The sequence below is a fragment of the Alosa alosa genome, chromosome 1 (assembly GCF_017589495.1).
Source record: "Alosa alosa isolate M-15738 ecotype Scorff River chromosome 1, AALO_Geno_1.1, whole genome shotgun sequence".
In the NCBI taxonomy this organism is placed as follows: domain Eukaryota; kingdom Metazoa; phylum Chordata; class Actinopteri; order Clupeiformes; family Clupeidae; genus Alosa; species Alosa alosa.
The window spans coordinates 45,513,692-45,635,387 of NC_063189.1; the positions used below are offsets into that span (position 1 = coordinate 45,513,692).

General features: G+C 43.9%; 3 protein-coding genes across 4 annotated transcripts; 2 read left to right on the forward strand and 1 right to left on the reverse strand.

Moving 5' to 3' along the window:
• Positions 1-5,760: 5,760 nt before the first annotated feature.
• On the forward strand, positions 5,761-60,198 carry LOC125306188 (adenylate cyclase type 1-like). The gene is given in 20 exon segments (XM_048261404.1): positions 5,761-6,756; positions 10,591-10,740; positions 11,015-11,133; positions 19,120-19,231; positions 30,383-30,510; positions 32,723-32,881; positions 33,022-33,163; positions 37,705-37,860; positions 45,859-46,053; positions 46,866-46,963; positions 47,194-47,278; positions 47,818-47,907; positions 50,342-50,604; positions 54,221-54,353; positions 55,998-56,114; positions 56,353-56,499; positions 57,799-57,897; positions 58,032-58,146; positions 58,741-58,865; positions 59,781-60,198. Coding segments are annotated over 20 exon segments (3,420 nt in total). The 5' UTR covers positions 5,761-6,147; the 3' UTR covers positions 60,159-60,198.
• Positions 60,199-68,256: 8,058 nt separating this feature from the next.
• On the forward strand, positions 68,257-71,129 carry igfbp1b (insulin-like growth factor binding protein 1b). The gene is made up of 4 exons (XM_048264638.1): positions 68,257-68,692; positions 68,798-68,922; positions 69,397-69,525; positions 69,627-71,129. Exons 1-4 carry the CDS (start codon positions 68,347-68,349, stop codon positions 69,750-69,752), a joined length of 726 nt encoding a protein of 241 aa, XP_048120595.1. The 5' UTR covers positions 68,257-68,346; the 3' UTR covers positions 69,753-71,129.
• A 433-nt stretch (positions 71,130-71,562) lies between these two features.
• Positions 71,563-81,997, reverse strand: LOC125300332 (insulin-like growth factor-binding protein 3). Of its 2 annotated transcripts, none has more exons than XM_048252168.1 (4): positions 81,756-81,997; positions 77,508-77,752; positions 76,199-76,318; positions 71,563-73,090 (listed from the first exon to the last, which is right to left on the reverse strand). In XM_048252168.1, the coding sequence occupies exons 1-4, from the start codon at positions 81,952-81,954 to the stop codon at positions 72,965-72,967; spliced, it is 690 nt and encodes a 229-aa protein (XP_048108125.1). In that variant the 5' UTR covers positions 81,955-81,997; the 3' UTR covers positions 71,563-72,964. The 2 variants fall into 2 exon arrangements, with proteins under 2 accessions (XP_048108125.1, XP_048108134.1); XM_048252177.1 differs by lacking the exon at positions 81,756-81,997 and adding an exon at positions 79,412-79,807.
• Positions 81,998-121,696: the final 39,699 nt, after the last annotated feature.

Here is a 121,696-nt window from a genome sequence, read left to right on the forward strand (position 1 = left end):
TCACAAATGATTAAATGATCCTGAATATGAAATACAGTATGAACATATGAGGATTTGTTCAGTATATCACAAATGGGTCACTGCACCCAGTCATGATGCATCTGCTTACAAAAGGGTTTCTGGGTTGCAATGGCTGTAGGCTTTCATCTCTTTCTCTTTAGTGTAAGAACATCTGTCTATCCAATGTGCATGTCTCTCACAAGGATGTGATTCCAAATGTGTGTGGCTGGAGCGTGAGAGAGCACCAGCACTGTGTGTGTTTGGCATTCACACGGCTTCATCTGGGCCAGAAATGGGCTTGTGTGGAGAGATGATCCATGATCCCAGCCAGTCCCATTACAGAGGCATTGAGATGGGGACGGCTGCTATTTCATGTGTGGTGCTCACAGTGTGTGTGGGGGGCGGGGGTGTCCCTCTGAGCACAGCACTAATACCCACCTGATGACAACTAGCCCTACTGCGCTCAACGCTACCAAAACACCTCTGGCCACACACAGAGATATGGGGAATGTAGAACATATTGTACGTTGCACTAACACACTAATACACACACACACACACACACACACACACTGCTGATCCATCATGTTTGCAGACTCATCAATATACAGGGTAATAATGAATATACGTGAGTGAAGAGTCCTGCCATAGGGATGAGATGGGTTATAATATAGTAGCCTACTGTATACCCAGTGACTGACCTATAAAGAATGTGAGCTCAGTCCAGCTCAGATAATGGATAAAGGCTTAGCCCAGAGATGAGTGGCTATGAAGTGGGAAACACATAAGATGCCTGTGATTGTGATACAGGATGTGTGTGTGTATGTGTGTTCGTGTGCATGTGTCTGTGCGCGCACGCGTCTGTGTGTGTTTGTGTGTTTGATCCTGCATGAGAAGAGACTTGTAGCGAAGATGAGATGAGTTGTTGAGATATGTGTGTTTGTCTAAAGCCCCTCACAGGGCCATCATGTGTGCATGGGAGTATGCACAGACATAGCCTATAATAACTATAAGGTGTTTGGGTGTGTGTGTATGCATCTGTGTTCGTGTGTGTGTGTGTGTTTGTGTGTGCATGTGTGTATTTGTGAGCCAGCCATCTTCCTTTCTGGGCTATTTTTGATCCAGTGTCAGCTCCTGTTTCTATGACAGCTCTGACAGACAGCAGAAGGGAAGTGAAGAGAGGGGGGGACCCCTCCAAAACAACAACATAGAAATGACTCAAATGGGATTTTTCTGCTTGTGACTCTGAGACATTGCCTCTGAGTGTGGATAACGATGGGCAGAGACACCAGCTGAAACCCAGGCCAGTGCACTCTCAAGTCCAGGCAGCCACACTGGCTCTGGTCTCCTGAACTGCTGGCCTTTTCAGAGACATTAACCAAAGGATTCTGGTGTAGGACTTTCTCTTTGTAAAAAGTGCATGGCCAGAAGTAATATTACTTAGTTTTACTTGTGTTGTAATAATTATTATTTTTATTATACACTGTGCGTGTGTGTGTGTGTGTGTGTGTGTGTGTGTGTGTGTGTGTGTGTGTGTGTGTGTCTGTGCGCACGTGCTTGGGAGGGGGTGAGTATCGGATGGCCTGCAGAGTTTCACCGTGTGTACCTGGAGACTGGTGAGCAGGAGATTGAGGTGGGCCAGGGGGGGTCAGGATGCTCTCTCCTCGTCAGATGCAGATCCTTGGACCGCGGTTCACTGCAGTCTGCTCCCACCAGACATCATCCTTTGTTCTCAGCCGATGAGGGCTGGACAAGTGTGGCCATTGACTGACACCTGATGCCCATCAAAAGCTCCAGATAATGGCTTCCCTTCGCCTCGCCTTTCATCCCAGGGCTTCATTTAGGAGAGGCCCATGAGGAATTGCCCTGTTTGGAATGATGGGAAAACTGCTTGTCTAGCAAGGGACACAAGGTGCCTCATGACTAACCCTGCCTCCTTTGGAAATCACCAAAAAGTGGTCCATTTTCTGATTGCTAAGTGAGGAGTCTTTTATGTGCACACATACACCGCACACAGAGGAAATCATTACCACTCCGTCCATCATAAGATGCTTTGGAGCTCAGCTGCAGCTCCCTCAGACAGGTTTCCTGGAGCTGAAGTCCACACAGATCAGCATGTGGGTGGCTACTATGAATTGCAATCTGACATTTCTCCTGTCAAGAATAAAGCATGAGTCAGAGTGCCGCACGTCGAAGTAACTGGACAAATAAGGCTTCACGGACACGCATGCATGCACACACACATACAAGAGGCATGCGCACATGCACACACTCCCACATACACGCACAAGCACACCCACATTCACAAGTACGCGCGCGCATACGCACACACACACACACACACACACACACAAAGGTCCTTTCCTTGCTTTTGCTTTCTTCTCACTCTTCTCCGGTCCCTCTGTCCATCTCTGTGTTCCCACTGCAGTCACTTCACTTCCTGTGTGACCCCCATCGCCCTCTCCTTCACTTCCTGTGTGACCCCCATCGCCCTCTCCTTCACTTCCTGTGTGACCCCCATCGCCCTCTCCTTCCCTCTCAATGTACTTCAGTTCTCAACACCCACAGCAGGAACTACTCCAGCAGCCATTTTACCCATCACACACACACACACACACACACACTTTGCAGTGTGTGAGAATCTTGTTTGCAGAATAATTGAATTTGAATAAGTTACATGAATCCAAGAAACATTTCCTCCCCCTTTTGATGATAGCAGCCTGAGACTGCTAGAGCCCTCCCGGTGGACCACTGCGGACCACTGTATCATAATGCACAGAATATTAGAAGAGATGTCTCTGATGACTGGAGATGAGAATGCTAAACACAGTTATGGCCCCACACTGTGGTGTGCAGACTATCCAAAGACATTGCTGTAAGACATTACTTATTTCCTTTTGGGTAATAACCTGCCCATAAGCACTGATTAACTGCATGTCCTTTCTAAGGACTGGGTTTGCATCTGTTTGTGTATTATTATTCTGTCAATTAGCTGATGCTCTTCTCCATGACTTACAGGGCCTGTCCCCCTGGACCAACCTGCTCTAAGCCATGCTGGGTAACGTCACTTCTGTTGACTTTCAAACAAAACAGAGAGCTAGCTTGCTACTTCCTCCCCCTCCCTCCCATGCTGCTCCCGTGCAATTGAAACTCTCCTAAACGCGCATCTCGTCTGTGATTTGCTGGAACAGTTTGTTATAATGTTATGGGCTAGATTTGCCCAGGTTGATTTTGTTGCCGTTTTTGGAGCCTGGGCTGTCCACAGAGATTGCGTGTTTTTAATTGTATTCAGGACACAGACAGCTAGCGGTTGGTTAGGTGATGTTTGCAGAAAGTGACATAAAAAATGCATGGCATCGCTTAGAGCACCTTTAAGCGTCTTACTCAGGGGGCACAATGGTGGCAGCCCCTGGGACCAAAATTACAACCCTCTGGTGGAAAAACTTGCAAGTCCAGACCTCTAACCACTAGACCACATACCACCCCAATGAATACAATAGGTAGAATTCCAACATGTCACAGTAAGATGGTGATTTAACGTGAGATTAAAATTGCCTTGTTGCTTCCTCTAGTCACTCATGGGATGGTGGATTCTATCAAGTGACAACTGCTCTGAGGTCAGTGAAGCAGATGGGGAGAGTGTGGACATACTGTATGTTGCCGTAGGGAACACAGGCTGTGACATTAGCACCTAGCCTGTAGTTCCTCTGACACAAAGTGCATGTTCATCTTGTGGTGTCTCAGGTGTGAATTCTACAAAAGCAGCCCTTTCTGTTGGTTTCTGTTCATTTCTTCTTTTTTTCACTGGTCAACCAGCTGTACTCAAGGAACGATGTGATGGATCTTTTTTTTTAAAAGGTTGTCATCTGGAACTAGAGATTCATTATTCACCTTCTAACTGGTGAGGCCAAAACGAACAGAAAAACTCCACAGCATTTCTCAATCTGAAGACAACACAGCTTCAGTATAAGTACTCTTTTAATCCTGTGAGGGAAATTTGGTCTCTGCATTTATCCCAATCCGTGAATTAGTGAAACACACTCAGCACACAGTGAACACACAGTGAGGTGAAGCACACATTAATCCCGGCGCAGTGAGCTGCCTGCAACAACAGCGGCGCTCGGGGAGCAGTGAGGGGTTAGGTGCCTTGCTCAAGGGCACTTCAGCCGTGCCTACTGGTCGGGGTTCAAACCGGCAACCCTGAGGTTACAAGTCCGAAGCGCTAACCACAAGCGCTAACCAGTAGGCCACGGCTGCCCAAGATAATCAGATAATGTCCACTAAAAATGCACACATTGTTATTGCCCTAACAGTGTTTTCTTACTAAACAATAGTGTAAAATATATTATGTGTACAAAAGAACAAGCACGGCTGTTGACAGGGTTAAATCCAGACAAATATTGTGGTTCTGATGGGTAACAGGGGATAGGTGTGGGTGTATGTGCATGTGTGTGTGTGTGTGTTCTCTGTTTTAATGCATCAAAAGCACCTTCCTGAATCTGTTTGGAGTTACCCATGTAGACCAAACACATTTTCCCAGTGGGGCTCAGACCTCCAGCGGTGGGATCTGTGATGGGCTGGCTGCTGGCTTCAATTGGGTAATTATACTGGGAGCTAGAACAACAAGAACAATACAAAAGAATCTGATACAGAGAAATGCAAAGCATAATGGTAGATTATGGGGCTTTATTCCTTACTGGTTCAGCAAGAGACAGCGAGAGAGAGAGAGAGAGAGAGAGAGAGAGAGAGAGAGAGAGAGAGAGAGAGAGAGAGAGAGAAGGCCCCAACCCCCACACTGTTACCCTACTCTCTACCTACCTGTAGTCATTGATCCATTTGGTTGCTGCTCAGCTGCAGATGTGATGTTTTCCCTCTTCTTCTTCTTCTTCTCTCCTGCCCTCTTTATTTTTCACCTTCTGTGATAATGTGCCTATCTATAGGTTCACTGTGAGCTACCTGTACATACTCAGCTGAAGTGACAGGGAAGCACTGGTGACCTCCCCTATATATGTGCCACACTATTTTAAGAGCTTTTTCACAAGCAGGAGACAACAACATGAGGCTCTGAATTCTATTAGTCTCCAAGGCCTGGTGTAATATACCTGGAGTTTCCAGATGGGAGAAATTAGCACATAGAAGTGTATGTTGGAATTTTTTTGAACTGTGATTTAAGTAGTTTATTTGTTGTACAGTCAGGTTGTGCATTTCCATCTAACATTATAATAACTGTAACATACTGCTGCCTTTTATAGCTTATTCCTAATGTAGATCCACAAACTGTAAAGGCCTACTGAAAAACGTATGTTGTAATGGCAATGTACTACTATTGGCCAATAAAAAGCAAGAAATGTGCATTTCACACACACACACACACACAAATAGCAGTGATGTTAAGATTTTTTTTTTCAGTGTCAGTGCTTGTAGAGCTTGCATTATACCATTTTTCAAAGATTGTCATCTGTCATGACAAAATTGAAAGATTTTGGTTTGGATAATTGCGTACAAATATGCGTGTGTGTGTGTGTGTGACAGGGCTTTGTGTACACGGATTATTGTGAAATCCAGTGTGCCACCTGAATTGATTTTACCTTCTACCAATCCAGCACCAATTCAAGTACAGTTTGACTTCTAGATTGCCTATAATGTTTTGAATATTATCGAAGATAAATCTAAATTTCGAATTACCAATTACCTGAGCATAGCTTCTTTTGAAATCTTGCTGGTCTTTCCAATCTGTTGAGTTACTGAGACGTGCTTTATCCGAAGCTCACATTGCGCAGGCGTGATCCAACCTGAGCCCTGCGAATTGCAGTTATAGCCTAGACTGTTCGTCGAGTCAGCGGCAACAGCCCAGTTTCCTTTATCACAGACAGGAATTTACTCCGGAAAAATGCCGTCAATATCTACCCGTTAGTAGCGTTTCCCCTGCCAGACTGAGGCACGCATGTATCCTCGGCTGCTGCTGTTCTCCACGGCATACAACAGATTTCAACCTGTGGATAGCGGGCGGAAAGAGCTGGGCACAACACTGCCGCTGTGCCCGCTTCAGACACAGCTATCTGGGACGCTTCCCCAGAACTTGCTTCGCGTTTGGTCAGGGGAATCTCTCCGCGGCGCAGACTGTGGTAGAGCATTATCTTTCGGCTTATGAATGGCCCTGGCATGGAGGAAATACCGTTTCAGAAAGTCAAAACCCGGCGGAAGAGAAGCCACTGTCCGCCCGGCGTTCATCTTACCGCCATCGCTTGCGAGGACGAGTTTGATTGCAAAGAGCTTGAGTCCCTCTTCCACAACTACAACCTGAAGCTGGAGCAGACCTCGACCCTGAAAGCGCTGGCTGTACTTATCATCATGGCTTTGACCCTGGCTGTGGTGGAGCTGCTCTCCGGTCCTAACCTCACCATTGCCAAGGGGTCCCATCCGGTGCACTGCATTATATTCATCTCGCTGTTCATTGTGACCAATGTCAAGTACCTGCAGGTGACCCAGCTACAGCAGATCGTCAACCTGACCTTGCTGTTCAGTTTCACCTTCTCATTCCTCAACTGCCCGTTTCCACACAGCACGGTGGGCATGGAGCCGCCGACAGCTCCAGAGCAGGGCATGTGGCAGCTCATGCTGGTGACGTTCGTCGCCTACTCACTCCTGCCTGTTCGGACACTCTTGGCCATTATTTTCGGCGTTATGGTTGCCATATGTCACATCATTGTTACTGCCACGTCGGTGACAGTGAAAAGGCAGAAATTGTGGAGAACGGTGAGTGTGCTTTATGGCTCGTATCTTTTGCTTTCCCTCTGCAACCCATCACACCAAAACAGTTTTAGATCTTTGCTCAGGTGTTGTTTACTGCTAGGCTATTTGTGACTTAATTCCCATGCGATACGGGATTATTAGGTTCAGTCAACAACCTTGTGAAAACACCGTGGCGTTGCTCTAAAGTTACCAACCAAACTGTTCATTTCAGCACTTGTATGTGGACAGCGAACGGTACCGTTTTTGAAGCAGGGTTCAAAAACACTCGGCGCAAAGATCCCCTGACTACTGAAAGACCTGTTCCATAACAACAACATTTCCGATTCGTGTGAAGGCTGTCACCCTTAAATACCAAGACCATGCTTTGTATAAATGAGTTAACATGCAAATCAATCAGCTCTGTAGTTGACCAACTACAGCAGATCAACATAGATACACAGATGCATAAACAATGAGTGAACATTAGTGAACACAGCAGTCACATTGTGCCTATATAATGCCAACAAAAGAAAGTTCACGCAATGGCCGTGGAAATGCGGAGTAAGCTGACAACGCTGTGTTGGCGGACCTCTAAGTGACGCGTCTAAACTCACGCTTATGACGCGAGACGGATTTTCTCAGTGGAGAGTGCAGGAGGTGAGGAGCGTGGGAGTGCTTGCGCACTGGGGCCTTTCTACAGGAAACCTCATAAATTCCATAAAACTGGAAATCACACCGCAACGAAATGGTAGCAATGGCCAGAATCAAATTATTTCTGCTTCTAGTGTTTGATCGCGCTTTGATAACAAATATTGACAGAGGAGAATTGCAGAGGAGAAATGAGATATTAACTCAATGCTCTGTCCCAGCCATGACTCAAAAATCCCCAGACACCACTCCATCAGTTCTTCAGTTTCCCAAAAATTGTACTGAAATCAATGGCATAATACATTTACCACTGCAAAGCAATGCATCATAATGAACTTTGAGGCAAGCTGCTTTGCTTCGCATGTAATGGGAATAGACACAGTCTGGCTTAATCCAGTCTGGCCACCTCATGTCTTCTTGTTGATGGTGGATATAATATCCTAGTGAGCCCCCCCCCCCCCCCACTGCTGCTGCCAGCCCTGTTTGTCTGTGAGTGGCCAGGCGGTCTCAGCAGGTGGCTGTGGAAGGGTTGCTGGTGTAGGGCCGTGCGCTCCCTGTCAGTGATTAGTGTTCATGTCACCCTGTGTCGAGGCTCCTACACAGACCTAAGAATGTCCCAGGGTAGATGATGGCTGCCTTTGCCCTTCAAAACCAAGCTCCAATACTCTCGTCCCAGAGCAGGGCTCTGTCTCAGCATGCAGCATGTATGTGTGTGTGTGTGTGTGTGTGTGTGTGTGTGTGTGTGTGTGTGTGTCTGTGTCTGAGTGGGGGGAGGGGGAGGGGGTTGGACAGCTGAATCCCCAGAGGATGAGGCTGAAAAGTCCTTGATGCAAAACCAAAGTGAAGACCTCAAAAAGAAGAACTTGTGAAATTAGGACATGGTCGAGGGTCCAATCCACTTGCGTGCTCTCTGGGCAGAGAGAGGGGGGGGGCACTTCAGAAGTTATTTTAGATGTGGAGGATAGAGAGGCAGGGGCTGCAACAGCACCAGCAGCAGAATCCCTGGCTTGCTTGAGCTAGCACAGATAAGCTGTGTGTCTCTGTGTGTCTGTCATGCCATTGTTCACAATGGAGACTATCTTGGCTTAAGCTTAGAAGAGGAGTTCAACATTTGTCTGAAAGTCATAAAGGAAGCGCTTCTTATAACAATCCTTCAGGTCTAATATCTTTAACTGTAGGTTTACTTGAATTGTAACCCTGTGTTTAAACCCCAGAGACCATTATGCCTGAATATTACTTAATGCATAAAATCTTTTCTAATGTTCTTTTCCAAAGACAGACCAGAAAACACATGGCAAGCACACTGGCTGGCTACCTCAATGTCTAACATTCAAACAAAATCCTCTTCTGAGGCTACACGGAATCCTCCAGTGATTCCTAACCCTTTTACATAGATTTTTATCCAGCTAATTAAGGAGCATGTTTGACCCAAGTCTTTTAGATATGTGTGCCACAGTATTAAGCATGGCCTTGATCTAGTCCCGCTGGTGGCCTTCGCCCCTAAAATAACTCCCCTGAAGTGTGTCAGCAGCACACTGCTTCATGTCCGGCCATACGGCAGATGAGCCCAAATTCATAGGCCACTGGAGTGGCCCGGGAGCTGGACAGTGCGAGTGGTGCTTGGACAGTGAGAGTGTGGCGTAATCCATATGGTCTTGTGAGCAAGTCAGTGACTGACTCAGCCTTAAGACGGGGGATTAAACAACACTGTTTCCTCTGTGTGTCGTGCAACCCCTTTCCACCCCTAGCACTGGTCAGAGCAATCCCAGGTAAACTTAGTCCCTTAAGATCCTCTGGCCACTGGCCAGTGGCTATAGAGTTGATAAGCTCTGAACACAGTGGATGTGGTCATCCAAGGAAAGATGCTGTGCTTTTCAATAACATAACAAGATAGGTTTATATAAAGACAAACAGCTCTACCAAGCATATCCAAACCATGTTCTATATGTTATTTCACCTAAAATCTTTTACAGTATAAAGATCTTCTTTAACAACAAATCTCAAATCATGCAAAGTTTATTAGCCAACAGAAAAGCTAAGGCACATCACATCAAAATGCAATACACTGGATTGTAACAGTATCTGTGTAGTATTTTTATATGTACTGCAGGTAAATATGTTGTGTTGATATCTATGGCTAACCTGACTCTCGCCAGATGAATTTCGTTCCGCCTAGCTCCACTCACTCTGGGATCGCTTCCGTTGGGAGTGATTTCGGCACTAGATTTTATGGTGGAGCCAATCAGGACGCAGGGCGGGAGTTTCATAGATGTGACGTAGCGGAGAAGCGACTGTGAGACTGTTTTGATTCAGACAACAATGGCGGCTCGCATCAGCGTCATGGGTTGGCTTCGATGTGAGTGGTTGAAGTAGATGACGGACAAGTGGCTTACCCAATCATATGCAAGGATTTTTGATAAGGCCCAGCCTTCTGAAACACCTCTCCAATGGAGCGATCCCAGATGGATGAGTGGAGCTAGGCGGAACGAAATTCATCTGGCGAGAGTCAGGTTAATCTATGGCAGCAATAACTGAAAATGCATTATTATGAGGAATGAATTCATATTCATAACCATTACTAAATAGCAGCATATTATGACAAGTAATTGCAAGACATCAACAAGTCATGAATATTTTAGGTTCTAGCAAATGGTTCAGCCGTTCTATGATGTACTGTATTTTTTGCTCCCTAGACAATGACCCTATTCATGGGTTTCATTAGGTCCCTTTCCACAGGTGTATTAATCAAGCACCATACAGTCTGCATTGATAATTAAGGTGCTTGATTTTATACACCTGTGGAAGGGGACCTGATGAAACCCATGAATAGAACATCCATTACATTAATGTGAAGTCTGTTTGCTTAAGCCTCTTTTCCCCACCCCTAGCATCTATGAACCAAGCCTGGTGTTATACGTACACATATCCACTCAAGCACAGATCAGAACATTATTGATAACAATCCACACTGCACACACACTCAAACACATCAACTCAACTGTTTCTCAACTCTTTCTAGTTATGAACTTTACTGTGGGTTTATCGTGAGCACACAATCACATACAAAGTATGTCTGTTGGGGTGACAGAAAGAGTAACTGTGATGATGTGAAAGAGTAACTGTGATGATGTGAAAGACTAATTGTGATGATGTGAAAGACTAACTGTGATGATGTGAAAGACTTAACTGTGATGATGTGTGTGTTTGCAGCTGGTGGCCAACACGGTGCTCTTCACAAGCGTCAACCTGTCGGGGATGTTTGTGCGCATTCTCACCGAGAGAGCCCAGAGGAAAGCCTTTCTGCAGGCGCGCAACTGCATCGAGGAGCGCTTACGCATGGAGGATGAGAATGAGAAACAGGTACTGCATGGTGCACGTACAAACACACACACACAAACACAGACACACACACAGTCCAGAGGGTATCTGTGCTCTCTCAGAGGGAGTGGTCTTTAGTCTCTCTCTGACACTATTTGTCCTGCCCTTGGACCTGTTGTTCTCTGCCCTCTTTTTGCATTCTCCTCTTTTTCCCACCACCCCTGTTCTCATTTCTCATTTTGTCTCTTTCTTTCTTGTTCACACACACACACACACACACACACACACACACACACACACACACACACACACACAGGAGCGTCTCCTGATGAGTTTGTTGCCCAGGAATGTGGCTATGGAAATGAAAGAAGACTTCTTGAAGCCCCCCGAGAGGATTTTTCACAAGATCTACATCCAGCGGCACGACAATGTCAGGTAAGGGAACCCATTGGTCCGCTCCGCCGGCTCCACCAATTTGACGTCGTTGGCGTGATTCATCCTGGGAGCTAGTGAAATAACTCCCTCACCCACCATGTGCTCCCTGCTAACGGAGGAGCTCAGACAGAGTGCTGCCAGACATCAGGCGTGGTGCACGAAAGTCAAACGCGTGTGCCAGTCAGATTTGTTTTAGGCGGAACATCGTCCGAGGCGTTCTCCGAGCCGGCTGACTAATTTGGATTGTAGATGTTGTTCCGAGGTTAGACAAAAAGATGGCGAAACAGGACCCAAACAGTGGGAAGGGAAGGGTGGCAAAAGGCTAAGATCGTATCGCTAAACTTTCTGTTGTGTTTAAAAAACAACAACAAAAAAAACAATCAGAAGTGAGAAAAAGATAACTACAAAGGTTCTGTTTGGAAAATATATACAAAACACACACAGGCAAACAGCACAATAAATGAGAGGTAGAACAAATCGTTTTGATTTTTAGAATGTGTCCATTCTGTTTTACTCATGGTTAGACAGGACAGGACAAGTCAGGACAAACAGGCCAGTGGCCTCCTGTGGCACGGAGGGGTGTGTCGGTCACTCAGCACTCTTTCTCACACACACACACACACACACTCACACACACTCACTCTCTCTCTCTCACACACACACACACACACACACACACACACACACACACACACACACATACACACACACACATTCTCTCTCTCTGGCTGAATGTAATGCTTCGGTTTTTACCATTATCAGACCGTGAAAGCAACTGATTTCATGAGATATTTGAATGTTTCATAAGTGTACACACAGTGAAGTGTCTCCCATTGTGATGGGCTCAAATTGTTAGATATCTGCGCAATCCTATGGTTCTTCCTCAGAGAGGAAATGAAATTGAAATATAGATGTAATGAGTTGAAAGCTGGACGCTCTCTCTCCACGTTGTGGGTCCATGTGTCCAGTAAAGAGGAGAGGCAAAGTATGAGTGCTCTCTCTTGCTCTCAATCAGTGGGCAGGCTGGGCCCTCTGGACATGTCCTGCTTCTTATCCTGACTCAAATGAACAGCCAATCTAGCGCAGCAGCGCTCCCAGGCACCCAAAATGGCATCTGACTTCGTTCTTTAATGTGAATGTTGGCTATTTATCTGCTGTGTCGGGTCTGTTTCTGGGTTTGTCCTAGGTTAGGATTTATGTCTACTTTGTTTTGAGTTGTTTTTTGAGATTTGAGTTATCTTCATTAGGCATTAAGGGAGATGTTGTAACTCAGCAGAGGGAACCAGGGGCAGATAAGACACACAGACAATAATATACTGCAGAGTCCTTGCAGTGTTTTGTGCAGGCTTCCATTACATGATCTGTGAGAACATACATACCATTATTTGCACAACTTGCCCATGCAGGACTAATATGAGGTCATTTCATATAAGTCTCATGGAAGTGGTCAAGGGGCTGTTGTTGGAAGAGGGCCAAACTAACATACACTAATGGATGTTCAAAGAACATCAGTTGAAACATCTGCAAATAGTTACTTACAGTCATAGATTTACCTGTTTTCTTAGTACAACATGGCATCTGAAGGGAAGCCTTTGTGTCATTGTGAGGCCTTGAAAATGTCCTGTAAATGTATATTCCTATTCTGAGGAATATATATTTTTAGGTGCCAGAGATTAGCCTGGAGACAGCCAATTTTCACACCCTGCAACTTGAAAAATGCATTGCGGTGGAGTGTGACAAACTATGCCTCTGCTTGTATTTTTCTGGTGGTTTTGATTTTGCAGGGTGTTCAAAAACATACTGAAGCAGAATAATGTAAAGTGCAAGAACCAGCATGAACAGCAAACGCATGAATAATAACACATACATGTGGATGGCATCAAATCCTTCTTTTCCATTTCTCTGTGATTTAGGGACTGACTTAATCAGTGGCAATTGTCAGCTCTAATAACTTATATCATGCTCAGGTTCTTTAACAGACTAAACAGATCCAAAATGGCTTTATTTATACTGACTGAGGGGGCTTTTACATGACTTACACAACTACATCAATATGTATAATTTTAATTTTAATATTTAAGGTTTATGCAGTAACTTGAGTGATTAAGGTTGCCTTAGATGGAAAAAGGCATCTGATAATGATCTTTATTGTTCGATTAATAATTTAGCCTGTGTGTGTGTTTGTTTGTGTGTGTGTGTGTGTGTGTGTGTGAGTGTGAGTGTGAGTGTGAGTGTGTGTGTGTGTGTGTGTGTGTGTGTGTGGTAAGTGTCCACAAGGAAAGGGGAAATCAATCAGAGCAAGTTGATTTGCTGGACGGCTCCTATCACTCAAGCAGAGAGATGAAGTGATTATATTCACCACAGCGACTTCACTCTTTCGTCCACTTAAATACAATTATGTTACTCTTCCTCTGATCTAGCCCACTCCATCACTTTTTATGTGAGCCCTCCCCCCCTCTTTCTCTCTCTCTCTCTCTCTCTCTCTCTTTCTCTGTCTGTCTGCCTTTCTTTAATGTGTCTCCTCCATAGTGTGGAGGCCATTGAGACATGCCCGTGGGGTATAGCAGGGTTTGCTCAGCCCCCAGGATTAGGCAGCGGGTGGGGATTAAGTGCAACCGACACTAAACTGTCCTTGCCTGATGCCGTGTGAGTGCAGGTTAAATCTGGACTCGAGGGCCCCCGGGGGTCAGGGCTTTCCTTCTCGCCTTGCCACTTATTACCGTCCGGCCCCACGACCCAGTGTCCAGGTGAGCGCCGCAGCCCTCTGCCTTCAAAGCGAAAGTCCATGCTACCCGCCTGGGGAGGTGACGGGCAGCTCAGACCGTCTGCTCTGCAGCTCTGAACCTCCAGACTGAAGTAGCCATTTATCCGACGGATTTTGATGGATAAGTGGTCTTCACTGTTTACGGTCAGCAGTATTCTGTGATTGATGGATAAGTGGTCTTCACTGTTTATGGTCAGCAGTATTCTGGATAAGTGGTCTTCACTGTTTTCGGTCAGCAGTATTCTGTGATTGATGGATAAGTAGGTCTTCACTGTTTACGGTCAGCAGTATTCTGTGATTGATGGATAAGTGGTCTTCACTGTTTACGGTCAGCAGTATTTTGTGATTGATGGATAAGTGGTCTTCACTGTTTTCGGTCAGCAGTATTCTGTGATTGATGGATAAGGGGTCTTCACTGTTTACGGTCAGCAGTATTCTGTGATTGATGGATAAGTGGTCTACGGTCAGCAGTATTCTGTGATTGATGGATAAGTGGTCTTCACTGTTTACGGTCAGCAGTATTCTGTGATTGATGGATAAGTGGTCTTCACTGTTTACGGTCAGCAGTATTCTGTGATTGATGGATAAGTGGTCTTCACTGTTTACGGTCAGCAGTATTCTGTGATTGCTCCGTGATTCTACTGGCTCTAAGTGATGTTGACATAAATGTCTGTAGTGTTGCCATGTTGATACGCTGGCCAAGAATATGGTTGAAGAAGTGAGGAGAGCAAAACAAAAGAACGGAGCCTCTCATTTTGTAGATGTGTTGCAATAACAAGGACGGGGAGTCTAGTTAGGAGTAAAACCAATAACAGGCTATAATTCCCCTTGATGAGGACAATAAGGCCATTACAACAGTGTTTCATAATGTAATATAATACTCTCTCGGAGGTGGTTCTTCACCATGCTACACACACACACTCTTCGTCTGTGCACATTTGTGTCACCAAGCGAGCGGGGGTGTTGCAGCAGGGAGAGGGAAAGAGAATTACACAGCGTGTGAGAAAGGAAAGAAAAGGAGAGAGAAAGAAAGATGGAGTGGGAGAGAGAGAGAGAGAGGGATAGAGAGAGAGAGAGGAGGGATAGAGAGAGAGAGAGAGAAGATTGGGAGGATTACTGTAGATGCATACGCTCTCTGAAACTTATCATCATCCCTCCTTTCCTTCCAGTGATGACGATGCTGTTTTCATGCCTCTTTTTAAACATTGCTGTCAGCAGTTGAGGCAGCCAGTTTTTTGCACGAAGCCCTCCTTCCTGCACGACATTGCACTGCCGGCTGTGACGGCCTCTATGCTGCCACTGTCACTGTTGCTGCTGTCAGTATTACACGGTTCACTTAATCAACACAAGTAATTGCCACAGAGGAGAACCCAGGAAGCAATTAGCATAGAGTTTCAGGTTCAAGGTGGTTAGCCTAACATGTCTGTGAAGGGTGTGACGGTTAGACACGTTTGAGATCTCACTCTTCTCCTCCCGATAATCACTGCAATCTCTTCAGACTGAGAGGTGAGACTGAGGAGGTACATAACAAAGGTGCAGTACTTTGAGCTTTGCTCGTTGTTCTCCTTTGGTGCTTCCTAGTCTAGTGCCTTGTTTTTTTCTTTAAGCATTATCTCACCGAGCCCAAAGGTCATCATATTGTGAGGGTTATAGCTTGCTGTTGCATTGCCTCTTCTTAGTACTTTTTGTGTTTTTTTTTTTTGAGGTAGTGTCATAGGATTTATGAAATGTGTGAGCTAATGTTATTGTATGTTATTGTGTTGTTGTAGAGTTGTATTAACACACAGTGATTTGGAATGGTAAACAGTGGGTAGGTTGGTAGCCTAGTGTTTGTCAAATAGAAAAGAAATGGCCTGTTTTCAACGGGATACACAATGGTGAGATGCATTGTACATATTTGTGTGTGCAAGAAAAGCATGCATTAAGATTGGTAAATAACAGTGCATCAGCATATTTATTCCCTACTGGTGGTATGCACTTATCCATCAGTTTATGCCTCTCTCTCTCTCTCTCTCTCTCTCTCTCTCTCTCTGTGTGTGTGTGTGTGTGTGTGTGTGTGTGTGTAGGTGTCTCTCTCTCTCTCTCTCTCTCTCTATGTGTGTGTGTGTGTGTGTGTGTGTGTGGTAGGTGTTTCTCTCTCTCTCTCTCTCTCTCTCTCTATGTGTGTGTGTGTGTGTGTATGTGTGCGTAGGTGTTTCTCTCTCTATCTCTCTCTCTCCTTTGCTCTCTCACTCTCTTTTCTCTCTCTCTCTGTCTGTCTCTCACACAGAGAGTGCAATCTCGTGCAATGCTGTGGAGTATTAGGCACACTTCATTTCTGCCGTTTTTAAGGGTGCATTTATGAGGGATTAAGCTACTTAACAGCTGCCATCAAATCACCAGCTCATCAATTATTTCCACCTTGCTAGGCAATGTTCTGTGTTTAGCAGAGGAATGTTTTTGACCTCTTTCCTCGGTCTCAACTCGCCTATGATATATGGGCAAGAACCTTTTCATAATACAAATATGTGTCAGTAATTGATGGCGGCAGCTCGTGGGGTTTAGGGCTTGGTGACTCATAAGCGGTCTGCTGTGGATGTGTGAGGGTGACTCGTCATTTGCGGTCCTGAGGCAGAGGGACGCGTGCGTGGGGGGTGACAGTGGCTGAGAGCCGTTTCACAGGTTTGTGTGCTGGTTTTCCCTAGTCACCACCCCTCCTTCCGTACACACACACACACAAACACACACATACTGTCCACCACCACCACCCCTCCCCAGACACCACACACACACACACACACACACACACACACACACACACACACACACACACACACACACACACACACACTCCCCCCTACTCTCCCCTCCAGATGAATTTTTAGCCTCATCCTCCCTCTCGTTGAGCAGAGTTTAATCAGGGCCTTGACTCTCCAGCCCCTCAGACGAAGGGGAATGACTGGGATTACCGGGGGAGTAATTGACCCCGGGCTCCAATGTGACATCCCCCCCCGCGCCTCACAGATAGCCTCATCAAATCAGCCGCCCCTGGCAGCGCCTTGGCCACAGTGCCATATGTCAAAGGCTGTCAGGCACACACTCACGCACGCATGCACGTATACGTGGAGACACGCAAAACATATTTGCTTCCTTAGGCACGCACCACATGCATACTCACTGTCTTTAGTGCACACATTGTGCATGCTTTGTCAGCTGTGGTGCATGCACACTTCAAGTCTTTAGTGCAAGCCACACACATACTCATTGTTTCTAAGGGTATGCAGTATGCATATTGTTTACATCTCTGTTGTATTTCACATATTTATGTTGGCTCTAGTACATGCTCCGTATACACAGTGCATTCTGCCTCAGACACAAGCAACATGTAAATTCACACACACACACACATGCGCACACACTCACACGTGCATATGACATGCTTTCTTTGCTGTGTCGGACACAATGCATGCACCAAAGGATCTCCAGCTCCTGCACGTTCTCCCGACACACACAGTGGCGAGCCGCTTGGCCAGTCATCTCATTCGCCTCACGCAGCGGCAGGGCGAGATTGCGTGATAAAGTTATCAGCATTAGCATAATTGGGGGAACTGTCCCCCTAGACGTCGCCGCGTTGATAGATGAGTGAGTGACGAGGGTGGACGTGGTGGCGGAGGGAGATGATTGTGTAGCGGGGGAAGGGCGAGGGGGTGTGCGTGTGGGGTGTGTGTGTGGCGCGTGTGTGCGTGAGGTGTGTGCGTTGCGTGCATCGCATGCCGCACGGAGGCCCTGGCCTGATGGAAACGGATGGCTCATTGTGATTGGGAGGATAATGAAACGCCGCTGTAGGGGGCGGCTGGAGCTATGTAAACATGTCCAGCTGCTACCACGCCACTCCACATTCTGTTGCACTGCCAACAACACAAACCAAGATAGACATGCTATAGTAACCACAGATTCACATGGCACCACATTAGTGTGTGGAGCGTCAGCATCTCCACCTGCTTTTCAGTATCATATTTCAGTGCTTGAAATATCAATAGTGTTTACTTCTTAACCTTACCCTAGCTTTATTAAATAATGCCCTGGAGGGCTCCCAATGGTCTTGCAGTTAGCAGACTTGAAAGACCTTGACAAATTTGAAACATGTGATATGGATTATTCAATAATACTTTAGGTTATTATGAAAACCACAGACCATCTTTGTCAGTAGCTATCATATATCACTGCAGAGCTCACTGAATGCTTGCCTGCTGCGGGCCCGCCCATGCTGAAAGCCAGAGTACACTGATGGATCACAGGGGGCTCAAGGGGCCATTCAGGTGGCCCTGCTCAGGCCGCTGTGGGTTGCTGCGTGGCTGTCACCAGTCCAGAGTGTAGAAGTTAGTTCTCCCATCACAGATGGCCACCGGCTAAAATATTCACTGCAAATTGGAATTTATAGCACCCAATTACATAGACATCTGCGACATGACAAAATGGCATTTAGCGGATTCCTCCAAAGACGCTGTGTTCTGCAACAGTGTCAGAGATGGCAGCCCACACGCTCGGTGGGAGGCTGGAAAGTTAGCTTGTTCAAGTTTCTCTTTTCTCTCAGCGTGTCTTTTTCAGTTCACCTAAATAGGAGCTGGTTCCAGCCACTCAGTTCATCGTATCCTTAAGAAATAAAAGTGTGTGTGTGTGTGTCCTGAATTTTTGGTTTTTAAAAGGAGACATGAAAAGAACTGCCTTATTAAAAAAAATGGTTATACACTTAAGAGAAACACTGAATAATTAATCATTAATACATTGAAGGTCTGAATTTCAAACTTTTGGAAGGAAGATTGGATGAAAGTGTTGCTCAATATTATACAATTAAAGAAACTCAGCATTCAGTTAAGGTTTAGATTTCATCAGTATGAGTCTTCTGTGAGACTCCTGGTATCAGCCTTCCCACCTCACACAACCAGTGTACTGGAGCACAAGATTAGAATGTGCTGTTAGCATTTGCCAGTGAATTGATGTGTCACAGCAGGACTTTACATAATGTTTAGCACAGCGCAGGGGAAACATATCTCTCCACTACAGCCTTTCAACAGCCATTGGAAATAGTTCACCAGCAGGAACCAGGAACACAAGTCTCACTCACTCCTCTCTCTCTCTCTCTCTCTCTCTCTCTCTCTCTCGCTATCTCTCTTTCTTTCTCCCTCGCTCTCTCTCTCTTTCTGTCTCTCTGTCAACTCTCCCTTCCCCTCTCTCTCTTGCAGTATCCTGTTTGCTGATATAGTGGGCTTCACCAGCCTGGCCTCCCAGTGCACGGCGCAGGAGCTTGTCAAGCTGCTGAATGAACTCTTTGGGAAGTTTGACGAGCTGGCCACGGTGAGTCACCCTCCGCCCTCACCCCCAACCCGCTCTACACACACACACACACACACATGCAGACACACACACACACACACACACACACACACACACACACACACACACAGTACACTAACACATACACACACATACAGACACACACACACACACGCACACACACACACACACATACACACACACACACACACACACACACACACATACAGTACACTAACACATACACACACATATAGACACACACATGTACGGACCACACACAAACACACATCCATCTTCCTCCACCGTCCCCGGATGAGTTCCCATGGCAACTTTAACAGTCAGGGAGCAGTGCGACAGGTGCAGGGGCTGCTCCATTAGGTGGCTAAGCGGAGACAGGAATAACCCCTCTGCATGTTAAACTGTCCCCACTCCTCTCCACGGCTGTCTTTCCTGGCGCACCCCCTCCTCTCTCTCTCTCTCTCTCTCTCTATGTCTCTCTCTCTCTCTCTCTCTCTCTCTCCATGTCCTCTTCGCCTCGCCGGGAGAACTACTTAACCTAGCGGCGGGGTTTGGACATACGCCTCTGATTGTTTTTTTTGTAGGGGATTTCTTGAAGTGACAGCGTTGAGTGCAAAGGCATTGAGCCTCGTGGTGTCTATATTGTTGCACAGTGATGCTCTGACTCATCTGGCATGCAGCACGTGGAGCCTTGGCACGCCGCAACGCTCCTTCTGTTGATGTGTGTGCATGTGTGCGTGTGTGTTTTTGTTTGTGTGTCTGTGTGTGTGTGTGTGTGTGCACACGTCTCTCTCTGTCTCTTGCTCTCTCTCTGTCTGCACGTGTGTATGTGTGTGTGAGAGAGAGAGAGAGAGAGAGGGAGCGAGAGAGAGAGAGTGTGTGTGAGTGTGTGTGTGTGTGTGTGTGTGTGTTTTGTGGGCCGTCTGTGGTGTCCAGTGTAAAGCAGAGCGATCATATTAGATTAGCATGATGCCATGAGCGGCCTCAGCAGCACATATGATGTTTAATGTGATTACACACTGTCCCTGTTGGAGGCGAGGGGGCTGACAGAATACTTTAATCCACGCCAGATTTAGCACACTCGCTTATTGGCCTTGTCCGTCCCATTGGGGCTGGAGTGTGCTGCACCAGAGAGACAGGCGCACACAGATAACGCGCGGGATGTTCACTTCAATCTGTCAGTGTCATAGTGATATTAAAGGGGTGGGGGGCACAACCGTCTGTTGATGTGGGGATAGGTGTTTGTTTAGGTTGGGGTTTTTTCTTGTTTGGGGCATGTACTGTATGTACACATCAGTGTGAGTGATACACACACACACACACACACACACACACACACACACACACACGCACACACACTGCCGGGTGCTGCAGTGGCAGAGCTGGTGAGTGGTGATGAGAGGCAGGGCCGTATGGAGCCAGAGGACTGATCTGTTTTATTGGTGTGAAAACTGACGAAAACCAGAGCTGCTGCTGTCCTTAGGCTCTCTGGTCTCTTTAGGCAGGGCCTTCCTAAAACGCACATCCACACATCCACACACACACACACGCTCACACACATATACACACTCACTCACACACAGACACACACACAGTGAACTCTGTCATGGGCTCCATCAAGCCCCTCCAAACGAGCGGCTAAAGCCTGTGCGGACACAAAACATGGGACGTGTTTAACCCCAAAATGCCCGGAGTGGGTCACGCAAGGGGTCAGGGATTAAGATTTATGAGTGTAAGTAATGGGACCATGTGATGTGATGTTACAGTGTGTCCCGGTGCCTGGCCCTGCCCTGCCTCAGGCCTGTTAAAGGCACTGCCATCTCAATGTCCCACGGTCTGGTTTGAGTGTGAAAACATTGACAGCACCTTTTCACACGATGCCCTACACCACAGCACACACAACCAGTCAGAAAGAGAACAAAAATAGTGATGTTCGTAATGTTTTTTTGGTTGGACATCTCAGGACATTAAAGGCAGGGGCAAACCTCCATAAATCTCATACACGCTTTAACCCCTAACCCCACACATGGAGTAATCGGCTTGAATTTCCAGTGTGATCTGGAAGGCAATTCTACAGGAAGACAACCACACAGGCTGCAACATTTCCAGGAGCTGATGTATTTCTAGTATCAGTAAAAAAAAATTGTCAGCGAGCTATATAGAATTCACAGCTTTGTCAAACGTGTGACTGCTAGGATGGAGGATGTGCTGAAACATCATGCCTGTTCTGGGTAGAGCACTTCAGTTCCACTCGGGCTCTGACCCTGTGATGGTCATTTTGATACCACAGATGGATAGAGACCCAGTCAGACCAATAGTATGAAACATCGGGAACAGAGTTTTATTTACAATTATGTGCATCAAGGGAGAGACAGCATGACTTCACCTAAAGATCCATCAGCTGCTCTAACTAGACAAGGAAATAGTTAGGGTTTAAGTATCCTTCCAGGCTGACGGGAGATGGTGTTGGTCATCCCATCTCACGTGGACTACACTGAATCAGACTCTGATTAGCGGCAACTTGCAATCCGGAGCAGATAGCTACTGACCATGGCCGTAGCTACCATAGAGGACACCGAGGTCATGTCCTCGGTATTTTTTTCGTTTCGTTTCATTTATTAAGTAGGCTACAAATAGGCCTAGTCGACGAGACAATTATCTTACGCATCAACGGACCGTCACGTGATAGTCTACCTCTGACATGTCAAAACGAAAGTAGAGTCGAGTCGGCTATCGCGGAGTGTGTCCTAAACTAATTAACGAACGCAACGTAGCTCACATAGTTTAAAAATAAACTTCAAAATAAACTTGACGTCTTGTTAATTTCTGCCAGTAGGCTAATCTTAATTCACCTGACCTGAACAAAGGCTGTCACAAAGTTAACATTGGAAAGCCAGCAGAAGAGCAGACAGAGAAGGAGGGAAGGTGAGAAATGTCGGCCTAATGGTTGAATACTAGCCTAGAAATCTAGACGCACCCTAGCGGCAGCAAATTAATGTGGGTCTGGCTCGTCAGGCTATTTGAATACAATAACTAGATGCAATAGGGCTACCAATGAGATGCTAAATAATGTAAATGTATGTTGAAATTCAGTGGAGATGCAGTTAGCTAACCTGCATTGAAAACGAAGCTATATCAATGTTATATAGGATGATAAATGTTGTGAAGGATACTATCTCATGGCACAAATATTACCTATTGTCAAATTGTTCAGTAATTTAGAGACTTGTTGTTTTAAGAAATCCAACACAGGAGACAGGGGATAGAGGAGCTAGGGAAATGATAGGTGAAGCGCCCTCCCAAGTGAGAGTCAAGATGTGACGCTCACTGTGCCTATGACCCTGCAAATTATGCAACATTTGCTACACTGATGAGGAGAAGCAGCTCATTCTTAATAACAGATGGAGCAGGGTCCAGTATAAATTTCCAAAGCCAATTTGGGAAAAGGCTCAGATATACAGGTGCATCTAAAAATAATATTATTGTGGAAAAGTGTGTTGGTTCAAGTTATAAACAAAACATGTTATAATCTGAACAAATATATGGTTGTTGGCAAAATGGGGGGGGGGCTAGGAAGAACCTCCATAGCATTTTGGGGTGCCCAACATTTCTAGTGACGCCCCTGACCTCGGTATTTGAAAAATCCTGGCTACGGCCTATATATACACAGGGACAGTACGGGTATCATACAGAGTCATTACATAGAATCTTACTTTTGGTGTCAAAGTGACCCACGAATGAGCAATGCAGAACATTAAACCACATATTGGAATATTGGACATAATGCTCTATTCCATTTTCTCTCACCTGTGGGGAGACCAACCAGGTCTGGTTGGACAGGGCAGGACACTCTTGGCAGGATTAGCCAAGGAGACATCCCTGTGCTGATTAGTTTTGTTCATTCTGGTGAATGAGCACTCGAGAGTCTCGCAGATGTCCCCTGAGGAAGCCAAAGCTTCAAATGGCCACTGCTTATTGCAATTAGAAGCAGAGAGATGTGGATGAACATCACTAAACGAATGTTAACAGTGGCATTAAAGCCTTGAAGAAAGGATGATTATAATTATGGCATGCGAAAAAAAAAAACAGTGACTGAAATCCTTCGCCTCTCTGTCAAACTAAACCAATATAGAGCTGTGTTGTTGTGAAGGCTGGAGCCTGTCAGGCTGACTACATGTCAAGAGGGTGGATGCTCTGTCAAAGTCAACTGCCTACTTATTGTATGTCTCCCTCAGCATCTAATTGTCGAAGAGCCATGCAAGCTTGTCAGTGGGAAGAAATCTTGTTAGAGAGAAATCAACCCACACATGGTTGTCGTTACAGGATGCTATGGGAGCAACTAGACCTAGGCGCCACTCTGAGCTTCTGCTTCGAACACTGATGCACCATCATTTCCTGCAAAAGCACTTAACACAAATATGTCCAAAACAGACAAGACAAATACAGGCTATGTAGCCATGAGTAAAATGAGTGCTAGGAAACAGACATGTAGCCAAAGGAAGGAGACTAGCATTGCAAGTGTGTGATGTTTGCAGAAGATTACACACCTTCTTGAATAGGAAAAAAAAGATCAAAACAAGAGTTGAGCAATTCAATTTCAATTTATTGTGCTTATAGAGCGCCAAAACATAACACATGTATCATGGCGCTTTACAGAATGTAGGCAATCAGAGAAAAAAGGAAAGAAAGGAAGAAACGAAAAGAGAGAGAGAGAGAGGCCCATGGGTAACAGGGGGGAAAAACTCCCTAGAATTGGAGATACATATAGGAAGAAACCTCGAGCACATCCACGACTCAAGGGCCTGACCCATCTGCCTAGGGTCAATACAGGACAGTAAGGTCTGTATACATGACAAATGCATATGATAGTCGGGTGTAGAGAATAAGATATGGTGTTAAAAGCACTTGAGCTGAAAGTTACAAGAGGTGGGATGATTACGTATCCGTTATGGTAATTCATTATTCCTGATTTAGTGACAGAAAGTTCAAATAGTCCAGCGTTGGAATTGTCCAGGGGAAGGGAGTTGTCAAGGGGCATGTGGTGGGTTGGCAGACGGGCCAGTAATCCGGGCAGAGTTGCAGAGAGCAGAATGCAGCTCTTACGGATGGACTCTCAGATCAGACCAAAAGAACAAAGAGTTGTGGAGCATAGTTTATTTGTCATGTATATAAAACGCTTGACGTCTTTACAATGCCAATGCAATTGCTTCTGGACGTCCATGTGTCTCATGAGGACCTGACACAGCTGTACAATTACTTTAATGTGTGTTGGGGGTTGGTGTCAAAGCTGTTTGTGACAAAAGGATGTATTCTCCTCCCCCTGTTGACATTCACATTACTGTTAAAGCTCCAGAGCTTCATTCTTTTGGGGATGCCAGCTTTTTGACAACAGACACAACAGCAGCAGCAGCAGCAACCACAGCCTGTGATAAAACTAACAGCACCAAAACGAATGGAACTGTGCCAACACCTGTCTCTTGTTTCATGCAGTACAGTGTCCAGGCCTGTCCTCACATCCGGCTCTCACACATACATTCACACACACACACACACACACACACACACACACACACACACACACACACACACACACACACACACACACACACACACACACACACACACACACACACACACAAGTATAAGTATTTATATGTATACACACTTGCATATGCATGCACCCATAGTCTTGTTCACATACTCTTGTTCACTTTCTTGTTTGCTTTCACACTCTCACTTAGCATGCACAATAAACACACACTCACAGGCACACTCTGTGTCCACCCACAGCCTAACACGCTCATGTTTGGTGGCTGCGGGGGTGCTCCAGACGAGGAGCGGGTTAGGTGGCCTGTCCATGCGTCCGTCCTCCCACTGCCTCGGCGCTCCAGCACCCCGTGCCACCTGGCACACGCTCACGACACACGCTGTTCTCCCAACTGCTCGCCTCGTACCGGCCTCAGCAGCCAAACACTCCCTCACACCTCTCTCTCTTTCTCTCTTTTCTCTCTCTCTCTTTCCCTCTCTTTCTCATTCTCTGTTTCTCTCTTCCTGTCTTAATATTTCATTCTAAGTGCTTCTGGCTTCTGTCTCCTTCCTCTGTCGTAATCTGTCCATCTATGTACTCTGTAGGCTCTCCCTCCTTCCTGTTCCCCTCTTTTGTCCCTCTCTCTCTCTCTCTGTTCTTCTAACTTCCTTTTGCTGCTTTGAACCTCCGCTGTTTCTCTTGGCCGCTCTGCAGGAGATCTATACTTAATAATCTGTTTTCACTCGTTCTCTCTGTCCTCTCTCTGTCTCCCTTCCCCTTTCATTCCTCTCACTTGCGCTGGAGTCTCTTGACACCTGTGCTGCCTCTCACCCCATCCTCCACTCCCCCCAGCCCCCCCTCTCCGACTCCATTTCACCAGTTTTCCTCCATTCTGCTAAAAATCCACTCGACTTCTGTTTGAATGGTACAACTGTGAGTCATCAGCGGCCGCTTGTGGGACAACTTTGAGACTGTGCTCTTGTCAGTTTTATTGGTTGCAAACCCAGCATTTCAAACATGTGATGAGGCCAGCTTTGTGAGCCTCCCCTCAAGCCCATTCAAATCGGTCAAGAGCTGCGTTTGTTTTAGGAAGTGCTTGTGATGTTATACCATATGCACATTTATTTTAAAAGAGCAAGCCAACATTTTAGGAAATGAGCTTATTCAACCTTCTCCCTCAGAGTTAGATAAGATGATGCACACCCTTCTCATGTCTGTGTCTGCAGAAACTCAGTCTAATGCACTCTGTTAGCCTAGCTTAGCAAATGCAAATGTAAAATTAGACACAGCGATTTCCTAAGCATATATGCTAAGAACTATATGTTCTCATTCAGGCACTGGTATTTTACTGTAGGTACTCTGATGAGAAGGGTATATACCATCTTATCTAAATATGGGGGAGATGGATATATATCATCTTATCTAATCCTGGGGGAGATGGGTATATACCATCTTATCTAATCCTGGGGGAGATGGGTATATACCATCTTATCTAATCCTGGGGGAGAAGAGTATATACCATCTTATCTAACTCTGGGGGAGAAGAGTATATACCATCTTATCTAATCCTGAGGGAGAAGAGTATACCATCTTATCTAATCCTGAGGGAGAAGAGTATACCATCTTATCTAACTCTGGGGGAGATGGCAAATAAGCTCATTTGCCAAAATGTTGGTGTGCTCTTTTAAAGGGAATGGAACAGCATAGAGGCTTTGTTGGTAGTGTGCTGGCAGTTTCCATGGTAGACTATGCCAATCTCTCTGTCTTTCTCTCTCTAATATTTCCTGCCATCATCTTGTTTTTGACACTGCATTCTTATCTACCCTCTGTTTTATATTCTTCATAGTTGTGCAGCTCTGATTTTCGTGTGTGTGTGTGTGTGTGTGTGTGTGTGTGTGTGTGTGTTTGTTTGTTTGTTTATGTATATGACTCTGTTCTAAAAATATTGCTTTTCTAGACCCAGAACATTACATAAAAAGCCCATAGATATCCATGACCTCCTTCAAGTGAATTGGAGAAGAAATGGAGCAATGATCCATGTAATTAATATCCCAGTTTTTCCACCCAGACATTTAAAGTATAGGAAACATTTTGTTTTTCACCAGAGCTAACACAAAAGTACTTTATCATATTTTGTCTTTCATGGCAGTATTGCGCTGCACGTCTCTGTTGCATTGATGAGGTTTTTGAAGCAGATCAAAACTGGCGTTTTCTCGTGTTTGTATGTATGTAGTGCTCAGTCACAGTGACTGGCGGTGGAGAGAGATGAGGGGGTTGGTCTGGTTGACTGGATCAATGGCAATGTATGTCATCATATGCTCCACAGCTTGGTGTCATTAAATGCATGTGGCTTGTCATTTACAGCAGTGTAAATGTGTAAATGTGTGTTAGTGTGTGTATTTCAGAGGGCAGAGAGTCTATACACATTCAATTTACTCCCTCTCACTAACATCTCTTTCTGTCTGTGTTGCTGTGTGTGTGTAAGAAAGAGAGACAGAAGGAGGAAGAGAGAGAGATAGAAGGGGGAAAGAGAGAGAGGAGAGTATGAGATTCACTCTCTCCCTATCTGTGGAGGTTGAGTGGAGCTTCAGCTTACCCGTGGTGCCGAGGCCACGTGACCAGGGTAATCCTGCTCGGATCGGAATTGGCTCCTAAGCCGTGAGCTGGGAGATTAGGCCTGGAGAGCAGGGCCTGAGTCTTGGCTGTGCCCAGTCTTCCAACAAGCGACCACACACTGAGCGCAATTGATTTGCCTCCCTCCTCGTGACGCACTCTGCTTTGTTCTAGGCCTCCTGTATCTCACTCCAATGCCCACTGTGTGCACGGACAATGCAGAATCATGTCAAGATGTAAAATGCAGTGTTACCTGCTAATCACTGATATGTTTGTTTGAGCGAAAGCCTCCTATGTTGGCACTGTTCTCAGCACAGCCGTAAAAAGCAACACTTACACAATAGAAACACTGTCATTGATCACTGGTCTTAATATAGACTCAACATTTATTGATTATTAGAGTTAATTTCATGGCATGTTACCATTTCATGGTACATTAACAGTATGAATGTTTTTTTATTTTAAGTACAGTATATATCACAATGCATTAAAGCCCTTCATGTTTAAGGATTCTCTTCTACCTGTGTGTGGTAGTGGCTTCTAGGCAAGGTCATGTTTCCTATCATCATTAACACTGGCCAAGGCATCAGTATTTGTTGCTCAAGGACAACGAGCCACGCAGCCAGAAGAAGCGGAGCTCCCCCGCCCCTGAACCCTCCAGGGATCGCTACGAACAGATTTACAGTACTGGCAATTTATACCAGCACATGGATTCAGTGCACTTTAATTTACACACTGTTATTCACTGAGAGACACGGGGACATCGATTGTGTTTTCCACCATCTCACCACCGACCCACGGGAGCTGGGCAGTGCGGCGCCGCGGCTGAGATTTAAATGGGTGTAATGGATGTAGTGCTATTTGCATTAGCACAGTGTAAACATGTGGAGGAGGCAGCTTGTCTTGTTGCTGAGTTAGAGGCCAAGGTGCATGTATCTGTGGGTGTGTGTGTGTGTGAGGCTGACACCAGAGATTTGTAATTCAGTCCTCGGTTGCTGTTTGCTCCGGGCGTCCGAGGGGAGTGAGCGGGGCGTCTAGCCTGGCCTAATAGAGATTTATGGCCCCGGCCTGTTCCTTTAGGAGCCTCGGTGAGAGAGCGCTCGACCCACAAAGCCCTTGGTCTCACCCGCAAAGCCACGGGGACAGATTAGGTGAAGATGGCTGCATATATCTGTGCCAGCGTTCTCTCTCTTTCTCTCTCTCTCTCTCTCTCTCTCTCTCTGTCTCTCTTTCACAGGATAATTCCCGAGGCCAGCAGACTGCCCACTATACAGTATGCTCTCAGACACAGCTACAGGTAGCTCTTAATGGAGGGAGTTGAAAAGGGGCTAGAAAGACTTCTGAATTTGGGAGTGACAGATTATTAAAAGAACTTACTATGATTGTGGTTGTTCTCACTACCTACTGGATCTCTGTGGGCTTTGTCTCAAAATAGCTGACTTTCCATTTAATGGAAATATATTGTTTTGTATGATGATGTTATTAATGATAATAATGTAAATATATTTATAGAGGTAGAAATTAGTTTTAGAGTGTTTTGTTGGGATAATTAAAAATGATCATTAAAACTGGAGCAGTCTCAAATTATTATTTGAGACATTATAGTGTGAGACTATAGATTACCTCTATTAAATAATCATAGAGCGACACTAATTCAAGAAAGACTAATTTAGAGCAACAAATGGTGAAGTGGATTTAATTCAATAGGGCCAGTGCTTTGCAATCATTCAGACCCGTATGGAATGAATATGATTCAAGGCTGAATCTCAGCAAAGCACTGGGGAGGTTGTGGAACTGAGAGTTATAGGATTATTAATTAATCAGCTGTGCGAGCTATAATCTTATTGCAAATTCTCTTTTAAGATAGTTTGTCATGCCTCGTATGTCTGTTCCGTATATTAAAACGGTACACAACTGATTGTTGAACATATTTGGCAGTGTCATACATCAAAGAATCTTGTGCTGAAAGACGCTGCAGCTGTCTGAGGTTTCAGCTGAAATGTACGAGTAATTCTCTCTCTGGGTTTCTTCTTTTCTCTTTCTTTCTTTTCTCTTTCTTTTTCTTTCTTGTTCTTTCTTTTCATTCATTTCTTGCTTGTCCGTGTGTGTTGCAACAGGCAAAGTCGGGCATTTTCATTCAGCAGGCAGCGCCTTTTTTCTTAAGTAGCAGGAGGGACGCGTGGTACATCTCATCGGGCAGGCCGGCATCCGCTCGCATGAGGACAAGCTGAAGAGCCCTTGACACTCTGCCCATGAGAGCAGCCCACTCCTATGGGAACAAATAGCAACCCATTAAACCCATCCACCTCTGCCTGCCTGCCTGCCTGTTGGTCTGCTACACCCTTAAACACATGGCCACCACCTCAATGACCTCCCCAGCCACAAACAGGGCGATGTATTGATCACTAGAGGGTTTACCTATGTAAAAGAAGTATATAGACGGTGAATGTCATTTTGAAAGACATTACAACATGTTGCACTTGCTGCCTTTGTAAAAAAAATCTAATTCTTGTTTTGACAGCTCAGGGTTACGCAGGATTGTCAACAAGTTTCAAGATTCAACAAGTCATCTCTCTTTCTAAGGATATTTGGACTGGCTTTGAGCAGTATAGCAGCTCTGTGCTCTGTCACGGGCACCAGTGAAATACTGTAGGAAATACTAATGTGTGTGCAGTGGCTCCACACTGACCCATATGAATGCGTGGCTTGTCTGTGCTATCGTGGGAGAAGGCTTGGAGTGTTCTTTCATCTGGTAAATGCAGACAAAGTCTGTTGGTGTTTGCATATGAATCTAGTCAGTGCAGCAGCCGAGTGACATGTCCTTTGAACAGTCCACTCATCTACCGTGCCCCCGCCACTTTGATGTCACCAGGGTGTAAACAATACGCAGCTCCCTGCGTATTAATCTCCATTCTCCTAACATTGTAGAGAAACTCTAAAAATCACTGATTACTCTTTATCTCTCTCTCTCTATGTGTGTGTGTGTGTGTGTGTGTGCTCGCTCTTAACAGGAGAACCACTGCCGGCGCATTAAGATTCTAGGCGACTGCTACTACTGTGTGTCAGGCCTGACCCAGCCCAAGACCGACCACGCCCATTGCTGTGTGGAAATGGGCCTGGACATGATCGACACCATCACGTAAGAGTGTGTGTGTGTGTGTGTGTGTGTGTGTGTGTGTGTGTGTGCGTGCATTGGGCCATGATGAATGGCATCCTCAAGGGAAGAACATTGCGACCCAACGGTGCATCTGGGTCTGCATGATCGCATTAGGCTTTGTTAACGAGACAGCCACATCCCAACCCACGCACGGAAAGTCAACATAAACACGCAGGAATAATCCCTGCTCGCTCTGCAACTGGACAATAACACAACATATACAGTACTGTACTTTCATGTGCATTTTAGCCTTGGCACTCTGTGGCCTCTCTGGTCTTCTTCGCAGCTCTTGTGCAGTTTTTGGTGAAAAGATACACACCGTGCCTAAAATGTCACACAGCTGGATGACTGACCTATGCAGGGCACTCTGGCTGACTGTCACGACAACATGCAGACTTTTTCTGTGTGTAGATGACTGACTCCAGTCCCTGGTTTCTTTGACTGATATTGCAACTGACAAGGTGACTGACAGCTAAAATTGCGTCCCAAAATGAAGGCACCATCGCCCCTGTCTTCATCTGCCTCAGTGTTATAGGTTAGAATGACCTGTAAGCACACTTTATTAACCGTGCAGCACCACTCTCTAGGGAGTCCACCCCCCTCACAGTGTGGACTTAGGGATGGGGTTGGGGGGCTCGATCCACCTAAACTAATTGATCAAAGCAATTGCCATGTGTCCTTGCACCTGGTATTCCAAGCCGTCAAAGTCTTCCTCCATTGAGAGGTATCTACGGAGGCCAGCGAAGCAAGGTCGTCATTGATTTTATGGAGATCTGGGATGCAGCGGCGTATGTTAAAGCCCTCGCCACACACGTCTGTCCAGGGAAATGGCTTATTTTATGACAGCAAAAGCTTGAGGCGCCACACGTCAAAATGGAGATGTCCAGTATGTCAGCCTGCCTGTCTGATGGGGCAGGGGAAAGGGAATATCACATGAGCGGAGGAAATACGCCTCACTGATCCTCACAAGATTTGGACGTCCCATTAACATGTCTGGCACACTCTGCTCAAATGAGAAAAGAAACACAGGCGTGAAGACGTCTCTAGACAGAGACAAGGAGACAGAAAGACTGCCCCAGGCCCCCCTTCCTCCACACACACACTTATTGCACAACAGTGCTTTGGATTTACGAATTATGTCACCCTAAAATGCGAATTGACATGTGACATTCTAAAATTCGTTATTTTTTTACGTTTTAGATTTGAAACTCAGGTTTCTCATTACTTTCAGAACATATGCTGAAAAAAACAAGAGGACACGCTCATTATTAATCTTGCAAATATTACATCAGATAAGTATCAAAGCAATCTTCCAGTCTGTCTTTAGACTACAATCTGCCCGCTCCACTTGGCCACAAAGCTAAGAGGGACCCCTGCAAGAGGTCACCGCGATGGTACCAGGCTACAGTAGCTGTTTAGGAGACTCTCACTGTCATATGGGGATGCTGTCTTCTTAGTGTCCTCATTGTGTTCTCGTCTATAGGCAATTGTCTCATTGTGAAACTCTGATACTAGTTGCATTTCATTGAACAACACATCAAAATGCTCACTGGAACCACTTCTTGAATCACACTTAGAATAACTGCTTCCCTGAGAACCAAGAGCCTAGTATAGAGGCCACACACAGAAGCAATTTCCGCCCTATTCCTTTATGTCTTAAGTTGAACCAAGCCTCCTTGAGGAATAAAAGAGTGATTCTCTGTGAATGGCTCAGTGTTGTCTGAGAGAGAGAGAGAGAAGAGAGAGAGAAGGAGCATGGCTAGCCACATAGCTGAGAGATGGAGTGAGAAGGGGAGAGAAAGAGTCTCTTGAATCCTGGGCAGCTGCCATGCTGTTTTTTGACCTTATCTCCCCAGAACATACACACCTTGTCATTCATACAGACAAGCGGAAAAATGGGAAAGTCTGAAACCGTTTCATTTTTTTATTATAAAACCCTTGCTGTTAATAACACCAGATGTTGAAACATATGATGTGTGTTCAGTTCATATAATCATATACACACATACTATACATGAGCACACAATCCTATACAAGTATGTACTGTATAGTTACACTGTACATATAAAAGGCTTTTGGGCATTTCATCCAACACATACTCTTAACCTCTAATGCATGCACACACACACACATATGCAGGTACACGTACACAGACAGATATAGACTCATACTCTGAACAAAATGTGTGTTGCAGGTCGGTTGCGGAGGCGACGGAGGTGGACCTGAACATGCGCGTGGGGCTGCACACTGGCCGGGTGCTCTGCGGGGTCCTGGGGTTGCGCAAGTGGCAGTATGATGTCTGGTCCAATGACGTGACGCTAGCAAACGTGATGGAAGCTGGGGGACTGCCTGGGTGAGTGTGTGTGTGTGTGTGAGAGAGAGAGAGAGAGACATTAGCCTCTCTCAATCCTACTTCTCCATTAAGGCATTATGCACTTTTGCACACACCTCTGATTGACCCTAAATGCTCAGCAAATCTTGTGGATCCCACAGGAAGGTCCACATCACCAGGGCCACGCTGGAGTGCCTAAACGGAGACTACGAAGTGGAGCCGGGCAATGGCAAAGAGAGGAATGCCTTCCTGCAGAAACACGACATCGAAACTTTCTTCATAGTGCCATCTCACCGCAGGAAGGTAAAGCAGGACCGATGAAAGGGGGAGACTGGGGTGCAGGTCTTAATCCCCAGCTCTGTCTGTTAGGGTTGGGCGATGTCGCCTAAATTGGCATTTGACGATGTGTACAGTAAAACATCGTGATGGACGATGATATCGTGGGGGGGGTAGTGTGGTAAACACTAATTAATTAGCCTATAGCCTAGGTATGTCTGTGCAGAAATACATTTAAAATGTAAAATTTAAAATTTCTACATAAAAAAAAGAAAAAAATATATTAGGCTATACGGCCTGATGAAAGTGGACAGCTAAGAGAGACATATACTGACCAGGCTACAAGTTGTGTGGAAGATCTGCTCCAAGAAAATTGTTGTAAAAGACGGATAGACAATCAATCTGAACACTTGCGTGTGCACAAACCAGCGGAATATTACACATTGCCAGCCTTCGCTGGGCCCAGCAAAAAAGCTACTTAAGACTACTATCGTGGTCACTCATTTAAAATCTTAGTACTATGCAGCATCCCACGTTATCAGGCTACCGTCTATGTTGACTATGAGGGCGGCGGGAAGTAAAAAGTAAAGGGCTGCGTTCGCGCAGTCCAGGCTATATATAGGAGGGCGAAGTTAAAACACTTTTACAAATAACGAATCCCGATTACCACTCCGCTGCTGTCTGGGACTTTTGCTAAATGTATGAAATACAAGCCTTACAGTGAAAGACGAATAGGCTACCTTCTGATCCTATAATTAACGAAAGAAATGGTTTATTTTAACACAGAGGAGAAGGAAGCCTTGCAAAAATATTTGAGCGCTAGAATGTCCTAGTCGTAGCCTAACAATAATAAATCTATATTTATTTGCTAAAACATTAGGCTACCTATTACGTCCAATGTAGGCTATAGGCCTGCGAGACATGTAGGCTACAAAAAGACAATTAGGCTACACATTTACGTCACAGTCAGGAATTATTTGAACTAGATGTACCGCAGAGCAGTACAAAATATGACCGCCGCCCAGTCCAGCACATTTTTTCCACAAAAATAAATCACGCTGAAAGGACTATATGATTCTAACTGTCTCACTAAATTGCATTATCCACACTCAATTCTCACTGATATCTGCTAGACAACAAGTACCAAAACATGATTAGTTCATAGATTTCACATGTAAAATTCATTTTATACAACCCCACCTCCATCTTGCCTGTTCATAATTCTGAGCGTACATATGTCTACTGTGTGAGTAAGTGTCATACGTATGATTACTGTGAATGTGTGTGTGTGTGTGTGTGTGTATCTGTTTGTGCACATGTGTGCACATGAAATGGGTTAACATGACCCCTGGAGGCAAACATACGGAAAAAAATGGTCATCCTAGTCCCTACAGTTCTCAAGATATTCACAGAGAACTGTGTCTGCCCTACCTCCTTTTCGGGGTCCAGTCCGGGGCAACAGATCAAAACGAAAAACGACGGTTCCATGCTATCCATGTGGGGTTACATGCCCACCAAGTTTCGTGTACCCCGGTCTTTCAGTGTCCCGGGAATGTACACATACATTATTTTATTGTAAGGCCCCCCATGAACGAAAGTACACAAAACTTGGCATGCATTCGGAGGGTGTCATAATGATCCTACACTTTTAATATCGTGCAGATTTGACCTTGTCAGCCAGAGATATTGTGATGAAAACACCTAATTTTTTTCTTTTTAATTTTTAACTAGGTGGCGCTATACATGAAATAAGTGGTAATGGAATGGGTTGACATGCCCCCTTAAGACCAACATACATAAAAAAGGTGGACCTCCTAGGCCCTACGGTTCTCGAGATATTCACAGAAAACTGTCTCCGGCCACCTACAGGCCAGTTGGTGTATAGTAACATAAATTAATTTATTGTGTGGCCCCCCCATGAACGGAATTCCACCTAAACTTGGCGTGCATACAGAGGGTGTCATAATGATCCTACACTTCCAATTTCGTGCAGTTTTGACTATGTTAGGTCACAGATACACCTCATTTTTACTTTTTGTGTTTAACTAGGTGGCGCTATACATGAAATGAGTGGTTATGGAATGGGTTGACATGGCCCTTTGAGATCAACATACAAAAAAATGGTCCTCCTAAACCCTACAGTTCTCAAGATATTCACAGAAAACTGTGTCTGCCCTACCCTCCTTTCGGGGTGTCCAGTCCAAAACGAAAAAACGGGGGTTACAGATCAAAACTAAAAAATGATGGTTCCATGCTATCCATGTGGGGAATTACATACCCATTAAAGTTTCGTGTACCCCGGTCCCCCAGTGTCGGGAATGGGTTGACATGCCCCCTTAAGACCAACATACATAAAAAGGTGGACCTCCTAGGCCCCACGGTTCTCGAGATATTCACAGAAAACTGTCTCCGCCACCTACAGGCCAGTTGGTGTATAGTAACATAAATTAATTTATTGTGTGGCCCCCATGAACGGATTCCACCGAAAACTTGGCGTGCATACAGAGGGTGTCATAATGATCCTACACTTCCAATTTCGTGCAGTTTTGACTATGTTAGGTCACAGATACACCTCATTTTTACTTTTTGTGTTTAACTAGGTGGCTATACATGAAATGAGTGGTTATGGAATGGGTTGACATGGCCCTTTGAGATCAACATACAAAAAATGGTCCTCCTAAACCCTACGGTTCTCGAGATATTCACAGAAAACTGTGTCTGCCCCTACCCTCCTTTGGGTGTCCAGTCCAGCCGGGGGCTACAGGATCAAAACGAAAAACGATGGTTCCATGCTATCCATGTGGGGTTACATACCCACCAAGTTTCGTGTACCCCGGTCTTTCAGTGTCCCGGAATCATTGACGGAAATTTGGGCATGCGAAAAGAAAAAGAAAAAAAAACAATCTGACTAAACCTATATGATGACCCGGCAAGGCTTGGCGGTCATAATAAGAGGGTAGACCAGCGTTACTCATTGCGCGTCTCGCGAGCCACATCCGGCTCTTCAAGCTGTAATTGGTGGCTCGCATGCAGCTTTGGCGAAATTTCGCCAAATTTGGTTTTACTCATTTTAAGTAGGCCTAAACTGTTCGCTAAAGGCCATCATCTCTGGCCCCAGCTTGATAAAAACAAAAGTAGGCTCTGATTTAGCCTAGTCTACTGTATGACTTCAACGAGGTGATCTTTAATTTCGTTCTGCTTACAGTATCTCACTGCCACTTGCAACGCTTTTGAATGCAATCCGCTGCCCTGTTTACCGGCAATGCTACAGCGGACTTAAACTGCCGCCTTGTGGCAATAAGTTGTAATACATTTCATGCAGCTGCGTGTATCACGGAAAGTGCTATGTGGCCATTTCTAAATGGGACCCACAGGCTATGTGGTAACACAGCCAATATATTTTTTTTCAAATGTGCTTCATAAACATACAATACTGTACTACAAAAACGCAAACATCTGAATTATACTTCTTCATTCACCCAAATAATGAAGGTGAAAGGAAGTTATTAAGCATTAGCTGTATATATTTAGCTGTGTTGGCTGTGTTATTTCTTTTTTTGTGGGATATTTATATGTAGAAATGCACATTTGCAAAGGTGAGTTAGTATGTTGTCGTAAAAGTGGCTCTCTTTTTGATTTTGCACTGCCAATGTGGCTCTTGTGAAAAAAATAGTGAGGATCACTGGGGTAGACTAATAAGTCTTTTATTTTACAAGACGGTAGACTAATACGTGATAACTGTTTGGTTGACAGCCTTTAAAGTAGGCTCAATTTTATTTTCAGGGAAAGGTTTTTTTATGTTTTAGCCTGTTGCAGCAGGAATTAGTGACTGCCATGTGGGGGCGTGGCATCACGATGGTTGCTTTCCATCGTGATGCCTGTCAACCATCACGCCACAACCCTACTGTCTGTTCTCCACTCAGTTACCTGTGACTGCTCCTCAGCAGGTACAATGGCAAACATGCCCTGTCCAGGAACTCTCTCTCTCTCCTCCTTCTTCTTGTCTCTCTCTCTCTCTCTCTCTGTTTCTCCTTCTCTCATTCTTTCACTCTAAGCCTCTCTTTATTTGATGTTTAAAGCAAGTGAGGCTTAAGTGAAAATAACAGGACAAATGAATGATGAATAAAACTCTCATTTAGTATGACTGCATTGAACTGCCATCTCTCCCCTGTCTATCCAAATCCCTTGCCACCATTTGGTAATGGGAACCCGTACCATTTGGTACGGGAATCCATACCAAGCCTTGTCTGTAAGAGGACAGCATCTCTTCAGTGTCACATTACAAATCTTCAAGCTCTATAAGGCTGACTGTTCTTAATGATAGATAGATAGATAGTAGATAGATAGATAGATTTAATATAGTTGTCCTTGTTTGTCTTCATCTTATCTGTTTATCTGGATTAAGGTTTTGCTTTGTTTATTGTTTATTGTGTAAACACAGCCACCAGGTCTGTGATATGATGTTGCAGGCCTCTTTGTGAGCTGTCTGTTATGGAAGTGTAGGATCTGTGGCGCCATCCTACTCCCAATCTCATATTTCTTTGCTGCTCTGTTTTGGGTGTTGACAGATTTTCCCTGGCCTGATCCTCTCCGACATCAAGCCTGCCAAAAAGATGAAGTTCAAGACAGTGTGCTACCTGCTGGTGCAGCTGATGCACTGCAGGAAGATGTTCAAGGCTGAGATCCCTTTCTCCAATGTTATGAACTGCGAAGATGGAGACAAAGTGAGTAAGATGCTGGAACATTTGTGTGTGTGTGTGTGTGTGTGTGTGTGTGTGTGTGTGTGTGTGTGTGTTTGTACACAGGGAGGCATTATACAGAGCTGGACGAAGTTCCGCCCTCATTCACTTCATTGGCTAATGCTAGTACTCTGTGGGCAGTTGGCATCTTTAACCTTTAAACACTGTTCGTTGCTACCCCCCCCAAACGTGAAAATGAACGTTAAGGGTTGTTTCAGGACATGTTTGAGCATGCCTGTTGGCAGCCACTCTGAGTAGTCAAAGGTGATTCAAAACGAGTCAGAAAAGTCGAGACAGGACCAATCGTCAAAATGTCGGTGTCCACCACTCTATTTCATCCAAAACAAACCAGAAAAGGGACTCAATACTGGAATTTTCCTTTAATTTACTGTTCGCGGTCAAATTTGACCATACAGTTTTAACTGCTCTTATTGTAACATAAATAAAAAATGTACACTATAACAATAGTAATAATAATATTTTTTATGAATATATATTTTTAAGATTTGTTGCCTCAATGGATGTTGGTATGGTAGTCAGGGCACATACTCAACCATAGTGCTGGCACTTTGTAAAACTTCATGAAGCACACTCATGCACTTCACACAGACAGGTGCCCCTCGTACATCCTTCCATCCACTGTTCATCACAGACACAGGGTGCCTCACTAATGCATCGCCTTTCCATGGGGGCCCTCATACAGGGGTCAACCTGACCTAAGGGTCCCTCATACAGCTCATACTTTGAGCACACTTCCGTTAGCATCACAGCAAGCCCTTTCACTTCTGGCATTATGTAGCAAAACTAGAAAGCAGTCACCCCACCTGGCCTCAAACCCCAGTACAAAACCTGCACTCTGATTGCATTTTATTTGTAGAGCGCTTTATCATGTACTCAAAGCACTGAACATTGTAGGGTAAAGAAGGGAGGCAGGCAGTATTAAAAGTAAAAAGAAAGTAGAATGAAAAAGTAAAGTATTACATATATAACTCTTTCTAACAAATGCAAACAATACATTTGCCAGTTTACTTACAAGTATAGGCAATACATTTGCTCACATAGGTTCCTATAATTTACACAGGATTGATTTGTTTGGCAGGTGTGGTTGTTCACATTGGGGGAGAAGTACATCAAGAAAACACAGGGCTCCCATAATTTACTCTAAGCTTTCTTGTGGAAAGTATGATGTGTAGAATGGGCACACAAGCACAGGGAAGTTGTAGGAGTGCGTGTATGGAGATGTCTTTCATCTACTTAAAATTATACTCTTTCGCATTCATTTCCTATGGCGGTAGCCTGGGTGTTCCCATGCTGCCTTGCGCGCGATTTGATTCACGCTGCTAAGGCAGCCTGGAGACCATGGAGCAAATTTTCGCCTGAGATAGGGAACCAATCACAGAACAGGGGGGAAAGCAAGACGAAGATGAGCTATGCACAGACGCATTTGATAGACATCCGTGGCACCCAATAAACGGATCTGGGCATTTTTTTCTAATACGAGAAAATGAACGTTTGGTTCCCAGACTACGTCTCATTGAGAAGTGGTGGCGCTAGCCAGGCTAATGGCGGTCATTTTTGACCGTAAACAAAAAAAGTGTGACCAAGTTGAATAAATCACTCAGAATTCAAAGAAATTAGTCACAATGAATTTCATGTGTTCAAATGCCTTTTGTGAAGGATATCATGAGGCAATCTGATGAAAAATGTCATATTTATGGTACAGGGAATGTGTAAATCGGTCATTTTTGACTCAGCGCATATTGGAATTTTCCCTCCACAGGTACATGCCTGTAAATTAGGGAATTCGATTGCGCCCACGGGGGCGGTTCAGCGAAAAAAAGACGGGGCGTGTTCCAGCGAACGTTCACTGTTGATATTTTGCAGTTTCAGAAAACAATTCCGCCACAGACCAGGAACTCCCTGTTCTAAAGTCTGTGGCGCAAATGCAGATGCTATTTTAAGGGCGCATGCATGACCACAGGCCTGCATGAATGAATGCGTTGCACACCTATCTACAGACACCCACGTGCACAGATGGAAACATTCAAAGCCTTGATAACAAATGTCCATTTCCCGGTTTTTTTGTTCGTGCATTGGTGACCTAAAAATTTAGTAGCCTATATAGTACAACATCTACATGCAATATCTTTACTACAACAACGCCTAATTATGACCAGTGGTGGAGGAAGTACTGAACCTCAGTACTTAAGTAAAAGTACAAATACACAGAGAAATATTTACTTTAGTAAAAGTAAAAGTACCACAATGACAACCCTACTTAAGTAAAAGTAAAAAGTACCTGCTTTTAAATGTACTTTAAGTATTTGCATAATGATTTATTCTCTTAATATCTATATTCTAAAGGAAAAATCAGTATGGGCTGTGGCATTTTAATTAAGCTAGTTTTAGGTTATACTTACTAGATAGTTTTAAGTTAATGCAATTGTGCTTACCATCTGTGGCCCAGTTTACATTCTGACCTACAATTCTAGAGACTGTAATTCTGGTTATCTACTAGGGTGATCTGCTGAGTAATATCATTCAGCAAAACACGAGAGCCTGAAGTTTAACGGGTAGACAAGGGAAACGCCGGGTGGATCGTAATGCCAATTATGCTGATTGAACAGAAAAGTTGCTGAGAAAGGTGTCTTTATGATTAAGTTCAGTTTCACTTGGCGCAGACGCATAGACGTTGAATGAGCCACGCGTTACCCCCCCAATTGTAGGCTATGCATCTTTATTTAATCACACACAATTAAGGAATATTTCCCTAATCTGGAAAATGTTACGTTTTTTCCGCCACCGGTTCATTAATAGTCTACCATTCATTTGTGCCGCAAAATGATCAGATCGGGTGACAGAAGCATGGGCATAGCCTGTTAACTTCGCTGATCCGCGGATAGCAATCTCATCGGAGAGGAGGCCCTAACGCTGCAGATAACAGACAGAGAAAGGCACAGAACACAGTTGCATGTACAGTGTAGCCATGGGTCTGGTGAATATAGCCTACCGAATGCAGATGGCTACAAGCTCACGCTTTGCCTGGTTCTAGACTAGGAAGCTTATGTTTCTAAGAATGCACCTAAGCGCCCAGAATCTTTGGTAGCAACCCCTGGTAAAACAAACGTGTTTGTCAGAGAGAAAAAAAAAACTGATCATAAAATGTATCGTAAAAAGGAACGATGGTGTTGTAGAAATGTAGCGGAGTAAAAGTACAGATAATTGCTGTAAAATGTAACGAAGTAAAAGTCAAAAGTATGCACTATAATTTTTACTTAAGTAAAGTACAAATACGTGGAAATTTTACTTAAGTACAGTAACGAAGTATTTGTACTTCGTTACATTCCACCACTGATTATGACCTATTAATTTGGACAACTTTATAGAGCCATATAAAGGCTAAAGTTACCTTTAGTTTTGTTCCAATTTACCGTTGTGAATGGCTTTAAACATTGCGTGCGCTTTAACATCAGCCTAAGCATTATTCCAGCTGCGCTAAGGTTTTAAGCACCATAATTTTGCCCACCTTGTTGTAGCCCATCTGAAATAACTCCAAGCTTTGTTATGTTCCCTCCATCCTTTCGTTATATTCAATAAAACGTTTTATATCCATGATGGCCTTGAAGTCCGAGTTAGTGAATTAGCTTACATCAGCTTTTATGTGCTGTTAACCAGCAACCATACACTTTAGATAGTACAAGAAAGCAGCAAGTATGGCTACAATTTCTGTAGTTGCTGCATCCATTCATTGTTATTCTCTCTCCTGCTCAAACAAATGTTGTGCGTGCATTAAGTTGATGATAACGTGTTTACAAACTTATATTTTAAATAGCCTACTGTCATGCAGTTAATGGGATACTGTGCAGAGTTGAAAGTTACGTCAACTTGGAAACTGTTTCTCGTTGTTGAGTTTGCTGAGGGTAAGGAGCCCTTGCTTGGCCGCCTGTGCTGGGCAACGCACACTTCGCTCCTCTCATCTATACATCGTAGTCATGGCCGTAGCTACCATAGAGGACACCGAGGTCATGTCCTCGGTATTTTTTTCGTTTCGTTTCATTTATTAAGTAGGCTACAAATAGCCGACGAGACAATTATCTTACGCATCAACGGACCGTCACGTGATAGCCTACCTCTGACATGTCAAACGAAAAGTAGAGTCGAAGTCGGCTATCGCGGAGTGTCCTAAACTAATTAACTAACGCATAACGTAGCTCACATAGTTTAAAAAAAAAACTTCAAAATAAACTTGACGTCTTGTTAATTTCTGCCAGTAGGCTAATCTTAATTCACCTGACCTGAACAAATGCTGTCACAAAGTTAACGTTTGGAAAGCCAGCAGAAGAGCAGACAGAGAAGGAGGGAAGGTGAGAAATGTAGGCCTAATGGTTGAATACTAGCCTAGAAATCTAGACGCACCTAGCTGCAGCAAATTAATGTGGGTCTGGCTCGTCAGGCTATTTGAATACAATAACTAGATGCAATAGGGCTACCAATGAGATGCTAAATAATGTAAATGCATGTTGAAATTCAGTGGAGATGCAGTTAGCTAACCTGCATTGAAAACGAAGCTATATCAATGTTATATAGGATGATAAATGTTGTGAAGGATATTATATCATGGCACAAATATTACCTATTGTCAAATTGTTCAGTAATTTAGAGACTTGTTGTTTTAAGAAATCCAACACAGGAGACAGGGGATAGAGGAGCTAGGGAAATGATAGGTGAAGGGCCCTCCCAAGTGAGAGTCAAGATGTGACACTCACTGTGCCTATGACCCTGCAAATTATGCAACATTTGCTACGCTGATGAGGAGAAGCAGCTCATTCTTAATAACAGATGGAGCAGGGTCCAGTATAAATTTCCAAAGCCAATTTGGGAAAAGGCTCAGATATACAGGTGCATCTAAAAATAATATTATTGTGGAAAAGTGTGTTGGTTCAAGTTATAAACAAAACATGTTATAATCTGAACAAATATATGGTTGTTGGCAAAATGGAGAGGGGCTAGGAAGAACCTCCATAGCATTTTGGGGTGCCCAACATTTCTAGCGACGCCCCTGACCTCGGCATTTGAAAAATCCTGGCTACGGCCTTGATCGTAGTTCCCATTTCTGTAAACCATACATAATTTCAAAGAAAAATATTACCACTCAAAATCAGTGTGGTGTCCATTGTCCAGATGTGTGGTGTCCATTGTCCAGAAAAATAAATCTAGCGTACACATTTTCACGAATCACGGATGTGTTGATGACATACATTAGGAAATATTAGAGGACTTAAGGAAACGTGATGTTGAAATGCATGCCGATGCCATTTAACCCAAATGCCCCAGCGGCAGCACAGGAGAGTATGTTAGATTACATTGTACATTGCAAAAATATCACCATGCATTCATAACCTCGTGATTCAGTGAGAGTGATCCAAAAACATCGGAAAGTATGTCTTTGTGACAATTCTGCATTATATTTTGTCAAGAGGAAAAATCAATAGCTAACTGTTCCCAACTGAACAGTCATTATAGCGCTGTGAATGCTCCTGGCTGCGCCTTGCAAATACGCCAGCATAATAGCAATCAGCTATGGGACAAGCGTGCCTGTTGTTAAAGGGAATGTGAGATGACGCTCTGATTGGTTTATTGCACGTTACGCCCAAACCACACCCATGATTAAAGTAGCTACTTCAGACCACCCCATTTTAGATTTGCGTCGGGCGCAACAGTCAATTATCCCGCCGGTAAAATAGCATCAGCGCCCAAGATCCGCCCACAAAGTCATTTGCGTTTTGCGCAAAGACACTTCCGTTTCAGACCATTAAAATAGAGCCCCATATGTTTGTGTCAAAAAATCATCTGAGAGGGGAGATTCCAATCTTCCGGGGGGGGGGAAGGCGCAACAACAGTGGGGTCTGGGACTTTAGCATCAGAGGCTAGGTTTTTTTAAACTGTGAAATTAGCTGTCCCTTTCCATTAAACTACCACCATTATGATCTTTAACGTCTTTCCCACAGCCTAGTAAATTATGACGGCACCTGTTAAGGCAGACATTCCAACCTGCAAAAACTCATTTCAGAGATGTATCATGATTTTTTTTTAGCATTTGTGATAGTGATTGTGTGTTGATCATTGATCATGTGTGAGACAAGTGATAGCACTTCTCCATATTAGTGAATGAGAATAATGTATGCTAAGCTAAGGCTAGGTGTCATTGATTTTTTTTTTTTGGTTCAGAGTGATACAAGTGTCCAAAGTTAAACCTAGTTAGCAGTTACATTTTTTTTCAATGGGAATGGCTATCTCACCGCCATGAGAAGTGGTCTGTGGTTTGTGTCCACCAGTGATTTGGCATTTAATTGGCTTGTTTGTAAACATGTGGGGAGGTGAGCACTTGAGGATGCTATTTTTAAAGATGGTGGATGCTAACTGGCTAAAGCTAACCCTGCAAATCCTGACCCCCTGGAGAGCCTTAGTGGTGTGATCTGGATGTGCAACTTAAATGAATGCAACATTGTAGCATTGCTTTATGTTGGTGTATACAGTGTGGTTGTGGCCATATGTGGATGTGTGAATGCTGGCTGGGTGTGTGCATAACTTTCAACTCTCATGTACTTCTGTGTAAGCATGGGGGTGACATATAAACCCCTATGGTCAGGATTGACTTTGCCATTGACCACAGGATTCACATGTAGGTCACAGACACTTTGTCCACAGACACAATGAGTGACAGAACATTAAAAGCAGGACAAAGTGGTGGAAACTAAACAGCACAGTTCCTGCTGGAACATGGATGTGTGCACTGCATTTGTGTGAGGTTAGCCTCTCCATCATGGCCTGTGCGCTTGGTGCCATGCACGTTCTGTAAACACCAAACCCATCTCTTATGGACCACAGCGGGGCACATCCTACCCCCCCCACCTCCACCACACTGAGCCCTGTCACGCTCCACTGCTATCAAACTCCTCCACCCCTGTCTTGCTCCAGTGAGCCCCAGCTAGGGCTGCTCCAGTGACTACCTCCCGCCCCTGCTCAAACTCACTGGAGGAGGAGGTTCAGATACACACACACACACACACACACACACACACACACACACACCTCTGTGGCTCCACTGAGCCTCTGCATTCTTAACACCTGGGCACACTCCACTGAACTCCCAGCGCCCCCCCATCAGGTGTGACGCACGCGGTATCGCTCCCCCTATCCATCACTATGGATACGATCCTCCACGCGACAATGGGCGTTGTCATGGATATCATCTTTCACACACGTGCCTCTTTGTCTGTCTATATCGATAATGAAGCGTCGCTAATTCGGAATCGCATGTATGCATGACGTGTCTGATGCCTGATGAGGTCACAGAGTTCATTACGCACGTGCCGTCTGTCGCTGCTAGACTGAGGCGCCACTGCTGGCCGCTGAACCCCGCCGACAGCTCCACAGCTCGGCGGCCCTCCTGTCTGCATGATGTGTCTGGGGGGTGGACAGAACGTGACACAAACAAGCGTTGTTGGTCATTGCCACATCTTCCCAGGGCTGCCATCGTTGTTCACGCTCATGCATTAGACATCTTGTCTCCCTACACAGCAGCATCAACGTCAACAGCGACACTCGTCCATCAGTTGCAAGGCATGGCGACAGCACAAGTTGCCGGCACAATATTTCAGAGTCGGTGGCTCCCGGAGCCCACTGGAAGAGCGCACCTGCCGAGAGTTATGCTCATTAGAGACCGCTGTCAGACACCGACAATCGCGGTGTGTGTGTGGGGGGGTCTGTATGGAAAAGGGGCTTGTCAGAACTTGATGTACTGCTTTGTTTCAGTATTAATGAGGCTGAAATGCAGTGTTGACATTTCTGACAAAAGGATGTATGTGCTTGGATAGGAAGGCATGTGTGTGCTATCTGTGCTTTGTGTATCATTGGTGTTGTTGGTGATGACTTGATGATAGATAAACTACATGTCCCATGAACTACATCGCCTTTGTCCAGAGACGGGTGCTGCGCTCAGTGCCGGAGAAGCTGCGAAACCGGACGTCGGTGTCGGCCAACGTTACGCAGAGCAGCCCGGGCACGCGGGTCAACCGCTACATCAGCCGGCTGATCGAGGCACGCCAGACAGAGTCGAACACCACAGACCTGCACTTCCTCACGCTCATGTACAAGAGCTCAGAGAGGGAACATAGGGTATGCCAGCACGTGCACACACACACACACACACACACACACACACAGGTATACATACAGTATACACATAGAAGTACAGGACATGCCACAAGGTCACTCACACATACACACCCCCTCATATACATATAATATATATATAAATATACATCAAACTATAAATATAAAATATATATAAAAACTGAGATCGACACACACTCTTTCTCACACACACACACACACACACACACACACACACACACACACACACACACACACACACACACACACACACACACACACACACACACACACACACACACACACACACACACACACACACACACACACACACACACACACACACACACACACACACACACACACACACACACACACACACACACACACACACACACACACACACACACACACACACACACACACACACACACACACACACACACACACACGCAGGGGCAGCCGTGGGCCCACTGGTTAGCACTCTGGACTTGTAACCGAGGGTTGCCAGTTCGAGCCCCCGACCAGTGGGCTGCGGCTGAAGTGTTCTTGAGCAAGGCACCTAACCCCCCTCACTGCTCCCCGAAAGCCACCATTGTAGCAGGCAGCTCACTGCGCTGGATTAGTGTGTGCTTCACCTCACTGTGTGTTCACTGTGTGCTGTTTGTGTTTCACTAATTCACTGATTGGGTTAAATGCAGAGACCAAATTTCCCTCACGGGATCAAAAAAGTATATATACTTACCTGCATACACTCCCCTTTAAAATTCTGAAATGTGTTGTCCTTTTCTCTCTGTCTCTCTTTTTGCTCCCAGTACCACCAGCTCCATGATGAGTACTTCACCAGTGCCGTGGTGCTGTCTCTGCTACTCGCTGCCTTGTTTGGACTCATTTACCTCCTCATCATTCCACAGTAGGAACTCCACTTTTAGCCCCACTCCTGTCCTCATCTCTCTCTCTTCTCTCTCTCCCTCTTTTTCTCTCTCTTTCTCTTTCTCCCTTTCTCTCTCTCTCTATCTCTCTCTCTCTACACGTTTAGTCTCTAGGACATTTACCAAACAGCTGCTCTGCCACTAACAGACCCACTCACTCAGGCCTTGCTCTCTTCTGTTCCTTCTCTTTCACTTTCTATTCTTCTCACAGGAGGACAGTGGTTCTAGGGCTGCTTGTCTTCTGCATCTGTTTCCTGGTGGCTTGTATCATGTATTTGCATATCACTAGTGTACAGGTAACAAATTTCAGCACGTCTTTTTGTTTAACCCTCACTGCTTTCTTTCTTTGAAGTACACACGCATGCTAATTGACCACATTTAGCATACCAGTCCAAAAGTGTTCACCTTCAAATGCAAATGTTCCGTCTTGGCTGTCATAACTGCAGTATTAACAGACACGGCATGGCCTAACAAATTCAGTGTTGGAATCATGTGAGCAGAGAGAGACTGATGTTTTTTGTTGGATGTGTTTTTGCCTGTTAGCCTTGGCTCAGACTGCTCATGCCATTCCAGCACGCTAAGCTAGTTAGCCAGATTCTCTCGTTTGTGTGGAGCGGAGGCTTCACTTTTTCACATCTGACACTCCTCTTAACCCCACTGCTAAGTGGATTTTCAAATGCAAATTTGCTCAGGTAATCTCTCTCTGCCACTGGCTTCCCCCCACATTCATAATCTCCATACTCTCTCTACCTTCCTCCACATTTATCACTACCCCCTCCCCTCTCTCTCTCCTCTCTCTCTCTCTCTCTCTCTCTCTCTCTGCTGTCTCTCTCAGTGTATCCCAGGGTGCCTCACCATCCAGATCCGAACGGCTCTGTGTGTGTTCATTGCGTTCTTAATCTACGCCATGGCCCAGGCTTGTGTGGTAAGATGGCCCTTCCTGCTGCTCGTAATCCTCTCTCAAGCACAGAATCATTCAGAAGACACTTCTGTTTGGATACTAGACAAATCAATTCAGTTAAATTTAACTCAATTCAATTCAGTTGCAGTTGTATAAAATCTACTCTCATAGCTAGCGTGTTGAAAGGTTTATATAAACAGACACAACAACAGACACAGAAAAAGGCTATTGGAATGTGATTAGAAACATTTTATGTCATGGATCAGCATAAAGATGAAAATGAAGACCTAGGACCCTAACTTACACCCGCCAGAAAGAGTAACACAAGGCTTACACTCAATAAAGTGATTCATTTTTTGCCATGCACTCCACTTTTTATTAAACTTTGCGCCCAGTGGTGTGGCAATTAATGACACAAGCTGTGGTCTGACGCATGATCCAAAAAATGCTTACACCCTCTAAAAATCATTACGCCACTGATCAAGAAAAAACTGGTCTATAGCGAAAGGCGCATATAAAGCACAGCTGAAGACACACTGTCATGAGATGTAAGCAGCCCTTAGCAACCAGTTCCAAACAACTTCTCTGCAGGATAAATATCCTTAGGATATTTATTCAGTCATTCGAACATTATTGGGGTAAGCGTTTTTTTTCAGGCTATGTTTTCGATGGTAACTCCTTGTCAGTCAATAGTGAAAGTAAATAACTGTGTAGTACTGTTTTGTTGTTGACTATGAGACCATGGTGAAGTTAGTTTCACTTTGCCTAAGAGTTCAAATAATAGGCTAGTGCAGATGCATGTAGGCCATACTCTGCTAGTCACACACAGGATTTAGTAAAGCAAGGTTTATTTGAATCCCTGTGTTCCCTACATAGTCTAGCGTGCAAGCAGATTCTGTCAAATGTGATGCTGACTGTCAAAATACTAATAAGCTATTTGAAGTTGTGCTGCTTGCTGTTAAAGGGAATGACAGATGTTACTCTCATTGGTTTAAAGGATGTTACACCCAAAACACACCCATGACTGATTAAGAAACAGAAGATCGCAAAATCACCTCGAATGTGGGCTGGACACGCCCTAAATGTCTTGCCTCTGACCAAGCGTTTCTGATCGCCAAGATAGGGCCCTAGGAGTCATAAGACATAAGCATTTATATTGCTTGGAGTGTGCATCAACGCACAAAATATTTTTATTTGCATAAAATTGTGCAGGTATGTTGATGTTTAAAGCTGCAGTTGGCAAGATTGTTTTGAACACATTCACTGAAACCGACACTATGCTCCAACAGAACAACATCAATCAGCTGGTTTTACAAAAACACCCGCACTTCTACCTTCACCTAGAGCCTGTTATTTGTTTTGCAAAAATCCACAGCTTCCGGTTCTTCTGGTCCAATCAGAGCAGGGCTGTGTGATATCTGACTGTCAATCACAGTCTGGTGCAGTCAGATAAGAGGGTGCTCGGTGGTAGTGGGGGAGTAGCATGAGAGTTGTAAACATTCAAAATTTTGGCTAAAGGCCCATTCACACCAAGAACGATAACGATAACGATAACTATAAATAAATATCGTTCTCGTTAATATGAATGACGACGTTCACACATAAACTATAACAATAACGACATGAAGAACGATATCGTTGGGGATCACTTTCAGAGCGATTTTCACAACGATAAAATGCTAATAGCCAATCAGAACCCATCGAATTTTAGCCCTCACATTTATTAACACAATGAGAGACTTTGTTTATCGTTGTTCAGTGTGAACGCTTTTATCGTTATGGTTATAGTTATAGTTATCGTTATCGTTCTTGGTGTGAATGGGCCTTAACTCCCCACAATCTGTTAGACTTGCCAACTGCAGCTTTAATGTGTAATAGTAGACTGGTATGGAGTTAGATTTGTTCCACTTTTATGAGCGAGCAATAGCACAATTTGAGCGCAGAAAAATTGCGAGTGAGTACACAAATTATATTTTGAGGAAAAATGATCTGCATGTACAGGCATGACGCTAGGCGTTGTGGACTTCAGCAGCCAATGAGAATTGGACTTCAGCCCCTGAATTTTCTGATTAGTTGATGAATTGTGGAACAAACGTAACATTGTCGACAGTTTTGAGCGAGCACACAGACGAAGTTGAGCGCGACAGATCTCCTGAGCTAGTGGAGGAACAGTTTATGTGAGCACGTACAGTGAAACTGAAAGAAAGGGGGCTGATGTTGCACATACATAATGATATTAGCAAACAGGCAAAGACATTTGTGGAGCACAACATAGATTCCTGTTTGCTCAACTACAAGTTTTTTTGTGCTCGAGTTTCATTTTTCATGAAAATATAATTTGTGTGCTCGCTCAAAATATTTTTCACGCTCAAATTGTGCTATTGCTCGCTCATAAAAGTGGAACAAATGTAACTCCATAGACTGGCGCCAGACTAACCAGTGTGCCCAACTCTGGCAGGTGGGCTGCATGCCGTGGGTGTGGAGCTCCAACTCCACCAGCTCCATCATTATTATCGACATGGATCGGGCGGGCGCAACCATCTGAATGGACGAAGTTGCCCGCGATGGCTCCGCCACACCTTCCTGTCCCATGCAGGGCACGCTGACGCTGGCGCTGTTCCTGCGCGTGTCCTGGCTCCCCAAGATGGTGCTGCTCGTGCTGCTCAGCGTCTTCTACATCACCGTATTGGAGCTGAGCGGCTTCCGCAAGACCTCTGTGGGGTGAGGGCATACACACACACATGCGCGCACACACACACACACACACACATACACACAAACACACACACACACACCAGGGCTCCAGAGTAAATTTTTGCACTGGTTGCACTGGTGCGCCTATCACACCGGAATTCTCCTTTAATGAAGTGTTGGTGCTCTAAGTGCTCCACTGAGCTGAAATTTAAACTTAAAAAATCTCAAGATGAATTAAATAAAAATAACAGTGAGTAAATTAACAGTGTCTTTTAAGGGCTTCAAACTGCACATCTCATGGCTCAATGTCTTACATACTATCCTTCATGATCTTTAGGCCTTTACAAACCAGCTCGCCAGGCTAGCATCTTCCATAGAAATGTAGGCTATTTGAGCACAATTTAAAGAGATGTTCCAAGTAGCCTGGGGGATTTTATGTGATTTTGCAATGATGATTGCAATAATCATTTGACAGCCCCACAATGCAATTCTACTTTTTTTTAATTTTAGTATTTTTAAATTTTCAATAAGAACATCACTATAGTTAATGCAGTAACGAAATGGTAGGCCTATTATTATAGGCTATTGCAATGACTTGCCATGCTCAATCTAAATGTGTCCATTCAATTCAATCGCACTAATGACCACAGTTATACATGCAGGAATATTCGGCTTTAAATGTAGCAGCGATATTCGGCTTGCCAAATACCGATTAAATTGATTGATGCCATCAGAATGAGTTTACACAACTCGCCACAAAACTTAATGTTGCTGTTGAAAACCGGTTACTCCTGCATGTAACTGCGTCAATGACGATTCATTTTCGGGCGATATCTGTAGGCTATCTCTGTAGTTCGAAAGGCCTTGTATGCATTGTTCGCAATTTTAAGACGCCTTTTTCATCTGCAATGACTCCTATAAATGTGGCTTTAAATGGCATTCCTGTAACGCCGGGGGTTTCGCTCAAACTATTTTTTCTGGTAAATCATTTTTCGGACTGAACTTGGTGAAGGGAAGTTTCACTAGGCCTATCGAGGCAACGATAAACTTGACTCATTATCTCGGCTGCCTGATCGGGTTTGCTGCTGTCAGCCAGCTGAAAGGCAGTGGGGAGAGGGACATTTATCTCGCCTATGTGACCACACTGTAATGCAACTGCATCCACTCTGTTTATCTGATGGGTCTCTGACCTCTCTCTCTCTGCAGCACACGCTATTTTCAAATTTACACACAGGCACTGGGCCACGGCCAATCAGGCCAATCCCGCCCTTCACTATCTGTGATTTGTTTAAACCACGATATTGGCCAAATATGTGTTTGTTATTGAACCAAAGGTAGAGTTTCAATGCGGACACTTTTTCCTCTCTCGAATAGCTGGTCGCACCGGTGCGACCTCCGATTTTTTTTAGTCGCACTTTTGAAAAATTAGGTCGCATATGTGACCAAATTGGTCGCACTCTGGAGCCCTACACACACTGAGCAGCTCAGCATGCACCACATCCCACATCTGTGTCGGAGAGCATACTGCCTGTGTGAACTGAGCTTGAGGCAAACAGCACCCAGCAATTGACTTCACTTCACTTGACTTCACTTCTCTCCATTCAAGTCCTATGGAGTGGCTCTGTCCATTTCTTTTACTGTCTATGCAAAGAATACACACACACACACACACACACACACACAACACACACACACACACACACACACATGGCGTGGGGTGCAAGGGCAGAAACACACCCATGCACATAAATACACGCATGCATGGTGACACAAACCAACTACAGTCCACACATGCATGCACAAGTCAGTCATGTATGCACACACACTCATAGGTGTAAATGTGAAGAGGCATTTGCATGCAGCATGCATAATATGTATGAGATGAGCACAGAAAAAAGGAAAAAGGCAAGAAAATCTGAAATAGTGGAATTTATTAATGGCCTTTGACGTTCATGTTACGTTTAATGTCCAAAAGAGGAAGTAGTCCTATAGTAATATAGTCGTGGGTTAAGCTCTGTGATGCTGCCTGTGAGGTGGGTTTGCTTTGACCGTTTTAGCACACCAGAGCTCCCTCACTGCAAGGCAGCCTCACTGAGCTCTCTCACAAATAGGTCAAATCGCTATTTGAGGGAAATCACTTAGCTAAAGATCTTTCTATCACTCATTGTTGCCTTTCATTTTCAATCTCTCTCTCCTTTCGTTTTTCACCCCCCCCCCTCCTCTTTCTCCCCGTGCCTTTCATTTACGTGATCATTAGAGGAGACATTTCTATTTCTGATGAGAGCAACTGTGGGTCTTTGTGTGCTCCCATCCCACACGCTCCCCCCCCTCGCAGTCTGAGGCCAAGCGTGCGCTCATTAGCCACATGAAAAACAATCAGGTGCTCACCCCGGCAGTCTCGTCACAGCACGCCCACTCCGTCTCCACAGCCTCGGCAGGGTGGAGCGGGGCAGAGGAGAGTGGGAGCTGGTGGCCAGGCAGCAGGTGGGGAGAGGTGGTGGGGGGTAGGGGTTGGGTGAGAGACGGAGAGGATATGGACGGATAGGAAGCGAAGGGTCACCGAGGAAAAGAGAGCACACAACAGAAGGAGAAAGACAGAGATCAAGAAAGAGAGGGGGTAGAGAGGGAAGAAAGGAGAGAAAGCAAAGGAGTGTGTGTGTGAGAGAGAGAGAGAGAGAGAGAGAGAGAGAGAGAGAGATGATAAAGAAGCAGACTCTGTGGGAGACGAACATTACGCCACAACCGGCCCAAAACACATAGATAGATGAGCAGCTACTGATTACAAACATGCTTCCCACGGTGCTTGTAACAACAGTTCTAATCACAACAGTGGGAGTCATTCTCTAATAAATCAAGTATTGGATAGCCCATCATACTGTGCAAAGTGAAAAATCCTTTGGTAAACAGAAACGGAAATGCTCCTGGCCTTATATGATGTAACACTCAAGAGATAAACAGTGTTCCCAGATAAATACTATCTACTGTATTATATGTGTTTATTGTACAGCTCTTCACAATGCTAGTAAAACGCTCCATTGACTTGAATGGGATTTCCCAACGTTCTACCGGTCAATTGTGTTCAACACCAAGGACCATGCTGGAAATAAGTTTTGTACTTTTGCATGTCATCCTTTGGATTGCTGTATTTTATTGTCTTGATCCTGAAATAAATAAAATCAAATCAAAATTGTATTCATGTAATTACAGTTGAAAACATATAAAGACCGCTGTCAATGGCAACAGGTTTTGTGCTTCTGATTTACGTCTTTCATTTCACTCTGCAAGTAGCCCGGTCACTTCTTGCAATGGAACTTCATTCAAAAGTGAAAGCAGATGGTTGGTCAGCTGTGTTCTAAAGAATATTTGATTCAGGTTCAGCGTGTGTTGCAGACTATTTGCTTCTCAGCAAAAGCCACAACGAAATGGTAGCAAATGCAGAGACGGATCATCTAAAGTTTCTTTTCCTTGTGTTGGCAAGTAGCCGGATTATAAGTTTCAATGTATATTCTGGTGTGTCCAGGCACTCCAAATGCATAAAAAGCATTTGTGTGTGTTATTGCTCTTGCATGTGTTTGTGTGTGTGCTACTGCTCTGGTGCAGGCGTGTGTACTGATGGCTTGTTACTGTGCTTCCCTCCACAAAGGGTCGGCGTGGGCTACTTCCAGACGCAGGGCCTCGAACCTCTCCTCTCTCTGCTGCTCTTCTCAAGCGCCTTGGCCCTGCACTCCAGACAGCTGGACCTCAAGCTCAGAATGGACTTCCTTTGGGCCACACAGGTCAGTGCGACAGCACCATGCACCAGACTGACCAACAGCACCATGCACCAGACTGACCGACACCACCATGCACCAGACTGACCAACACCACCATGCACCAGACTGACCGACACCACCATGCACCAGACTGACCGACACATGCACCAGACTGACCAACACCACCATGCACCAGACTGACCGGCACATGCAGGAGACTGACCGACACAAAAGCATTTGAGGAATTTGAATGCTCTGAGGTTTGAATGTGGCCTTTCATGTTCAGCTGCATTGTTCTTATTTTGAGTAGATACTTAACTTACTTACTTACTTAACTCAGGGCTAGTTTTAGATTGTGTTTGTATGTTTGTGTCTGTGTGTGTGTGTGTGAGTCATAACCCCTTTCGAGTGAAGGGGATTCTTTTACCACATTTCAAAGGATCCTGTACATGATGGCTATTGCTTTATTTTGTCTTAAGTTGATGTCCGCTATGGGTAGATATGTTTATGTGGGAAGCTGGCTCACATGCAAATGTATCAACATGTAAACATATTGAGCATGACAATGACTCCAACTGTTATCTGCAGTGTTGGATTTGGTTGGATCCTCCTTGGGAACTGCTGGTTCGGAAATGAAAAATGACAATCACTCATGTGTAGTTTGAATTCAGTGACGGATGTAGTTCTCATAGAACTCCACATAATGAACTTTGAATTGGAGTACTGCTTGTGTCCTTGCGTGGCCTGTGTGTGAAGTGCTGAAGGCTGGTCGGTGGCCCGGTGTGAACCTCTGGCTGCGGTTGATCTATGCTCAATCACTTTGGCTCACAGCTCCAAGTGCTTGTCATGAAGACCAGTTGGTGAAGTGGAGTGAAGGCCATTGGCTGCCATGCTCGGGGCTGGCTGGCAACATAATGGGATGTACAGCGAGCAAGGGCTGGGGCAGCGTGGCACAGTGGGGGCATGGAGCCCATCTGGCTTTGTGTGTATCTGTGCACTGTATATGTGTATCTATGTGGCTTTGTGTGTGTGTATGTCTGTGCACTGTATATGTCTATCTATGTGGCTTTGTGTGTGTGTTTGTGTCTGTGCACTGTATATGTGTCTGTGGCTTTGTGTGTGTGTATTTGTGTGTGTGTGCATGCGCACTTGTGTACACATGCATGTGTGTGCTCATTATATTTATGGGTAAGGATTATAGCACTGCAGTCCTCCTCCCCATTTGTATATGCTATTATTACATGTCACTTGAGTTGTACACTCAATGGATAGATAAATTATCTGCAAATGTTCTATCCCAGTCTGCAGTGCTTTGGAGATATTGCAGTGTTCTTGAGGTTTTGTCACGTTCTTAAAAGCAGAGTTAGCATTGAATTATTTCATTTCTGCTTGGCTACCCAAATAGATATCTGCTTAGCCCCAGGAGTGTTTGTCAGACATAATTCGGAGTGGGTGTGATTTCCTACATTAACGCCTGAGGGTGTATGCTGGCCTCTAGTGGTGAAAAGGGCTGCCTACTGCAATAGAAATGTTTGATGTGTTTGTGCTGATGTTTAAAATATGAAAGTTACATGGAATCAATGCAATGAGTGATTTTCCAACAAAATGTCTGTGTGCGTGTGCATGTGTGTTTATGTGTGTGTATGCGTGTGTGTGTTGTCTCTGCAGGCGGAAGAGGAAAGGGATGGGATGGAGAAAGTCAAACTGGACAACAAGCGGATCCTGTTCAACCTGCTGCCGGCCCACGTGGCCCAGCACTTCCTCATGTCCAACCCTCGGAACATGGTGAGTCAGCTGGACGCTAGACCTCGAGACCAGGAGCCATCAGCACAGACCCAAAACCAATATTCCCTATTGGTTTTGAAGAACGAGGTCATTATCATCACTTCTAGCAAACATGCATGGGCCAGTACAATGATGTGACAATAATGGCTTTGTGTTGACACAGGCTTTCTAAATATTTGTTGTGACATATTGTGACATGCCGGTACTAAATATGTCTCAATATCTCTCTCTGTCACAGGACCTGTACTACCAGTCCTATGCCCAGGTCGGAGTGCTGTTTGCCTCCATTCCCAACTTCAATGACTTCTACATTGAGCTGGATGGAAACAACATGGGCGTAGAATGCCTGCGACTGCTAAATGAGATTATTGCCGACTTTGATGAGGTCTGTGTCTCATTCCTAATCTCCATGCCTCCAACAATTCAGTGTGTGTGTCTCTGTGTCTCTGTGTGTGTGTGTGTGTGTGTGTGTGTGTGTGTGTCCGTGTCCAATGGTTGTCTCTAAAATTGCCCTCTAAGTTTTCTTATCATCTTAAGAAAACTTAGGAGGGCTATTATCATCTCTCTACAACAAATATGGACAAATGAATAACACTAATCCTTATGGACAACCCCTTTTCCCAAAAAGTTAGTCTATTTGAAATGTAAATAAAAAATGCTATGATTGTAAATCATACTGTATATCTAATCAAGAATAGTGCAAAGACAACATATCAGTTCTTGAAACCGAGAAATTGTATATTTTTTTGGAAAGTATATGTTCTTTTTGAATTTGATGTAAGCACATTTCAGTGCTACATCACTTCATCTTTTAGCAGCAGTCTCTAAACATTGGGGAACTGAGCAGACCAGTTGCTAGAGTTTATAGAATTAGATGTTCTTGCCCAATATAGCCCAGGGTCTTCTTAATCATGTTTTTCTTTCCATGATGCACCAAATGTGACATTTCTGGACTGCAGGCAGACCATTTTAGCACCTGGACTCTTCTACTACGGAGCCATATTGAGTAATATGTGCAGAACGCAGTTTATCATTGTTTTCCTAAAAATATCCAAGGCCTTTCCTGAAAAGAAATTTGTCTGGATGGCATCATATGTTGACAACCTGTAATAATCATTCAGCAATAACTGAGCCTTTCCAGACGTGAAAGCTACCCATGCCATAGACACTGATGCACTCCCATACTATCATAGATGTTGGCTTTTGAACTGTGCCATAATGACAAGTTGGATGATCCCTCTCCTCTTTAGCTCAGAGCAAGCCAAATCCATGATTTCCAAAAAGAATGGCACATTTTGATTGGTCTTACCGCAGGCCAGTTTTCCACTTCGCTTCAGTCTATCTTGGGCCCAAATAAGGCCACAATTTTGGATTGTGTCTAAATATGGTTTCTTCTTTGCACGGTAGAGTTTTAACCAGCTGGATGTGTCAGACTGTGTTCATAAGACAGTGTTTATCAGACGTTTTCCTGAGCCCATGCAGTGATTTTCATTACAGTAAAATGTCTGTTTTTAATGCAGTGCCATCTGAGGCCCCAAAGATCATGGTCATCCAATATTGTTTATCAGCCCAGTCCCCCTATTTGTACCACTTGTCCCCCCAAAGATTTCTCTGGATTCTTTGAATATGTTAATGATGTTATGTACTACAGATGATGAACTGTATGATGTCTGATTTTTGTTAGCTCATGGACAAAGAGTGTTACAAGGACATAGAGAAGATCAAAACCATTGGCAGCACTTACATGGCAGCAGTGGGACTGGTGCCCACCATTGGAACCAAGGCAAGATGATATCAAATCATTTTCTTTTATAAATACAAATTCATAAAATCGGGTAATAAGCATGACTTATTTTACCAACTGATGCACATAAAGTGTAGACCTACATGCTAACAGCCCCTTCTTGTGTGTTGCAGGCCAAAAAGTCTGCGACCACACATCTAAGCACAGTGGCGGACTATGCCATTGAGATGTTTGATGTTCTAGATGAAATCAACTATCAGTCCTATAACGATTTTGTCTTGCGAGTTGGTATGTTTCTGTGTGAGTGAGTGTGTGCATGTTGCGTTTCTCTTGCGAGTTGGTAGATATGTATGTGTACATGTATGTTGCCTTTGTCTTGCGTATTGGTGTATTGGTAGGTTTGTGTGTGTGTGTGTGTGTGTGTGTGTGTGTGTTGTTTGCTGTTGTACATGTATGTGTAGTTGCTAGGTTTCTGTGTGTGTGTGTATGTTTTTTACTTGTCTTGCAAGTTGTTAGATTTCTGTGTGTGTACAGTATGTGTATGTGTGTGTTGCTGTTGCCTGACTGTGGGGCTTTCTACAGTAATGCATCCTATTTGCTAGCCCCTATCAGGCAGACCACAGTAAATTGGCTTTCACTTCAGCAGTGGTGACAGTGCACCTTAGGCGTCTAAGCAACAGCTGACTCCAGGATTAATGAAATTAATGAAAATTCATGAGGCGTTGATGGGTACATAATGCATCGCTCAGGGACTTGTTATCACAATAAATCATGAGACATTCTCGTTGCCTCCGCATAGCAAGCAAGTTCATGGCTAATTCATGGCTAATTGGTAGCATGTTTGGTGGTCATTAAGATTCTACCCTTCTACTGTGTCCACAGGCATCAATGTGGGGCCTGTGGTGGCTGGGGTCATCGGGGCAAGGAGGCCGCAGTATGACATCTGGGGGAACACTGTGAACGTGGCCAGCCGCATGGACAGCACAGGAGTCCCTGGCAAGATCCAGGTATGCAGGGTCACTATCAGGCTGGTTGTCTTTTAATCAGCATGTGTCATGAAGACAATGGTTTACACTACTTAACGGTTATAGCATTGGGAACTAGGGCTGTCAATCGATTAAAAAAATTAATCTAATTAATTAATCGCATATATCATTTTTGCTGTAAAGGTATTTTAAATATTTAAATTCAAATGAATCATTCATTAATCAGCATTAGTGACATTAAAGTTCAAAAACTCTTTTATTATTGTTTTCACTGTTCAAATAATTGCCATAATAATCTATGATATGACCTAATATGCTGAGGAAATAAATTCAAAAGTGCTTCGGGAAGAAGAAGTTTTTCACATTTCAGTCCACAGATATAACCTAGGGAACACAATGAAAATAAATTAACACTCCCCTCAATGTCAACACTTATTTCTTTGCATTGATGTGCGACTATAGAGTTGATGAACTCGGTAATATGCAAATTCCTTGCTGCAGACATTGCAGAGGACTTTACTTTCAACACTTTATTTTTTATCAACACCATCAGGCCGTTTTTTAAAAGTAAATGTTCCAATCAATGATCCAGGCAGCACGTTTTCTTCTCTCTCCTTCATTTTACAGTCTAATTTTTACTGACTAGAACGGCTCAGGGTCAAAGGTCATACGGAATCGATTAATCTGCACTCATTTTTTTAATCAGTTATTTTTTCTCAAATTAATTAATCCAAATTAATCAGTTATTTTGACAGCCCTATTGGGAACATAACATAAATGAAATGCGTCATCCCAATACACAAATACACACACGTGTTTACATTTATTAATGTAGATGAATCATGTGTTTCCCAAATAAATCCCAATACAGACCTTTTCTGGTCTAGCACTATGCACTGCATCCGATGAAACACAAGTTTGTTATTTGTTGCCCAGGTGACCGAGGACGTCTACCGCATGCTGAAGATCAACTACGACCTGGTGTGCCGGGGCAAAATCAGCGTGAAAGGCAAAGGGGAGATGCTCACCTACTTCCTGGAGGGCAAGGCCCAGGGTCTGGGAAACCAACCATGCTCATCCAGCCTGGAGAGACGGCCGCCCGCCTGCGGCCGTGGCAGCATCAGAACCAAGGCGGGCAGCATCTCCTCCGTGACCAGCAGCTTCACCACGCGTGCCAGCATGAGTACCATCCAGACCTCAGCGGGCAACAGCAGTGCCACCCCTGTCCTGCACCTGCCCTCCACCTGCGTGCCCTGCCTGGAGGCGGAGGAGGAGGAGGAGCAGCAGACGGAGGAGGAGGACGCGGAGGTGTAGGACAGACAGAGAGCACATCTGAGAGAGAGAGAGAGAGAGAGAGAGAGAGAGAGAGAGAGGGGGGGGGGGGTGGGGGGCCTGTTGCTCAACACAGGGCCCAGAAATCGGTCTGCCAAAGGGGACAATGCTCAGGCAAGGCCAGGCCAGGCCGAGCTGCAGCCAGGGAGGTTGCATGGCCACCCCCTTGCTACCACTCCCAAACTGGGCATGCCACTGTCTCCAGTGAGGACCCTCTGAGTCATGCAGTCTCTCCTCCCACTGAGTCCCTCTGCACACAGGGAGACGAGGCTCAGGAGAAGGAGGCATCTCCCCTCTGGGGGTGTGGAGCTTCATTCCAACTCCATTTAGAGCAGTGTCAGCATTCCAACGAGGTGCTTTTGTTTTTGCTTTTTTTTAATAATCACAAGCACACTTGAACTGAAATACTTAACATTGTATGGATGTTCATCTAAACCGAGGCATGACTAACTAACTTTTCTTAAAATATATAATGCCAAGATTACAACTTCTATCATGCTGTACAAAAAAGTCCTTGGTGTTGTAAATATTATATATTTCTCTCATTTTGTATACTGTGTGTGACTGTGTGGATGTGTGCTTGTATGCATGTGTGTATAAACTGTATGTAATGCAATTACATGATATTTTTGCAGTGAAAGCACACTCTGGATGCTTCTGTTACTCAGTTGCCACTTCTATGAGGTTTTTATTTTGGTTCTTTAATGGGAAACGAGTAGACTTCTTTAGCCAAAGCAGTGGCTTCATGATTGTTGCACAAGGGCACCCATTCTTGAAAGATTACGTTAGCAGCATAAACCTCTGAGACAGTATTGATGCTGTAACACCACATGTAACAATATTGATATACACTGATTAATGTTGTCACGATACCAAAATTATGGCTTTGATACAATCCCATGCCTAAGTTTCTCAATACCAATACTAAAGTGATATCACATCAGTAATAGAAGTGGTAGATTAGACTGACACGACAGAACATGAAACTATTTTTTTTTTTTTTTTAAACTGATGAAAATATGACTTTTCTTATAACCTTATTAAAGCACCTTTCTTCAAGTATTGGTACTAATAAAATAATAGGGTATCGTATAACATTTTCTATTTCAGGGTACTGCGATTCCTTTCTATTATCAGTGTACCGTGCAACACTACTACTGATAAAACATTATTTGCTAATTAATATGGGCTAGAACCGGAAGATTCCTTTGTGCTACTATGACATAAGTATGTCATTCCACCATTAATGCCTTGCATGCTGCAATTGGAAATGTGGTTCTTCAACATACCTTAGCACATCATACCCAATTCCTGTCTCTCTCAGACCTTTAAGATAACCCTACAAAGCCTCTATGAAATATCCCAAATGTAGTCTTAAAACATTTATGAGCAATGCAGGTCTGTATAGGCATTGAGTTGTATTCATGAGTTGTAAGCTGGACACTCACTGACATTTCAAGATAGGCCTGATGATGGATTTAATTGGTGATGAGATTTGCATCTCCTCCTCCCTCAGATCTATGGCCTTGATGATCAAGCTGATTACTCCCACTGTTTTTTATTTGTTTTGGGGCTTCTGCTTTTCCATATAAGGACACTGAAGGAGTGTGATGACTGCACAGAAACACACAAAGCCAGCACACGCACGCGCGCACACACACACAGCTCTGCCTGTTGCCAAGGCTTTGAAGTGAAACTCTGCTTGATAACAGCTGAATTGAGAAGGGCTAAAAGAGACAATAGGATGGCTGAGAGTTTATTGACCCACACTGACTGCGCCATCGTTTGGCGGGCTAGTTTACACACACAGACACACACACCCACACACATTTGCAACCATATGTAAATAACCCAGGACTTACATGAGTATATTTCATAACTACATGCACTGTCACAATTGATTGAAGCGATTGCGAAAGCATTGGATTGAACTCAACATATTCACACACACTCTTAAGTGTCCTGTCATTGTTATTTGGCTTTTGCTATGACTTTTCCTGTGATTCCCTATCATTGATAATATGTGTGATTTTGCCTTATTTTACAAGCTTACAATGATTATACTTATATTTGCCTTGTAGTTAATCGATTTGATATGCAGATCTTAATTTTGTAAATAAAGCTCTATACAAATGGACTGTACAGTGTAAAGTTGGATAAATAACATTTTGTAAGAAATAAAGTATTGGTGTTTAAAGACTTTGCATTTGTGAAATGATTGAAGAGGGTGACAATGGTGGAGATGACTATCGTGATGACGTCATTGTAAATTAATTATTACCCACGCAATAATAATTAGAGGTGATTTTCAACAGTGAGAATTAGAGAAGGTCAATACAGAAATTAAAATGCATGATATTTGAATAACTGATGTGACAAACATAGCAAGTGGAGCCATTGGACAATGCTATCACTCAATTTGTTTAATTTGTTTGTTTATTTTTGTATCCATTTGTGGCCTTGGAAGTCAATGATTCAGTGGCAGCGCACAAACAGGTATATAGCTAGCCTTTGACGGCTGAAAAAGTAACCCATATCAAGTGAGCACCAAATTTCGTAAATAGCTTAAGTGATCGTGTTATTCGAGACATAACTTAAATCCAAGGCTATGCGGTAGACCAACATAAAATGCAGTTTTGGACACTGTCACACCAAAGGAAGTAGCCTAGGCCTACACACAAGTAGGGCACCATGGCCTAACCAACTGCGGTGCTGTTTACGTGCCAATAGGGAATACGTCCACAGTGTGCCCTTGCTGTAACCACTGAGTCAACATCTTTCACAATGCAAGCCAACACACAGAGATGTCTTCATATTCTAACTTTCAGAGCTGACAGACGGCCCTCAATTAGCCTACCCAAATCTTGATTTACCCAAATCTTCTGTGGTAGTGGCGTTTAAAACCGGCTACCCCAGTTTAACCCACGTCGTATAAGCCACTTTTCAAGTTTCCGTGCCTTCTCGACTTACCCAGACTGTTCTATTGATTGCGTAAGAGAACACTCCCACCTGGTGGAAGAAACAGGTGACATTGTTAAGGTAGCCAATTGTTCAGAGACGTCCGAGATGTGCTGCCTTTTTAGTGGTGTTCTTCGTTAGACAACATGAATCCGTGTCCAGAGAGGTATGTTTTGCGAAATAGTTTGTAAACATATCCAATTAGCTCTTGAATTATCGTAGTCAGTGTGTCAACGTAGCCTAGTCAGTCGTAAGTCAGTTCAAGAAGGCTATTTGACTTGAGTAGGCCTATAGGCTATATCATACGTAGCCTAACCTGTTAAAAAGCACGTTTACTCTCTTAAAAGAGCCTAATTTGTATTTTTTCAATCCCATATAACGTTTCGTTGATGTGGCTGGCTTTAGGTGATGGAGGGTTTGGAAAAGCCAGTCTCACAACATTAGGATACCTTACTAACCTCTGATTGTCTCTTTGGTACTATGGTTGCTCGCGCATGTGTAGACACAGAGAGAAACAAACGAACAACCTGCAAGTATACATTATCCTATGTCCTCAGTTGTCCTTTTGCGCAATTGAAGGAACCACGTTTCTATCACTTGTTGAGCAATGCATGTAGAAGTGTTTGAACATAAACAGGCCAGGCCAACACTATTTCGCCACACACTTACAACATACTGAATGACATGTTGATATAGAGCAGTGTTTTTCAACCACTGTGCCGGGGCACACTAGTGTGCTGTGAGAGATCATCAGGTGTGCCGCAGAAAATTACCCAAATGTCACTCACTGTCCAGAAAAGCAACTGTTGCATCAAAGAATATATAACCACATGCTCTCATTGATTGTATGATTGCACTATTTGTGGTATGCAGGCATTGTACAACGGGGGCCCCATATCCAGTATTCACAGAATCATCACATATCCAGTTCATAACAACAATTAAATTAGATATAGTCACCTACAAATGAAACAGAGGGCGCTTGTTTCATTGAGCAGGTCTTGCATAGAAGCCATAATAAGGCCATATCTGTGTATTATTTGAAATGTTAGGCTATGGTATTTTTATTTTTTCTTCACACAGGATGTTAGTGTGCCGTGGGATATTTTAAGTGTCAAAAGTGTGCCGTGGCACAAAAAAGGTTGAAAAACACTGATATAGAGTGTTATAATACATAGCCTACTCAATTTTTAGACCCATTACATGTCATGAATTGAAAATGTCCCCTCTAAAAGTAATTTTACAGCTAGACATTGTATATGTTACTTTAAAAGAATGTGTTAGTTTTGAATGATACTGGTTCATTCAGATGTGTGCACTGTATTAGAACTGAGTGATGTATTAAGGATAGGAGTGTGTTTCTGTTTAACTGTCTTAAAATGACAACTTATTTTGATAAAACATTTTACTAATATACATTATACTAAAACGACATTTACGACAATTACACACTAAAATGAAATGAAGAACTCCATTTCAAACACTCTTCAAACACAAAGACCTTAGTATGGTGCAGACATCACACACCAGTTTGCGAGTGGCATCTCCACATCTGTCCTTTCTGTTAGGTGTACCCTCACGCCTATCCAAGAGAGTGAGGAGTCTGCTGAAGAGAGTCAGAGCAGCTTTGGCATCCTGCACAGTGAACTGCCCACACCAACTCCCACAGGGAAACCCACTGGCTGGCAATCTCCAGATGATGAGCCTTTCAGTTCCCCACAGGTGTGGTTATTTGTTTATTTGATAGGTAGCCTACAGATGTGTGTGATGTGTGCGAGTCTGTGTGGTGTCAAGCCCTTTGGCATCTATTTGCTTTAGATTTCTTTCAGTGCACTGATAATGTTTGACACTTTAGGTTATGTTATTTATTCACTCAATCTTTAAAACAGGCATGATTAACAGGACTATAAGTAAATGTTAAAACAGAGTAGAAAGCTAGGCTATCTCCTGAAGAAAAAATGGGCATTGAGACTGGCAGAGAGGATGAATTCCTCACTAAGCCATCAGTGATTTTGAGCCCTAAATTTTAATCATTTATTAGTCCTCACCTGTGGAGCCGGGGGACTGTAGCTCCACTTCAGAGGCAGAACATGGGAAGTCTTCACATGAGCATGTACTTAGTCAGCACAGTGTCCTCCATCAGCAACCTACAGAGTCACCTGCAGCGCCACCACCACGCGAGACAGCCAAGCGTCCAGCCAAGAGGAGGAGAGCCAAGGCCGATGGAGAGGTACACACTCCAGCACCTCTGCTGACATGAAATGTAAAGATCACCACCATCAGGCTTGCTCCCAATCAGTGGGTCTCATTCCCTGATCTGGGGGTCCTTTCCTTGACTGAACTCGTTAGTGGCCCCTCTTGATTAGTGGAGCACTTCTGATTAAGCAAATTGAGAGTTTGTATGCCAATCAGGTGTAATTAGAATATAGCAGGGATAAGTAGAGTGTATGGAAGATGGTTCCAGGAAGGGGACTGAGAACCCTGGTTTTAAATCACAGGACTGATGATGATCTCAGTTGTCCTAGTAGAAACTAGGATGTAATATGAATGATTCCCTCATCCTCATCCATTCCCTTAAAGGAAAAATCTGGTATTTAGCACTTTGAGTCCCTTTTCTGGTTTGTTTTGGATGAACTAGAGTGGTGGACACCGAAATTTTGATGATTGGTCCGGTCTCGACCTTTCTGACTCGTTTTGAATCGCCTTTGACTAGTCAGAGTGGCTGCCAGCAGGCATACTGTAGGCTACTCAAACATGTCCTAAAACAACCCTTAACGTTCGTTTTCAAAACTGTGCAACTCACCGAGTGGTTAGTGGTGTTCGTTGATGTTCCAAAACAAGTAGCGTAGCGAAATACAGTTTCTGTCATGTTTTATTTGGCATTTTGTAAAATCCCATTGATTTCTGTTGGAAGACTCATTGCACGTTGATATTACTGCGCCACCGTCTATGCTTCAGGTTCAAATATTGAGCGGTTGTGAATAGTTCCACAATAGCAAATAAGACGGCTGGAAATCATACATTGCGCCGATATATTTGCTTTTAATAATCAATGAACACCACTAACCACTCGGTGAGTTGCACAGTTTTGAAAACGAATGTCAAGGGTTGTTTTAGGACATGTTTGAGTAGCCTACAGTATGCCTGTTTGCAGCCACTCTGAGAAGTCAAAGGCGATTCAAAACGAGTCAGAAAAGTCGAGACAGGACCAATTGTCAAAATTTCGGTGTCCACCACTCTAGTTCATCCAAAACAAACCAGAAAAGGGACTCAAAGTGCTAAATACCGGAATTTTCCTTTAATTGTGCATACCATAGTTTTCATGCATACTGGATACATGCAAAACCCAACATATAATAATAACACTGCAAAATTAAACTATAGTGCAGTATGTTTGACTTTATGTGCATTGTACAACATATGGAAAGAGTTCACTGCCCCATTCACTAAAAGTGCTTAAAGCTCTTAAAGCTCTAGTCTGATCCTCCTGCGTCCTTCTAAGAGTGCATGATGTGCTGTGTCCTATATCCTTCTAAGAGTGCATGATGTGTTGTGTCCAACATCCTTCTAAGAGTGCATGGTGTGCTGTTTCCTACATCCCTCTAAAAGTGCATGATGTGCTGTGTCCTATATCCTTCTAAGAGTGCATGTGTTGTGTCCTATATCCTTCTAAGAGTGCATGATGTGCTGTCTCATACATCCTTCTAAGAGTGCATGATGTGCTGTCTCTAGGCTAAAAGCCAGAAGCGGCCTGCGAAACAAAGAGGTGCCTCCACTCCACCGCAGCCCCCTCTACCCCTCTGGCTTGTTAGCCTGATGCATAACATTGAGGAGGCCACTCACTATGAACTGCTGATAGAATAGGTTTGATGGAAGATTGAAGAAGAGGTTGAGAGATTTCACAGAGGTTTCAGGTTTCACAGATTAAGCTCATTCTTTTTTTTTTATATGCCCATACTATGTATCGTCAACCTTTTTGTAAAGGTCAGACATTTTTATTATTTGTACTGTGTGTGTAGATTTGTTGGTCTCGCTGTCACCTGTAATAACTACACAAAAAATGGGTAGCCTGTGAACATTCAGTTTTGAGCAGCGTGTCAGGTCTCATCATTACACTGCACCTTACTTGGTACTCTTTCTGTTAAATGATACATGTTTTTAAGTATTATGTTATTGTAGGAGTACTGCACAGGCTAAAAATAATAAAAGATTCAATATGATATTTGAGTAACATCAAGAGTGTTCTTTTAAAATATTTCCCATAAATGCGTTTGGCTTAGCCTCGAAAGTGAACGAGTTCATTTTCTAGGGATTGCTTCTGTTTGCTTTGAACAAACAGAATTGCACTCTCATCACAACATATTTGCCATCAGTGCTTCTCCGGAATTTTCCCTCTCAACTTCGTCCGCTTTGAAAACACCTCAACTCAGGTTATAGTATTAAAAGCTTGACCATCTGTGACACATGAACACAGTTGTGTTGATCACGACAGCATGAAAGAAGCGAAATGTACGCAGTGTTTGCTCTAGATAAGTGGCCAACTAATACTACACCAGGAAATTAGTACACCTTTACAACAAACATGTTTTCTTCAAAGGCCAGTAAAGTTTATCTAATTATGCAATAGGAAGATGACCTTGTTTTTATGACCTGACAGCAAGAATATTGGGTAATAGTTGTTGATAATGCCTGACTCAGAAAGACTGTTAGGTGACTAGACTTTTAATTTACACTGATATTATGTGATAAAGAGGGCAATAGTTAAAAAGGTTAATTTGCCTAATCACTCATCATTAATTCTGATTTATGCTCCAGTTTGTTGGTATATCTAATAGTGACATTCCATCCATTTTTCTACTGACAATAGTCCAAAAGTGCAGGTAGACACCACAAACAGAGGTTAGTCGTGTTTTCCTGTTATGACTACACTGCGTTCAGGCACTCCTCGTTCCAAAGTAAATATTGACATGCACTTCAAACGACCCAAAATCTGGTTTTACGCACCCCAACCACTGGGCATGGCCTCGGTCACAGCTGTTTTTTAAATAATTAATATAAAAACAACTGCGTGAAATATTAACTTCCTTAAGGTCAATGGACCATATAAATACTACAGAGGACTTCTCAGTAAAATTACAAACTTAACGGAACGTGCACCGATTGAGAGGGAACATATATTCTCATAGGAGTGATTTTTTTTTTCAGTTCTGAAATGACCGGATTATCTATTTGTTTCACGTGGGCCTTGGCAGCTTTTGTTTTCGTGACACCTGCACAGTCCTCTCCAGTTATCTGCCCGGAACCTATCCGCTGCGCTCCTTGCACTCTAGAACAGCTCAGTCAGTGTCCCGCAGTGCCCACAAACTGCCGTGAGGTGCTTAGAGAACCAGGCTGCGGATGCTGTTTAGCTTGCGCTCTGGAGAGAGGAGATCCCTGCGGTGTCTACACGGCACACTGCGCCACCGGCCTACGTTGTTCTCCGCGACCAGGAGACCCAAGACCCCTCCAATCACTTACCAGAGGACATGGTGTCTGCACAGATCTGGATGGGGGTGAAGGTGCAACTGAATTTCTTTTATTTATCAGAATATTCTCATCTCACCTGTGCTTATACAAGTAATACAAATATTATACATGATACAAGGCCCTCTTGTTTCCTTCAGATGAGGGTACAGACCACGGGTCCATTCATCACTATCTGGGCCTGAACAAACCGCTGGACGCTGTGGATGCCCAGGAGAGCTTGAAGGCAAAAGTGAACGCTATCCGAAACAAACTTGTCCAGCAGGTAGGCTGAGACTTACATTCCAAGTCTCACTGCCTCACAGTTATTGTTAAAATGTTATTTAAGATTACATTTTCTTTATTTATGTATAAAATATGGCTTTAGTACTTAGTTCATCTTATGCTCGGACATGCTCTTCTGATATACGTCCTCAAGGGGGAGCTGTTGATATTTTAAGAATTTGCTAAATGAACATGTATTTTAGTAAGATTTTGACTTTTCTCATTTGTGCTTTTATGATCTGGTTTTGTAGGTCATAGCTCAGCGTTAACTAGTCATATTGTAATGATAGTCCTTTTGTCCCTCATTAGCAGCAAATATATTTTCACTTGTCAAAAACATCACTATCAATCAAAAAATCTATTTACCGGTATCACCTAAGATTACTTCTGTTTAGTTAAATCTTCAGGGTGGGGTTTGTCAGGCGTTTCTTTGTCTTTGTTGTGGCACTAAATCCATGCTTTTGATCATTTTTAGGGTCCATGCCATGCTGAACTGCATGCAGCCTTGGACATGATTGCCACATCCCAACAGAAACTGGGAGAAAAATTTACAAGCTTCTACCTCCCCAACTGTGACAAGCATGGTTTTTACAAAGCCAAGCAGGTGAGAGTTGATCGAATTAAAAAAAGATAATAATAATAATAATTCTGCAATTTCATGTAATCTCATCTAATCTGAACTCTATCTGTGTCTGTGTGTTCCAGTGTGAGACATCTCTAGTGGGACAGAGTGCACGCTGTTGGTGTGTGTCATCATGGAATGGCAAACAGATTCCGGGATCCAGTGACATTCCTGGAGAGGCTCAGTGTCATCAGGAAGTCACTCATTAAAGATACTTAAAGCCAGACACACGTGCGCACACACACACACACACACACACACACACACACACACTACACTTATCCACACACAAACTCTGACACACATGCACACCCACACAAACACACACACACACACACACACACACACATACACACACACGCACACACACACACACACATGCTGATGGACACACACACATATACATATATGATGGTTTTCATGACCTTTTATCTATGTTAGCATTATATTAAGACTTATTTATTCCAAATGTATGAAGAGAGTAATATGCCAGTCACTGGTGATTTGTTTATGACTATTTATATATTTACTTATTTTTATTGTAAGTAGGAAAACACTGTATTCATTTGTTTCTGACTAAACAACTCCATCTGCAAAGACCACACACCTCCAGGTTCAGCCAAGCCTAATACAGAGTCCTTGGGATTTGTTTTTGATTCACTCAAATATTGGATCATTGCACTGTGGATCTTTCCAATTAATTTAGCTCTGGGGCTACGTGTATATTTTTCTGAGAAAAAAAATAGAAATGCCTTTTTTCTGTTTATGCTTCATCATATTTCATGTTGAGATATTAGGGCTTTCCAAGTGTTTAAGGAAAACTACAGATATCTACAAATGGCATCAGGCGTACAATTGATTTGTTGGTTATATTTCTTTAATATAAACATACTCTGGGTGTTCTGGCTGAATGATACTGCAATACAGTGCATGTTTTAAGACTGCAGGTGGATAGGTTTGACCAACCCCTACCTCTTTGGGCTGTAGCAGACCGTTGCCCATTTCCGTCTCTTGGCACAGATGGTCAGGTTTCCGGTTGTCTGGCTAATAGGAGGTGTAGCTAGTTGAGTGTGCACTGGATTGGCTTTGGCATTTATCACACAGACATTATATAGACACAGATATATTATTGTGTCAGTAAGCCTGTGATAAAGTTTTATGATACATGTGCCACCCAATGTGATCTTTTTAAAAATACTACTCTCAGGGCCTGGCCTTTTGCTTTAGCGAGTCTGCTCAGCTGTGTGGTGTTACATTGCTGCAAAATTCAACATTCAAACTAATACAAACCCCTATCTTTGGGAAAGCCTATTATCAATGTAGGCAATGTTTTGTGTGTTTTTTTTAACTGGAGTGAAGCTGATGCATAGAGGACTGTACTTAGACTGAGGTCACTTTTGTCCATTATGCTGCTGTTGCTGTGTGCAGGTGTAAACTACAGTCCCTCTGCATCGGTGTAGATGAGTGCTGCTACTGTCTTATTTTTGGCTATTCCATTTTGGATGCAGTTCTTGAAAGAGTTGTTGTATTGTTACAACGCTTGTAGTGAAAACTGTATATTCTTTCAATAAACCTGTTGTCTTTGACACAATTCTACCGTTGCTTCATTTCATGTGTCCTTGTCAGAGGGATCCTCTCACTGATGTCAATTTGTGGAGACAGAGCTGAAAGGGCCATAGTTGCGCAGAGCACCAATTAAATCAAAGGCCTATGCGCTTAATAGCCCATCCAGTCACTAAGAGATGTAATGTACAAAAATTAGGTCAATGTACTTGATCTCGTAATTGCTGTCAATGGCTCATTGACCAACAATGAGAGCTTAAAACAATGTCCTCCTTTTTGGGCATTCTCGATCCCACACACACACACGACCTGAAGGGAAAGTCTAAATGTGGATGGTTACGTAACATGTCCTAATTGATCACACAAACAAAATGGAAAAAATGCTGATGTCAACAAAAATCTGGAGTTTATTTTCTTCAATAAAAAAACATACTGTACATGAAATGCCTCCCCCAACTGCAATGAGTTTCAGTATCCCCCCTCCCTATCTGAGGAGAATGCTTTGAGAAGAGACTTCATACGTTTAATGCACACTAGCCTTAGTGTGGACCTGCTGGGGACAGGAAAAACAACAACTGTAAGCAGGAAAAAAATGAATAGAAGATGCTTTAGACAAAACAGGAAAGAAACACCAGGGTAGGTGAGTGGTTATGCATACTTTGAGTAGACCACACACCTTGAACTTGACACATGATTTCTATAATGATGCCTGACCTAGAATGATGACCTAGACTAGACTAGGCAACTGAAAGCTTTATATAAGACATACATACCATTTACAATGGCAACCTTTAGCATGAGTGTTGTATGAGGCCTGAATACATGGTGCAAAAAGATTCCAGCTTATTATTATAATTGTTTACCACAGAAGTGATGATGTGCAAAGCAGCCTGAGTATTTTTATGTGATAAAGGCATGTCAAACGACTCCCTGACAGATTAGTGCACTTCAATGAATTGCTTTGTGTCATCCTTGATGTATGCCCATGATCCACTGACACAGGCCTCCCATCTTTTGACAAAAAATTAAATACGAACAATCGTAGGATGCAAACACAGGGAAAACAAACCAAGTAGCAATCATTTATTCCTGGTCTCTCCTCAAGTCGTGTCGTGTAGTGGTTTCAGGGCGTCCCTGTGTGGCCCTGCCATCCGCAAGTGTTCAGAGGAGTTTGTCAAGATGAGCTTTGCCTCTCCCACACAAGCTTACCCAACACCCCCAGCTCCCACTCTGTCCTGGGGATTGTAGTTTTTTCAACACCCTATTGCTCCTCCATGTCCTCAGAGCACTCTCTGCCACCACCCGGGACACTTGCTCATATACCTATTCATGATAGGCAGTGACAATTTATACCATATATATACATAAACATACATATAAATACACATCTATGCGTGATGGAAGCCTTTTGTGGCATGGCTGCACAGTCCTCCTGGTGTGTGTGGTGGATGAGGCATGGCACAGGCATAGTGGTCCATGCGGAGGAGAGGGGGCTGCCGCTGTGGCGATGTGGCTCGGCGAGTCTGGGCTGTCCCGATGACAGGCTCGGCTCACACTTCAGTCCCAGTGAAGAGCCGCAGGTCAGCAGGATCAGAGAAGGGAGGAGAGGACAGGAGAGGAGGAGACAGGAGCGGAGGAGAGCTTTATTTCCACAAAGCATCAGACAGGCCCCTGCCGAGCCCATAACCAAAAGTCTGTGAGGCGAGGTAGCTCCCTGAGCCAGTAGGCTGCACCTGACTCTGTTCCTAGCATCCTCAGTCTAGCAACGTCTCATTCCAATCCACCCTGACAATCTCTCTCTCTCTCTCTCTCTCTCCCCTCTCCATCCCTCTCTCCATCTCTCACTCATAAACTGCTTCTATTGGTTATCCAAGTTGTAACAGTGGGTGTCGCCTCCCCCTCTCCCCTTGTAACCCGGCAATGGCTGACCATACTTGTCCACACACCAGCAGAATCCACGCTTCCGTCCATTGGATGGACGACACTGTGGGGGCAAGAATAAGAGAGAGGAAGAGAGATCACTGGTGAGATATAAAAAAACAAACAAAGCTTCCACAGTGATTTGCTTAATCAATTAAGACTTGATTAGAAAACAGTGGCACAGGGGGTAGAGGAGTCATTTGGTTACTGGGATTCAACGATATGAGATTTGAGAGTACTGGTCATGGATTTTGGCCTACAGGTGAAACAGTATATTTTGAGGATGTCTGTCACATTAGCCATACAAACAGAGGGCATGGTGTGTGTGTGTGTGTGTGTGTGTGTGTGTGTGTGTGTGTGTGCCTGGGGCAATAGAGAGTCCCATGCGGCCAACACAAGCAGACAGAAAATCAGGGTCAACACCATTCGTCTGCCCCCTCACCCGCACACATGTGCCCCGTCAGCAGTAGGCGCACAGTGCACAGGTATATTTTCAGACACCGTTTTATGATCAACTTCCTGTTGCCAATCCGCACAGAGTGCACTGAAAAGGTAAACAGAGAGCTGCTAAAATATTTGCTTAGGCCCGTTTGCGAACAAGCAAGCGCCAGGCTTCTATTTTCAGAAAACCCGCTGGCCAGTACAAATCATCTGTTGCTGATTATACCCCGTGGCCCTCAAATTATGGGTGCAACAAATGACTTGCAGAGCACTGTGCATTTCCCCCTCCAGAGCTGTTATTTTACTGCCAATTTTACTAAAGGTCGGAGTCCTCCCCAGTAAAAACATCCAGGCCAGCCTCCAGAGAGCAGGAGACAGTGATGACTCTCTGCATGGCTGTTGCAAAGCCTCGGGGGACCGCCGTGTGTCCGATGGGAGGTTTTTGGTGCGTTCATATGAAAGAGCCATTTGAGAGGGACACATAGAGGAAATGCTGTAGATGCATGGTGGGAAAATGAGGCCACTACTCCAACTTACAACTCACGCGTGAGTAAGCTAGAGACCCTTCATATTGTGTTCTGTTGGAGCCAGGGGAAGCAGTATACAATGCCACCTGGTAAAATAATTCAGGGATGTTTTCACAGCAGGAACCAGGCATCTCTACAATATTGTTTCCCCTGCTCGGTTATAGACCTTAAATCCATGTATTTGTTTTGACATAGGTACAAGACACAAACTAAGAAATATAGTTGCTTGGCTGTAATCTGTAAACCAGATTTTTGCTGGCTGAACTCGCTGAACTCAAAGTGATGACAGGTGGTTGCCAGTTGATTGGTGGCGTAACTGTATATCTCTATGTATTTGTCTGTGCTGTGAAAGACGAACAAGGGACATATTTATATTTATTTTAACTGAATGTGATATTGTTTTCATTTGAGGGCTGTGTGTGTGTGTGTGTGTGTGTGTGTGTGTGTGTGTGTGTGTGTGTGTGTGTGTGTGTGTGTGTGTGTGTGTGAGAGCATATGTGAATACATCTTCAGTTATTTTTAGAGGGGTATTTTCATTGCAACCTCCCAGCTTCCAGTATTCTGCTAATTAGGTTGGAGCATCACAGAGCAGCATATACACCATGTGGTCTAAATATTTAGCTGTGTGCACCCTAATGAAGGCCTGGTCTGAACTGTGTGCACCCTAATGAAATAAAGAATTTGCCAATGTAAACTATATTGGAATAGCTTGTATATTTGAACACAAGGTAAAATGTTCTGCATCCTTTAACCGGCCTGGAGGTCCACAATGACCCCATATCACTGCATCAAATCTATATAAAAAGCCTACATTAAACAGCATATAATGCATAATAAAAGTCAGAATTTCAAATAAAATCGTCTTGCAAAGAAGAACATAATCACTTCACCATTTCGGATAATTGAATCAGACCCGACTCTCCATTAATGAACAATGCATACATTTATAGCTAATGGCTACAACATCTCCTAAATGATTGAAAGTAAAAACCATGGCAACCACAAAAGTAAACACCATGCCATAAATGACCACCACTCCCTCAACTATGTTGTTTTTTTCCACTTCTAATATAAAATCACCACGGTAATAAAACATGGGAAGATAATGAGGCTCCCAGTGGTGGCCTGTTTTTAAAAATGATTGCAGGTCAACAAGAAGACAACCATTAGGCCGCGCCTGCCATGTTGTATAAATATTGCTCTGGCAAAGGGATGGCACGGGGGGAATAACTGCCTCCATATGAGCCCGTAACGGGCCCTCATTTATTAAAACCCGATTGTGGGCACACCACACGGGCCTGGACGCCTCGCGGCAGCTATTTTTGGGGCACACACAATTATGGCCAGGGTGCCGATGGCCACCTTGACGTCGGTCCCCCCAGCGCCGCCTGGATGCAACGGGAGACGGCCGCTGCGTCAGCCGCCGCGCCACGCCGCGTTTTCTGGACATGTGGTTCTCCTCTATCTTGGGGACTGCCGGTAAGTTGTGCGGGGAGTCTGTGACGCACCCGTGGGTAGACGGGAGCGGTGGCAGGGGTGCAGTGTTCTCCCCTCACATCTGACTTGAGTTAAATAACGCGAGTCTTTGCCATGTGGCTGCAGAGCAGGCTGAAGAAAAAAAAGAGTGTCTGTGTGTGTGTTATGTGAGCACTGCTATCAAACTGTGCCCTGTAGTCGATACGTCAATGTCTTCCTCTAGTTTTCCCCTCCTCGATTACATTTCATTTCTGTTTATGAGCACCACTGCTGGGCAGGGCTGCCATCCTTGACTCACAATGGCAGGTAAAGAGCATGTGGCCTTGTTGGGTGAACATCATGACAACATAATGAGAAACACCTCAGCATCTGCGTCTCTGGTTTTATAGGCTTGGAATGGCGCACCCATCCTGTGATAACAGGTCTTCAGCACCTTGGACAGAGATCATGTGACCTATTGGATGAAACCTATCACATCCACACCAAGGCCACTGTGGTTGCGCTTTAATGGCTTCTATTCCTCATCCCTGCCTATCTCTCATAAAAATGTCATGTGACGAACCTCACAGGGAAAAACAAGGTCAGGAGGTTGTGCTATACTATTGCTGTCACCTGCTGGGGTATTCCAACTAATGAGTTTATTTTGTCTGTATTTGCAGAAAAACTGCAAAATTTGATTAATATTCCATGGTCTCTCATTGCTGCTCTCTGTTGGAATGTGGCTTTACCTGTCTTTTCTTGTAGAAGCCTTTTTTGTCACAGTTTGGGATGCGAAAGCCTTTGGGATTGAGGATGTCTGTGACCTTCAGACTGTTGAGTATGCTCTCCATCTCCCGTCGACACGGACCCTGCAGAACGAGGAGGACAAACAGCACCATTACAGACCTCAGCACTGGCCCAAACTACACAGGCTGGACAGGAAGCAGTAGGAGGAAAGCATGCTATTTATTACTACTACTACTTATGCTCTTATCCAGAGCAACTTAGAACTTCCAGAGACCAATTACAGGGGCAGTCCGATCAACTCGGAGTTCAGTGCCTTGCTCAGGGGCACAACGGTGGCAACCATGAATGAACTGAACCCGTGCTTGGAAGCCCAGTTCACTGACCACTACACCAGCCCTGTCTCCTTATATTTAAAAGGAACAAAGAGCAAAGAGTGTAGAACAAAGAGTGTTGAACAAAGAGTGTTGCTTAATATGATGTACATAAAAAAACACCATGTAAGGGCTGCATAAGGATTTGAAAAGATGAAGTTGTATTCTCCCACACTACTCTCGCTATGTTGAAAAGTAAAGCGGTTTTTAAAAGAAAATGTACACATGCCTGACAACCAACCATGGCCCTCTTGACTGACAAGAAAAGTCTGAGTTACTGAACTCTGTTTACATTTGCAGTGTGCAAGGGGCGGTGCGGCTGGGCAACAAAACACAGCAGCACACACATAGCAGACAGCCCAAAGCTGCTGTCCAGCTCTACTCACTAATCAGAGACCCGATGCATGCACACCCCTTGCGTGCACATACACACAGACACACACATGCACGCACGCACACACGCACGCACACACACACACATGCACGCATGCACACACGCACGCACATTCAACCTTAGCCATCCAAAAATAACACACACACGCATACACATACACACACACATTCAACCTTAGCCATCCAAAAATAACACACACACACACAAACACACGCATACACATTCACACACACACACACAGACACACATACACATCCATAAAGGCCCTCAGCACATGGATTGATGCCACAGCAGGGAATTACAGCCATGCTGGTAGGGTCAGCCACAAAGCACACTGCAGGAATCTCCCTGCTGGGGTGAGCTCGTGTCCACCCCCAGAAAGTTTCATCATCTCTCTGAGAGAGTAGCTACACAGGAGGCAGTGAGACACAGAAGGATAGAATGAGAAGAGCCAGCGAGAGGGCAAGAACAATACAGGCAATGAAAGAAACATTGAGTGAAAGCGAGAGAGAGAGAGAGAGAGAGAGAGAGGGTAAGGTTACTCACAAATTCAGGCTCTGGCTTGGTTTCCAGGGAGAAGTTCTGCTGGTCCGTGTTAGGTCCAATGGGCATGTCCTCCATCTTGAAGCTCTGGGTCTTTTTGGCGTGCTCGCGGCGGATGACCTCTGCCTTGGCGTGGCTGTGGTAAAGGGGGTGCTGCTGCCGAGGAGGGAGGGGGAGATGCGGGAGGCTGGCCAGTGGTGGCTGGGGACTGGCGGCTACTGTCTCCTCCCCGGGGACCTTCTCACCGCCTGCCCGACGGGAGGACACAGAGAGAATGCAGTCAAAGACCTGTGGGACTGGGCTCTTCAGACCGAATGGCACTAATGCTGGTCACTCATTCCTGGGCATGTGCACCATATTACCTTATTAAGTATTGTTATTGTATTATGTGATGGCTATGATACAAACTCTGATGGATTCTGATAGACATGCATTTCAGCAAGTTTTAAGAACAGCACAATGTTACTGATGTGCTTAAAATGTTTTAAATACCTGAGACAACATCCCTAGAATGCATATGTATTTGAACAACATTGCAAGGTCTACAACCAATACAATTACAACAGCTGAACTCTATAATTCTGTGTTCAATATCTCTACCAAAATCAAGGAAACCCCTTTGTTATACAAAGGTCATATATAAAGGTCATACATTGTAGGTTATTAACAGCAAATTCCAAATGCAACTAGCAGAATAAATGATGTTTCTAAGTTCAAAGTATAGCGATTACATGCATAACCAATTCAAATAAGTAATGGGGACAATTAGGCTCCATTTGACTGTTTTAGTTCTTTTCTAGAGATTTATTCCAAAGGTACACTTGCTATGTATGTGACTTCATCAACCAGTTCATCATCACAATATTGTCAATCATATTGTGGGGAGGATCAAAGGAGAATATGGTTTCATATTTTATTGGTGTTTTACAGAGGTGAAATGAACTTCCCATTCACCTGTAACGTGAAACCACAGCTAGTGTAAAGTTATCTTAGCCATGATTGTGTCAGTGTGACAATATTGTTTTTCAAAGCACATCCTGGAAGGTTGTCTAGAGAACTTAAGTTAACCGAGCAATATAAGCTTTTCCTGTTCTGAATTATTAAACACAAACATCAGTGATATCTGCAAAAGGGAGAGTAGGGTATCAGATATTTCTATCACGTTTGAAAACAAGCCTGTGTCCACAGAGTATGTGTTTCCAAACTTGCCACCTGATCTTAGTGTAGGTAACCTTTCCAAGTTTGATTATAACCGATGCAAAATAAATAAGGAGCTGAAGACATGAAGCATATGAATATGTTTAAAAAATATATAGCATACTATAGCATAATAAATATAAAAAATATATAGCATACTATAGCACAATATAGCAAGGAGAGAAACCCTGCCCTCCATCCAGCAATGTGGTGAATAACAGCTTCACATATACATGTGAACACACCACCATTTGGCCAAAATATTCCTGAGCCATCAGTAAATTTGAACAAAAAAATCATACATACTTGGTATAATGTCATAACCTGACCTGACAAGAGCAGCCTGCCAAGTTCCTCTTCCCTTCAGAAGCAGCTACACATAGCCGCCCATGCACCAGCCAGAACTATGAGTGGTATGTGCATACAGTAACTCCTCATTATATGGACTTAGGGAGCGTTTGGTCAAACAAAATTTTGGGAAGTGATATGGAGAGTCTTTTGCACAAAGACGGCAATAGTCACATGAGGTGGTCCAAAGCGAGATCTACTGCGTCTCTATATATTTCAGATAGTTCATTAGCAAATTAATTGTGAACCGATACGCATGAAATTCCTTGGCAGGTACGTGAATTTGCTAAATATATCGCCAACTGGACCAGAGTCAATGACGTTGCGCAAATATGATAAATATATCTCAAATACAAGTCTACCTTCATTTTCCTTGCCTGAAGCTGGGGTCCTTAACAGCTTTTTTGAGGTTGCGTTGGCGCAGATTCCACGTCCCTCCAGTAATGCTTGGAGCGGTTTAGTTTCTCCCGGCTGATGCTGGCAAGTTAAGCCGAACCCGCATCTTCCCGTGTATATTCCACACGGCTGCCCGTGCGCAATGGCACAAGTCAGGCAACAGCCACAGCCTGGCTCGCGTACCTTCTCCGCGCAATCCTTGGGTATGGGCTTACACAGCATCCGTGCGCCGGCATCACAAGGCTCACACCGGATCACCGGTCCCACTGCCCCGGTATAGCGCGCGACAGACGCCAGCACCACAGTTACGAATAAAGAATGAAGCCCAGTCACCATGGTGACGAAAGAAAGTACGGGTATAAGTTCTTGTAGAAATGGGTTCTTTGCCACCACTGGTCTAATCCATGTGAGGCACGTTCACAACTTCACAATATATACCCAGGGACAGGACCACTTTTAGGCACACCCCTTCCAATGAATAATTTAACGAAGGGGTTCACTTCCATCTTCCAATATTCCTTGGTATGTGAAAGAGGTGGCGGCAGGTTCAAGCATTATACAGTAATATATTATATATTCTAATATATTCTTTCATCCATACCAACACATTGATCTATACATGCAGCTCTCCTATCCAAATCATCCAATGTGTACAAGTACATAAATAAAGTAAATAAGTAATATATAACAAATATATAAACAGACTGACACAATCTAATAAGTAAATAAGCGAGCAAATCATGGAACAGAATACACATTTTCTGTCAACCATGTCATAGGCTACACAAGTGCATGCGCAAATGTGTTTGGTAGGTTAGCAAAATTGACTTTCAAGCCTTTCGTGAAAAGAAAACAAATTGGTTAAAAATCTGGTGGCAGATTACTGTTGTGGGTCTGGCCCAGATATGACACTGTTTGGCAAAGACCACAATATAAATTGCTGAGCTAAGAAGTAATGGCAGTATGCTATTGTCTTGGTTAATATTTCACTCTAAACTGTGTAAATACAGCAACGTTCTGAAATTCCTTTGAATACATACAAATAATCATGCCCAGTCATAATATGTGTGCATAGTGCTATATTTGGAGCGTTCACCTGTTGCCAATTTGCAGGGCTTTACCTTCAGTTAGACAGCAGTAATTCAATAACTGAATCGTCTATTATCTGAGCCACATACCTTCTCACCATGTTGGCAATACACATTTTGAAGACTGCCCGTGAAAATAGACCTCATGTGAGCAACCCAATTTACTGCGTTGACCTTAAACTTGTTGATCCGCTGTCTGCGACAACTAGGCGGGGGCCATTATCACTCCCTAACCTCGTTCGTTCGTGTGTGTGTGTGTGTGTGTGGGGGTGCAACGGTGGGGGCAAAAATAGCAGAACATTCCACACCAAGACGCGGGAGATTCCAACGCGTCATTACACATTAAGAATCCAAAACGGCCACGGCTGAGCGCCTAAAGTCTGCTACTTTACATGAAACAGAGGAAACTGAAACATGAACTTGAAAGTGACCGGCGCAACGGTTTTGGCGTTGTTTGCCATGCCATTGTGCCTTCTTTAAACTTCATGGGTGGCATTATGCACCCCCGCTGTGAACGAATATGACCAAGGAACATACGCGCTACAGCTGAAAGTGAACCGGCAGGCTCAACAGCAGTGCCCCATCAAATGGAATCTCAACTATTCGTCTCACATGATGCGCTGCGCTGGACTGCGGCTTTTCCCCTCCTATCGTCCGTTGCAGGCACCTTTGTATACCCTGTTTTTTTTATTATTATTTTTTGCCTTCGCCACATGAATATGCCCAACATAGCGAGGGATAGCCTGATGCAGCGAGCGAAAGGTGTTTGGAATACCGTGGTGGTTACAGACAGTCCAAGAGTAAAACTAATGCATTCTTTCATCTTCATACAAAGGCTTCTGGATTGTACCATGCTATCAAGATAAAGACTGCTATTTCCAAAAGCCAGTAAAGGCGTCCCTTTTTAGGTCAATATTGTTGCACTGCAATAAGTGTCATGCCATTTAAGTCAATCAGCTGCTGCAGATGGTGTAGCAAAGTCATCCCACTTTAATGTTTCCATCTCAACAACTGCTAATACCGATTATGTATTTGTTTGCTTTTGGGGAGTAGGTTACTTATGTAGGCAAACTGACCCCCTGATCAGCTGTACTCCTCAATACTATCGTTCTAGATGGCAAACTGCAACACACTAGTTTCGGGGGAAAGGGTAAGCATGTCACAAAAAATCACAGGAATTCAAGATCTGAGCCAACGCTCACAGATGGAAAAAAATACTTACTTAGTTTAACCAGCTGGAGGCCAGTGTTTCTGAGTGTACCCATGAACGGGTGGTGCAGGAACACCAGTGGGGCTTGCCTGCCCTCATTTCCTCTGTGTTCTTTCTGCTGGGTAAGTGTTGTGAATGTCTTGAGGAGGCTGGATAGCTTTGTGGGGGTAAAATATGAGCACTGTATGGAATGTTGCTGCGGATCTGACATGTGCACAGCTTAGCATACAGCATGTTAACCTCTATCCACTATATGGAACTGGAGAAAATGCAGATGGAACTAATTGCAGTATCATGAGCATTTAAAATGTCCAAACCAACCCCAACAGCTCTGGTAGGACTCTGAGAAGAATGCAAACTCTTTGGCAACTAACACAACGAAATGTTGGGTGTTGAGCTTCTATGGCAATTTCAAGTAGCTACTTGTACCAAACTGTAAACTTTCATCAGGTTAGGCTGATGACCTACAAGATCACAAATGTAATTTAACCTCCAACTTTGATACAGTGTTACAGTGCCATTGGATGTTGTTTGACATGGGAGGGGTGCTGAATTGAGTGCTGGGGTGGTTTTGGGTATGGAAATTAATATGGTGTGATGTTCAAAACATAACTGTATTAGGCTATAGTTGCAACTTCACAACATGAGGGCACTTTAAACTACATTATGTGATTCCATATATGAACTTTGCAACACCTTGCACCTCTCAGGAGTCAATCCAGGAGCGTCTCCTGGCTGTTAAGGCAGGAGCATTGTTAGAAGATTTTTGTTCCATGATCCAGTGCAGAGTTGATGCAGAGACGTCTCCAGAGCAGACAGCACCGATTTAACAGGCTCAGGAACCAGCAGTCAGTCGCGCTGTGCATGGCCAGGCCATGCTGGGATGGGATTGGCTCGACTGGACTGGGCTGGGATGTTGGTGGTGCAGTAGAATCTTTCCTCCCCTTGATGACTCGGGCTGTAGCAAGGACTCTGGCCAGACCTCAGCTGTCCACACATTGATGACTGTGGTTCAGGGCACTGATTTGCAGGGTGCCCGTGCTGTGCTGTGCAACATGCACAGGTTTCCCACAGCAATAGTACCCCTCTGTGGTTTGCCCTGCCACTCCCTGCTTTGGTCACTGGGGGTCTATGGGAGAGGCTTTTTGGGCTGATTCCTCAATCTCCACGTTGGCCTTACACAACCGGTGCGTAATGCCAGGAGAGGGTGGCGTGGGGTTTGCGCTATGTACTGCCCCTTTTTAGGGGGAAAACAACCAGAAGCATACTATTGAATTCAGTGTAAAAGTTCAATAGCAGTTACACTTTACACTTATTACTAGGGCTGTCAAAATAACTGATTAATTTCGATTAATTATGTAGCGCCCCCTAGCGTATCTAGCTATTAGTTTGGAGTGCGCTCCCGAATTCTTCTGATAGCGAGAGATCTCTCTAATGTTAATTAATGCACTAATGTAATTCACTAATTATTACCTGTAAACATTAGCAATATATAGGCTATAGCAAATTAGCTCCCATTAGCCTCTACCCCTTATGCAAACGTCAATAAAGTGACTATAAGGCTAGTATAAAGCTAAATTAAAGCAACTCTAAATGTGTTCAAATGTCTTCTGTATCTTTAAATGAAATTGAGCTTTTAAAGTTACATCGCTATTTTAACCTTTTAAATAGCTACACATATTACCAGGGTAATCAATAACAAATTAAATATCATGCATCAATATGACTGAATTAAACTAATGACAATGTTCTAACCATTACTTACCATCAACAATAGGCTATCAGTATCAAAATACCCAATGACATAAATCCAAGAAGTACGTTTTAACTATTTACTGAAAATGTAATATTTACACATATACACAGGGGTCATTCCACGTCAGTTCAACCAGGGCCCACGCACTTAGGTCTCAAAAATCTGAAAAAATTACCAGGTGTACCTAGGTTACCCAGGAGACACACTGTAAAATTACTCTTATGTAAGATCAATACTTTCCAAGATACAGCCAGTTTTACAGGGGGAGGGGGGTGTTGATTTTGTTCGGCCTCTTTTTTTTGTCAAAGTTCACAAGCCCACAGCGCAAGAACTAAACCATGTAGGAGGCTCAAATTGCATGCTGGTACATAAATAGGAATAGTATGTAGCAAAATAGTCACGCTTTGGTCTGGATAATCCTGCATGGTCATAGCTGTCTCTCAAAGTTTATACAAATTTTATTGGAGTTTTTGGCTGGGATCTGTTTAAGCCTTCAGAAGACATATTTGTACTCAACATAGGCTCTTGATTTATTTTCCTTACTGAGATAAGTAGAAACACTCTCACAAAAAGCAATGAACAGAAAACAAATCCCTTCAGGGTCTGAACAGCAGACCTCACAAGTCTGAAAAATCATGGAGAATAAAGAAAAACATATTTAAAAAATCTTTGTATATTCCCACAAGGTGTTTGGGTGCTCTGAAAATTATAACCAAAATGATTTTTTAGACTTGTAAAGTCTGCTGTTCAGACCCTGAAGGAATTTGTTTTCTGTTCATTGTTTTTTGTGAGAACTGCTACTTTTGTGCCTGTTCGCTACAGCTATATTTTGCATATTGCAGCAAATATGTCAACTGGGCTAAAAGGCATGTTAGGTTACCTTTCCTTCTCCCACTGCATTCTCAGAGTCTCATCCTGTTCCTACGATATCCGATTAATTCGGTGGATAGAAGAACTAATTTCTTCAATCTTTGCATCTTGGCTGGCTAGTCTAACTTTCCACTTTTTCTGCTCTTGGATTTGATTTGATAGAAGCGACTACTAGCGAAGTCACAACGCCAAACTGCTAACGCTGATGGGAGGTGTAGTTTTTATGCTGCATTTGCGACGTGATTCTATGGTTTGCACCAGTAATGTTTCTTGATGTTATGTGTATTTTGTAGACAAACATTGACATGGTAAGAAGTCATTCGCACCAGTGCGCCTAAATATTTTTTTGCACTCGCACGCCATCATTTTTACTCGCATGTGCGAGTGAAATGGGCGCACTGTAGAGCCCTGATAATACATAAATAAATGTTTAACTTTGATGACTTTGAAGGCGAAGGAAGTGTGAGAAGAATTTCTGTGAATTTCCAAGGCCCCTTTGTCCCAGGATTACTCAGTTCGGCTTGCTTTTTTGCGGAGTTGGAGGATTTTGTGTAGATGTTGATGAAGATGATATGTTTGTTATATCTCTGTCAGTCATCTGAATATTTTTAAATGTTTTTTTTAAATGCCCAAGCTATTGTTATTTTTTTTCTCTCAACGTCAGGTTTAATTTACACTGAATAAATGCTGTTAAATGAGATACTGACTCTCTAATTGTGTATATACACCACATCCTTTAAAATGTATAGTAATAGACTTATTTAAAACATGCATAACTGCGCAAAATAAGTGAGGCAACTATATTACACGTGATTTTATCATGCAATATAAACCAGAAAAAAAATCAGGGAATCATTTTACACAATTTGTTTTTGTATACATGAACAATTTAAGTAAATTTCCATGATTTGTTAAAGTCTATATTCTTAAAAATAATAGGGTTATATTTTTCCCTAATACTTTCACGTGTAATAAGTTGCCTCATTTTTTTCATGCATTCCTACTGTCATTTTTTACAGTGTAAGTGTAACTCTAGTATTTTCCTAGTTTAATAATTACTCCTCTATGAACTATGGTAAGTGGTTGCTCACTTGCCTTTCCAGGTTCGTCATAAGTAAGTCTAAACACAGGTTTTATTTGTCTTTTCTCAGTTATTCTTGGTCCAAGTACCCTATTAACTTTTGGTTTACAGCTCAGTTTTTTTTTTAGGATTTCTCCCAGCATCCAGGTCTGTTTCGGACTCATAAGGATCCGAATCTGCCTCAGCTCGACCTTCTTCGTCATCATGTACATCTCTGCCATCCAGGGCTCACCCTATTCACACAAAAAAGTTTATATGAAAATACACTGTCCCAGTTCCTTCCCTTATTCTGTCTGCTGGGGCCTGACTTTGGCTGGTAGCTGGCTTGTCTTGACAGAGGAGCTGGGCCACACTGGGTAGATATGATGGTAGCCACTCTCTCTGTGTGTATAGCACTCTGGCAGTGATTCAACAGAGCATGCACTCCCTTGTTATCATAATTAATCTCTTTCATGCAGAAAGTACATTTGGCATGTCCCTTTTTTTCAATTTTTTTGAAAAAGTGTGACATTTTGAATTTGTGTTTGGCTGTCTTGACCTCAATCTCCATTTCAACCTGTAACCAAGACCAATTCCAATTTGTTTTACAACACTCATCCACTTTCTTAACTGTTAGTGCCTCACTCTCATCAAATTCTCTCATTCTGCAAATGAAAAGTTGCATATATTAGCCATAGTGTTACCCTAGACCTGACAGTATCATAACAGAGTGCAAAATAGTTCACTTCACTTTGCCCCCTTTCTCAATGCGCCCCAAAATAACGTTATTCTGCACGAAGATGTACAGTTAAAATGTATCAACAGTAGTGTGGTCTGTCTGTTAGGATAAGCCCACACATCAGTTTCTCGCCCTTATGTGGTAGGTGTCATTGAAAATAAGTCAGTTCGTCACTTGTCACTTCGGGTTGCATTTGCGAAAAAGCCTAGACCAGCGGCTCATTAGGCTACTAGACGTCAACAAGCTGCTAGCCTAAACAAGTGCGCTACCATTAGGCTACACGCGTTGGAAAGGGGTAGAGTTGGATATAACGTTAGGCGCTACTAAAATATTACAGGACAAAATACTGCTAGTCTGTCCGAACTGAACTAAACTGAACTGACTGACGCAACAAACAAGGTTAAAAAAAATCCAACTGTATTTTTGCTAGTCATGTAAAATGTAGCGCTAGTGTGCTACCTAGTACTAACCTGGCATAGTTATTGTAAAGACTGTAATGACACATTAGGACAACCTAAACATTACACAATGCAAATGGTAGAAATTATGTGATTAGAAGACATCAAATATGGTTAACCTTACCTTTCTTGCAAAAAAGACCAGGCACGACACAAAATTACTGGATCCCAGACTGATAGATGTAACGTTAAATCCTTGCAGTGAGTGCAGTGAAGTGCAGCCCCGTAGCAGTAGGATAATGGTGCGCAGCAAATGGGATTTTTACGTGCGCAGCTTTTTGATTTAGTGTTGTCTGAAGGCTCTGGTACGGTCCCGCGTCACATTTGCGCGTGTCCAAGACGTGCGTCATTTTTGCCGTGGACGTGAAGCATACTCCACATTCTGCTGTCCTGAATGCATGTTAAATCTTTACGGTTAGCGCCTGCGGACTACGGATTAACTGTGATACTCTGCCCCACCAACTGGGGGCACTACGTCAAGCCTGAAAGTAGGACACAACCACCAAAGAAGCCTGAAACGCCTGAAGAAAAGAAGAACGTGGGATGTGCGAGCACTGAACGAATGGAGAGCTAACGAAGGAAAAAGCACCACGAGTAGGCTACTTTCGCCTGTCTGCTGGGAAGTTTTGATAAGTTGGCCCATCGCACCGCTCCATGTAGTCGATCATCCACCAGAACACACACAGCACACCTGTTGGTATAGCTGAGACTTGCTTATAGCTTAGCCTACTTGCTTGCCTATAGCTAAGTGACTCGGTGCCGCGAGGGCAGTAATATTGGTGCGATACAAAGTAAAGATTTTTCGAAACACAGCAGTGTCATGGTAAGAAAGAGTTGTGCTTACAGATGTCCTCAATTAAATTGGTATTGAGTCTTCACACCTGCCTCATACCAAAAAGTATGAAACAAAAACCTGTAATTATGACGTGTCAATAAAAGTTTTGAAGTAGCCTAACTCTGTGTTCATAATGTATAATGTCTCACTGTGTTATCACTAGGTTATTCCTTCAATTATTATTATGATAACGCATTATCCAGTGTTGACAGGTGAGTGATTTGAGCGAGATTTGAGTTGAGCATTGTTCAGGAGTAGGTGATAATGATTGCACCTGGGAGAGGTAGGCTACATTCCCTTTATTATTATAATCACTATTGATAACGCATTATATACGGAACAGGCGAGAATGCATCTCGATCAACAAGTGTTACTGGGTTTCGCCCCGAGTGTTGTAGATAGATACCTTTAAATGGCTCTGGTTCGCGATTTGATTTCAGCATTGTTCAGTAATTGGTGCTAGGCTACGCTCATTTTTAAAAGATGCATTTAATCCAAAGTCATGTCAGCTCTATGCAGGGTGTAGGGCTGTCACTTTTATTCAACATGACGGAAATATCCGTGGGTCGAACTATAAATAAACTATTAGGTTTTAGTGCTGTGTAGTGCATTTCTACAGTCTATGATTAGTTTTATTTTTATTGTTTGCCATCTCATTCATTGCTCTATGATCCAGGGCTCATGACCAAATCAAGCCAATATAATAGCCAGTAGCCAAAATGCCCTGTTTCGACAATGAAAGATAACGCACAGAACGGCCAGCCTGAGCGGACAATTACGTCCCCAACTCATCTAAAATGTGGTGTCTTGAAATACTTTGGGTTCTACACCATAGATGGTAACGTAACCGTTAAAGATAATGTTAAAGAATGTATCTGTGGATTGTGGTTTTACATCGGTCGAAGTTGACTCCATGTGGTGTTTCACGTAACTCGATAGCCAGGCAAACTGAGGATATGCGTTCTGCTCCATCGTCGTTATGGTAACCAAACAAGTCTTCTTCTGTCTAGGTTTGTTTCTAGGTTTTAAGTGTTGTTCTTCTATGTGGTCCACCTACTGGAGGGGAGTGTTTACAGCAGTTCCGTTTCACACATGCGCAGTCAAAGTGACGCGTAGTCTTAAATTTCGGTCAACTCAAAGACGCGACACATGCCTTAAAAATGACGCAATTCTCGTCATGCGCTCACCAGTGCCACGTGCGCGGGACGCAGACGCGGGACCGTACCATAGGCTTTACACTTCCTATGTTTCATGAACTGTAACGGTAGGCTGTGTTTATGTAGCCATTTTAATACAGAATTAACTTTGATGAAATTATAATCAGACACTTCAACCCCCCCAAAGAAAAACTCGTCGGATCTGCACGGTTCACACAAGTCCCCCAGACAGCCGTGAAAAGGCGGCATCCGCCAAAAGGCGCGCTGTTTGCATCCCTGTCAATAGGTTACGTGCAATCATTTTAATATGTTTTAATAAACATTGAACCAGTCCGGCCCTCGGCTTGTAGCAAATTTGTTTTTTTGGCCCTCTAATGTATTTGACTGACATCCCTGATCTATGGGAATGGCCACACTCCACATCAGATGAGGAATCTGTCAGCTCTGGGACTTCTTCTCTTTGACTCACAATCGGTTGTCTTTGTCTTGTTCGGGTTGAACGTGGTCTAGGTCTTAAAGGGGTTTCTTCACAGGCTTGATCCACTGGGCAGGGCTCGAAATTAACTTTTTTTCTCAGTGTCCCGAAGCTGTCCCGAATTCTACTTGGCACTGTCCCGGAATTCAAGTTCTTGTTTTTTTCCCATTGTACATAATAAACAGCATAATAATCAGTAACTTGCATCACTTAATTAACTCGTTCTGGTCCACCATGTCAGATCTGAACAATTTATTAAACACCATTTTATTAACATTAATCATCTGCTGTTTCACACAACACTCATTTTCAGAGATTGCGCTTTTGGCTCTTTTTTGAGGTTGCACTAGACATTCTCATTGTCCATCGTTTTGACTGACAGGGTTGTAAAACATTGCGTCAATAATCTATTTTCACGTTTAACGCAATTAACGTGGGAAATTACCACAAAGCTGTCAGATAGGCTACTCTCCTGCCGTGCTCTCACCCTCTTGTGCACACTCAAATGCGTTCCCAATTAAATAAAGTAGCAAAACGGAGTTAGATCTGCTGCAACTATCCCATGTAACAAGCTGTTTTGACATTGTAAACGTTCTCTTAAGAAGAGTGTAAAGCAGTTTGCAGTTGCCACAACGTCAGTTTCTATTGATGGAAAACATAGCGAAGCGGTCTATGATAACCTAAATGCTCGGCAGGCCAGATTAAAGTCGCGTGGCGGGCGGATCTATGATAAACTAATAAATGCTCGGGGGTCGGATTAAAGTCGCGTGGGGGCGCAGTTTGGACACCTAGCCTTAGAACTGCCACAGCTGTAAATGTCAAATGCTAACTTAAATAACTGTTATCATTGTTATAGGCTACCTTGCAACACTATCGTTTTGTCAAATCGCAGTTGCAGTAGGCTATTTAGCTCAGCATGATATTGGTGACGTTTGTCTGTCAATGACAGAAAACACACAGCGTTTTAGTCAGAGAGGACTGTCATCTCGCCTCTGTCATGAAAACAAATGCCATTTACCTGCCTGCTAGTTAGGTAAGTTAACCTCTATATCGAAAGTGACCCATTAGGCCTACCGCCACTTAATATTCATTTAACCAATTAAATCGCTGATTCCTAAGGAAACGCAAGCACCCAGCCCATTTGGGTATCTTACTATATTTGTACCAAAAATAACATTGTAGCCTACCATGATTTGAAGAGCAGTAGCCTAAACAGTGTTGTAAGGCTGCGTGTAGGCTACAAAACCACTTATTTACAGATCAGCTGGCTGACGCTGCTTTTGCCAGCTGTCCGTTACGCCAGGTCAAATGTTGTATCATTTTATCCAGACGAGAAAGATACGTTTAGATTCCCATGTGAACAGTTTAGGCAAAAAGTACCTATTTTGAAATTTGCTTTGCCATTTTTTCTACTGTCCCAGAGTTGTCCCAGACATCATTCTATTGTGTCCCGGAAGCATTTTTTATGGTCCCCGGGACGTCGGGACATCGTTAATTTCGAGCCCTGCCACTGGGATCCTCACAGATTGCCCAATAGGTAAGATGTGGTCACGATGGATGGTTCTTACTCCGCCTCTGCCTCCTTTAGGCCTCACACGGAATACAGGTAAGTTCGGCATCTTTCCTACTACTACATGTGGTATGGAACTCCATCGACTTTCCAGTTTGTGCTTCCCTTTCAGTCCTAGATTCTTTAGAAGAACACGGTCTCCTTCCTGTATGTTCTGAAAACTGACTTTTTGATCATAGGCTCTCTTGTTCCTCAAGTGAGTCTTGTCAGCCGCTTGACTAGCAAGTTGATAGGCTCGTTGCAAGGATACAAGGATACAAGGAAGTTTATTGTCACATGCATATAGATACTGGAAATAAGAAATGCAGTGAAATTATGTCTGGTGTCAACCTATTTGTGCAAAGTGGGGGGGGGGTAAAAAGTGCAGTAGAAGAGGGGTTTAGTAGATTAAGTGGCAAGGGCTGCATAAGAAAGCAGTGTGCTGTAAGTATGTAGAGGATGTGTGTTGGAGAAGATCCTGAAGACAATGTGCTGTGTATGTAGGGAGGGGGGGGCAGTGTGCAGCAAGTATGTAGAGGAGGCTTACTGTAGCGAGCAGTGTGCTGTATGTATGTGAGGTGATGACAGTGATGATGTAAGTGTGTGTGTTTTTTGTGTGTGTGTTGGGGATGGGGGTGGGGTGGGGGGCAGAAAGGCTAGGCAATCAAGGACATGGGTAGATGGAGGAGAAATCAAAAATAATAAATAGAAAGTTCTATGGAGATGTGCAAAAGTTGGAGAAAGTCAGATATGTGTCTGTGTGTGTGTGTGTGTGTGTGTGTGTGTTTTGACGTGTGATGAAATAAGAAAATAAATAAAAGGTCTATAGCATAGGGTGAGGGATTTAAAAGTGCTAAAAGTCTTGTAGGTGTGTGTGTGTGTGTGTGGGGGGGGGGGGAGGTCATGAGTGCTGAGGAGTGAACGAGTGCAAAGTCAGTATAGTGTGAGTTCAGAGTTGGGAAATGTTTGAGAGTGCTGAAGAGTGAATGTGTGCAAAGTCAGTATAGTGTGAGTTCAGAGTTCGGATGGCCTGGGGATAAAAACTTCTCCTGAGTCTCTCAGTTCTGGCTTTGTGACTACATAGGCGTCTTCTTGATTTCAGCGGTAGGAATAATCCATTGTTAGGATGAGAAGAGTCCTTCAGAATCTTTTGGGCTCTTAGGAGTACTCATCTGGAATAGATATCTTGTAGAGCAGGGAGTTGAGTTCTTCAGCTGAGCGCACTACTCTCTGCAGAGTACTACAATCTCTAACTGTGGAGTTCCCATACCAGGTGATGATGCTACCAGTTAGAACACTCTCAACCGCTGAAGTGTAAAAGGCCTTCATGATGGATGTAGAAACTTTGAATTTCCTTAGCTGGCGAAGGAAGTAGAGTCGTTGTCTGGACTTCTTCAGAACATATTGAGTGTTAACAGTCCATGTTAGGTCTTCAGTAATGTGGACACCAAGGTATTTAAAACTTGTGACCCTCTCTACAGGTTGCCCGCTGATCATTAGTGGGTGTAACTGTAGTTCTGCTGCTGCCTTCTGTAATCCACTACCATTTCCTTTGGTTTTATTGATATTCAGTGTCAAGCTGTTAGATTGACACCACTGTGCCACCTCATCAACCTGATCCAAGTAGAGCTGTTCATTGTTGTTACTAATCAGGCCCAAGATCACTGTCATCTGCAAACTTGATGATGGAGGTATGACTACTGTTGGCTTTGCAGTCATGTGTGTAGATGTTGTACAGCAGTGGACTCAAAACACAGCCTTGGGGAGCACCAGTGCTGATGGTTAATGAGTCAGATGTCAGACCCCCAACTCTAACCACTTGTGAACGGTTGGTGAGGAAGTCAAATATCCAGTGACACAGGGTGGTGTTTAGTCCTAAGGCCTTCATCTTTGTGACCAAGGTGAGAGGTACTATCGTGTTGAATGCAGAACTAAAGTCAATGAACAGCATCCTCACATAATTCCCATTCCCCTCCTCCAGGTGAGTTAAGGTCACGTGTCAGGCTTTCGACATACTGGAAATGATTTCTCTCCTCAGTTCCATCTTTGGATGTCTTGAAGCACAGGTCTACCGGTAGTCTAACTTCCGTACCGAACATTAAGTAGTAAGGAGAGTATCCCGTCGCATCACTTTTTGTGCTGTTGTATGCATGCACTAAGGAGGCTACATGCTGACTCCAGGATCTCTTCTTCTCTTGGCCTAACGTAGCCAACATAGAGAGCAGCGTGCGGTTGAACCGCTCCGGTTGGGGGTCCCCTTGCGGGTGATACGGAGTCGTTCGTGATTTCCGTATGCCCAAGGTTGTCAACAGCTCTCTTATCAGTCTCGACTCAAAATCTCTTCCCTGATCAGAATGAATCCTAACAGGTAAGCCATAGTGAACAAAATACTTTTCGACTAGGATCTTGGCTACCGTCAGGGCTTTCTGATTCTTTGCAGGAAAGGCTTGAGCATATCTGGTATAGTGATCGGTCACAACCAGGGGGTCGTTTCTAGAAAAGTTAGCAACAACGTTGCTCAACCACCATGGTACGACGTAACTTGCGACCAAACAACGACACTGTTACACCTGTTTCCAGAAAGCATCGTACCTGTGTCGCAATTCACGACCTCCGACGTTCGAACACCATAGTTCCAACAACGTTGTTGATGATGCAGCGATACATATCATTGGTGGAAACAGTGGCAACGCGGTAATACCCCACCCCTAGAAATGTTCTGTCACGCCTATGTCGCATGTTTCTAATCTAAACCGAAAGATTAATGCTGGTATTGTCATTGCCATCAGCCAAAACCTAAACCTATTGCAAGCATATAAAACAGTTAACTTAAGCAGACCAATATGAGTCATTATTTGTGTTAAATATCTAAGTATCCCATAGGTTATCAACTGTCTCGTGGCTTAACGGCAGCGCGTTGGTGCACTGTGCGCTCGGCCGGAGTTCGCATCCTATCTCTTCTTTTCATCTCTGAGTAAGAGTAGGCCTACGAGACACAACAACAGGTTTTGACCATACATATTTATGTATATAGTTACTCTACATCGAGAGACCATAGGTACAATACATCAGTCAAAACAATTGAATATATGCGGTCACACTAGTTCACCTGCAGCGAGAAGCAAGAGGACAATCTCACATCATAAGAAAATCGAACCTACAACGTTGGGATAATAAGTCATCTGCTTTAGCCACTACGCCATTTAACACTGCTGTTGTTAGGGACTGTGAAGATTATAATACTAAAAGCAAGGCAATACTTGAATGAACATAAATAGCAAGAATGAGCCAAGTAGGGGAGCAGTGTCTTAATCAAAATTAAGCTACAGGATAGATCAATCATTGAGTCACGAGATAAACATCCACTTCGCAAATTTTGGTTAGGCGGTTGTGATTTTTGGTTAGGCGCTCCGGACACCAACAGGAACTACCAAGGAACGACACAAGTCGACTGCCTAGGGCAGTAGTTCAAACGACCAAACTTTAAGCCCTTGTTTTGCATTGAGAGTTCGAACTACCCTTTATAGAAACACCAAATCCAAGAACGATGGAGCGTACTACCAAGGTTGCGACGCAAGTTAGCAAACAATGCTTTCTAGAAACGACCCCCAGGACGTTACTAATGCCTCTGGAATCGGGTTCCATTGACAAAAGTCAATACACACGAGATCCATAGGACCACTGCTGGTGATTTGGTATAAGGAGGCGGCTTTCTTGGCAGGTGTTTTGCGAGTGATGCACAGTCCACAATTCCGCACATATTTCTCTGCCTCATGAGCCATTTTGGGCCAGTAGAATCTTGCTCTTAGGTGTTGAGTTACCCTCTCCACGCCTAAGTGGCCCATGTCGTCATGAAGAGAGTGCAACACCACTTCTCTGAACTCAGCAGGCAGCACAAGCTGTAGTGCCTCCTCTGCAGCTTTCTTGCTTGCTCTGTACAAAAGTCCATCCCTCATCACAAGTCTGCCAACTTCCCTCTTCATCAGTAACATCTCGGTGTCTAAATCTTTGTTCCTAGGCCAGACTCCCTGTTTCACTGCCTCAATCACACGTCTGATCACAGCATCCCTCTTCTGAGCAGTCAAAGTCCACTTTTGATAGTTGCTCCAGTGAGCCAAGATGTAACTGAGACGGAAAGGCATACACTTCCGGAATACAGGCTGGCGAAGCTCCTAATTGTTCCACATACCTTGGGGACGAATTTGGGGATACATCCACTTCCACCCGCCGACATATGGACTTCACTATGTTCTGAGATATGCCATCCCACTGCCCATCTTCAGGTAAGTTGCGAGACAGCATGTTGGCATCAATGTTTGCTTTTCCAGGCCTATACTTTACGTCAAAATCATAGGTGGCCAGGGCTGCAAGCCAACGATGACCTTTCGCATTGAGTTTGGCCGTGGTAAGTACGTAAGTCAAAGGGTTATTGTCGGTACATACGGTGAACTTCGCTCCATAGAGGTAGTCGTGAAATTTATCAACGACAGCCCATTTCAGCGCAAGAAACTCTAGCTGATGTACAGGGTATCGCTGTTCAGGAGAGCTCAACTTTCTGCTGGCGAACGCCACGGGTCTCAACCCTTCTGGATGTTCCTGATAGAGTACAGCACCGAGTCCTTTGAAACTTGCGTCTGTGTGTAGAACATATGGCTTATTGGCATCAGCAAATGCCAGTACAGGTGCATTGAGCAGACACTGAATAATACGATTGAATGTGTCTTTGCAGGACTGATCCCATCGGTCATTAAATGGTTCTGAGTCTTTAAAGTAGGTCTTGGTCTTGTCTGGGGCTTGTTTCCTTACATGGTGGGTGGGTGCATAGCCCTTTGTCAGCTCTGTGAGGGGCCTAACGATCGCAGAATAGTTTGCTATAAAGCGTCTGTAATACCCACAGAAACCTAGAAATGGCCGCAGCGATTTAAGATCTGTGGGCCTAGGCCACCTAGCGACTGCCTCTAGCTTCTCAGGGTCAGTAGCAACACCATCAGCGGACACTATGTGACCCACATACTTAACCCTGGGTTGACAAAATTGACACTTGTCAAGGGATAGTTTTAGCCCAACCTCTTACCTCCTCCAGATGGAGCAGTGGGTGATGCCTCAACCATCAACATGTCTTTACCCAGAGGCCTCTGCAACTCTACTTCACAGATGGCGCAGCATTTACCACCAGGAGGTAAGGTTAGAAAGCCCGGACCCATCCACTTCACACATGCCACTTCATCCTCTTCACCCTCAGTGGTTGGTTGGTCGGTGTGAATGATGGCGTTCTTTGTCTTTATGCCAAGAGTCTGGGCAATGGGCAAGACCCCTGTGGTCTCTCGGCAGAGCTTGGACAGTCTCTGGAACAGGTTTGCATTTATGCCTAAGATCACAGGGGTCTTTTCAGGACTTTTGGGACTTGGGCAAATCAGAGCAAGAACGGAAAGGGTCTCCTTTGCACCTGTGACCTCTGGAAATTCCATCTCCACTACGACATATCCCAAGTAGGGGTAACTGGTGTCGCTTAAACCCCATATCGCCAACCTTGAGTTCTTTAATTTCTGTTCTCAAACGATCAACATCATCCTGTCTACTGTCTGTAGCAGGGTTTGTGTAAACTCTCTGGACAGAGGTGTTCAGCTTCATCCTAGAAGACTCATATTCTTCTTCACTTCTGATCTCACTCAGCAGTTCCAAGAATGATGGAGGGTTTTCCTTCCTTTCCCGGAGTTTGAGCTGGACAAGCATCATATCGGAGTGGACAGCACCTCTCAAAAGCTGCTCCACTTTCGAAAGCACGGGTCAGCACGGCCTGTAGGGGAGACCTCCCAGCGTGAACTACCTTGGTCAACGACAACTCTACACGCCTAAGAAAGTCAGACAACTTCTCCTTTGGCTGCTGCTGTAGCAACCTAAAGGCAAAATACAGGTCTTGACCTGTCTCAGCAGACCCAAAAGCACTCTCAAAGGCTTCTAAGCATAGAGCAGGGCTAACCTCTGGATCAGCAGTCCGCACAGCCTTTACAACCGCTAACGCAAGACCTTTCAGACTTTCCATGATCCGCCATTGTTTCTCCTTAGTAGAACACTCGCTCTCCTCAACCATCAGACGCGCATGCTCTAACCAATGCTCAAGAGACTCTTCTCCAACTGGAGTTGGCAAAGTACCTGAGAACACTCTCAGACGACGGTAACTGCTGTTCTCACCTGATGGTGTCCCCATCTTAGTCAAAAATTACCTACCGCACGAATAATAGACTCTGCTGAGCCACCCTCCTTTAACTAGTTCTACAGTGCGATTCTGAGGCTCCATTTTCTGTTAGGCTTTTAGGTTTTCTCTACAACTTTTTTTTTTTATTATTTCTTAAAGAAGCTAATAAATTCTGAGGCTAATGCTATCCGCTAAAACATATGTTAACCTATAATAAGTATCAGTATTTAGCTTCTCAGTAAACTTCAATACTTTGAGACACCAGGGCTCCAGACTAACTTTTTGCACTGGTTGCACTGGTGCGCCTAACTTTTTTTCTTAGGTGCACCAGCACAAAAGTTAGGTGCACCCAAATTTTCAAACACATCGCATTTAACTACTTTAATTACTGTCCTATATAGGTTGTCCTATGACTTATGATTTACAATTCTACAAGAAAAGTAACTTAATGAAGTGTTGGTGCTTTAAGTGCTTCACTGAGCTGAAATTTAAACTTAAAACATCTCAAGATGAATTAAATAAAAATAACAGTGAGTAAATTAACAGTGCATGTCTTTTAAGACTTCAAACTGCACATCTCATGGCTCAATGTCTTACATACTATCCTTCATGATCTTTAGGCCTTGGCTAAACCACCTCGCCATGCTAGCATCTTCCATAGAAATGTATTTGAGCACAATTTAAAGAGATGTTCCAAGTAGCCTGGGGGATTTTTATGTGCTTTTGCAATGATGATTGCAATAATCATTTGACAGCCCCACAATGCAATTTACTTTTTAATTTTAGAATTTTTAAATTTTCAATAAGAACATAATTGGTTAATGCAGTAACGAAATGGTAGGCCTATTATTATAGGTTATTGCAATGACTTGCCATGCTCGATCTAAATGTGTCCATTCAATTCACCGTACGCAATGACCACAGTTATACATGCAGGGAATATTCGGGCTTTAAATGTAGCAGCGATATTCGGTTTGCGCCAAATACCGGATTAAATTGATTGATGCCATCAGAATGAGTTTACACAACTCGCGCGCAAAACGAATATTGCTGTTGAAAACCGGATTACTCCCTGCATGTAACTGCGGTCAATGACGCACTCCTTTTCGGCGATATCTGTAGCCTATCTCTGTCGTTCGGGAAGGCCTTGTATGCATTTTTCGCAATTTTAAGACGTCTTTTCATCTGCAATGACTCCTATAAATTTGGCGCAAGTGGCATTCCTGTACGTCGGGTTTACGTTCAAACTATTTTTCTGGTGAATAATTATTTCGGACTGAACTTGGTGAAGGGAAGTTTCACTAGGCCTATCATAGGCAACGATAAACTTGATCATCATCTCGGGCTCGTCTGATCGGTTAGCTGCTGCCAGCCGCCGAAAGGCAGTGGGCAGAGGGGACATTTATCTCGGCCTATGTGACCACACTGTAATGCAACTACATCCACTCTGTTTATCTGACGGGTCTCTGACCTCTCTCTCTGCAGCACACGCATTTTCAAATTTACACACAGGCACTGGGCCACGGCCAATCAGAGGGGAGGCGCATCAAACAAAAGAAAACTCACTACCGTACACTGTTGCCAATTTAGCGACTTTGTCGCTAGATTTAGCGACTTTTGGCCGTCTCTGGCGACTGAAAAGTATATCTAGCGACTGACAAAAAATCTGGCGACTTTTTCGTGTGTCTGGCGACTTTTGTTTTCTCTATGCGTTATCCTTCGGTTTGCCCAGGTTGACTGCAGCAGCAGCTTAAAGCGTGAGAAAAATCTTCTCGCAAAAATGCCAAACTCTGTTTCGTTGTTGAAACGTCAGAAAATCTCCCCCCTCATGCCTGTTTCGTTAGTGAATTACATCGCGAATTAGCCCAAAGCGTTGCCCCATGATTATAAAAGGAATGACTGGCCTATATAGTATCAGCCCATTTTATCACAAGGAAGTAGATGTTCTAAGCTCAGACAATGCTTATTGGAAGGTACAGCAACTTCGGCTGAAATTACAACAAGAGAGTCAACGAGACGAGAGCAATGACCAAGGGGGCAGGCGAATTCCCGGAAGTAGAAGAATCAACGTAGGCTGGAGGGACCACCTCTCTGCTAACTCCCATAGAAGCCTCCAGACTCCAAAAAAACAGACAGACTCCACTACCTCGTCCGTAACGTTGGTTACCCGTAAGAAGAATGGTTAGCTTGTTCGGTTGGAGGGAAGCTAGCTTTGACGTAAGCTCTCTTTCGCGCCGTAGGGAGATAACCGTATTGTTTGGATAAGAAGCTCAGTCCACCTTACTGTCTATGACGGTAACTCATAAGCAAAACCTAGCATACACGACCGTATGTTAAGGTAAAGCATTACACAGAGGCAATCTAATAATAATAAAAAAAGTAAACCTATTTTTTTTTTTTTTAAAAACGGCACTAATCATTTCAGAGGTTTTCGATGGATTGACCGTAGGTCGGAAAAGTGGAAAGAAGATTAGCTTCAAGGCTATAACTTTTTTGTTTTGTTTTAGCATGACTGTTTTTGAAGATCATCATGTGTGGTAGCTTCAACATTAACACGACTTGGTGAGGATGATATTAATAATAATCAGGGCTCTACACTAACATTTTTTTCCAGGAGCACTTGTGCGCCCAAGTTAAAAAATTTAGGAGCACAGACAAAAATTTGGGCGCTGTACGCTGTACTTAACTTAAACATAATCTAACATTACACTGCAGCTAACACTTGCCAGTGCACCAATTGCGAATATTAAGAATGACTGACAACATTTAGGCTACAGGAAACAGGATTTTAAAGATAAGTGCCTACTTTATTTTCCTACATTTTGTTAATGTAAAATAATATAATACATATTCCACAAAACCCAACATAGGCTAATCAAGGATATATGTTTTATACTTTTAGTTTTTATTTGAAATATCTGCATTGATATGGGCAGTAGGCAAACGTTAGGCCTACTTTCGTTTTGCACTTCAGCTTGTATTCGGTGTAAACAAACAAGCATGCGTGGAAGCCTGGAATTGTCAGTAGCGTTCTACCTTTGAATAAAATGCGAGTATTACGGGAAGCTAATTTTTGTGCCGGTTCGCTACAGCTATTTTGCATATTGCAGCCAATACGTCAACTGGGCTGAAAGGCATGTTAGGTTACCTTTCCTTCTCTCACTGCATTCTCAGAATCTCATCCTGTTCCTACGATATCTGATGAATTCGGTGGATAGAAGAACTAATTTCTTCAATCTTTGCATCTTGGCTGGCTAGTCTAACTTTCCACTTTTTCTGTGTGCTCTTGGATTTGATAGAAGCGACTACTAGCGAGTCACAACGCGAAACTGCTAACGTTGATGGGAGGTGTAGTTTTTATGCTGCATTCGCAACGTGATTCTATGGTTTGCACCAGTAATGTTTCTTGATGTTGCGGTGTATTTTGTAGACAAACATTGACATGGTTAGAAGTCATTCGCACCAGTGCGCCTAAATATTTTTTTGCACTCGCACGCCATCATTTAATGAAATGGGCGCACTGTAGAGCCCTGATAATACATAAATAAATGTTTAACTTTGATGACTTTGAAGGCGAAGGAAGTGTGAAAAGAATTTCTGTGTATCTATCATATGAGTTACAAGATTCAGTTCGATGGCTAACGTCACAAAATTAAGTGTGAGTCGGCGCAGTACTGGGGGGACCAACTGAAAAATCGTTCTATTTGACTCAGTGCCCTCCCATTGAAAACGACGGCGTCTGTTCGTCCATTTCTTTTACTGTCTATGGCAATGACATGACAACAGGGAAACAGGGACACGCTTGCCAGCATCGTTCAACAATTGAACAAAGGAAGTAGGCTAGCCTACAACTTTAATGTTGTCAATGCAAGTTGATGCAGGACTGTCGGCTGAGTAAAAAAAAAAAGAAAAAAAATTCTATCGCTCTGTCCGAGTGACATTTAAGCCTATATTATGTAGCCTAAATATATCCAAAATATAGCCATTGCCGTAAGGGTACACTGCGTGTAGGCTATCCTGTGGTCACATTATAATCAGACTTCAAGCAGTGCAAAGCAGATGCAGCAGTGAATAGGTTGGAAATGACCACCTGATGCTAGTGTAGTCTAGATGATAGGCTACAGAAAGTAAAGTGTAGCCTATCAATAAATATACAAGTATATTAAATCAATTATATTTAAAATAGGCTCTTAAAGCTGCCTATATGAGTAGGAGAAAAGCAAACAGGAATAAAAGGGAATTGAAGGGCCATTACCTGTTTTTTTTTTTTTTTGGGGGTTCGACGTGCTGACCTAATTAATATGCAAATTAGCGTGTGACGTCATCTAGTGACATTTAGCGACTTTTGGAGCTGGCTTTAGCTACTTTTCATTCGAAATAGTTGGCAACACTGCTACCGTAGTGCTGGTCAATGTCGTCCTCGCCGTGGCCACGCAGTTCTGGCGGGCTAGTGAAGTCGTCAAAGCAAAGCAGGTGATCCCGGAGATCGGAGCTCGTTCCAACAGTGCACACAGGGCGGCCGAGCAGGCTACTCGTTGGCAAAGTCTTTTGAAACTCCTCTTGGCTAAGTCGAGCTGACTAGCTTTCCGTTTTCTCCTCGACGAAAACTCTATCCGAGTTCTCCACACAAAGCACGCAATCTTACTGCAAAATGTCTCTCTAAGACTCACTGTCCGTGCAGTCTACAAGCACATTTACACCAATAAGCATTTAACTGAATTTTAGCAACTTCTAAAGCAAACATGCAGTGCGCAGTTCTCACTCATGCCTCTCTCCTCCTTTCTTCTTCTCGTTCTCCCCACGTACATCTTCCTGCTTCCTCGCGACCTCTCACCCCGACTCCTGATTGGATCTTTCTTCCAGGTAAGTGAATTTTAACCAACGTAATTTTTAATATTTAATACATGTAAAATCTTTTTAACCAACGTAATTTTTAATATTTAATACATGTAAAAAACACATTTAAATTTTTTAACACATTCTTAACAACATGAAATGTACATTTTACAAGAAAATAACTAAAATAAAAATAGTGGTTTTAGGAAATACCCTAAATTCCCATGGGGCTACAATTCATTTGAGAAAAAATAACTGATTAAAAAAAATAACGCATATTAATCGATTCCGTATGACCTTTGATCCCGAGCCGTTGTAGTCAGTAACCATTAGACTGTAAAAAGAAGGAGAGAGAAGAAAATGTGCTGCCTACTGTAGATCATTGATTGGAACATTTACTTTTAAAAAAACGGCCTGATGGTGTTGATTAAAATAAAGTCCTCTGCAATGTCTGCAGCAAGGAATTTGCATATCACTGGAGTTCATCAACTCTAAAGTCGCACATCAATGCAAAGAAATAGTGTTGACATTGAGGGGAGTGTTAATTTATTTTCATTGTGTCCCCTAGGTTATATCTGTGGCCTGAAATACCTTGTATATGAAAAAAAACTTTTGAATTCATTTCCTCAGCATATTAGGTCATATCATAGATTATTATGGCCATTATTAAAATAATAATAAAAGAGTTTTTGAACTTTAATGTCACTAATGCTGATTATTTAATGATTTATTTGAATTTAAATATTTAAAATACTTTGACAGCAAATATTATATATACGATTCATTTAGATTAATTAATCACAAGAGTATGTAATTAATTAGATTATTTTTTTTAAATCGATTGACAGCCCTACTTATTACCATTTTAAAGATGGTGGCAGCCAATCTGGACGCTAACTGACTGAAGCCTGAAGACTGAACGCTCTACATTCTGACCCACTGGTGCCTAGACTGTCCTGGCCAAACTAGAGTTGCTGTGCCTCTTCTGTGACTGACATGTTTGCCTGCTCTGCTGATCTGAGATTGATGAGGACCTGCAGTGCTCTGCCCTCCAGGCCAAGAGCGTCTTGGATCCCGTTTCTGCCGTCCAGTGCATTCCTCTCAGTGTGGCTGTCTGTCCTGAGGAAGTATGCTGATGTGCCCGGTCTGCGGTGCTGGTGGGGCAGTGGTGGCCTCCCCAGGTCCTAGCGGGGTGACATTTTTCTTAGATTCAGACTACAAACTGACATAGAGAAACGCGTGTGGCTAGTGTGGATGACAGTTGTGTTTATCTGACTTTCACATGACCGTATATCATCATCACAATGAATTTGACTTGATAATAACAGGGATCTGTCAGGTTATAAACAGGACTTATACACAGACATGACTCACAGTGATGGGGACCTACAGTATACAATAGAGTAGGATTACTGTTTACTAAGGCATCAAGCATTAAATTATACAAATAAATAGCATCCCCATTCTAAGCAGTTAACACGGAAAATGTCAGAATGTTTGAAATTGGTTTCCTCTCTCTGCTTTCTCGTGCCCCAGACTTTTACACGGAAGCCAATCCACTTGGCTTCTGTCAAGCTGAACGTTTCTTGTCTCAAAAAGTGATACTTGCATTAAGTGATTCTTAGAATAGTTACACAAATAAAATACAGCTCCATGACATATTACTGCAGTCTTTTTATTTGTAAATAAATCAAAGAAGGATATTATTGTGATAATATATCTCTGTTTTATAAAAAAAAAGATAATAATTGTATTCTATAAACACACACACACACACACACACACACACACACACCAAAGGTAACAAGACTCAGTATTTCAGCGTGGACGGCTCGCAAGGCTGAGGCTCTGGGCGTGGGCCCTCCTGCTTTCGTGAGATGTGCGGCGGCCCCTGGAGCGGCTGCCCCTGCGAGAGGCGCAGCACCACAGGCCGGCAGGGGCCCGAGAGTGAGCGAGCGAGCAAGCAGCCAGCCCAAGGCTTTAATTACAGCCACGGCCGTCCGCGACCGAGACATGCCAAGAGCAGCTCTCAGCACCCGCCTGATGGATTGTGAGGCGCATGAGCGTGCACGCACATGGGCTAAATGTAGCGGCACTGTGTTTGGGGCATGCAGCTCACGTGCATTCTGGCTTCACGTGCATTAACAAACAAATACGCCAGGGCACCTATTGACTCACCTATTGACAACAAACACACTCTGAAGTCCATATGCACTCATGAAACAGTGAGGCTTTTAGGCAGGTTCAACAACAATAGGGATGTTGGATGTCCTCCACAATACCAACCATGAATAAAATCAATGACCATAGAGACATAATCATGCATGCATACAATACACATACATATTTACTAGGGGTGTGACTTTCGAAACCGACGTCTCGAATCAGTGTCGAGGCTTCGAAGCACAAGTGTTTCGAAACACTGCTTCGAAACGTGGTTCAAAACAGCCATGTCATGTGACCACTGCTTCGAAACATCGTTCAAAATCCCCATGTCATGTGACCAAAGTTAAGTGAACCTTCGGTGCATTTCACCGGTGTCGGCAGGCGTGCCCGCGTTCAATTAACAGTGTAGGTTTCTCTTAAGCAATAACCATGATGGTGTAGTGGTTAGTGAGGGTGTTTTTTGCACGGTAGCCCAGGCTGCTCAAATGTGGTTCGATCCCCGTTTGATTTGTAAGGTATTGTTTCAGATCGTATCTGTTTATGTTTTCCTAGGGTCTTACTTCACCATTAACCACACAATTTCAACTAAACTCTCAGAACGGTCAAAAATCGAGAGTTTTATAAGAAGAAAGTGATTTAGAGAACACATAGTGGCAGCAATAAGATTATCTTTATTGTGACTTCATGTGGTCTTCCATCCAGTAATTGACCAAGGGCATGCTGCTTAGCTTTTGACAAAGACTGAACACAGGTAACACAGCGAGCCACGCACTTTAAAGACTACATCTCCAATACGAAGCATTTGACAGATTTGTTTCACCCTAAACAGCTCTGAGGTGTCGGAATTGTTTCAAAGCTTTGGAACAATTCGGCACAATTGCTTCGAACGTTTCAGTGTTTCATAAAGCCTCGCTTTGCCCATCCCTAATATTTACACACTTGTACTTCAATATGAATATCATACATGCAACACCACAAGGGTCCCTAAGAATGGGTCCCTTTGAAGTTACATCGCTATTTTAACATTTTAAATAGCTACACATATTACCAGGGTAATCAATAACAAATGAAATATCATGCATCAATATGACTTTGAATTAAACTACTGACAATGTTCTAACCATCAACAATAGGCTATCAGTATCAAAATACCCAATGACATAAATCCAAGAAGTACGTTTTAACTATTTACTGAAAATGTAATATTTACACATATACACAGGAAATGTAAAAGATAAATTCAAATGAATGCTTTTCAGCAGTTTGATAACTATCAGTTTGATAACTAGGCAAAATCCATAGATAAGTCAGTTCAAATACGCCCACATGCCACACAATAGCTATCATTCATGCATGAACGCTTTCAGACAGACTTTGCACTTTGCCCACCATTTCAATTAGGGTCCCAGGAGTGTGTTGTGTCCATGTGCACTCCTGCTCATTAACTACAAATGATTGTATACTGTATATTCTGATATGCAAACCAGTCTACTAGCAGAAGTCAGTGAACACTAACCGTGCATACCAAATGACAAGGTTTGTGCAGAAAACACCAAGTCTGGAAACCGACATGTAATGTAATAACCTACACGTGTGAATATTGTGGAATTGTGCAATAGCTGACACAGGGCAGTGTGTAATGTTTACTGTGGTAAAATATCTGCCGCAATATATGGGTGTGTGCGTGGAGGTGGTGGATATGTGTGTGTGTGTGTGCACGTGCATGCCAGGGGCGGAGCTTGAGGGGGTGCGGGGGGTGCGGCACGGCCCGGGACCCGCAGGGGCCCAGTGCGAGGGCGCCCCTCCCCCACCTCCGGGTAAGGTGGGACGGGCCTCTCCCACGGCACAAGGCCGGAGGAGCTAAGATCATGCAAACGGTTTCTTTTCAATCATTTTCATCAGAGTGGGACGTATTAGGCTTATAGGTTGCCCCAGTCAGGACGAGTTATGACTCACGGTTGCTGTAAAGTTTTGAAATTTACTTTGATGATTTAGTAGGTGTAAAATATTGAATAAAATGTTCTGCTGTATGCAACGATATTGTCTCCTACATGCGTCAATGAGAGAACACTTACACTTACATAGATAGATAGAGATAGATAGATAGATACTTTATTGATCCTCAAGGGGAAATTCAAGGGTCTCAGTAGCATACAGACATAACACACAACATGCACTTACAGCAGAAATGGTATGGAGTATAAGTATATATACTCTTTTGATCCCGTGAGGGAAATTTGGTCTCTGCATTTAACCCAATCCGTGAATTAGTGAAACACAGCACACAGTGAGGTGAAGCACACACGAATCCCGGCGCAGTGAGCTGCCTGCAACCACAGCGACGCTCGGGGAGCAGTGAGGGGTTAGGTGCCTTGCTCAAGGGCACTTCAGCTGTGGCCCACTGGCCGGGGCTCGAACCGGCAACCCTCCAGTTACAAGTCCAGAGTGCTAACCAGTGGGCCACGGCTGCCCATAAACATATAACTAAACTCCACTGTACAATAAAGACAGTAGAAGATAAGACAGATAAGAAAACTAACAAAACGAAATACTAAATACACTATATAAGTTAAATTAAGAAAGTCCAATGTGCTTGAGGGTGATCAAGCATAAGACGCTTGTAGTGACAGGGCCGGGACTGGTGAGGTGTTAAAGGGAGTGAGTGTCATGGTGAAGGTGCAAACAGTAGTCCAACCATATTCCTTAGTTATGTGTGCCTGGCAAGGTGCTCAAGAGAGTGAGTGTCATGGTGAAGGTGCAAAAAGTAGTCCAACATTAGTCCAACAGTGCAACATTGCAAGAGTAAGGCCAGCCAGCCCCCCACCTAATCACCCCTGGCCGTCCCACCCCGTCCTGCCCCGCCCAGCCCTTGCACGCACGTATTAGAATGAACTGGATGGAACATGTCATCAGTTTCACCAAAAAAAATAAAAGTTTGATAAAACACATCAGCAATTACAGATCAAAATACAATATTGCTAATTGCAGCACCCCCTACAGGTCAAAGGTCACCAAAGTTTTTGAGCGTCCTCCTAATGGGGTCATGAATCCATGTAGTAAGTTTGGTTATGATACATGGCAGGGTTGCTGAGATATGAGCTCACTTAATTTTAAGCACAAGAGCAGCTACAGGCCAAAAGGCATGTTTCTTAATTACAGCGCCCCTAGAGGTCAAAGATCACCAGATTTCTTGAGCTTCCCCCTGATTGGGTCCTGAGTCCATGCACCCAGTTTGGCTTTGATACCTTCAAGGGTTGCTGAGATATGAGCTCACTTCCTGTTTGGCGGCTTTGCCGCAAATTTCGATTGGCTGTTACAGCCGAATGCTTCTGTCAATTGCTCCAGAAAGCAATGCACTGATAAGGCATGGTCCGAAGATGGTCTCTGCCAATTTTGGTGAGGATCCGCTGAAATTTGTGACTTGCAAAACCTTGTATGTGTTTTTGATTAAATCCAATATGGCGGCCGAATCAATTACGATGACATCACAAGATGGCTTGGGTCAGCCTAAGGACCTTCAACAGTATTACCAGACACCACTAGTTCGTTTTAATTCTAAGCACAAGAGCAGCTACAGGCCAAAACGCATGTTTCTTAATTACAGCGCCCCCTAGAGGTCAAAGGTCACCAACTTTCTCGAGTGTCCTCCTGATGGGGTCATAAGTCCACCTACCAAGTTTGGTTTTGAAAACCGCAAGGGTTACTGAGATATGAGCTCACTTCCTGTTTGGCGGCTTCGCCGCAAATTTCGATTGGCTGTTATGGGAGAACGGTAATAGTTCCGAAGACGAAAAGCACGAGCCGAATGAGGCATGGTCTGAAGATGATCTGTGTCAAATTTGGTGGGAATCAGAGAAAATATGTGACCCCTGATACATTTTAAGTGTTTTTGATGCAATCCAAAATGGTGGAAAATCCATCATGGCGGAAAATGACGTCATTGAACTCGGCTTAGTCCAAGCATTCCAACAATACCTCATTTTTGACAATCGGGCATACGGGTCAAAAGTTACGTGCGTGAACGCACATCCAACTTTGGCCTGTTGGTGGCGCTAGAGCGCTTGAGATGCCCGCATGAAACTTGGTGACATTAATTATTGGACTGTCCCCAATCAGTGTGCCAAATTTCACAACTTTTGACCAGACGGTTCTATGGGCTGCCATAGACATCCATGGCGGAATAAGAAGAAGAAGAACAAAGAGAAACACAATGGTTGCCTCCCAGCTTCGCTGCTTGGCCCCCAAAAAGATTCGGGGCTTTTAAAAAGAGATTCGGGGCTTGAGCCCCCGAAGCCACCCCATCGCAATGCACCACCCAGCAGTAACTTCTACATTCAGTGAGATTTGCACCGCCCTAATTTTATTTTTGACTCTTCCCGTCACCGTTGCAACCTCTGAGCGCTCATTCTCCAAGTTAAAGATCATTAAAAACCACTTGAGGAGCACAGTGGGACAGGAGAGACTGAGTGGACTTGTTGTCCATAGAGAATGAGAGAGCAAAAAAAATGGACATACACAGAGCATTGTGGACGAGTTCGCGGAGCGCAAGGCTCGTCATATGCCCTTCAAATAGTGCTGCGTATTATTGTTGTTTTATTATTAGGGGTCATGTAGCCTAATGTTTTTGTTGTTGTTCTCTTGGTTACACTTCATGTACGTTTGATGGACTTTAAAATTACATAGTTGTTCTCCTCATTAAAACTGACGCTTGTAAGACAAGCTGTTGCGGGCATTTGTAGCCTATGTTGTAAAATGATGTTATGATGAGTTTAATAAAGGGCCCGGTCATGTGCCCCGCCCCCGGCCCGGCACTGACTTGTTCCGCCACTGGTGCATGCATGATATCTAAAGGCATGAGGGGATGTATGGACTACGATAGGGGGTGGGGTGGTTGGTTTGGGGTTGGAGGGTCATAGCTTTTATGTTTACATGGTTGTTTGTGTAAGTGTGAATATGTGTAAATCTAGACTCTACTTAGTAAGTGCATCCAATGTAGTCTCTGTTGCTCAACTACCCAAAACAAATTTCTCCATCCAGAGACAATAAAGGCTCATCTTATATTATATTATATTACAGTACATTACACACCATGTGCCAGTCATTTGCCAGAGTGCAATGTGTTGAGAGCGTTCACTTGACCACAGCAAGCTGACAACATTGGTAGTGTTTGTAGGCTAGCTAGCCAGAAAGCTAACATCATGTTAGGACTCATCCCACTTCCCAGTTACCTGTAAACACACCAAAAGCACACACACAGGCTTTACACAGACACTGAGCTGGTCCATACTAAATCATTGAAGCCTGGGTGAACTCAGACAAATTTAAATTTGCTCTGTAGGTCTGTCTGGAAAGGATCCCATTGACGACCATTTCCAAAAAAAACAGTGACGTATTTTCTTTGGAACTGTGTAGACCAGCGGTCCCCAACCAGCGGTACCGGGCCGCGGGACATTCCTAACCGGGCCGTAGCCTACGACAAGAGTTTAAAAAAAAATGCATGCAAACTAAATAAACTCAATTTAATTCGCAATTGTAGTATATGGGGCTGGAAAGCCCATACATGTACCTGTGTCATGTTCTGACAGCCAATCACATTGGACTAGGGGTTGTCGTGGGTGGTGCTATTAAATTGAACTAGAGTTCGGGTCTACTGATGAAGCTGTAATCAGTGGCTACTTTACCTGCCTACTAGTAAAGGTTATGTTTTGCCTCTGAGCCAGTGTGGTAATTTCATACAGCACGCGTACAGCACACATGATATGGTGTCAGAAGAAGTGAACCGCTGTACATCTTCGCCTGGCGTGTGGATGAATTGCCTGTGGATAGCTTGCTTGGATAGCTAGTCTACAACCATCGTTGCTAGCACGCGCTAACGCCGCAGTGAGTACGTGGAAACTCGGAACTTTGAAACGATGCAATCATTCACTCCGCCGTCACCGTTGTCCCTGACGGGAAACTTTGCAGAAAATTGGCGAAAATGGGAGCAAAGATTGCGCCTCTATCTCTTGGCTAGTGGACTTAATGAGAAAGCAGAGGGTCGGAAAATAGCCGTGCTGCTACACTGCATTGGTGAGGATGCGTTGGAGATTTACAACACACTGGAAATTACCTACGAAGATACCGACAACAAAACAATGGAAGAGGTAATAAAAGCTTTTGAAAATTACTGTGCACCACGACAGAATACTGTTTTTGAAAGGCATCAATTCTGGGCACATCAGTTTCATGAACATACGGGTATTGACAAGTTTGTCACGGAATTGAGGCAGAGAGCACGCACTTGTTAATTCAAAGAGACTGAGGATTTAATGCTTAGAGACAAAATTGTGTTCAGTATTTCGGATGCACGTCTCAGGGAGAAACTCTTGACTGTCTTAGACTTATCTCTAACCAAAACCATGGACATATGCCGCGCCAAAGAAGTTACTCAGGCTCAGGCCAAAGTCATGGCGGCTAGTGGTAGCACAGAGCAAGATGTGCTTGCAATAGAAAAACATGGGCGCCAACGGCAGGCACCGAAATTGCGCGAGCGCCAGACCAGTGAACAGCAGGAGAAGACATGCGACAGATGTGGCAGAATGCACAAGCCCAGGAACTGTCCCGCATTCAATGTGGAATGTAGGAAATGCGGCAAGAGAAACCATTTTGCAGCCGTATGCCGGTCAGCACCTGATGTTGCACCCATTGATACAGAAAGCATGGGTGTGGATGCACTGTTCATTGGTGCTGTCACACAAGCACAGGCTCGTTCTAAAGACAGTGGGTGGCACACAGCGCTCCGTGATCGGGGGAGGTGAACGGTCAACTTCAAGCTTGACACAGGGCTGAAGCCAACGTGCTGCCACAAACAATAGCAAATACAATGCCCAAGCAATATAACATGAAGAAGATAGACACTGTGCTTGTAGCCTATGGCGGCACCCGCATCAAGCCCAAGGGTATACGCACGTTGCATGTGAAGTCCCAACACAAGCAGGCCCTCCTACACTTTTATGTGACGGATACATCTGACACACCACTGCTTGGCAGAGCTGCTTGTGTGAGTCTAGATCTCGTCAGAAAAGTGGAGACATTAACACAGCGAAATCCACCTTGGACCAAAGAGGAGCTGCTCCAGCGCTATCCAAAAGTGTTCCAGGGACTAGGTGAATTTCCAGGCATACACCACATCCATGTCGATCCGAAGGTGCCCCCTGTTGTCCATGGGTGCAGGAAAATCCCATTTGCTGTTCTGGATAGGCTGAAAGACACACCGGACATTCAAGAACAGAGAGGTGTGTGTCGCAAGGTAACAAAGCCAACACCATGGGTGAGCAGCCTTGTTATAACTGAAAAGAAAAATGGTACCCTACGGGTGTGTTTGGACCCGAGGGACCTCAACAAAGCAGTGCTTCGCCAACACTACTCCATACCCACACACGAGGATGTACAATGCAAGTTAGCAGGAAAGACTGTGTTCACAATTCTTGATGAAAAGGATGGGTATTGGCAAATAAAGCTTGATGATGAGTCAGCTGACTTGTGCACGTTCAACACCCCTGGGGGCGGTACCAGTTTATGCGCCTGCCATTTGGAATTAAAAGTGCAAGTGAGGTGTTTCAGCAAACCAATACAGACAGCTTTGGTGATATTGCTGGAGTCCACGTCATTGCTGATGACATGATCATAGCAGCAGCCACCAAGGAAGAACATGACGAGATCCTACAGCAGGTGATGGACAGAGCCGTCAAGCTGAACGTGAAATTCAATGCTGACAAGATCCAGTACATGGTGAGTGATGTCAAATACATGGGGCACATCATCAGCGCAGAGGGAGTCAGACCAGATAGCGCCAAAGTGGCAGCAATCGCAGCAATGCCTCCACCTGGAGACAAGAAGGGCCTACAGAGGTTGTTGGGTATGACTCGATATCTTGCCTAGTATATCCCACACGAAGCCACTCTTCTTAGAATGTTGCTAAAAAAAGACATGATGTGGCAATGGCAGCCAGAGCACCAAGCCGCACTTAACAGGCTGAAGGCAGCCATCACCAACACCCCACTGTTAAAGTTTTTCAACCCACAAGAGGAAGTTGAAATACAAGCTGACTCGTCCAAAGATGGCCTGGGAGCAGTACTAGTGCAGGGCAAGCGTCCTGTAGCTTTTGCATCCAGAGCCCTCTCTACAGCTGAGCAGAACTATGCTCAAATTAAAAAAGAGCTCCTGGCCATAGTGTTCGCACTGAAAACATTTCACCAATATGTTTATGGCGTCACAGTCAAAGTCCAGTCTGATCATAACCTTTGGAGGCTATAGTCACCAAGCCCATTGGCAAGGCACCTGCCCGCCTCCAAAGAATGCTTCTCCAGATACAGAAGTATGACATTAACATCACCTATACCCCAGGCAAGGACATGGCGGTAGCTGACACACTCTCCAGAGCTTTCCCACCAAATGCCGGGCCGGAAGACTGTGAGCTGGGGGACGAAAGGGTTGTATATGACATCAGTGCAATGACTCAGCTGGATGGGTCTCTCCTGGAGCCACTGAGAGCAGTGACGGAGACAGACAGCGAGATGCAGACATTGGTGAGTCTTCACAAGCGAGGGTGGCCAGAGAGGAAGAAGTGCCTTCCACTAGAGGCAAAGCCATATTGGCATGCGAAGAATGACATCTACATTGCAGATGGCTTGCTAATGGTCAACCTCTGTATAATAATCCCCAGAGGCCTCAGGGCTGAGATGCTGAGGCGGCTGCACACTGCACATCAGGGCATCCAGCGCTCCTTGGCGCACGCCAGAGGTGTAATGTATTGGCCTGGTCTCACAGAAGATGTCAGAATGATGGTTCAATCATGCCCCTCATGCCAAGAGAAGCTACCTGACAACCAGAAGGAGCCCCTCCTTCCTCACACAGTGCCTGATACACCATGGGCAAAGGTAGCGGCTAGCGGCTGACATTTTTGAATTTCAAGGACGCTCCTTCTTACTCATAGTGGATTACTTCTCCAAGTATCCTGAGGTCCTGAAGCTGTCCGACAAGACATCAGGTACTGTCATAGCCAAGTTCAAGGGTGTTTTTGCTAGGCATGGTATACCCACTGAGTTGATTGCAGATCATGTACCCTTTGCCAGTGCTGAGATGGCCCAGTTGGCAAAGAAATGGGGTTTCAAGATAACGCATTCTAGCCCAGCCTACCCACAGTCAAATGGCTTGGCTGAGAGGACCATTCAGTCAGTGAAGAACATGTTGAAAGCCACGACACAGACGGGTATTGACCCTCACAGGGCTCTCCTGCATTTCAGAAACACGCCAGTCACGGGACTGAAATACTCACCAGCTCAACTGTTGATGGGGCGTGTTCTTCGTTCCGATCTCCCTGCCAGCAAGGCTGCCCTGGCACATGCAATACCTGAGAAAGTCTCAGACAACAGCAGCTTCGCCAAAAGCACAGCTATGACAAGGTGGCGGCGCCGCTTCCTCCCTTTGAGGAGGGTGAGAGAGTGTGCATGAAGACAACAAAAGGATGGCAGCCAGCAACAGTAGAGAGAATCAGGGAGGAGCCGAGGTCCTATGACATCATCACACCAACAGGTGCAGGATACAGAAGAAACCGCAGGCATCTCAGGCCTGACAGAGTTGCTGTGCGTGGAGACAGTGATGAAACCGTGGGCCCAGACTCTGAGTCCGACCATGAGAGTGAGCAAGGGCAGAATGGGACACATAATGTGCCAGGACAAAGGCCTGACACAGAGACTGATACAGGCCAGACAACCAGAGCAGGAAGAAACCTGAAACTGCTAACTCGACTACAGGATTACATTCTTTAGTACAGCTTGACTGAGTAATATACAGTGAGGCTGTCAGCTGTATGATGTTTTGAGTTAAATGCAATCACTGTGTTAAATAATGTTTTTTTAATGTTTACTCTTGAAGATGGGAATACTACATGGAATGCATTTGTGTGCTACTGTTTAGCTAAGAGGGGGGATGTAGTATATGGGGCTGGAAAGCCCATACCTGTGTCATGTTCTGACAGCCAATCACATTGGACTAGGGGTTGTCGTGGGTGGTTCTATTAAGTTGAACTAGAGTTCGGGTCTACTGATGAAGCTGTAATCAGTGGCTACTTTACCTGCCTACTAGTAAAGGTTACGTTTTGCCTCTGAGCCAGTGTGGTAATTTCATACAGCACGCGACATGATAGCAATAATGTCACATTCGCAATAATACCCACTGACGATCGTGAGCCAGATACCTCAAAGAAAAAGAAGGGGTCATTTAATACGAAATATGACGAGTTATATTTAAAATATGGTTTCACAGAGAACGGTGACTCGCATGCACCAAGTCCTTTATGTGTGGTATTTGGCGATAAGTTGTCAAACGAAGCAATGAAACCATCAAAGCTAATTCGACATCTAGAGTCCAAGCATCCTACACTTAAAGACAAACCCCTTGAGTTCTTTGAGCGCAAGAAACGCCGAAAGCAAGAAGGACAAAAAATAGTCGTGGAAGCAACCACATCGGGTGAACGCGGCTGCGCCAAAAGCCTCATAGTGGCTAGTCGGATTGCTAAATCTAAGAAGCCCTTTACTATTGGGGAAGAGTTCATTCTGCCTGCTGCTAAAGGCATGTGCAATGAACTCCTTGGGGAGGCTGCAGCTAAAAAATAGCTCAGGTACCGCTTTCTGCAAGCACTGTCCATAGACGAATTGATGATATGTCAGAGGATATTGAGGCACAGTTGTTAGAGAGGGTGAATGGGTCACCGTGGTACGCTATCCAAGTTGGTTGGTTGCAGGTCACTGGCCAGAGTGTTTGAGTTGCGAGAGCCGCAGCAGAGATTTCTTACAGAAAAAGTCACCGTTAGCTGCATATTTTAGTGATGAGGGCTGGTTGTCAAAACTCGCTTACCTGTGTGACATATCGGGTTGCTTAATGACCTCAACCTGTCACTGCAGGGGAGAATGATGACTGTCTTTAAACTGGCAGATAAAGTCGTTACTTCCTCCAAATCCTCCAAAGATCCACGGCAAACCAATGAGTGGGTCCGTAACCCATTTGTCAATATCTCGAATAGTCCTAAATTGTCAGGGAAGGAGGAAGAGCAGTTGATCGAAATTGCAAATGACGGTGGTCTAAAGAGTGTGTAGGCTATGAGGAAACCTCTCTGGCGGGTTTTTGGATGAAAACCAAAGCAGAATATCCCGATATAGCCGTAAAAGCGCTGAAAACGTTGCTACCATTTCCCACCATGTATCTAGGCCAGGTTTTCGGCAATGACTGCAACTAAGACCAAATTGCGCAATCGACTGGACATTTCAAACACACTGAGGGTGTCACTGTCTTCCATCACCCCCAGATGGAACCTTATTGTTGCAGGGAAACAAGCACAGGGCTCCCACTGATTATATTCGTAATGCACGTTTAGTTCCCATGTTTTGTTACCATATTTTGTTAAGCATGTTCACACATGATAGATGTAGCTTCAAGTTGTTCAATATTCATAGTTCATATTGTTCAATTTTCACTTCTTCAAGTTCACGTTTTTCACATTTTTAAGAGTTCGTTACCTTCACTGTTCATACATAACTGGAGCTAGTTCTTTTCAAGTAATGCATGCACAACACGGAACATGGAACCCCCGAACCCCCCCGCCCCCCCACAAGTCCGTGAAAAAAAAAATGGGAATCAAACTGGTCCATAAAAGGTTGGGGACCCCTGGTGTAGACAACAGCAATTAAAACCTTACTTTACGAGAAAGATGTGTTTGTTGCACTTTTTAAACGATTTGGTAAGAGTTTAATGCAGTTTTTAAACGATTTGGTAAGAGTTTGTTGCACTTTTTAAACGATTTGGTAAGATTTTAATGCCGTTTTTAAACGATTTGGTAAGTTTAATGCAGTTTTCTGCAGGCCTGGAAAGGACGAGCATTTCTGAATCATCAAAAACCCAGGATCGTGTATTTCCCTTGGAACTGTGTAAACAACCGCATTTCAAACCTTCATTTACGATGTGTTTGTTGTTCTTCTTAAACGATTTAGTAAGTGTTTAATGCACCAATTTAAGTTTAATTTCACCGCTGGTTACTTCGCTAGATGTGGTAAATCAGGAAGTTCAGAAACCGGCGTCAACAGGATCTTTTCCAGATGGACCTGCAGAGGAAATTAAAATATGCTAGCAAGTTTGTCGGGGTAGACCTGGGCTAAAATCATAGGTGTCTGACTGAAAATGTCTTCATGTGTCAGTGGCCTGAGGCTGCATGTGGGCTCTGTGTTTTGTTTATTTACGCGTCAGTGGCAGTCCAGTTTTTTGGGAGAAGCAGAGCTGTTTAGGTGACTGCCTTCAGCTGAGAGTGGTGGTGGATCACCACTGGACGGGCTCTACTGAACTGCAGTCCAGTCCAGCTTGGAGTGGAGATTGAGTCTGAGGAGATCAGAGAGAGCTTGGCTAAGCACTCCCACTGCTGCTGTTAGTCCTGTGAGGAGGATGTCATCCAAAGATGTGGTGGGGGAGGAGGTGCCGACGCCATCCTGCCCAGCCCGTCTGCTCTTGGACCGGAGACTTGCCCCGCGGCACCAAGGAACACCATGTTCATTTAGAGGGTTGGGCGACACTGTGCCTAGTAGGGCAGAGTGCAAAGAAGCATCTAAGAGGGTGAGAGCAAGAGCAGGCAGCAGAAAGGACTGAAGAGCCACAGAGAGACCTGTCTACATGAGGATGTATGCTGCATCTGCGAAACTGCAATAACTGCTTGACAAACAATCAAGCTGTTTACAAGTGAACACTTTACTACACTTGCATTAAAACAACAAAACAAGAGGAGTCTGGCGACTGTAGACACTCGTCCCTCAAATCATAGCGTCTGCATGCGTCTCCGGATCTGGAGGATAATGTAGGAGGACAGAGTTATGGTGGCCCTGTACTCTGTGTAAAAATATGAAGGACATCAAATCAGTTCCTTGGATGGATGGACAGCCCAAGACCCCTCATCCATCCACTACTAACCCCATAGTGCTGGTCTTTCATCACTGTGGTCCCACTGCTGTGCTGTCTTCCTGTGATTAGAGTGATTAATGTTTCCCACTAGACGTCCACAGCAGGCCAGACTGTATGGCGTGTTGATGTGTGGAGTGAGCAGAGAGCCCTGGCATCGCAGTGCTGGCTGAGGAGCGCAACAGGACTGTGAGTGAATGGGGCTCATTCAGAGTGGGGCAGACCCCCAACACACACACACACACTACACACACACACACACACACACACACACACACACACACACACACACACACACACACACACATACATACATACATACATACATAAACAAACACAGACACACACACACACACACACACACACACTCTGTGTCTGTGTCCCACAACTGTACAATCAGGGTTCCAGCAGAGTGGAAAAAAGTGAGTGATAGCTTAGTATAGCTTTGAAGAATACAGTAACTTTGTGTTCAATAGCATGTGGTGTCTCTAGTTCTGATGAACGTCATTCTCTCTGGCCTACATACTGTATGCTGTTCATGTGGGTCCAGTCTCATCATTTCAAGACCTTGAATGTATATGTTATCGAGAGAATGTAAGGAATGAAGGACCTCTTTCTCAACGTCAAATCAACATACCTTTTCGAGGCCATGGGCTCCCAGGACCTGTTGTCTTGTGCACACATTGCTGCCATACCAAGAATTGAATCTTCAAATACTTTCATGTAACATACATTCCTTTTTTTCCTCCAAAACTTTAACTGGGGTTCACATGAGTTTGCTGTTTTAATCTATGGTATTTTAGTATGAGGAGTTATTGTGGGGTAGACTGGAATGTAAGTATTGAATGGAGATGAAATGCACATTGGACAATGAGAGATGTGTTGCTCAAGACATCAGCATGTGTATCAGCAAATGTATCATTTCCATTCTCACTGCATTACCAATCCCAGCCACAGGTTGTATTTCCAAAGCATTCCCACCACCACAAGATGGATGTCCACTTCCAACCTACAGACCGTTAAACAGACAGACATGAACAACAGGTCAGTGAAAACACTGAAAACACTGAAAGTTGATGGTGAAAATAAGCACACACACACACGCAAACACACACACACACACACACACACACACACACACACACACACACACAGAGAGAGTGAGCTCCAAAATGACCTGGACCAGGAACTGGGTGTTGGGCGGCGGAGAATAAACACAAACAAAGCTTGGCATTATGCAATTATCCAAATTAAGCAGAGAGGGATATTTTCTGCTCTCCCAATTAAAGCTTGTGAATAGGGTGAGGCTCTGTCCGCGCTAATGGCCATGACACAGCTGTGCAACATTACTCTTGACACTACAGTGGCGCAGCCTTTGGCATAGTCCTTTGGCAAGACCTTGGGTGAACCTGCAGAACTGTTCAGGAGACAAGACAAAGCCTGCTGTGGGTGAATGTGCAACAGTCAAACCCAATTAGCGTCCACTAACGTCCTCTGCAGCGCATACACAAGGAGGTGGGTAGTGTGTGTGTGTGTGTGTGTGGGGGGGGGGGGGGGTGCATGGAGTGGAGTGGAGGCCATTCCATATACACCAGTGTCCCCACTGCCCCAGGAAGGAGGAATGATACAGGACCTCATTTCAATCCCATTATCTAGCCAGACACCAATGGCACCAGGGGAACTGTAGCTTTTTGTTAGGCGAATGCCAGAAAGGCTGTCGCCATGAGAATCAGGATCTCCATGGAAACGCTGTACACATATAGAGCTGCTCATGCAGTGGAATGGGGGTGTCATGCCAGAAGCAAGGGTTGTAAAAGATGCTATGATCCTTTCAGGAATTTGGGAACAGAAGTTAAGAGTAATGCTGCCATATCAAGAATTAATGGAAAATGGAATCAGCCGTATCGATTATTCACAACCGTGAGGATATCCTTCACCATAAATCCCTCTATTAACAGTAGGAGCCTAAATTGTATTGTTGGCCAATGTGGCTTCTAACATGTATGGCCTAAAGCAAAGTCCTTTTAGGCAAGTCCCTCCACTCGGCGGCCATATAGCAACGCTTTTTGGGTACTCGTCGGGCATCCTATTCGGCAGAAATGCGCAAGGCTTCACGACACCAATCTTGCTCCAGCAGAGTTCACAACACATGATTGAGAAGATGTCTTCACAACACACCATATGATTGGCTCAATGTATTCACATCACACCACATGATTGGCTCAATGTATTTACATGTCGACGTTTTGCTGAGGAAGGGGTGGGATATGTGTAGACAACGGCCATATTGGTGTTACAAACTAGCCCCATGCATTTCTATGGAGGATTTTTTGAGTGCTGTGTCTCTGCCTAAAGTTATTTCAATAACTTCATTCAATTTCAAGACATAAAGATTGAACAACATTTGAAGTGGGTCAGTGGAATGCAGGGGTGTGTTCACATTCAGACACCCAACTTCCATGTAGAAATGACTTCCCTCAGAGCATGTCCTTTTCCACAACACTTTTATTATTTAATTTCATGCAAACAATTCATTCATGATTGGAAATGCGCTCCATTGTAGAAGAATCCACATGAGCTCCACGCAAACTTTATTAACATAGGGGTCCAAACATTGTGATCAGCTGATTGACGTAATTGTCACATGCCCTCATTATTCAAACCATTGACGCTTGATTGCTCCCTGCTTTGTGCCATGAAATGGCAATATTCTCACTGCACAGTTGCTAATGGACAAAGCCAGTTCATGGAGCTTGATGCGCCTCTATATCAGGGGCTCCAGACTCCATCGCCCACAGCCTCAGCAAGGGGCAGGTAATGATAGAAATTCAAATATTTCAGTATAGTTGAATTTGTAGTCAGAATAGAATTTAAAAAAATGAACAACAGATTTTGCGATTTAAAATAGCATACACCATAATATAGCCTATTGGGCAACCATTTATTAGTCTTGGAGTATCCTGGAGTCAGCAGGATTTGAGAAGCTCAGACTCCCCTCATCTGCCACATTCCACGGTGCTTAGCGGCTTTGTCTGGGGCTTTCTGGAGTTTCCCCTGTCTCTTTTCTCCGGATGTTCAGGCCAGGCTAAATAAGAGGGAGGACCACGAGGAGACTCTGTGTCCTACAACCACACACCTGGCCCTGGGCTTCCGTTCGGCCCTCCCCGGGAATTCTTCACTTTCACCACCTGCCTGAGTGAGGGAGAGAGAGAGAGAGAAGGAGAGAAGGAGAGAGTAAAGAGAGAGACAAAGACTGGGAGAGCATTCTTGAATGTATTTTATGTATGTATGTATGTATGTAAAATATATGTATATATATATATGTGTGTGTGTGTGTGTGTGTGTGTGTGTGTGTGTGTGTGTACAGTTAAGAATACAATTATTCATACCCCTGGCAAATATTGATTTAATGTTGATTTTCTGTTAACAAAGATGTTTGTTCTGACTGAAAATGACACAGTCACATGACTAAAGGTTGTAAGACAATGTGGTAGAATCTTGGAATAAAAAAAGAAGCATTTTTATCTTTTTAAACATTTTTATGAAAAATGGAATGAACAAAATTATTCATTTTCACCCTTTTTAAATAATCAGTAGAAACAGCTCTCAAAATGGTTCTTATAATACCTACCGAGCCTCTCCATGTCTCCACCATGATTCTAGACTGCACCTTTTTAGCAGCAATCTGGGTTTTGAGGCAGGAACGATTCTCTGCCATCACTCTGGCCCATGTGCTCACTTTTTTGACAGATTAAGGTTGGCTGGGCCACTCTAAAATGTTGATATTGTTCTCTGCTATCCATTTCTTGCCTTGTTTGGCTGTATATTTTGGATCATTGTGTGGTTTAATGGTCCAATGACGTCTATTGGGGTAGGTCTCTCGGCACACTGCCTGATCATCTTAATGGAATCCCTTGTTTTAGTGTTACCGTTTACTTTGAGAAGGTCACCATACCATTTTTCATAAAAAAGTTAAAAAAGATGAAAATGCTTCTTTTTTTATTCCATATTTCTCCCACATTGTCTTACAACCTTTTGGCATGTGACAGTGTCATTTTCAGTCAGAACAAACATCTTGATGAAGAGAAAATTAAATCATTAAATCAATATTTGCCAGGGGTGTATATGAAGAGTTTGGTTCCAAAATGCTATAACCTCAATTTTAATGAATTTTCATAAATCATTTATTTTAATTTTGTTTTCCAAGTAATTTCAGTGGAAATGTAATTGGGTATTATTTGATTTATCTACTCAATCAAAACAACAGAACTGCAATTTTATTGATATTACCTGAAATACACACTTAAATAACATGACTTATTAATGTTTTCACAAATGGATTAGCGTTTTGGAACCAAACTCTTCATATGAAGAGTTTAGATTTACATATTTACATATGAAGAGTTCATATGTAGAGTTTACATCTCTTCATATGAAGAGTAGATTTACACACACAACTCCTTATATCTCTGTTCCCCACACTAGGCCTACTCCATAGCTCTCCCTCTGTACCCCACACTAGGCCTACTCCATAGCACCCCCTCACATGTTCTGTGTGCAAATACTGCCACCTGCTGGTAGGATTAGCAAGACCAGGACTGAGCCACCCATCCCAGTAGCTAAGTGCGTGTGGAGTTACTATTTCTGTTTATACCAAGCATAAATAGTACGAAGTATAAATGTTAGGCGAAGTATTATAGGCCTATACAAATTGAGATTCATCTCAGTCTGAAGAAGTTTTAGGTGTAGATGCTAATCTTAATAGTATTTGGTGATAAAACAATAAACATGACTAATTAGATATATTACATATTCACAACAAAACAACAGCACTGTCTTTACTCTATAAAGTCTAACATTGATATTGAGTCTATAGGT

Coding starts and splice junctions, on each gene's coding strand:
- igfbp1b (XM_048264638.1), top strand. CDS start 68,347: ATGACCGGATTATCTATTTGTTTCACGTGGGCCTTGGCAGCTTTTGTT. Junction 68,693..68,797: donor AGATCTGGATGGGGGTGAAG/GTGCAACTGAAT, acceptor TGTTTCCTTCAG/ATGAGGGTACAGACCACGGG. Junction 68,923..69,396: donor GAAACAAACTTGTCCAGCAG/GTAGGCTGAGAC, acceptor GATCATTTTTAG/GGTCCATGCCATGCTGAACT.
- LOC125300332 (XM_048252177.1), bottom strand. CDS start 79,781: ATGGTGACTGGGCTTCATTCTTTATTCGTAACTGTGGTGCTGGCGTCT. Junction 76,319..77,507: donor CCAAGCCAGAGCCTGAATTT/GTGAGTAACCTT, acceptor CTCGTTCTGCAG/GGTCCGTGTCGACGGGAGAT. Junction 73,091..76,198: donor GCTTCTACAAGAAAAGACAG/GTAAAGCCACAT, acceptor TTGCCCCCACAG/TGTCGTCCATCCAATGGACG.